At 43.2% G+C, this 105,260-nt stretch overlaps 1 protein-coding gene across 2 annotated transcripts; it reads left to right on the top strand.

Moving 5' to 3' along the window:
- Positions 1-229: 229 nt before the first annotated feature.
- On the top strand, positions 230-95,960 carry LOC144597878 (protein Niban 1-like). 2 transcript variants are annotated; one of them, XM_078407609.1, is made up of 14 exons: positions 230-362; positions 32,494-32,624; positions 39,466-39,597; positions 46,285-46,399; positions 47,729-47,896; positions 68,703-68,818; positions 70,932-71,036; positions 73,030-73,192; positions 75,366-75,553; positions 77,611-77,772; positions 79,367-79,477; positions 81,296-81,403; positions 84,550-84,661; positions 90,074-95,960. In XM_078407609.1, exons 1-14 carry the CDS (start codon positions 311-313, stop codon positions 91,489-91,491), a joined length of 3,081 nt encoding a protein of 1,026 aa, XP_078263735.1. In that variant the 5' UTR covers positions 230-310; the 3' UTR covers positions 91,492-95,960. The 2 variants fall into 2 exon arrangements, with proteins under 2 accessions (XP_078263735.1, XP_078263736.1); XM_078407610.1 differs by having other exon boundaries at positions 84,559-84,661.
- Positions 95,961-105,260: the final 9,300 nt, after the last annotated feature.

Consider the following 105,260-nt stretch of genomic DNA (forward strand, 5'->3'; position numbering starts at 1 on the left):
GTAGAAATTCTGAGTTCAACACAACTATTATCCTTTAACTAGGTTGTGCAATCTTACACATAATACCGCTTAGCTGTCGTTAGTTATTCGCGACGGTCATTATTGTGTAAGAGCCAACCTCTACTCGATCTGGTTGGGGGAACGGGGCGGGGTGAAGGCGGTGACTTCTTTCAGGAAGTTAATTATAATACAGAATGATCCGAGCAATTCTGCTGCATGTTCACTCGTTGACAGTCCAGGACTGGCGTGGCTCCGCCGAAGGTTCAGATTCAGACCCCGCTTATGAGGCCGGTCTCCTTCTCCTGATAGAATGGGCGGAACTGTTTCCAGCTTGGATGAGAACAAATGCAAATATGTCAGAGGTGAGGAGCGTGTAATTACGCTGTCTTGCTCGAGTGCAGCGGGGAATCAACTCGCAAGTTTCAGTCCCGCTAAACTGTTAGTTGTTAATCTTTGATAAGTGGAAATCGAGTGAGCGGCGTTATGTTGTGTGTATGTGAAAGGGACGACGGCATCGAATGAAGTGCCCGCGGTGGCAATGTTTGCAATGTTTGCCTGCCTGGCGTGTTGGAGAACAGACTCAAAATGCTGGAGTAACTCAGCGGGACAGGCAGCATCTGTGTTTAGAAGGAACGGGTGGCGTTTCGGGTCGAGACGCTCCGTGTAGTCTGCGTGTCCCCCAATACACATTTTGTGATCACTTTATTTTTGAGACCCAGGAAGTAGATATCAACAATTTTACTCTAGAACTGTGAAAGATTGAAAGGATTGAGCGTGGGGAGGGAGAAGGGGCTCCAGCGGAAAATTTGATTCACTTCTGGTGTCTGCGAAACTTTAGAGAAGCTTTAAAACTGGAGAGAAACTTTAAAACCCAAATATTTTTCCGATCCAAGGACTAGTCCTTTCGCATCTGAAAGGAGGGGGCTTTGCTTTATATACAAAGGGGTTATTTATTAACGTATCCCGGCGTTTTTATAATTATTAACGTCCTGGATGTTCCGTTTTCGAATGGTTGGCTGTCAGATAGCGGCTCCAACCTCTGCCGTGCGGAGAGCAGACGGGTTGTTGTGCCACGTTTGCTCGGCGTGTGTGTTGCTGAGGACATGTGGGGAATAGAAAGGAACAGCAGTGTTTCAGCTCTCTGGACGACTGGATAAAGGACCAACCACGGGGCTGTCCCTCGAGGTACAACTCTAACCGCTGGGCTGAATTAGTCAATGGCCTAATTGACTCACAGTTTTGCGTCAGTTAAGGTGCGTGTCCTCTACATATGGATGGATCTTAATGCTTCTATTGCAAGAGCAATGGGTGCAAACTCAAAGCTCCTCGATGTGCGTAGGAAAGGAACTGCAGATGCTGGTTTACATCGAAGATAGGCACAAAATGCTGGAGTAACTCAGCGGGACAGGCAGCATCTCCGGAGAGAAGGGATGGGTGATGTTTCGGGTCGAGACCCTTTATCAGATTTTTCTCTCCCGAACCAGAGTTATTTTAACAGATTATTTTCCAAAGATGTTCTTTGGTATCTCAAGTAATTCTCCAAACATCAAGTGCCAGCAGAATGGAGACACAAGAGGCTCCTCCAGCAGTTATTTTTTGTCATAAGTCTCCGTCCTAATGAAATTGTCACTACACCCATTTCCAGCGAACAGTTTCTAACTAAGTTTGTCTGAAGAAGGGTCTCGACCCGAAACGTCAGCCATCCATTCCTTCTCTCCAGAGATGCCGCCTGTCCCGCTGAGTTACTCCAGCATTTTGTGTCTTGTCTTCGGTTTAAACCAGCATCTGCAGCTCCTTACACACTCCAAAAGTTTTTGTTAGGTTTGCGTTGCTTGCTGAAACGGGCAGCGCGTGTCTTAGTGGAGCGCCGATGTCCTCCAAGGTTGGTTTGTGTTCTTGGCAAGTGTGAGGGCGAGCACAAGTGTGGAGACGTGGCGGCGGCGGCTGTGCCAACGCCTTCAGCCTGACCCTGTGAATCTGTGGAATTCTCTGCCTCAGAAGGCAGTGGAGGCCAATTCTCTGAATGCATTCAAGAGAGAGCTAGATAGAGCTCTTAAGGATAGCGGAGTCAGGGGGTATAGGGAGAAGGCAGGAACGGGGTACTGATTGAGAATGATCAACCATGATCACATTGAATGGTGGTGCTGGCTCGAAGGGCCGAATGGCCTCCTCCTGCACCTTTTGTCTATTGACCCCCCCCCCCCCCCCCCCCCCCGCACCAAATCCACTGCACTTCACAAACATCTGGCGCGCAAAAGGAAGAGACAAACACTGCTCGGGACATTTGGGGGAAATGCCTGTGGGGTTTGGGTGTGCAGAGCCCACACACACACACACATGGACGCTGTGAAACCTGGGAATCCCCATGGAATCGCAGTCAGTCATCATCACACAGCAAAGGCACCATCATCGGCGACGAAAGCGAAGTCATTCAACTTTAAACCAAAACCTGGTCTTCCCTCTGGCCGCTTCCCCGGCTCCCCGGCCACAGCTGCGGGCTGCCAATCTCCCCCCCTGGGCTCGCCTTTGGGGGAGTGCTGCTCGCCAATGTAATATCGCTGTCAACCATCTGACACGTCAACTAAACAGGGAAAAACCCGCACCGCAGTAAAAACAAACCCCCAACAGATGGAATAAATAATACAGTCGGAGCAGTACAAATATGGTAGACACTAAATAAATGCTGGAGGAACTCAGTGGCATCTGTGGAGGGAAGGGATGGGTGATGTTTCGGGTCAGATCTGAAGAAGGGTCTCGACCCGAAACTTCACCCAGTTCTAAGTTTGTCTGAAGAAGGGTCTCGACCCGAAACTTCAACCATTCATTCCTTCTCTCCAGAGATGCCGCCTGTCCCGCTGAGTTACTCCAGCATTTTGTGTCTATCTTCGGTGTAAACCAGCATCTGCAGTTCCTTTCTAATCAGCCTTCAGTAGGAGGTTGATTGTCGGCGCTGACTAGAAGGGCCTGTTTCCCTGCTGGATTCTCTCACTGAAGGTCACCAATCCTATACGCGGAGATCTCAGTAAAATCTATGTACACGATTCCACTACAACCGGGGTTCGCTGTAAACTTGGGCTTCTCCATGCTGAGTGAGTTAATGTCCTTTCCTTGATCGGCCCCAAAATAAGAGGCAAAGAGGCGAAGAGTAAGTAGTTCATGTTGATAGGCTGAACATTGTAGAATTGAGCGGTGCGAGGCTTCCCTGTCATTCACTGTGAGTTAGCTGAACTCAGGAGGGGCTGTGAGCCAATTGTCCCAGTTCGTCTCTTTACCTTTCCAACACACTGGAAGTTAGTGAGCTGAGGAACCCCGTCATACTGTAAAACACAAAGTGCTGGAGGAACTCGGCGGGCGAGGCACATTTGGGCAGTCGGCGTATAGTCTGAAGAACTGCCCATTCCCTCTCCAGATGCTGTCTAATCCGGTTAAGATTCCAGCACCTGCAGTTCTTTGTGTCTCCTTCATATAGTAAGGCGGATATTGGTTGGGACACGAAATCCTCTCAATTTCTTTATTGCCTCCAGCAATTGTAATATTATCGTGGTAAAACATCAAAGACATCGAACATTTTTATTCCGTTGTAGCGGGAAAAGACATCCTCTCGCTTTTTGGGTACCGTGTTACCCGGGGGTGCGGTCATGTGGCAAGGAGTCACCTTTGAGAAGCAGGGCGTGAAGCAGACCGCTGTCCACTGTCCACCGAGTATCCCCTCTGCCACCTCACACCACCCTCACACACCCAAACTAATGGTCTCCCTACCTGACGTGCAACCGAGCAGAAGGACGCACTGAACGACCAGAGTCCCTTATCACCGCCCGCTTTGATCTGTCGTTTTCACACCTTACCCTTCCATATCTCTAGACTCCCTCGCCCCTGACTCTCAGTCTGAAGAAGGGTCTCGACCCGAAACGTCACCCATTCCTTTTCTCCAGAGATGCTGCCTGTCCCACTGAGTCGCTCCAGCTTTTTGTGTCTATCTTCTAAGAAACGTTTGTTGGTTTCAGCGCAATAATTGTTGCAGGCAGTGCGGACATTCAGAGGACAAGAAGACCGGGCAAACTCCACATAGACAGGACCCACGGCCACTGGAGCTGTGAGACGAGACAGCAGCTCTACTCCCTGTTCCATTACTCCACCCCTATCGTTTGTCTTCAATATCATTCTCCAAACACAGAACTGTCAGCAGAATTTTTCTCCTGTAGTCTGGAAATGGGTAGGATATGTGACCTCTCAGTGAATAAGAAAATCAGCCCAAGGACTTTACTTACTTATTATGACACGGGAAAGGACATTTGGCCCATCACCTCTGGTGCAATCCCACAAATTCCTTTGCCTTTCTTATTTCCTCAATTTCCCAGCATTTCATGTGGCCCTTGGTTCTTTTGCCACATGCTCTCACTAGTAGGTAATTTACAATAACCAATTAGACTGCCCAACACATATTTAGGATGTGGGGGGAAATTGGAGCACCTGGAGGAAATGCACATGGTTGTGAGAAGGAACAAACACCACACTATAGTCAAGATTAAACCCAGAACCCTGGAGCTGTACACAGCAGCACTAACGTGTGCGTGGCCCTTTCCTGCACATTAGAAAGAGCTGAAGAAGGAACGATGAATTTTGCTTCTCTGCTCTAAAATTCTACGCTGAAACTCTGTAGAATGATCAAGAATAATAAATAGTGACAAAATGAGGAGACACCATATCATAATCATAATAGACCGTCCATGGTCAACAGGACAGATTGGATAACAAAATTTGGGCTCCTCTCATCTGCCCAGTGTAGTTTCACATCAGTCAGTGATTTATCAACTTAAAAAATTAGATTCAAAAATATAAAATGATATCTATATACTAAAACTCTCGTTTGTTTGTTTGTTTGTTTGTTCCTGAACTACAGCCAAATCGGTACATGATAGTGCGACAATTTTAGGCCCACCTTACTCACTGTCATCCCTTTGGTGCTAATGGAAGAAGTTTCATAGAAATCGTTGTTATATATTTTAAGTTATTCACATTAAAACATTTTAATTCTATCTCCTAGTGAGGGAGGGGGAGGATAAGGGGGGGTTGCAGGGGGTGGAGTGGGGAAGTGGGGAAGGAGGGAAGGGGAGGGGGACGGAGGGGGAGTGGAGGGGAGGATGGGAGAGGAAGGGGGGAGAGGGGGGAGAGGGGAGGGGGGGAGGAGAGGGTGCTGCACCAATGCAGGAGAGGTTTGGGCCCAATGGGTCCACTTGGTCTATACTCACTAAAACTCAATTCAAATATTTTTTGCTATTTATGCTATATACACAGACAAAATATTAGGAAGCAAAATTGTGCAATGCACTGTGCTTTCATGGTTTCAAAAGTACGTTTTTCATAACCCATTGCAATGACATAAGCATCTAAATTTAAAAAAAACATGATACAATCATTGTAGCAGATGTGATTAGTTGCAATATAAGTAGTTTCCATTCCTCAAAAAATACAGCCAAAGATTGTAAGAGTAGCATTAATTAGAGTGAAACATACTAATCTCCAAAACAGATATGGTTGCCAGGGTAGACCAACAGAGCTGTTACTTTCAGTGCGTGTCAGTGTGTTCTCTTCTGTTACATTTTCATTTGCCCCACATGAGAAAATAAATTTGTAACCGAAGATAACAGGCACAGCTTTCTGGCAATGATTTTCCATAGCTCATGCTGGTGTATTGGTTATATGAACTCTGTTTAGATTAATGGTTTTCTAAATGTAAAAGCAAATCCAACATTTTAACTGATGATAGGGAGTAAATTGTTGCACCAAGCTTCTGAGTAATACCCGCAGAGTTAAAAACTATTTCAATAACACTGAGTTCAATATGGAGCCAAACTTTTCGATAAGTTTGATTCTGACACCTTGGCAGCTTGTTCTGCTTTCCAAAGTTTAGTTCAGTTTATTGTCATGTGTACTGAGGTACTTTGAGGTGAGTGAGGCTTAGCCAATGAACAATCCAGTTCACTGTAAAGGTTTATTAAGCTGGTAAACTTTGAGACGTTAGCAGAAGTGCATCACATTGCCAAGTGCTTCCTTACTCATCTAGATTTCTGGAGAAATTCCTGTACTAATGACTTCTTCTTGCTGATGTTCGCCAAATTTGCTGCCTGCATCAGAGAATTTTGCTGGTCATAGGCAGAGTTCATCGGGAACATTGGAGGTAAACAGAGGGCCATCTGCAAGCTGGTGGCGGATCACGGACAATGGGTTGTGCAACATGACCTTTGCTGTGAAACTATCAGATATTAAACAACTCACAATCCACCCTTATTTTAATGGCTCACATCTCACTGCACTTCAGCCACCAGTTCTTGAGATAAGTGTCAGGTAACAATATTGTGTCGGTCAAGTATTGGTGATGTGACCTCCTCCTCCACTGCGGGTTAGCACTGAATCCAGGGCCGGAGTTCTGCCATGCTGAGCTGAGTGACCGGATACACTTTGTACCTGGTTCCTGAGCTGTATGTTAGCATTGACTATGATTTCTAATGTAACCCCATTTAATCGAGTTAATTGCAGATCAGAACAGTGTGGTTTGGGCTTCACTGTAGCGCAAGGGTAGAGTTGCTGCCACACAGCACCAGAGACCAGAGTTTGATGCTGACTACGGGTGCTGTCTGTATAGAGTTTGTACTTTCTCCCTGTGACTGTATGGGTTATCTCTGGGTGTTCCGCCCCCCCCCCCCATTCCAAATATGTGCAAGTTGTGGGTTAATTGACTTCCGTAAATTGGCCCGAGTGTGTCAGATGTGAAAGTGGGATAGCATTGAACTAGTGTGATCATCGGTTACCATGGTTGTATCATGTTATTTTCTTAGATGCTTATGTCATTGTAATGGATTGTAAAAAATGTTTTTTTGAAACCATTAAAGCACAATGCATTGCACAATTTTGTTCCTAATATTTTGTCCATGTCTATAGCATAAATAGCGAAATATTTGAATTGCATTTTAGTGAGTGCACATATATAATTTTTTAGTTGATAAATCACTGCCAGGTTTGGACTTGGTGGGCTGAACGGCCTGTTTGCACGTTGCATCTCTAAACTAAAACGTCTAAATATAAGTGATTTCATCATTTTAAAATGTAACCATCTTTTGAAATATATATATTTAAATAAATGGTACTTTATTACTTAAATAACGATTTAATTCTGATTCAGACATTTTAAAACAGCTGAAAAGACCTTTGTTGTGAGGTGTAACATAGCCAGAAACACGATACACTAACCAAAAAGATCCACAGTTTCATAGCCAGCCTTCTCTGCCTTTGACTTCTATGTCATACTCTCTTAACAATATAAGTACAATGAACAATAAAAGCAATTTCAGGGCCATTTAAAAAAAAAAATCCCTTTAGATGACCTTTCTATACTTTTATTTATTTTTCTCCAACTTGACAACATATCTCATAAGAGTCAGGAAGTCATGGCACAGCTTTATCGGACTTTGGTTAGACCGTATTTGGAGTACCCCTCTCTGGGCCGAGTTTAACCATTACATGATCTTCCTCCTTTTGCCTTACTCACTTTGGTCCCGGGCTATCCCCTCATTGTTCCCTCATCTGTTTCTCTCTACTGGGATGGACTCCTGGATGTTCTTTATATTCTCTGACATATTGGTCACTCTCCTTACGTGGGCACGACTTGTATCCACATTCCATTCCCATTCTTTCTCTGTAAAGTCTCCATCTGCTTCATCTGTGTAATCAATTCCCTTTGTCTCCTTTGATGTCCTGTTTCCGCACCTTACCCTTCCATATCTCCATGCCTCCCTCTCCCCTGCCTCTCAGTCTGAAGAAGTATCTCAACCCAAAATGTCACCTATTCCTTCTGTCCCATCGAGTTACTCCAGCACTTTGTGTCTCTTCCCTGTTCTGTGGTCTGAATCATTTTGTGGGCACACCTTCATCACAACTGTCTCCTGGATGAGACCAACTGCTGCTACAGGTTTTGAACCTATTTTTTGTTTTGGTGGTGCCCTGCAGAGAGGGTAGCATACCTCGTACATGCTCAGCCATCATAATCATGTATGACCCCAGAGGTGCATCTGCTGTCGGTATAAATATTTACTGTCTCTCCTATTCCTAACTCGAGAGCCTTCCTCAAGGCGATTCATTCTGCCATGTCATAGAACTTGGTCAGCATTCCCCATTTCTGATGAAGGGTCACCCATTCCTTCTATCCCATGATGCCTCCTGTCCCGCTGAGTTACTCCAGCATTTTGTGTCCATCTTCGATTTAAACCAACATCTGCAGTTCCTTCCTACAATTCCCCTTTGCAACTGTTTCCTCGACTTCTTAACTAACAGACCACAATCAGTGGTGATAATAGGTGACAAATCATCCTCTGTGATAATTCTCAACAACGGTGCCCCACAAGGATGCACGCTCGACCCCCTACTATACTCTTTATACACTCATGACTGTGCAGCCAAATATCAATCCAACTCAGTTTACAAGTTTGCAGACGACACTGCAGCAGTGGGCCGGATGTCAAGTAATGTCGAGATGCAGCACAGAATGGAGATTGAAAACCTTGTAACCTGGTACCATGACAACAACCTTTCCCTCAACGTCAGCAAGGCAGAGGAGATTGTGACTGACTTCAGGAAGCGAAGCAGCACACATAAACATTGGTGGCACTGAGGGAGAGATGGTCGAAAGCTTCAGGTTCCTTGGAATAAATATCACCCGCAATTTGTGCTGGACCAGCCACATCAAAAATTATGGGCAAGAAAGCCCCACAATGCCTCTACTTCCTTACACGGCTGAGGAAATTCGGCATGTCTCCAGTAACGTCACTAACTTCTACAGATGCGCCGCAGAAAGTATTTTATTAGAATGCATCACAGCTTGGGGTTTGGGGATAGCTCCATCCAAGGCAGCAAGACATTGTGGAGAGTTTTGGATGTAGCCCAGACCATCACGCAAACCAACCTCCTTTCCATTGACTCCTTTCACACTTTATGTTGTCTTGGCTTGGCCACCAGCATAATCAAGGACCAGTCTCACCCCGGTCACTACCACATCTCACAAAGGCAGGATTCATCACCACATCAAATTATAGCATTTCAGTTAAACTAAAAAAGTAAACACAGATAATGTAATTACATAAAAGCAATAGAATATCTGAAGAAACAAGGAACTGCAGATGCAATATCTGCATAATAAATCTGATTTTGTTCTAAACAATTGCAAAGTAATAAACATCCTAAGTTATTGAATTTGCCCACTAAATAAGTTTTACGTTTAGTCTCTGATATGTTGTATTCTGATAGGAAAATTGAAGAAGGAAACTGAAGGTTCTCTGAATAGCTTCCAGATTTATTTTCATTTAAAAAAAAAGTTCCAGGGCATCGTTTTTCTATGAAGCTGAAACAGATTCACTGCAGCCGTCCTGCAGATAAAATGTTTAAGGCAAGATGAATAATGCTCTTCGCACTGCATGGTGGTTTCATTTGCATCCAACTGCTAAACGAAAGCTAGAAATGAAGCAAAGAGATTGGATCAGAGAAAATCTGTTTGTGCCCCTTGTTATGTGTGAAAGCTTCGTGCACATCATCTTTCAGCAAGTTTTCTCGCGATTGTACACAGCAGGTGATGTGGTCCTGACCATTAGATAGTTCCTGCTGCCTTTCATCCCAGCACTGATGCCAATTTCCCATTTTGTACAGTGATGGCATCTTCATCATTGTCGACGCAAGAAAACAAATGTGTTTTTTACACACTGTGAAACATGGAGTATGGCACATTGAAAATAGTAAAACCTGCATGATTTAAAATGTCCCACTTGGGAACATTTTCTACATTGAAAATCATCATCCTTTGTAATTTTGATTTCTTGTTGCTAACAACCAGAACTTCTGTGAGCCAAGAACTCACAAATGCCATGGTCTGTGATCCTGATACTGCCTCTGAACACAGATACTCAGGGCCATCTGGCCCTTGGGAAACCCATGCAGCATTATCAGATACTCAGGGCAACCTAGCCCACGGGAACCCCATGCAGCATTATGCCTGTGTTCGACTCTCCCACCACTGTTTTATTCACAAGTCACAATTCCCCTCCACTTTACCTTCTCTTTGGACACGGCCCATTTAGACTTTACTGTTAGACTTTAAACTTGAGAGATACAGCAAGGTAATACCCCCTTCCGCCCACCATGTCCGACTAACCTACACACACCAACGACAATTCTACGGAATCACAAAATGCTGGAGTAACTCAGCAGGTCAGGCAGCAACTAGGAGAGAGGGAATGGGTGACGTTTCGGGTCGAGACCCTTCTTCAGACTGATGTCAGGGAGGCGGGACAAAGAAAGGATATAGGTGGAGACAGGAAGACAGTGGGAGAACTGGGAAGGGGGAGTGGGGGGAGGGGGGGGAAGAGAGGGACAGAGGAACTATCTAAAGTTGGAGAAGTCAATGTTCATACCGCTGGGCTGCAAACTGCCCAAGCGAAATATGAGGTGCTGTTCCTCCAATTTCTGGTGGGCCTCAGTATGGCACTGAAGGAGGCCCATGACAGAAAGGTCCGACTGGGAGTGGGAGGGGGAGTTGAATTGCTCAGCCACCAGGATATCGGGTTGGTTAAGGCGGACTGAGCGAAGGTGTTGAGCGAAACGATCGCCGAGCCTGCATTTGGTCTCGCCGATGTAGAGAAGTTGACATCTAGAGCAGCGGATACAATAGATGAGGTTGGAGGAGGTGCAGGTGAACCTCTGTCTCACCAGGAAAGACTGTTTGGGTCCTTGGATGGAGTTGAGGGGGGAGGTAAAGGGACAGGTGTTGCATCTCCTGCGGTTGCAGGGGAAAGTGCCCGGGGAGGGGGTGGTTTGGGTAGGAAGGGACGGGTGGACCAGGGAGTTATGGAGGGAATGGTCTCTGCGGAATGCAGAGAGGGGAGGGGATGGGAAGATGTGGTCAGTAGTGGGGTCCCATTGGAGGTGATGGAAATGTTGGAGGATGATTTGTTGGATATGCTGGCTGATGGGGTGGAAGGTGAGGACAAGGGGGATTCTGTCCTTGTTACGAATGGGGGGAGGGGGAGCAAGAGCAGAGCTTCGGGATATAGAGGAGGACCTAGTGAGAGCCTCGTCTATAATGGAAGAGGGGAAGCCCCGTGTCCTGAAGAATGAGGACATCTCTGATGCCCTAGTGTGAAACACCTCACCCCGGGCGCAGATGCGGCGTAGACGGAGGAATTGGGAGTAGGGGATAGACCTTTTGCAGGAGTCAGGGTGGGAAGAGGTGTAGTCCAGATAGCTGTGGGGGTCAGTGGGTTTGTAGTAGATGTCAGTCACTAGTCTGTCTCCTGTGATGGAGATGGTGAGATCCAGAAACGGTAGGGAGATGTCAGAGATAACGACAATTCTACAACTTACCAAAGCCAATTAACCTGTATGTCTTTGGAGTGTGGGAGGAAACCGGAGCACCCGTAAAAAAACCACGCGGTATCAGGGAAAACGTACAAACTTCTTACAGACAGCACCCGTAGTCTAGATTGAACCCGGGTCTCCGGCGCTGTAAGGAAGTGACTCTACCACTGTACCACTGTGCCACTCCTACTTTGGCCACCCTCTGATGACTGAGAATATCACAGATTGTTATCTTTAGTAGGATTGATCAATGTCCCATGGATCGGTCAAGTTAGGTCAAGTTTACTGTCATAAACACGGTGGAGTGCAATGAAAATCATGCTGTTAGCAGTATCACAGGCACATAGACTTGGACAACATACACAAACAATTTAGACCTAAATTATGCATAAATTCTGCAAGACAGTAAAAAGAAAAAAAGACTGTGGAAAAAACAAGACGTTTGTGCAAAACATAATTGGGGAAAAAAAATCATGGTAGTGCGAGTGTTCAATTGCCGAGGTTCTATATGTTTAATCATGTTATTGTCACTTCACCCAGTGAGCCCAACACAAAGCAGTTAAGCCATAAGCCACTTAGCTGTGCAACATCGAAATTGGAAAGAAGTAATGTAATGTTTTCCAAAGTCATATGAATTAGACTATTGCATTATTTGTAGATGCGGTTTTTAAATTTGGTGTTCATAACTGGGACAATGTTGTCTTCTGATGAGAAATGTCTTTTTCCCAATTAGGATGTGGTTCCCAACCAACATGGAAGTGATTATTTATCCCAAGTATCCAGTGTAAATCACTAAGGTGCAGCTGAATTGATGGCTCTGGTCTGATAGCTTTCTATCAGAGAATTAATTGACACCTGAACAAACATCTTATGTAAACTGGTATTTCCGTTCACATGTTAATTGCTAAGTAATATATCTGCAACATCTTAAAAGTGCACAAACAAAGTGCTGGAAGAACTCAGCAGGTCAAGCAGCATCTGCGGAGGGCAATGGAAAGAAAATGTTTCTGTCCATTTCCCTCCACAGATGCTGCTTGCCCTGCTGAGTCTTTCCAGCACTTTGGGTTTTTTTGCACAAGATTTCTGCATTTGCAGAAGTCTCGTGTTTCCATCTGAAAAACCCACTTGTCTATCAGTGTATCAGTCAGCATATCACAATCATTGCAAATAACAGCAACACCGTTGTGCTGGAAAGCTGAAATATTTGTTTCTGGTAGGTTAACAAAATAATCCTGTGAACACAGTCTGTGGCTAGTATTCTATTTTGTGAACAGAATCATGTTCTGTGCTTAAAAGCTTGTGGAGTAAAAGTCGCATTTTTCAAAACCTATTTGATTTACTCCATCTTCCTTTACTTTAGTTGGATACCATATGGCAGAGGAAAGAACTAATAGCTTGCTTACCATAAGGGAAATGAGCTTCCCCAGTAACATTAGGGAGTGATGACTCTATTAGTTAGTTACACTCCATCATTCCACACAGCTGGTATTGGAAATGGTTAAAATTATATACAATCTCATTTTTTTTAAAATCAAGTGAACTGTTAATGTTCTCCATGATTTTTAGCCATCTGTATAAATTCCATGGAATATCTACCTTGGGCTAAATCGACAGCTAGATAAAGGAGAGAATATGCTTCTTGAAAATATCTGTAAACATTGAAACTTCAAGCCTGTTGGACACTTCCATTGTACGTTCTTGCGTTCATATTCTTAGCAGCCACCAAAAGCATATCACGCCACATTTGGACAGATATGTGGAGAGGAAGGGAAATGGAACTAACAGGGAACGCCAAAATGGCACGGTGGCGCAGTGGTAGAGTTGCTGCCTTCACCACCAGAGACCCAGGTTCGATCCTGACCACGGGTGCTGCCTGTATGGTTGGTATGGAGACAAATCGCTGGAGAGCTATTCCACAGGTGGAGCCTTTGCTCTTCAGCTGCCACTTTCCCTGAAGGAAACCTAGTTCTTTCTTACTATATTTAAAAGTCTTGACATTTCAACTTTTGGGCGGCAAGGTGGAGCAGTGGTAGAGTTGCTGCCTTACAGCGCTTGCAGCGCCAGAGACCCGGGTTTTATCGACCGATCACGGGTGCTGTCTGTACGGAGTGTGTACGTTCTCCCAGTGACCTGCGTGGGTTTTCTCCGAGAACTTCGGTTTCCTCCCACACTCCAAAGACGTTCAGATTTGTGGGTTAATTGGCTTGATATAATCGTGCATTGTCCCTAGTGCGTGTAGGATAATGTTAGTTTGCGGGGATCGCTGGTTGGTGCGGACTCTGTGGGCGAGGTCATGTTTCCGCGCTCTCTCTAAGCTAAACTAACGCGAACATGGTCAGCATGGATAATGTGGGCCAAAGGGCCTGTTTCAGTGCTGTATAGTTCAATGAACGTTTAACATTTATAGTGAAAGATCACAGACGCAGACCCAAACTTGCAAGTTTTGGAAAGGAAGTCTTTGCAGTTCATCTTTCTCTGTATTTCTCAAATATATTCAGTCATTGCCAGAATATATAATTGAATGAGGTCTCCAGTGATTATGTGAATGCATGCAGCAGAGCTGGAAACCTCTCTGCTCCGCAGCATGTTTCCATCCTAGCTTATGTGCCTCTCTTAATAACTAGTCAAGCGATCTTGAAGTATGCCTAGTAATCACAAATCATATTACCCAGTCACTGGGAATACAATAAAACCAAACTGGTATAAACCCAAGAGTATTGTCATAAAGCAATACAGTGTTTTTTATCAGAACGTTCCTCAGTTTTGGCCACTGAATAGAGTCTCCTCAGGTTTAAACATGAAAAGAAAGAGAACAAGACTCCTCTATTGAAATCTCAGCTGGGAAACAAACCTGGGCCAATTTACCTCTAAATCAAAAGTGCCAGTATTAAGCAAAAACACAAAGTGCTGGAGGAACTCAGCAAATTAGGCAGCAGCTCTGGAGGACATGGAAAGTTAGTGTTTTAGATCAGGAGCCTTCTTCAGACTGCCATTTTATTGGGCTTGCATTTAAACAAATTAGCCTACAAGTTATGTTAAGATACACATTGGGGCATGTCAGTAGTGCAGCTAGTAAACCTCACAATGCCAGAGACACAGGTTCAATCCTGAGCTCAGGGTCTGTCAGTGTGGAGTTTGCACGTTCTCCCTGTGACTTGTGGATTTCCTCCAGGTGCTCCTGTTTCGTCCCACAACCTAAAGATGTGCTGGTTTTTAAGCGAGTTGGCCATTGAAATTGTCCCCAGTGCACAGGTGAGCGGCAGAATTTGGGGTGAGTGGATGATCCCATATCTGACCCACGTTCCCGATCAATCTTCATTTCTATTGATTTCACAACCCTCTGGGAAAGAAAATTCTAAAAACTGTTAGTGCAAAAATGTAAGCAGCTTAGTGGTTCGCTGCTGAGCGGGGTTGAGGTTAGAGTTGCTCACGGTGGTTTGGGAAGCTGGTGGTTGAGAAGAAGGAACTGTGGTTGAACCTGGACGTAATGGTTCTCAGGCTTCTAAACCTTCTTCCTGGTGGGAACAGTGAGAAGAGAGCATGGCCGAGGTGGTGTGAGTCTTTCATGATTATGATTGGATTGATTGAAGATTTGAATACGTTTATCGGCCAAGTATGTACACATACAAGGAATGTGCCTTGGTGCTCCGCTCTCAAGTAACAACACAAACATACAGCAAAGAATTAAGAATAAAGCATAAAACATTAAGAATAAAACGTTACAGTTTAAATGTGTGAGTGAAATAAACCAGAGCAAAAAGAGACTACAGACTTTTGGTTATTGAGTAGAGCTACTACTCGCGGAAAAAAAGCTGTTTTTATGTCTGGCTGTGGCTGCTTTGACAGTCCGGAGTCGCCTTCCACAGGGAAGTGCTTGAAAGAGTTTGTGGCCAGGGTAAGAGGGGCCAGAGATGATCTTACCCGCTCGCTTCCTGGCCCTTGCAGTGCACAGTTCGTCAATGGGGGGAAGGTTACAGCCATCAACCTTCTCAGCTGATCGAATGATTCATTGCAGCCTCTGGGTGTCGTGCTTGGTGGCTGAGCCAAACCAGACCATGATGGAGAAGGTGAGGACAGACTCTATGATGGCAGTATAGAATTGGACCATCATTGCCTGTGGCAGCTTGTGTTTCCTCAGCTGCTGCAGGAGGTACATCCTTGGTTGGGCCTTTTTGACTGTGGAGTTGATGGTGGCCCCCCATTTAAGGTCCTTGGAGATGATGGTTCCAAGGAACTTAAATGACTCCACAGATGTGACTGTGGTGTTGTGGATGGTGAGTGGGGAGAGGGGAAGGGGACTCTGCAAAAGTCTACATTCTTGGCTGCATTCTTGAGGCAGCGAATATCATGTTGGTGGTGGAGAGCATGTTCCTTAGAGCTTTCAATAGAATTGTTATATTCCGCACAATTTTCAAATGAAGTTATGCGCTCCAAAAGTTGTCCATTTTGTGAAACCAATACAAATTTATTTTTACGTATTCCATCTTTTGACTACTGATCATAATGGAAAACAACTCAAGCTTCAGAAGAAACCAAAGACTGGGTAAAATATTCTCACCTGTGTCGTTGAAGGGTATCGATGCACTGAATGAGTGATTGGATAAGTGAGAGGGAATAATGCACTTTCCTGATAGAGAAGATAAAGTGAATAGTGGGAGGTTGTGCAGAGCATAAACACCAGACAATCAGTTGGGTCCAATGTCCTGCTTTTGTGCAAAGCTAACCCACCTTGTACGCCCCATGGTGTAAGCCAAAACCTGAAGCTAAGCCCCACGAACACTCACCACCCATGTGGGCTCCCGCTCATCATTTGTAGGCCTCTTTCCAACTTTCCAACTATTCCCCTGCAACCGCAAGAGATGCAACACTTGTTCCTTTACCTCCCCCATCGACTCCATCCAAGGACCCAAACAGCCTTTCCTGGTGAGGAAGAGGTTCACCTGCACCTCCTCCAACCTCATCTACTGTATCCGCTGTTCCAGATGTCAACTTCTCCACATCAGCGAAACCAAACGCAGGCTCAGCGATCGTTTCGCTCAACACCTTCGCTCAGTCTCCCGGTGGCTCAGCATTTCAACTCCCACTCCCAGTCTGACCTTTCTGTCCTGGGCCTCCTCCATTATCAGAGTTAGGCCCACCGCAAATTGGAGGAACAGCACCTCATATTTCACTTGGGTAGTTTACACCCCAGCGGTATGAACATTGACTTCTCTAACTTCAGATAGTCCCTGCTTTCTCTCTCTATCCCCTCCCCCTTCCCAGTTCTCCCACTAGTATTCCTGTTTCCGACTACATTCTATCTTTGTCCCGCCCCCTCCCCTGATATCAGTCTGAAGAAGGGTTTTGACCCGAAAAGTCACCCATTCTTTCTCTCCAGAGATGCTGCCTGACCTGCTGAGTTACTCCAGCATTTTGTGTTTATCATCTGAAGTCTTGGAATCCCCTTTTTGACCACAAAATTGGATCCGAGCATCATGGGCATCTCTACATTCGAGCAGTTCTGATCAGGACAATATTCCTGTTGTTCTCCATGATTTCTGAATTTAATTGTGAAATTGGCCAAGGCTTTTGTCCCAGAAAACAATAATTAAGTGCACTATTGCTCAAACCTTTCGAGCTAATTCATGCTGCGGTCAACAAAACCACGTCGAGGGACCATTGGGGAACTGGAGACTTGCACCATCTTCAATTCCCATGAATGGAGTAAAATAAATTTCCAATAATCTCAAAAAACATTGCTTTGCTTAGTACAACAACTGACGATGTGCAAAATAGCAAAAACTGGATGATGTTTTATAGAAATATCTTTCTATAAAAGCTGCTGTTTATTTCCAGTATTTTTTGTTTTTATTTTTCCTGGTCCATTTTTCCATCTTCACCAACCATATCCCATTAGAGGGAGGGAAGTCCTCTTTGACTTTGTCCCTTCCCACCACCTGAAGACCCAATGCGTATTTCCAAATTAAACTGGTGATTCACTTGCATTTCCTCCAATCCATTCTACTGCAGTCAGTGCTGACAATGCGGTCTCCTCTATATTGAAGTAACTAGAGTCAGCTGAGGTGACTTCTTTCCAGAACACCTGCTTTCTGTCCACAGAAGTGACAAAGTCTTTAGTTGTCTCCGACTTCAATCCTCTATTCTGACCTATATGTCTGTGGCCTCCTGTACTGTTCCACTGAGAGTCAATGTCAGGTTGAGGTGCTCATCTTTTGAATGGATGCATTGCAGTCCTCGGGAGTGGCTCTGAACATTCTTCTTTCGTGTCCATCATCCATGTTGCAGTCCTCGGGAGTGACTCCACATCACTGTCAACGTCCGTCCTGAAAAGGACGCAAGCTTCCGGCGACAATCAGTGGGAGCCATCACTTATACAGTAGACGATGGTGGTAGCAGAATTAGCTCAGGACACTTCCAGTTTCCAGCCCCGCGACATGGACGCTTCTGCGACGGGGCCACTCTGAACATTGAAGTTCAAAGGTTCAGGTTCAAAGGTCAGGTTCTTGTCACATGTACCAATTAAGGTACAAATGAAACAACTGGGGCAAAACAATCGAAAGAAAATGAATTGAAATTGGATAAAATAGTCACAAATCTCTTGCCATATTACACGGACATCCCCTTTGAATTCACCACAGAATTGAGCCTCTGCATTCAGTTGGAGGTAATTATTTGGGCTGAGTTCTTCCTCCGATTTCTAAAGAAAATGCCACTTTCAGAGGAAACCCTTTCAGCCAGGCTGGGCACCAGGTCCTGATGGACCTCTACAATTTGTAGCAATCCCCCTGGGCTAGGTTTGATCCTAATTTGAAGGAAGGATATTCCTAATTTGAGGAAGGATATTCTTGCTATTGAAGGAGTGCAGCGTAGGTTCATGAGGTTAATTCCCGGGATGGCGGGACTGTCATATGATGAAAGAATGGAGCGACTGGGCTTGTATACACTGGAATTTAGAAGGATGAGAGGAGATCTTATAGAAACTTCCCAAATTATTAAAGAATTGGACATGCTAGATGCAGGAAACATGTTCCCGATGTTGGGGAATAAGGGGTAGGCCATTTAGAACGGAGATGAGGAAAAACTTTTTCACACAGAGAGTTATGAATTTGTGGAATTCTTTGCCTCAGAAGGCAGTGGAGGCCAATTCACTGGATGCATTCAAGAGAGAGTTAGATAGAGCTCTTAGGGCTAGTGGAATCAAGGGGTATGGGGAGAAGGCAGGAACGGAGTACTGATTGTGGATGATCAGCCATGATCACATTGAATGGCGGCGCTGGCTCGAAGGGCTGAATGGCTTCCTCCTGCACCTATTGTCTGTGTATCTATGTAGGATCTGTTTTGTTTTCGAAGAAGGAAAAATTTGTCGCACGCACTCATAGGCCAGAGAACTTTATAAAACAATTCTTCACCCTTCTTCAGTCAGAGGGTGGTGAATCTGTAGAATTCTTTGCCACAGAAGGCTGTGGAGGCAAGTTGGCAGATATTTTTAAGGCAGAGATAGATAGATTATTGATTAGTAAGGGTGTCAGATGTTATGGGGAAAAGGCAGGAGAATGGGGTTCGATGGGAGCGATAAATCAGCCATGATTGAATGGCAGAGTATGCGATGGGCCGAATGGCCTAATATTGCTCCTATCGCTTATGATCTTATGAATAACAAAAACTGGTAAATGATCAGTGAAATCCAGGAAAAGCGGAGGATGTGGAGCACTCTGGAGTTGTGACCCAGTGGTTGCAGTGCGGCTGGTGAAAGGCCGTTGGGCTTCAGTAGCTGGGACTGCAGCTGCCTTGGAGGGTGATCATGCAGGCCGGCCGGCTGCAGATTGCACCAACTACAGAAGAGGCTGGTGGGCTGATTGGCATCGCGATGTGGCTGCAGTGGGATCATGAATGCTGCCTGCCTGGCAAATGGCAGCCGTCTCCTGCTCCTTGAAAGCCCTTCTCCACCACTGCCCTCTCCCTGTCGGCGGACAGGTAACTGGACTACGATGGTGTTGTGGTTGCCTGCAAACTACTATACGCACAGTGATCTTCATGGGGCAGCTGCTGATTGTAGGGCAGTGGACATTGAGACATTGGCACACTAAATTCTGTTGAGTTACTCCAGCACCTTATGTCTTTTTCCGATATATCCACATTTCACAAATTGCATCCCTCCGAGCATTGCAACTTTGCAACCTTCAGTGTTTCTCTCGCACTTCATCTTCAACTGCTTCCATTTTATCTCTCTGCTTTGTCTGCTGATCCCTCAAACAGAAGGATGTGGTTGTTTTAATTGCCTTCATGGTATTCTCTCAAAACTGCCCCCGAAATAAAAGATGTTCCTGGTGAGGAATGCCAACCGTTAAAATGTGTCAGTCCGTAGTTGAAGCTGCAGTTCATACTGCATGTTTGGCTGTCTGACCGCAACTCATAATGTGTGTCATGTGATGAAATGCAATGCAACTGAAATATGACACATTGGTTTGCAACTGGAGGTGATGTAACAGCCTTCGTGTTCAAAGACTGAGGAAATCAGGGACCTGAAGAAGGATACATCCAGCTTTATCATTAAACATCCTCAGCCATGATCGCATTGAATGGCGGTGCTGGCTCGAAGGGCTGAATGGCCTACTCCTGCACCTATTGTCTATTGTCTATTGTCTATTGACTCAGAGCTCCACTACAGTCGCTGCCTTACCAGAAAAAAAAGGGTATCAGATTCCTTCAAACAATGTTGTTTTCTAAATGTGTTCAGTGTAAATGCCACTAGTTGTAGATGTTATACAGATTACATTTGTGTTAAGGAGAGGGTACAAACATCATCTGTTTATATTTTGCAGTAATGCAGCCAATTATAAAACTAAACATTCAGAACAACACATTTTACCCTTTTGCAAGGGTTTCCTGGAATGAACTGAACCTCGAGTGTGGCTTGTAATGAGAAGTGAAGTATAGATGTTTTTTCAAGTGTGCTCTTTAGGTCTTTCACAAAGACAAAGTTAAAATAGATGCGCCGTGTTTGATGATGTACCTGTTTATTGACTTTTCAACACGCCACTCACACACTCCAGGCTCTTGTGTGTGTGAAATGTAAATCATGTACTTAACACTTGAACGAACATAATAATGTTCAGGGTTACGGAGGCAGTTTGTTTCGGTGTTGTTTACACCGTTTATTGCTATGGATCTGTAGCGAGGGAATTTGCATAAACGATGGCTATCGAGGCATGTGTTTTGCAAAATAATGCCCAGGAAATGGATATGTTCACTCAAAGTATAAAAACCGGCAATTAGAGCTATTGTCAGCATGCAACAGTGAAGTAGACAGAGGGGTAATTGATAAATGGGCCAGGCAAAAAATCCTGTGTGCCCTCCTACCAAGCCGATGAATCATGGGGTATTTACGTAGGGACGAGCTCTAATTCCATCAGCTCCCTTCCATTACTCGTGGCACCAAGAAAACATAGGGCCACCTGGCGTGGGGGGGCCGCTGAGAATAAAGAGGGACCCAGTGTGGGGGGGGGGGGCACCGAGAACAAAGGGGGACCCGGTGTGGGGGAACGACCGAGAGAACAAAGGGGGACCCAGTGTGGGGGAACCACCGAGAGAACAAAGGGGGACCCAGTGTGGGGGGGACCACCCAGAACAAAGGAGGACCTGGTGTGGGGGGGGGGGGGCACCGAGAACAAAGGGGGACCCGGTGTGGGGGGACCACCGAGAGAACAAAGGGGGACCCAGTGTGGGGGAACCACCAACAAAGGACCTGGTGTGGGGGGACACACCGAGAACAAAGGGGGACCCAGTGTGTGCGGGAACCACCGAGAGAACAAAGGGGGACCCAATGTGGGGGGACCACCGAGAACAAAGGGGGACCCGGTGTGTGGGGGAACCACCGAGAGAACAAAGGGGGACCTGGTGTGGGGGGCCGCTGATAACAACATGGGATCTGGTGTGTGTGGGGGGGGGGGGGGACACCGAGAACAAAGAGGGACCCAGTGTGGGGGAACCACCGAGAGAACAAAGGGGAACCATTGGGGACTAAATGGAATACTTTGAAACTTTGTCGCCCTATACATGGCGACTCTTTGCATACGTGTGTATGCAAAACAAAGACTGCAAAATAAAATATCATTCACTCATTCATTCATTCATTCATTCATTCGGTGTCCCCTCCCTCAGTCAGTGTCTCTGAGGCAAAGTAGAATATGAAATGCAAAGCCAGCAACATTTCAACCTGAAAGATCAACTCTGTTTCTCTTCACGCGGATGATGCCTGATCCGTTGAATGTTTCCAGCATTTTCTCTTCTTGTTTCAGATTTGCGGCATCTATAGTCCTTTTGATTTTGCTGTTTATGTCTTATGGACAACGCAAAAGATTTCACAGACTGACACATTCTATTAGTGGAATGCTCTTTTGACTTTGAAAAGTGTGGTCCTGCACACAACAAAAGATAAATGACTAAGCGGCTTATGTTTTAGTCCAGGACACAGGGAAAGCATACGGCCACTGGGTGATTTACATTTACCTGGGAGTAAACGATCTAACATCTGAACTGAGGACAGTACTTCTTACAGGTCAGCTTTCCCGCGTTGGTCTGCTGAAATGTTTCACCAATATTCTCCTTGACATTGACATTCCGTCATCAGAATCTTATAGACGAGCATGGGAGGACGAATTGAATCAATTTATAATGCAAGATATATGGGATGAAAGTTTACAACATCAATGTTCATTGAATACTAGACATTCCTTAATACAATTTAAAATAATACATAGATTACATTATTCGAAGACGAAATTAAATAGGATTTTTCCTAGTATCTCTCCTATGTGTGATAAATGTCAATTTCAAGAAGCTAATTTAACTCATATTTTCGTAACTTGTATAAAAATGCAAAACTTCTGGTTGGAGATTTTTAAAATAGTTTCTAAAGTTATTAATAAAAAATTAGATATGGACCCAAAATTAATTATATTAGGATTATCAGAACATACTACAAATTTTACAGTAAGTCAGGTACATTTTCTTGATTACAGTCTAATAACTGCGAAAAAACTAATACTTAAATTTTGGAAAAAACCAATAACCCCCACAATTAAAATGTGGACTATGGAAATGACAGAGACTCTGCATTTGGAAAAAATAAGGTTTGCCTTAATCGACAAACCTGAGTTATTTTTAAAAATATGGACTCCATTTATTGAATTTTTAGAAAAGTAAATGGGTTTGGCACAGGACTAAAATTTTAAAAAAAATTAAAAAAAAATTTAAATAAAAAGTTGAAACTTGAGTTGGGGGTTGGATGTACAGCTGTGGTTTTTGTCTCCCGGATCTACTCCCGTTAATTTTTATTGTTAGATCCTTTTTAAAAAAATTTTTTTTTAACCCTCTTACTCTCTCTTCCCAAGTTTATAGTTTTATATTTTTATTTTTACTTTCTCTCTTCAAAAATTTAAAAATTGAAGCTATGTAAGAACTTTGTAACAAATGTGGTTTTTTTAAAATTTCGATTTGTACATATGCTTTTCAAAAAAAAAAAAAAAAAAAAAAAAGATTATGCACCCAAGAGGAGCATGAATCTGCAATCTGTTGACTGCTAAACTCGTGAAGCAATGCTGACAAAGCATGGGTGCTGACAAAGCATGGGTGCTGACCTGTAGAGGCTGTTGTGCATGTGAAGCATCTTGTCATGTAAAGTGGGCCATGCATGGAAGTATTTACCAGAGGTCTGCTGTAGAACCATGCCCAGATGATTGATAAAACAGAAAGTGAAAGAAAGTCCAGAGGAGGGAGTTAAGCCAGGTACAGTCAGAGCATTTAAAAGGCACTTGTACAGATACATGGATAGGAAAGGTTTAGAGGGACATGGGGCAAACGAGGGCAAATTAGACCAGCTTCGATGGGGCAGCTTGGTTGGCATGAACGAGTTGGGCCGAAGGGCTTGTTTCTATGCTATATGACTCTAAATATAAAGACAGTACAGTCAGGATTGAATATTGTTTAAGATAGCTTACACTTCAAATTTATCAGTTCTCACAGTTAGCAATCACAACCTCAGTGCAGATGCAAAGGTGAGCATGTGTGAACTTCTACGCACATTGCTTGTTCTTGGTTGTTGCTAGAGATAAAAGCACCATCATGTTGTTTGCAGGCCTTTGTTAATCTTGAACCAAAAAAAGCAAAGACTTCATTTCACTCATTGCCAGAAGGCAGTTACCATGATCTCCAGGGTTTGCAAGCAAAAGGCACATAGTGCCTCTATTTCACCACGTATTCTCCAGCACCAAAAGAAACCTGATCAACAACTTACTATCTAGCGATCAGCTATATATACTTCAACTGCAAAAAGAGATAAATGGTGCTTAAGTGGAAAGCAAGGAAAATACTGAAAACAAGACTTATTTGTAAATTTCCCCGGTGGAACGAATAAAGGAATATATTATTATTATTATTATGGGCCTTGCCTACAGTGTGTACACATGTACCACACAATGAGAAGCATTCTTCACAAGAAATCTGATATAGGTGTGTTGAAACAATAGGCTAGAAATGGATCCACCAGCTCCTGCTTTCCATATACAAATCACACACAAATGCAATTTAGCCCAGACTGGATTCAGCAGTGATCATTTCCAGGTGGCATTTCTCTGTGTATTTTACCACAGTGTGTCTAGTGTTCTTCTGGTGTTAGTTTGCATCTAATGATTTCACCGTCAATTGAAGGATGTCTATCGTGAAACATGACTTGCACACAACATCGTGCAGCCATCATTCTCAGTGCTGAGCATTAGGAACCTCATCCCTGGTTGTCCCATCACTGATTCCGATTCCAACCTTATCACATGATGCACATCAGAGGTGCACGCTGTGATCTCAGCCTCACTGATCACCGCATCCTTGGCGGGACCACTTGCAGTTTGGCACTTCGCAAGCAATCACCATGTCCAATCCGTACACTTCACACACATTTTCATTCTTACGCACACTAACTGTTATTTCACCTTAGCAACGGTAGTTTACACATCTGCTAAAACCGACTGGTTTGCATCTGTTGTCACGTCATCTTGAGGTCCACTGGGACCTTCCACCAGACTCCTCACGTACACTACATGAGTCCTGTCTGCAGTGAAGAGTGGAGGAACTCAGCTTCTTCCTTATTGCTGGGGCCTGTCTTTCTGCTGGAGCTCATTAGCCAGCCAGCCGTCTCCACCCTTGCGCTCAAAGCTGCATGTGAATTCATCCTAAGAACAACCTACACATCATTTCTACTGGGACATACACGAATCATTCAAAAATGAAAATTACAAAAGAATTCCCCAGATATATGTAGTTCAAGTAAAAAATTTAGCCCAGTTTCTTACATGATGGAAAAATTCCTGAACTGCAAGTCCAGTTGCTACAGATTAAATTGAGACAGAAGAGGCTTCAGATGCTGGAATCTGGAGTAAAATATAAACTGAAGGAAGAACTCGGCAGGTAAAGCAGCATCTGTGGAGGCAAAAGAATGATCGCAGTATCAGGCGAGACCCTCCCTTCAGAACTGAGAGTGTAGAGGGAATACAGCCAGTGCACAGAAGTGAGAGGGAAGGGTGAGGCTGAAGCAGGCAGGTGTTGTGGAAGCAGATAAGGGAGGGATGTGGGTAGATGGGATTGGGAGGAAAGGGGAAGCAAGGGAGTGGAAACCCACAGAGACATGTGGAAGGACAGATGGAAGTAGATGGGGGAAGGTAACATGTCTTGGTAACAAGGGGGAGGGATGGAAAAAAGTGAACAAAGGGGAAGAAGACAGTGGTGGGCAGGGAGGAGTGGTTTCCCCAAAAGCAGAACACAAATCACCCGGGGGGTGGAGGATAATCACTTGTAAACATAAACAGCTTGGACAATGTGTGTGCTTCCACCTCTCCCTACTCTTCTTTTGGAAAATCACTGGGAAGTGGTTAAAGGAGGAGATCTAGTTGTGTAAGTGCACAAGTGCTCCTGGCATCCAGAATGTCATGATGAAAAATATCTCAAAACAATCTCAACCATGTAAAACTGAGAATATTGTGAAATTGGAACATTCAATGTCCGTACCAATTGGCTGTAGGCTACTACGCCAAATACGAGGTGTTGGTTACGTTGTTTGCATTTGGCCTCGCTGTGGCACAAGAGAAGTTCGAGGACTGACAGATCGGTATGGGAATGAGGGTTGAAAATGCATGTAACTGGAAGCCCAGAATGGTGTTGCAGGCAGAGTGCAGATGTTCGGCAAAGCAGTTCCCTAGTCTAGGGTTGGTCTTGTCCATATAAGGGGAGACCATGTCATGAGCACTACATGCAATAACAGGTTGGAGAAAGCCAGCGTGAATCTCCGCTACAACAAGAAGGGCTGATTAGGTCCCGAGATGGAGGTGAGGCGTGAGGTGAAGGAACACAGGTCCTAGCACATACAAATGCAGGGAAAGTGCCAGGGATCTGCACAAAGGTTGGGTAGGAAGGAATGAATGATCCATTAAGTTCAAGGTTTCAAGGTCAGTTTATTGTCACATGTACCAATTAAGGTACAGTGAAATTTGAGTTACCATACAGCCATACTAAGTGAAAAGCTACAAGACACACAGCCACATAAAAGTTACCATAAACATCCACCACAGTGGATTCCACATTCCTCACTGTGATGGAAGGCAATAAAGTCCAATCTTCTTCCTCTTGTTCTCCCGCTGTCGGGGCAGTCAAACCATCCGCAGTCGGGGTGATCAAAGCCCCCACAGCCGACGATCGAAGCCCCCCGGCGGGGTGATCGAAACTCCCGCGTCGGGGCGGTTGAAACTCTCTCCGCGGCATGGAGCTCCCGTGTCAGCCTCTTCCTTCCAGAGACCGCGGGCTTCACGATGTTAAAGTCCACAGGCCCCGCGGTTGGAGCTTCAATCCCCGGCAAAGGGATCGCAAGCTCCGCGATGCTAAAGTTGTGGAGAGAGTGGACCTTGCAGAAAGCAGAAAGGTAGTGGGGGAGAGAGGAAGATGGAGCTGATGGAAGGATCCCATTGATACTAGAAGATTAAAATGATTTATGTTTTCATTGAGATTGTTTATCTTTTACTGTAATGAAGACCTCAGGGACCTCAGTGATTAAGCTAATTGTCTTACAAGAAACAGAGTTTGTGTCATGCGCTGATATTAGTCTGCTTTATAATTATGGTTTATTTTGCATTAGTTTAAACTTCATCAATTCTTGTGGGCACTTGTGGTTCTCAGACTCGATGTTGTTCAGGAGAAGGAATTGCATTTCCATATTCTGTAAAGATAGACAATAGACAGGAGTAGGCCATTCAGCCCTTCGAGCCAGCACCGCCATTCAATGTGATCATGGCTGATCATTCTCAATCAGTACCCCGTTCCTGCCTTCTCCCCATACCCTCTGACACCGCTATCATTAAGAGCTCTATCTTGATATGGTGATCTTGATGGAAATTGCACCATCGAGGCCCAAAAATGCCTGTACGTCCAAGGACACATTCTGCGTTTGTCGTCCAGATCAGAGGCATAATCAATAGTAAAGATAAACTGAAGAAAGACACAAAAAGCTGGAGTAACTCAGCGGGACAGGCAGCATCTCTGGAGAGAAGGAATGGGTGATGTTTTGGGGTCGAGACCCTTCTTCAGACATAATGTCTGTAAAGATAACCATAAACAGTTTAGAAAACGTGAGTGCCTCCACCTCCCCCTACTTTCCTATTAAAAATTCACCGTGAAGTGGGTAAGAGAGATCTAGTTGTGTAAGTACACAAGTGCTCCAGAATGTCACGAACAATCAGCTTGGTAATGATGAAAAAGATCTCAAAAGTATCGCAACCATGTAAAACGGAGAATATGGAGTGTTCTTCACAACATGTGAATAATGACAACGAGTAGAAATAAGGAACTGCAGATGCTGGTTTACACAAAAAGGCACAAAGTGCTGTAGTAACTTAGCGGATCAGGCAGCATCTCTGGAGAACATGGTTAGGTAAGGTTTTGGGTCGGGACCCTTCTTCAGACTGATGATGATTCTTGACCAAAACAGCAACAGCCTGCACTTTTTTCCACTCCACCAAAGACAGACAAACCTTCTGCTGTCAAAGCCATCTGCTCTGGAACTCTCTCCATAAACTTATCTACACGTTGCACATTTCTATTTCTTCCTTCCAACTTGTTAACCGAGCATACCATTATCCCTTTTACAAATTTAGTTTTAGTTTTAATAATTTATTATTGTCACGTGTACCAAGGTACAGTAAAAAGCTTTTTTTTTGCCTGCTCTCCAGTCAAAGAAAACACTACACATGATTACAATCGAGCTGTCCACAGAGCACAGATAAAGGATAAAGCGTACAACATTTAGTGCAAGACACATTCCGATAAAAGATAGTTAAAAGGACGCCAAGGAGGTAGATGGGAGGTCAGGACCACACTCTAGCTGATGAGTGGACTGTTCAGCTGCCTGATAAATAGCTGGGAAGAAACTCTCCCTGAATCTGGAGTCGTGCGTTTTCAGACTTCTTTACCTCTTGCCCGATGGGAGAGGAGGTGAGACTGGTCCTTGATTACGCTGGTGGCCTTGCCGAGGCAGCGCAAAGTGTAGATGGTGTCAATGGAAGGATGGTCGGTTTGCTTGATAGTCTGGACCAGGACATATTGCTGGTGATATTTACTCCAAGGAACTTGAAACTTTCGACCATCTCTACTTTGGTGCCATTTCATGAAGTCAATCACAATCTCCTTTGACTTGGACGCTGTAGGCCCGGAAAAGTCACAGTGAAATTCTTTGCTTGCATGCTCAAGGTATGCAATTGTTGCCACATAAAGGGCGCTGACAAAGTTACAAAGTATCCCGTGCCAGGCCCACCCTTGACAAGCAATCGAATTGAAAATGGAGTAAATCACGAGTCCCCTCTCTAACATTACACCCCGACCCTCTCCCCCACTTGAATTAATAGTAAAGACTGAATGAACTCTGGAACTCTGGTTAGAGCAATGAAAGAGTGAAGGGAAGGCAGGCAGACAGAGATTCTCAGCAATGAGTTCAGCAGAAGCAGGGATTTCCTGGGCTTGTTGTGCACAGGCAGTATTAAGTGAAATGATCACAAAACCTCAGCTAACTGTACAGCTGTATGTTTTATTTTGCATTACCTAAACCCCTCCGCATTGCCATTACATTAACAAAAAAGCATTACACATGAGAATGGATGTAGAGTTGAAGTGGATGTGTGATTGAAAATGGATTTGCCAGACTTATTTCTGCAGATGTATGGAGAATTCGCAGTCCATACCATCTGCCTGCAGGGCTCCAAACACAAAACGCTGAACTAAGGAACGCTTCATTGCCGTGGAGCCATGGTCTTTGGGGAACCACATGAAGACAGCCTAAATTAATCCTGCATTGAAATTTCTTCTCCTAATATGGGCCTCAGTTCCAAAACCATCTCTCTCGAGGCCTTGATTATTAATTTGTTTGAAAAGCAGACTTTGAATTGGAAAAGCTAACAGCTTGAATAAAGTAACTCCTAAATTAAATTGCCTGGAAATGCCTTTGCACAGCTCCAAAGAAGCATTTGGTATGTAAGAAAATAACTGCATATGCTGGAACAAATCAAAGGTATTTATTCACAAAATGCTGGAGTAACTCAGCAGATCAGGCAGCATCTCAGGAGAGAAGGAATGGGCGATGTTTCGGGTCGAGACCCTTCTTCAGTCATTTTGTGAATAAAAAGCATTTGGTATGTGGTGGACTATGGGCTTAAGGCAGAGTAGAGTAATTCTATGCTTATTTCTGGACATCTCCTGACATTTTGGCATGATTTTTAATTGTCTCATCATCTTCACTCCAGACTAAAATTCCTTCGAATTAGGTCACTAACAGCACTACATACAAAGTTCACCTCAGGAGGAATTTCCCACCTCAATGGTCTGAAAACAACAGTTTTTATTTACTTGCTGAGATTATCCATTCAGGTTAAAGGGCTAATAGCCAGCCTGTTTTCTTTGTCCATCAATGAAATCTACCCCCTTCAGCGACCCTTGGATATAATCTCACAGGTGCCTTAAAATCAAAACAACTGCAGATGCCGGGAATCTGAAGTAAATGGAGAAAATCCTGGAATCACTCAGGATCATTGCAGGCTGGTGCTGATCTCTGCCACCTCTCACCGCTTGCTGGATCAAGGAGATCACCCAATGGTTTCAGCTGCAGGAGCAGACAAAAGACCGTGCACTTCTGCCTGTGTTTCAGACTTCCGCCAAGTGCAGGCATTCGGAGACTGCTCTCATGCCCATGCAGTGACCTCCATGGCTGTAGCCGTGGTGGGACTCTGTGGGGCCGCGCGCAAAGAGCGTGCGCTCTGACAGCCTCTTCAACATCTACATCCCAGACCTGCCGGGAGTTTTCTCCCTCTTTCTTCCCATCATTGCAGCGACACTCTCTCCTGCTGCTGGAGGAACCGGATGCAGGGATCCCTTCTTCAAAGCAAATACAAGCAACTGCATGAAATTGCAACAGAGTTCACCGTACTGAAAGTGAGCGAGCAAGGCAGGAAACTGGGGAACCCAACAACAATGAAGACAGGCACAAAATGCTGCAGTAACTCAGCGGGACAGGCAGCATCTCTAGAGAGAAGGAATGGGTGACGTTTTGGGTTGAGACCCTTCTTCAGATGTGTGAAGCTCAAAATTGAAGATCTTGAATTTAGTTACTTTAATAAATATTATTATTATTACTACTACTAATAATCTATATACAAAAACTCTAATTTGTTTGTTTGTTCCTGAACTACAGCCAAAACTGTACATGATAGCGTGACAATTTTAGGCCCACCTTCCTTACCGTCGTCCCTTTGGTGCTAATGGAAGAAGTTTAATTGAAATCGGTGTTATATTTTTAAAGTTATTTACATTTTAAAGTTTAAATCTATCTCCTAGGGAGGGAGGGAGGGGGGAGGAGGCAGGGCGGGAAGGGGAGGGGAGGTGGGAGGGAGGAGGGGGTGAGGGAGGAGGGCGGGAGAGAGGGGGGAGGGGAGGGAGGGAGAGGGTGCTGCACCAATACAGGAGAGGTTTGGGCCCAATGGGTCCACTTGGTCTAGTAAATCATTATTATTCTTCAGCAATCCTTTGGGGTTGAGGATGACTTGCATCCACTCCAGTTCTATGGAGTGCCTTCATTTGATGTGTTGACTAAATAGCATTGGGATGATCCACAACATTGTGTTAACACCATGAAAAGATAGTAAACAATGTCAGTTTGAATGACGGATCCCAATCCAAAACATTGCCTATCCATGTTCATCCATGAGATGCTGCCTGACCCATTGAGGTACTTCAGCACTTTATGTTTCCTGCGTCATAAAACATATGTTAGGATTGATTCACCGTACTTAGAGGAACTGCTGGATTTGGAGAAAGAAACAAAAATTAGACACCGGTAGTGGCCAAATGATTGGAACAGTTCTGAGAGAGTATTTAGAGAGCTGCAGATTAACTATTGACAATGTCAATTTGTTATGTCTGACCAATGAGAGATCTTTTTGAAGAGGTAACAAGGAGCACAGTGAAGGTACAGGTAGTCAAGTCAAGTCAAGTCAATTTTATTTGTATAGCACATTTAAAAACAACCCACATTGACCTAAGTGCTGTACATCAGTTCAGGTACTAAGAACAAACATATAATGGCACACAAACATAACAGCACATACATAAACAGTTCACAGCGCCCCCTCAGAGGGCCTCAAACGTTAGGGAGTAGAAATAGGTTTTGAGCCTGGACTTAAAGGAGTCGATGGAGGGGGCAGTTCTGATGGGGAGAGGGATGCTGTTCCACAGTCTAGGAGCTGCAACCGCAAAAGCGCGGTCACCCCTGAGCTTAAGCCTAGACCGCGGGATAGTGAGTAGCCCCAAGTCGGCCGACCTGAGGGATCTGGAGATAGAGTGGTGGGTTAGAAGATTTTTGATATGGGGGGGGCAAGCCCCAATTTTGCTATAAATTATGTTTCATTACCACTTGCTTTGCAAGGGCCAAACTGGTTATAACATGAATTCAGATGGGAACTGGGGAAGCACTGAAAAGCTATTTCGTAAATTGACAATCAGAGAAAAAAAGCTGTCTTAGATTTAAACAGTATAAAGGGAAAAACTGTTTCCATTGTAATTTCCCCATGATATAGAGGGGGGTGGGAAAAGTTTCCATGTAACATCCCTTAAGAATGCAGCTTCTAATTTAACTACAGGTGGCCATTGAAATTGAGAAGCAATCACTTCAATTGAAACTTGTGTGGGGATACCCGATTAAACAGTACAGTAATAAAAAAATAAGCTGAAAGCTCCTGAAAAGATATTTACTTTTGAAAATCTTGTGGGAAAAATAACTTTGTTATTGTGAGCCTGAAATTCTACCGCTAATACCCTTTTCCCCCATTCATTATTGTCTTTATTATGCAATTTTCTACAATATGAGTTTTCATAGGAATGCAACTATTAAGTTGTAGCAGAAATGCATGTCTTTTGTTTATTGCTGTAAGGGCACTGCTTCTTATTCTTACTCATGGCGCACAATCTTAAGAGAGGTGATTCTGACCAAGGGAATCTGTTTTATGTGTAAAAAAAACTGCAGATGCTGGTATAAATCGAAGATAGACACAAAATGCTGGAGTAACTCAGCGGGTCAGGCAGCAACTCGGGAGAGAAGGAATGGGTGGCATTTCGGGTTGAGACCCTTCTTCAGACTGATGTCAGGAGAGGGGGCGGGACAAAGAAAGGATGTAGTAGGAGACAGGAAAACTAGTGGGGGAACTGGGAAGGGGGAGGGGAAAGAGAGTGACAGAGGAACTATCTGAAGTTAGAGAAGTCAATGTTCATGCAGCTGGGGTGTAACCTGTTTTATTGTCAGTATTGACTACCAATCTCACTACGTCTGTACGTGACCTGTTTTCAGCATTGCGTGAGGACAGTGGGATCCAACATAGTTTGTGGATTCCCTTTGCAGATTAATGAGGGAGAATTTAAAAGTTTTTGTTGTACCTAGCATGATGTAATCAGTGATTCATGTGTGACTCTGGCTTTACATCCATGTTGCACCTTGCTATGATTTTCCTGTTCTATTTTCAGGCAAGGCTGAAGCAGAGCTTAAAAATTTCAGCCCTCATTATCGGCGGCAATACCCTGTGACCTTCTTCAATCACATTCGACGTGAGATAGAGCAAGACAGAGAGACTCAGCCGCAACTGCTGAGCCGTAAGGTACAGTATCTGATTTGTCCTTTGGCTCTGGTCGAGTTAGCCCACCATCCCAACTGGCTGCTGCAATTCTGAGCTGCATTCCCTGTGTTACATCTTCCCAGCTGTTATCAGGCAATCCGACCACACCCAGAGAGCAGTGCTCAACTACTATCTACCTCTTTGGTGACCCTCGGACTGTCCTTGATTGGACTTTGCTGGCTTTACCTTGCACCAAGCATTATTCCCTTATCATGTATCTATGCACTGTAATTGGCTTGATTATAATCATGTATTGCTTTCCGCTGACTGGATAGCACGCAACAAAAGCTTTTCACTGTACCTTGGTACACGTGATAATAAACTAAATTGAACTTGTGGGCACAGTTCATCCCTGCAGCAGCAGAACCTGCCATAAACATCCTACAGTGTGTGCTGAAGGTGAGAAATGAAAAGAGAAAATGCTGAAGACAGACACAAAAAGCTGGAGTAACTCAGCGGGACAGCCAGCATTTCTGGAGGGAAGGGATGGGTGGCGTTTCGGGTGAAGACCCTTCTTCTGAAGAAGTTACAGACATTCCAATAGGAGGCAACCTCGTTCTGAATGACCCCCTTCCCCACAACTGTGACTGCAAAGCCAGTAATTATCCCAGAAATTCTACCATTTCCACGAGATTTCAACTTGACGTGCTAATACCTGGGCAATGGCAAGTTATTAATACCTGGGCAATGGCAAGTTATTAATACCTGGGCAATGGCAAGTTATTTGAATGATTTGTCACGTCAGGAAGTGGTTGAGTTCAAATTCTTTGTAAATCCCCACATTTTATCACGCATCAGCTCTGGCAAGTGATCAACTGAGCCAAGAATAGAGGCTGATTTTCTGCAGTCTTTGGTAAGAATATCAGTTTTAATTACCGTTCCATCAAGGAGGGCTTACATTCCTGCCTCTTGGTCCTGTTTTTAAATTTTGCCCAATGTCAATCCAATGATAGTTACACGGGGATAGACACAAAAAGCAGGAGTAACTCAGCGGGACAGGCAGCATCTCTGGAGAGAAGGAATGGGTGACGTTTCGGGTCGAGACCCTTCTTCAGACTGAAGATACACGCAGGCCAGGAAGGTCAGCAGGGACTGACAGCACAGTGCCGTTATAGAGTCGTGGAGTTGTACAGCAGAGGAACAGGCCAGAACGTCAATGCCTAGCCACACTAATCCTACTTGTCTGCATTAATTCCATATCCCTCTAGGCCCTGTCCAGGTGCCTATTAAATGTTGTTACCATTCCTCCCCCCACCTCCTCCTCTGGCAGCTCATTCCAGTAAATCAACTACTCTATGTCAAAGATTTAATCCTCAGATCCTTAATGATGGCAGCTAGTGAAGGCAGTCCGATGAACATCTGGATCCCAAAACGTATCTATCCATTTTTCTCCGCAGGTGCTGCCTGACCCATTGTTCCCCCATCACTGATTTGAGTTAATGTTCCATGATTTGCTGTCTCTTGCTGCTCCATCTCGCTGATAGTGTTGGTTTGGATCTGAGCTCTTATTCTACTTCCAGTTACCTCATTACCACATTGTGCAAACTCTACCTAATACTCCACTTGCTGATACCTTTTTATTCATGGGTGACTTCCACACCTTCCAAATAGTTTAACCTTATGCTTTCCTCATTGGCCTGCGATGTATAAAGACCAACCACCCCAGAACCTCTGTACAATCCTCCACACACCCATTCTGACCACACCCATCATCAGATTGTGCTGGCAACTAATCAACATCAGGCTCCTTGCACATATTATTAAATCCTTTTGCAAATCCTGTGTGGGATGTCTTATTTTCTTATCTGAACTTCCTGCTTCTCAAATTTGCATTGTTACCCGCCTGTCGCATTCTGTCCCACAGCTGAAGATTGCTCCAGTAGTCAGTGTGCTGTGGGTGGCTGTATGATATTCTTACATCAGTTGCTCTTTTCATGACGATTGTTCTTGTTTTGCACCAATGCTGGCTTGGCTACGTTTACCATCCATACCCACCCCTTGCATTGAGATGATGGTAAATGATGGTGTTCTTGATTGTGTTGGATTACCTTATTCCACACATGATCGGGGGGATTCTACTGTTCCTTTTGCCGTGAGAAGGATAAAAGAATGAAGTACATTTTCAACAAATTTCACAACTTCAGGCCATCGCAAAGCACAAAGTAATTCTGAAGTGGGCCCAATGTTGTGTTGCAGTCAATGTTGCAACCAAATTATGCACAGCAACGCCTGCAAACTGTAGTGTGAAAATGGCAGAAAACCAGTTTTAATTATGCAGATTGAAGAAGACAGAAGATAATTGCTCCCCTTAATTGCCAGAAAATTTGGTTTGCACCCAAAGGTAAAAATGGGGCAACTGATCCATACAAACCAACCCCTGACACAGCAATACTCCTTCATTTGTGCTCTGGAGTTTTTATTGCGTTTGTGACTGACATTGACAGTTTTCTGGTTGTGGATTCTGTGAACAATATCACCAACAATTTATCCTGGACCAATCACATTATGACCAAGAAAGCTCACCGAAGCCTCTACTTCCTCAGAAGAGTACGGAAGTTTGCAATGTCTCCACGACTCCCAACAACTTTTAAAGATTCACCATAGAAAGCATCCTCTCGGAATGTGTCACAGCTTGGTTTGGCAATAGCTCTGGCCAAGACCGCTAGAAATTGCCGAGATTTGTAGATGTGGCCCAGTCCATCAAACGCACCAGCCTCCCCACCATCGACTCCATCTACACCAGGCTGCCTCAGGAAAGCAGCCAACATCGTCAAGGATATTTTTTATTTGGGTCATTTTCTCTTTTCCCCCGCTCCTATCGGGCAGAAGATGCAAAAGCTTGAAAGATTCCGGAACAGCCCCTTACCTGTTGGTATCAGACGACCGAATGGTGCTCCCCTCAGCTAGGGTGTAGTCCCAATTTTCCAACCTTCCTCATTGTGGACCTTGGACTTTTACTCTGTAAATATAATGCTATTATGCCGTAACACTGTATTCTGCACACTAGTATTTTTCTCTTTGCGCTACCTGTTGCACATGTTTATGACATGATTGCACTCGTGTGTGGTATAATTTGACTGGATATCATGGAAACAAGGCTTTTCAATGTATATTGATGCATCTGACAACAACAAAACAATACCAATAACAAACAAACCCCAATACCTGGTTTATTCAAAATTCCTTTTGCGGTTGAGTCTAAAAGGCAACATGAAGGAAGTAGAAATAGGAAGCTGAGAACTGGGAACTTCACCCTCCCGCAACCCCCCATCTATATCTCAGTAATGGCCCTTGCATATTGGAGAGGGAAGACCAGCTTCTTTGCTTGGGATGTCCTGAACATTCTGGAGAGCTACGCATCCACTCAGTGATGCAATCTCCATCCCAGTCGCATAGAAAAGATTCGATTTAAAATGTAACGCAAATAAAATGTAACTGGCCATTATTTTCCAGGAAGAGAACTTTGAACACATATAATTGTTGCATTTTTGTACAAAGTATTCCTGTTTGTGAAGTGATGGAGTACCCAGAAGTAGCATTGCAACTTCTGATTCAGAATATTTCGCTGCAATGTTCTTTTAGGCACTTTAAATTTGTACGATAGATAATATTTGGTTACTTTTATTTCCTTTCCTCCTCAGCATATCTGTCCAAGGGTAACAAGAGAGAAGACATTGAAGTCATTTTTATTACAATGTACACATTTCCACCCATCTCATTTCCAGTAAGCACTGTTCTGGAGGTTTGAGCATATAATTCAGGCTGACACTCCAATGTGGTCACTGTCAGAATAGTGTCACAGTGATGATGTTATCTTTGAGGCCCAGCTTTACCCATCCAATTGAATGCAAAATCAATAATCACAGATCACCACTGGAAGAATAGCTGGGAGGTTTGTCCAACGCCCTGCTAAACAATTTTACCCCTCGACTAGAACACTCACAGAGCAGTTGGTCTAAATATTTTGTGTCTAAAATGGGACTGACATATGATGAAAGAACAGGGCGTGACTGACGTATGAGGAAAGAATGGGTCGAATGGGCTTGTATTCACTGGAATTTAGAAGGATGAGAGGGGATCTTATAGAAACATACAAAAAGGATTGGACAGGCTAGATGCAGGAAAAAAATTCCCGATGTTGGGAGAGTCCAGAACCAGGGGCCACAGTTTAAGGGGTAAGGCCATTTAGGACTGAGATGAGGAAAAACTTTTTCACCCAGAGAGTTGTAAATCTGTGGAATTCTCTGCCACAGAAAGCAGTGGAGGCCAATTCACTGGATGTTTTCAAGAGAGAGTTAGATTTAGCTCTTCAGGCTAAAGGAATCAAGGGATATGGGGAAAAAGCAGCAACGGGGTACTGATTTTAGAAGATCAGCCATGATCATATTGAATGGCGGTGCTGGCTCGAAGGACCGAATGGCCTTCTCTTGCACCTATTTTTTTTTTGCTATGTTTCTATTACTTGTGTTTTCTTTGCTAAAGACATCTTAGCTGTTGAGTTTAAGGTCATACGTAATAGGAGCAGAATTAGGCCATTCGACCCATCAAGTCTACTCCGCTATTCAATCATGGCTGATTTATTTCTTCCTCCTAACCCCATTCTCCTGCCTTTTCCCCATAACCCCACCCGCAACTTTGCCTAAATTTGCCTAAATTACAAAAAATGTACTTGAAACAGATTGGGAGAATTGCTATTAAAATCAGCTTAGTTTATTTTAGTTTAGAGATACAGCGGGGAAACAGGCCCTTTCGGCCCACCGGGTCCGCGCCGACCAGCGATCCCCGCACATTAACACCATCCTATATCCACTAGGGACAATTTTTACATTTACCAAGCCAATTAACCTACAAACCTACACGTCTTTGGAGTGTGGGAGGAAACCGAGGACCTCGGTGAAAACCCACGCAGGTCACGGGGAGAAAGTACAAAGTCCGTACAGACAGCACTCGTAGTCGGGTTCGAACCCGGGTCTCCAGCGCTGCATCCGCGGTAGGGCAGCAACTCTACCGTTGTGCCACCGTGCCGCCCTGGGTGAGACGATTCAGTCCGAAGAAGGGTCTTGACCCAAAATGTCACCCATTTCCTCTTTCCAGAGATGCTGCCTTTCCCGCTGAGTTACTCCACCATTTTGTGTCGATCTTCGGTTTAAGGTCATAAGGAATAGGAGTAGAATTAGGTTATTTGACCCATCAAGTCCACCGCCATTCAATCATGGCTGATTTATCTCTCTCTCCTAGCCCCATTCTCCTGCCTTCTCCCCCATAAAGAACGTGCTTTAATTCTGAGGCTATGACCTCTAGTCCTAGACTCTCCCAGTAGTGGAAACATCCTCCCCACATCCACTCTATCCAAGCGTGTTTCAATGACGTCTCCCCTCATTCTTCTAAACTCCAGCGAGTACAGGCCCAGTGCCGACAAACACTCATCGTAGGTTAACCTACTCATTGAGTTTGCTCTCTTTACTACCGATTTGACTTGCAGATTAACCTTTTGGGAATCCTTCTCCAGCACTCCCAAGCCCCTCTGCATCTCCGATTTTTGTATTCTCACCCCTAGTTTTAAACTAACATCTGCAATTCCTTCCTACACATTTATTATTCTTAACCTGTCTGTTAAATCTAAACTCCATCCATAGCAGATTAGTCATCAGCTGGATTTCTTAATAAAGTTGCTTATCTGAGAAAAGACAAATATTGCTTTTGCCCCATTAAATGTAGGTCAATGTAGATGAGTGGAAATTCATGCAATTTCATATTTTGTGCTTGACAAAGATTTCATTATCTGTTGAAGGAATGCTTCTGCTTGCCTGTGAGTGTTTTGCTGAAAGCTTCCTCTGTCAACTACTTCTAATGAAATAGTTGGGATGTATTTGTGGTTTCACTGAACTACCAAACTGAAACTCTTCAAGACCGCACTTCATTAATTCAACACGCAGTTGTGATAAAGAATCGTTGCTGTCCCTTGATGCACTAATTTGCAGGTTTGGGCTTTAATTGAAGAAGATGAATGTATGATTAACTTGGAGTTATTCCTGCAGGGTACTGAGCTTGCCTTCAGAACGGAACAATAACTGATATTAAGAGAATATAAGAACAAGGAACTGCAGATGCTGGTTTATACCAAGGAAAGATGCAAATGCATAGGAAGGAAGGTTTACACCAAAGTTAGACACAAAAAGCTGCAGTAAATCAGCTGTTCAGGCAGCATCACTGCAGAACATGGATAGGTGATGTTTTGGGTTGGGACCATTCTCCAGACTAATTGCAGGGGGGGTGGAGAGGTGGGAACGAAAACTGGAAAAGAGGGGCAGGACAGAGCCCGTAATCGCTGAACATGGGCAAGGGTTTTTTTTGATTGGGAGATTATTGGACAAAGGCCAGAGCTGAAAAAGACAACTGATATTCGAAGAAAAGTTTTGTGTCATGGATTTGTTCATTTAGTTTTGACTTTATTTTTGATTTGCAACTTTTTTCTTAAGGATATTTTACTTTCAGCTCTCTTTTTGTTGTCAAACAATACTTACAAGATTTGAAATTGCTCTGAATGAATGCTGCTTCCCACCACCCCTCCCTCCCCCTCCCCATTGAAGTATTCCAGGGTATCTCCCTCTTGGCCTGTCTCGTTCCAGGGAAGCATAGACTGACATTTGAGCAAGGCCACATCCCAAGTCCTCAGCACAATGCATTTGTGTACTAGCCGGTGTTTAACACCGTCCTATCTTTGCAGTTTATGTTAAGATACCAAACCTTTTACTCAAATAAGTTGAAATGAAGTGATTCGTTTATCCGTACTGTGCATTAAAATTGAGATTCTCTCTTGCAGGAGTCAGCAGAAGCTGGGAAAGTGGTTTATGAACAAGAAGTGACACAATACGTGGAAGAGTTCAAGAAATGGAAAGACCGATACATTGTTATAAAAAATGACAACAGCATTGAATGCTATGAAAACAAGGACGTAAGTGTTTTTTGTGTCATGCAGTTGAACAGCACGAAATGGGTATTAATGCTGACATGTCTGTAAAGCGTCTTTGAGTATATGAAAAGCGCTATATAAATAAAATGTATTATTATTATTATTATGTTTACCATGATACGATACGATACGAGAGAACTTTATTTATCCCAGGAGGGAAATTGGTCTGCCAACAGTCATATAAACCACAAAAACACAAAATACATGAAACATGAAATTAAAGTGATGAATGGAAAGGATTGGGGGATGTGCAAAGATTGGGGAGGGGGGGGTCAGTCTCAGTCTCAGTCTACCCCATGACAGAAGGGGGAGGAGTTGTACAGTTTGATAGCCACAGGGAAGAATGATCTCCTGTGGCGTTCTGTGCTGCGTCTTGGAGGAACCAGCTGAAGGTGCTCCTCAGGTTGACCAGTGTGTCATGGAGGGGGTGAGCCGTATAGAATAACTTTATTTGTCACTCAAAACAAGTTTGAATGAAATTTAGTTACCATGCAGTCACAACACTAAAAAAGCACAAAACACACAACCACGTAATTCAACACAAACATCCATCACAGTGATTCTCCTCCAGGCACCTGCACACTGTGATGGAAGGTAAAAGAAAGTCTTATCTCCTTCCAAGATGCTCCGCAGTTTGAGGAGCATCTTCCCCTCCAAGACCACCTCTCAAGAATCCAACTCCGCCCCCAGGACGGAGCCAGCCTTCCTGATGAGTTTGTTCATTCTATTGGCTTCCGCAACCTTCGCCCTGCTACCCCAGCACACGGCAGCGAAGAAGATGGCACTGGCTACCACCGACCATACATGATACATATTACCTCTGCATCCTTCTATACCTTTCCTGTTCAAGCTCCTGTCTGAATATGTCTTGGACATAGTGACTGCATCAACTCCATCAACTCCTCTGACCACTTTTTGTGTCTGAAAAAAACTCTCCCCTCAAATTCCCTTTAAAACTCTATACTCTCACTTTAATACTCCCCTGTATTTGAGACCCTTATCATGGGGAAAAGATTCTCACTCTAACCTTATTTATGCCTTTTATTATTTTATATACCTATCAGATCACCCCTGCGCCTCCTTCGCTCCAGGGAAAACCAATCTCTTCAATCTCCCCTCACAACTTAAGATCCTCCAGTCCAGGCAATATCCTGATGAAGATAGACACAGAATGCTGGAGTAACTCAGCATCACAGGCAGCATCTCTGGAGAGAAGGAATGGGTGACATTTTGGTTCGAGACCCTTCTTCAAGCTGAATCAGACTGGATCAGTCTGAAGAAGGGTCTTGACCTGAAACGTCACCCATTCCTTCTCTCCAGAGATGCTGCTTGTCCTGCTGAGTTACTCCAGCATTTTGTGTCTATCTTCGGTTTAAACCAGCATCTGCAGTTCTTTCCTACACACAATATCCTGATGAATCTCCTCAGAGATCTACTCATCAGAGATCTACTCATCAGAGATCTACTCTGTCAAGTGCAACCACAATAACATCAGGACACGTTACAACACAACGTCACAACCTCTATATTCTTTGCCCTGATTTATAAAAGCAAGATGTCGCATGCTACCTTCACTACCTATATGAGTGGCCACTTTCGGGGTACCATGGACTTTGAACCCCCCAGCTCCCTCTGTTCACCAATGTTCCTTGCTGCCCTACTATTTACCGCATATATCCGACCCCTAATTAATTTCACAGAATGCATCAAACATTTGTTGGGATGAAATGCTTCACATTAATGCTCCACCCAACTTTCGATCCATTCTACAGAAACATAGAGAAATAGGTGCAGGGGTAGGCCATTCGGCCCTTCGAGCCAGCACCACCATTCAATGTGATCATGGCTGATCATCTAATATCAATACCCCGTTCCTGCTTTTTCCCCATATCCCTTGATTCATTCAGCCCTAAGAGCTAAATCTAACTATTTCTATTCTTTGCCCTGATTTATGAAACCAAGTTGGGTGGAGCATTAATGTGCAGCATTTAATTCCAACAAGTGTGTGATGCATTCTGTGAAATTAACTATATATTGCTGTAGCCTTTGAGAACTTTCCTCGCCATTCAACATCTTTCATATCATCTGTGAACTTACTAATCATAACCCCAACGTTGATATCCAGGACATTATTGTTGATCACTTACAACAAGCGTCCTAGCAGTAATCCCTGCAGCACACCGGTGGTCACAGCCCTCGGATCATTAATGCAATCGTCCACCAGTCCTCTCTTACTCCATTGACCAAGCTACATTTGGATCCAATTAGCCAGCTTGCCATGGGTCCCATCTGCGTTGACCTCCTGGACAAGCCTACCATGGAGGTCCTTGTCAAAGGCCTCGTTGATTTGAACCCCCAAGAAGCCTTTGTGCATCTCTGCCCTTTTTGTTGGTAAATACAGATAAGAAGAATTCATTTAGGAGCTTCATTTATTCATTTGGGCGGTCACGGTGGTGCAGCGGTAAAGTTGCTGCATTACAGTGAATGCAGCGCCGGAGACCCGGGTTGATCCTGGCTACGGGTGCTGTCTGTACGGAGTTTGTACGTTCTCCCCGTGACCTGCGTGGGTTTTCTCCGAGATCTTCAGTTTCCTCCCACACTCCAAACGCGTACAGGTTTGTAGGTGAATTGGCTTGGTAAATGTAAAAATTGTCCCCAGTGGGTGTAGGATGGTGTTAATGTGTGGGGATCGCTGGTCGACGCGGACCCGATGGGCCAAAGGTCCTATTTTGCATTGTATCTCTAAACTAAACTAAAAAACTAAACCTCCCCCTCATCACCTGGTTCCACACTTATATTCCCTTTGGATTCTTTTATGGACCCAGTCTTGACCTATTCTCTTGTTACAGTAACGCTTGTAAAGTATCTTGGGACTCTTCGTAATCTTACTTGCCAAGGATTTTTCATAGCCACTTTTTGTCCTAATTTCCTTCCAAAGTTCTCGCGCACACATTCTAATTTCCTCAAGAGGCTCCATTGATTCCAGTTGCTTGTACCTGCTGAATGTTTGCTTCTTTTTTTCTGGATTGAGATCCAATATCCATTGCCATCCAAGATTCCTTTATAATTTTAGTTATAATTTCTAGTTAGTTATAATTTTCCCTGCAAGCATCTGCCCCCAATCTACTTTCTCACTTTGTTACTGTGATAGATCTTTCCCTGATTCAAGACCTTAACATGAGGGCCAACCTTTACCCTTTCCATAACTACCTCAAAACGTAGACGATATTGGTGTCCTGCAACCGACACTCCCACCACCTGTCCACTTTATTAATTCCACTCGGGTAGACACTAAATGCTGGAGTAATTCAGCACGTCAGGCAGCATCTCTGGAGAGAAGGAATGAGTGACGTTTCTTCAGTTTGAAGAAGGGTCTCAACCCGAAATGTCACCCATTCCTTCTCTCCCGAGATGCTGCCTGTGCCGCTGAGTTACTCCAGCATTTTGTGTCTACCTTCATTTTAAACCAGCATCTGCAGTTTTGTTCCTACCTAATTATTAATTCCTCGGCTGATTTGATAAATCGCTACGGCGAAGCAAAATAATTAAAGCTGACCATTAATGCTGTCCGTGAATGGAAATATCATAATTAATAAATGCAGGGCTGCAAGTCTTCTTCGTAGGTAGTTAACCTGAGTGCAGATTCTTAGCACCAATTTGGCATAACCTCTGGGCTCTGTTTGATCTCCACAGCGAGATTGTCACCATGATAAGTAAAATTCTATATTTGGAACGAGAGTTAAAAGATCTAATAGTTTGTGGTACCTAGCTACCACTGTATGATGATGACATTGGGTTTTTTATTTTTGAAAATATACTTTATCCACCATATATATACAATAGAGTAGGAAAATAACTGCAGATGCTGGTACAAATCGAAGGTATCACAAAATGCTGGAGTAACTCAGCGGGTCAGGCAGCATCTCCGGAGAGAAGGAATGGGTAACGTTTCGGGTCGAGATCCTTTTCACAAAATGCTGGAGTAACTCAGCGGGTCTCAACCTGAAATGTCACCCATTCCTTCTCTCCTGAGATGCTGCCTGACCTGCTGAGTTACTCCAGCATTTTGTGACTAAATACCTTCACTATATATAATAAATGTTCGCAGTGCTTTCTCTACATTCATTATAGCATCAATTTACTACACTTTCTTGCTGTCCATCTACCCCACTCATGTTTCCTCCCTAAAATGGATGAGAGGTCATCAGATAAATTAAACTGATTGTACGTTATATGTATTGATCCTGCTTGTGCCATTTTGTCAGTGGAACAGTAACAGGGGAAATGGTTTTGGCTACACAGCTGACTATGGTTTAAAGGGAAAGATTGACACAAAATGCTGGAGTAACTCAGTGGGACAAGCAGCATCTCTGGATAGAAGGAATGGGTGACGTTTTGGGTCGAGACCCTTCTTCAGACTGAAGTCTGAAGTCCGAAGAAGGGTCTCGACCCGAATTGTCACCCATTCCTTCTATCCAGAAATGCCACCTGTCCCACAGAGTTACGCCAGCATTTTGTGTCCATCTTCCGTGTAATCCAGCATCTGCAATTCCTTCCTGCATATACTATTCAAGGGTGCTTCTTCCTACATTTATCTAAATGTATATTATATATATGGTGGTGGAAGGACCATAATGATGGTGATCAAATTAAGCACTTTAACATGTGATGAATTTCATTTCAGCTGATTGATAGCTTTTTAATATACCCAAACCATTTTGTATTTAAAATTATGTTGGCGATCATTTTATAATTTCATATTAGCCCGTTCAAATTATGTAAAACTTGACCAGAAATTCAAGGCAAGTCTTAAGGAAAGGCAGCCATGGTATTGACTAGTACAGACTGTATTATTATTTTGAAACAAACACTTCCAATAATTTAGTGTAGAAACGACAACTTTCAGGGAAGAATGCGTGAAGCATGCACATTGCAGGTCAGCCCTACTTTCTCTGGGAATTAACCGGCTGAGCCAATATCTCGTGAGGAACCAACAGAATCTATCTGAACTGCCCTTAAGAAAAGCTAGATGATAGACACAAAAAGCCGGAGTAGCTCTGTGGGTCAGGCAGCATCTCTGGAGAAAAGGAATAGGTGGCGTTTCGGATCGAGACCTTTCTTCAGGCTGAAAAGCTAAATATTTTTGGAAACATAGAAACATAGAAAATAGGTGCAGGAGTAGGCCATTCGGCCCTTCAAGCCTGCACCGCCATTCAATATGATCATGGCTGATCATCCAGCTCAGTAACCTGTACCTGCCTTCTCTCCATACCCCCTGATCCCTTTAGCCACAAGGGCCACATCTAACTCCCTCTTAAATATAGCCAATGAACTGGCCTCAACTACCTTCTGTGGCAGAGAATTCCACAGACTCACCACTCTCTGTGTGAAGAAATGTTTTCTCATCTCGGTCCTAAAAGACTTCCCCCTTATCCTTAAGCTGTGACTCCTGGTTCTGGACTTCCCCAACATCGGGAACAATCTTCCCGCATCTAGCCTCTCCAACCCATTAAGAATTTTATATGTTTCAATAAGATCCCCCCTCAGTCTTCTAAATTCCAGCGAGTACAAGCCTAATTCCAGCGAGCATAAGATTTTATGGAACCCGAGGATCAGGAATGAGGTGAGCAGGAGAATACATTGGTTAAGTCTTGAACACAAAAATATTACAGCGCACTTCCAGGTCATTCGCAGCTTCCTGCTATGCCCACCCGACCACCCTCAAGAACAGATTCTCCAGAAGGGCAGGGCTCCAGCAGAATGCTCATTCAACACAGGGCAAGGCAAGGCAAGGCAGGTTTATTTATACAGCACATTTCAGCAACAAAGCAACTCAAAATGCTTTACACAAAACATCAAAGAGCAACCAAAAACAGTCATTAAAAAGAATAGAAGATAAAAACAAGCTAAAATAGAATAAGACAGGTATAAAATACAAGAATCAAAGTTACAGTGCATTGTAAGAAATGAATAATTATTTGATTTAATAAAAGGCAGCGTCAAACAGAATAGTCTTCAGCCTCGATTTAAAAGAACTGAGAGTTGCAGCGGACCAGCAGTTTTCTGGGAGTTTGTTCCATATATGTGGTGCATAAAAACTAAACGCTGCTTCTCCTTGTTTAGTGCTGACTCTGGGGACAGAAAGCAGATCTGTCCCAGACGACCTGAGAGGTCCCTCCCCCCACTCCCCTCCCGGTTACAATGGAAACCCTACGAGGACGGGCCCAACGGGCACACTTGTGCTAGTAAAAACTAAACGCTGCTTCTCCTTGTTTAGTTCTGACTCTGGGGACAGAAAGCAGATCTGTCCCAGACGACCTGAGAGGTCTGGATGGTTCATAATGTAACAGAAGATCAGAAATGTATTTTGGCCCTAAACCATTCAGTGCTTTATAAGCCAACAGTAGTATTTTGAAATCAATTCTTTGACAGACTGGAAGCCAGTGTAAAGACCTCAGAACACAAGCAGCTCACTGCAAGCTCCCTGAGGTCAACAACCCTTTGAGAGGTGGCTCACCGTTAGGCCACTGCCAGGTTGGCATTCAACCGGAACTTCTCTGCAACGGAGAATATAATTCAAAGATCTAATCGCAAAAGTAATAATGTTTGATTTGTAGTAAGTTTGCTGTGGTCACTGATTGTCCCTTGCATGTTGCTTGTCTATGTCAGGTCTATCAGAAAGGAGGTGGCCCAAAATGCAAAGTGTTTCCGACTGGCTGCAGGGCGTTGACATCTATGACTGACTACACCTTGCTGGTGGATAAATATTTCCCTGACCTAAGTGGTGAGTTGTTGACATTTTAATTTCCAAAGCTACCTTAGCACACGTCTATACTTCCTTCATGTCATTCCAGAAATATGATCTCTCCTGTCACAGTCTGCTCAGTGCAAGGCCGGAGAGGCCAGGCCGAGGCAGTCTATTGAAAGCCTAATGCTGACTAAACCTCCAGAAGCCTTAACTCGCCCACCTATCATGGTGGGACAGAGTGGAGTTAATATTAATCAACCTACAACCCAGAATAAGTGGGCAAGGCATATTATTTTTCTTATTCATGAGGAGGGCTGAGCTTCAGACATTAGGGAGGACCATACAATTTTTCATCGTGCAACTTTGCCCGTTTTACATACAGATGGCAAGATAAAAATCTACCCCACGTCTGCTAAAGTCTTATCAGTCTGCTCATGAAATGGTTGAAGGAATCCCCTCGTACACCAATGATGTTGGCAATTTCCAACTGAGTTCACAAAGGTCAAGTCAAGTCAGGTCAAGTCAAGTTTATTTGTCACATACATATATATACAAGATGTGCAGTGAAATGAAAGTGACAACGCCTGCGGATTGTGCTAAAAAGGGATCCTATTTTCATCTCCTGGTTTGCACTTTGATGTAATTAAATATTGTGTATGGCCAATGCTAGATGTTCAATGAAGCGCAGTGAGGACGAGATTGGCCGGAAATGCCCAACGTAGAACAACCTGATCTAATGTTCCTCATGCAGTAATTCTCCAAAAGGCGTATAGTATGGAGAGTGATACTATCGCATATACAACTGACACAGATACTCCACAAGCTGTTGAAGGGTCAACTGTGATGGGGAAAGGCTGGCTGATTTTCGGAGGCAGCGTGATGCTGTACTGAGTAATGTATTTTTAAAAACACTGCTGTGTCACGGTGGCGCAGTGGTAGAATTGTTGCCTTACAGTCTAGAGACCCGGGTTCGATCCTGACTACGGGTGCTGTCTGAATGGAGTTTGTACATCCTCCCCGTGACCATGTCGGTTTTCTCTGGGAGCTCCGGTTTGCTCCCACACTCCAATGACGTACAGGTTTGTAGGCTAATTGGCTTGGTATAATTGTAAATTGTCCCTAGTGTGTGTAGAATAGTGTTAGTGTACGGGGATCGCTGGTTGGCACGGACTCGGTGGGCTAAAGGGCCTGATTCCTCTAAACTAAACTATGATGGAAAAGGTGACAGGCATTTGACTTTCTAGGGCATGGATCTTCTAAGGTGGACCTCAAATATATGCTTGGAGATATGAACCGTGGGCGGAGGCATTTCATAAATGGGCCCATCTGTATTCTCCTTTTCCTAACGCAGTGTTTACATTTCAGGACCCAATGGGAAAGATGGTAATCAGAGCCTTCTTGTCAACCCCACCCAGTATCCAGTGTATCTGTGGCACCCGTTTCGAAAACACAGCTACTTCTGTTGTGAGAATGAGGAGAAACAGCAGGGGTTTGGTGCTGCCCTTCATGGCTGCATTCGTCACCTGAACTACGGTAGGATGATGAACCAAACAAAAATTGCACATGGAATAATGTGTTCCTTCTCTCTTCCACCCACCTTGATTCCACTGCTACTGAGAGTAAATGGTCTTAGTGCACTCTAAAAATAGGTATTTTGACAGGTTCTTGCAGTTTTAAAAACAGACCGAAAATACAGCAACGTGACACATTGGCCAGTTTGTGCTGGGCGAAAGGTATCTGGCGACCTGTTTTTGAGGGTCTGCATTCTACAACAGCTCACGACTGAATCTGCAGCACAGGACTACATTATCTCTAAGTGAGTTAACTTAATGATCTACAGCTCAACCAGCAGAGACAGTAAAGACCGGGACATGTAAGATATGGGGCAATTATGGATAATTATTGATAATTGCAGCATGTGAGGAATGTCGGAAAACAAATCAAAACACTAATAACTGCTAATGAGTGCACTCTGAATGCCGGTGGTGCCAAGGAAGTACAAGGTTCCCATGCAGACCTTCAAGGAGGATACTATATTTACGCAACGGCATATCTAATGATGGGAGGCAACGTAAATCAGTTTAAAGTGGATCAGGAAACCCTGATGATGGGATTAACACCAAGTCAGTCATTCTCAATCTTTGGCAGGCAAGGTGTGTCACCAGCTTCTCCCCGAGATCTTCCCTCCCAGTACAAATAGCTGTGACAAAATTGCTTGTAACAACTGCATATTTTCGACAGGATTTGTGTCATTATGCTGTGTGTTTACAGAGCAGAGGAGAGGAATGCTTGCCTAAGTATTCAGAGTGACAATAATAGAGTGGAAACCAATATCCGCTGTGTGGAATCTTATTGCTCGCTGCTTAAACTGGGAACTCCTTGTTTAAAATGTTATTTCAGCCTCACTGTGGAGATAACCTTGACCAAGTTACAATGTAAAGTGTTTTTTAGGGACTAAAATAGCTTTGTTTCACTTTACGCTCACCAACCCCAAACTGATTTCAAATGTGTTTTTGTCAGAAAAGGAAACATTGTCAAATGCACGAGTTTGTTATTAGGTAACGAGCTGCAGTCTTTATTAGCTGCTGAGTGCAGCAAGAACATGATCTGCACAGCAAGCTTAGTCTATGGTGTTCGTTGAACACAAATGGCAGTAAGAGAGAGAGAGAGAGAGAGGGAGAGAGGGAGAGAAAGAGAGCGAGAGAGAGAGAGGGAGAGAGAGAGAGAGAGACGTCATTGTATCCCAACCTTGTGTGGTTGAACCGGTTATATTCACACCTGCCTGGACTTTTCCTGAATTCACCAGACATGTAGAAATGGGCACACACCTTGGAAAACAAGCAACGATTTCACGAGAGACTTTACAACAACCCTCAAACTGTACACTGCGTCTCACATTGTATTAACCACTTCCTATTGTCAGGAGACTCAGTTCTAAGAGTTTCTCAGACAAAACAGAAATATACTCATCGCAGATAACTTCTCTTGAAGCTCTAGGTTTTTGTGAGGCTGATTTTTTTACCAGAGTGGTAAATGTTACTCCCATCAAAATGCCCTAAAGATAAGCACAGCAAATATAAACCGGTCAGTTTGAACGCAGTGATGGGAAAGCTTTTAGAAACATTGATCTAGGTTTATAAAATTATGAGGGGTCGTAGATAGGGTAAATAGTCAGAGTATTTTTCCAAAGGCAGAGGACTTTAGAACGTGTGTCAGGGGTTATGGGGTGAGGGAAGGTGAATGGGGTTAGGAGGGAGAGATAGATCAGCCATGATTGAATGGCGGAGTAGACTTGATGGGCCGAATGGCCTAATTCTGCTCCTATCACTTACGATCTTCTGATTTTATGAACTAGAGGGCACAGGTTTAAGGTGAGAGGGAAGAAATTTAAAGGAAATCTGAGGAGTAGGTTTTTCATACAGAAGGTGGTGAATAATAGACAATAGACAATAGACAATAGGTGCAGGAGGAGGCCATTCGGCCCTTCGAGCCAGCACCGCCATTCAATGTGATCATGGCTGATCATTCTCAATCAGTACCCCGTTCCTGCCTTCTCCCCATACCCCCTGACTCCGCTATCCGTAAGAGCTCTATCCAGCTCTTTCTTGAATACATTCAGAGAATTGGCCTCCACTGCCTTCTGAGGCAGAGAATTCCACAGATTCACAACTCTCTGACTGAAAAAGTTTTTCCTCATCTCAGTTCTAATAACTGGAACAAGTTGGCAGAGGAGGTGTAGAGACAGACACAATGCATTGTTTAACAGGCATGTGGACAGGCGCTTAAATAGGAAAAGCATAGAGGGAGATGGGCCGAATGAAAGTAAATGGGATTAGCACAGATAGGCATCGGAGACAGCATTAAGGAGGTGAGCCAAAAGGGCTTGTTACTGTGCTGTATGTTTCCATAATTCTATGATTCTTTGAGGTGAAACCAATAGAGGACATTCGGATAGAATTTACCAGAATGGTTCCTGGGATGAAGGGATATACAGGTAATTCTGCTACAATGTGTGTTTCCATAACATTAATAGGATATAATGCATATCTCTGAAACAAAACCTGGGCCTCGCTCAAACACAAGGATTTTGTGCAAAATGTAATGCTCGTCTGGAAATTCTTGCTTCCTGGGGATCACCCATTCTGGCTTTCAGTATAGAGCATAGAAGTTGGGAGGTCGTGTTGCAGTTGTATAAGACGTTGGTGAGGTCACATTTAGAGTATTGTGTTCAGTTCAGGGCACTGCTTTTTAGGAAAGATGTTGTTAAGCTGGAGAGGGTACAGGGAAGATTTACGAGGATTTTGCCGGGACTAAAGGGTCTGAACTACAGGCAGAAGTTGAGTTGGGGACTTTATTCGGAGCGCAGGAGGATGAGGAGTGATCTTATAGAGGTGCATAAGGTCATGAGAGGAATAGATCAGATAGATGCACAGAGTCTCTTGCCCAGAGTAGGTAAATCAAGGACCAGAGGACATAGGTTTAAGGTGATGGGGAAAAGATTTAATAGGAATCTGAGGGGTCATTTTTTTACACAAAGTGTGGTGGATGTATGGAACAAGCTGCCAGAGGAGGTAGTTGAGGCTGGGACTATCCCACCATTTAAGAAGCAGTTAGACAGGTACATGGATAGGACAGGTTAGGAGGGATATAGACCAATTGCTGGCAGGTGGGACTAGTGTAGCTGGGACATGTTGGCCGGTGTGGGCAAATTGGGCCACATGGCCTGTTTGCAAATCATGTCACTGTATGACTCTGCGACTTGATGACAGAAACTACACAGAGAATAACGGTATTGCCATAAATGGCTTTTGTGTGATAATAAATAAGTCACCCATTGTTGAGCAAAGTAACACTGAGTCAAGCCACTATTTATAATCCATTGCCCTCAGTTAATACAAAATATACCAGGGTGTTAGACCAAGCATGTATCCTGTGTGACATCATTTCCTCACATAAAGTCAGTTTGTGGTAAACAGCCTAACAAAGTACCAAAGAAGGATGTACAAGAGTGAATTTCACCCTATGCTAATCTGACCCTGAAACATTGCTTAATTTTTTTACACCCACACTGGCTGAACAGAATCCAATATCACACCCGCTACTAGACGTGATATGGGAAGCAAGTAAAGCTCATCTGTGTAGGCAGCTGGGGGGGAGAGGGGGAACTTTGGGGAAATACAACTTTTTATTCAAAAATACTTCCTCTATTTGCTGGTGAAAGGAACATATTTGAGAAGAAATATTGCTAAAATATTAATTTCCCGACAGTTTCCGACCCTCATTTAAACACTTATTTTAACAATGCCAGCCAGACACCCTTCGATAATTTAATCTCAAAACAAGTACTTTTGAAGTCTAGTTACTGTTGTAATATAGGAATCACAGCAATATATATATATATCTTGTTTTCCTTTCCCTTGTCTAGTCTGAAGAAGGGTCCTGACCCGAAACATCACCCATTCCTTCTCTCCTGAGATGTTAAGGAAATAAAAAATACTGCAGATTGCTGGTTTAAATCAAAGGTAGACACAATATACTGGAGTAACTCAGCGGGTCAGGCAGCATCTCGGGAGAGTTTTCTGTTGAAGGTGGCGGAAATGTTGGAGGATAGTTTGTTGTAAGCGACGTCAGATGGGTGGAAGGTGAGGCCAAGGGGGACTCTGTCCTTGTTACGAATGGGGGGGAGGGGGAGCAAGAGCGGAGCTGCGGGATATTGAGGAGACCCTAGTGAGAGCCTCATCTATAATGGAAGAGGGGAACCCCTGTTTCTTAAAGAACGAGGACATCTTTGATGCCCTAGTGTGAAACACCTCATCCTGGGCGCAGATGCGGCGTAGACGGAGGAATTGGGAGTAGCGGATAGAGTTTTTACAGGAAACAGGAAACATCTCCCGAGATGCTGCCTGACCCACTGAGTTACTCCAGCATTTTGTGCCTACCTTCTCTCCAGAGGTGCTGCTTGGAACAAGGGAGCCACAGAGACTTTCCAGGCCTTAGCTGGGTGCTCCTGACAGGAGTTTACCATGAAGGTTTCTGTTGAGAGTAATACCACCTGAGTACTGTTTACATATACCTGGACTTTGGGGAAGACTGCAAATCTCCTTAGCTGCATTACAAACTCCTGTGGCTCCAGGGAAATAATACATGGTCTTCTCTCCTTGAGTCAGGAGTGAACAGCGAGCTGTGAGATATGGCAGAGGTCAGAAGCTGAAGATTATGCAAGACACATTTCTATCCTGACCAGCATAAATTGTAGTCTTTGGAGCTCTATATATCAAATCCGGGCAACCTCCCGCACTGAGGAGTTTTGCCCAGCCAGATCTGGTAGGACATCTGAGTTTTCTTTGCCAGAATATTGATCAATGCCATAGTCACACTATGAGAATGCAAACAGATTCATATCTTGGCGGGTCAGTCAGCATCTCTGGAGAAAAGGAATAGGCGACGTTTCGGGTCGAGACCAGAAGGGTTCAGGCTGCACCCTTTCTCCAGAAGGGTCTCGACCCGAAACGTCACCTATTCCTTTTCTCCAGAGATGCTGTCTGACCAGCTTTTTGTGCCTATCTTCGGTTTAAACCAGCATCGGCAGTTCCTTCCTGCAGATTGATATCTTGTTTGGTTATCCATACATACCCAGCATGATACTAAGGGGCAGGGGTGGTTATAGTGCGATGCGTCACTGTTTTGATTAGTCCTTAAAGCTCAACATTCAGTTTCCCCCTGACAGAAACTGGAACAAGTTTTGGAGGAAATGCCACCGCCAGCTGCTAAACCTCAGTAAACTCGAGATGTAATTTCAACTCAAGCATTTCAGTTCCTTCAAGCACATCTGCAAATCTCTCCAGCAGCTGCCATGTGTTGAGTGTAGAATGTGCGTCTGCAGTAGCATGTACTCGCCTCCAGTTTTCGCAACTGTTACCAGTTACCAGCTGATGAGTTGCAGATCTAAATCAAACAAACCAAGGATTGACTCAACTGGTCTGGCTGCATCTGCAGAGACCAAACCAGTCAAGGATTCTTTAGAGAAACAACGAGTGAAAGAAAGGTCGCAGACCTGAATCGTGGATTGAGGTGCATCTCTTTCCACAGATGCGGACTGAGCTGCTGAGTGCTTCCAGTATTTTCCATTTTTATTTAAGGTTTCCACCATCTGCAGTTTTATTAACTTTCATTTACCAGGGATTGATACGCGGTTTTCCAAGACAACAAATTATTTTCATTAAATTATTTTCATTTTTGAATTTTCATTTTGCACTTAGCCAGTGGCTGTACATTTGTGCAGCTGTGCAATACTAGCACTTGTTTCAGCTATTCACGTGATTTATCCACTTTAAGTTCACTATGAATGCACAATGCACTTGAACACGCCATGTAGAGTACTGTGTGCAGTCCTGGTGTCTTTAATTAAGGAAATATATCACCTCACCTCACATGCTCTCTGTCCCCTCAATAACTTCTGGTTACCAGGCCCCCACTCCCTCATCTTTACCATGGATGTCCAGTCACTCTACACCTCCATCTCCCATAAGGATGGTCTTGAAGCCCTCCGTTTATTCCTCGACCGTAGAACCAGACACTCTCCTCCACCTGGTTCTTACCCTCAACAACTTCTCCTTTGACTCCTCCCACTTCCTTCAAACCCAAGGCATAGCTATGGGCACTCGCATGGGCCCTAGCTATGCCTGCCTCTTTGTTAGGTACGTCAAACAATCCCTGTTCCAGACGTACACTGGCCCCATCCCCGAACACTACCTCCGCTACATTGACGACTGCATTGGTGCTACCTCTTGTACCCATGCAGAACTCACTGATTTCATACATTTCACTACCAATTTCCATCCTGCTCTTAAATATACTTGGACTATCTCCGACATCTCCCTACCATTTCTAGATCTCACCATCTCCATCACAGGAGACAGACTAGTGACCAACATCTACTACAAACCTACTGACTCGCACAGTTATCTTGACTAAACTTCTTCCCACCCGGTTTCCGGTAAAAACTCTCTCCCCTACTCCCAATTCCTCCATCAAAGCCGCATCTGCGCCCAGGATGAAGTGTTTCACACTAGGGCATCAAAGATGTCCCCATTCTTTAGGAAACGGGGCTTCCCCTCTTCCATTGTAGATGAGGCTCTCACTAGGGTCTCCTCCATATCCCGCAGCTCCGCTCTTGCTCCCCCTCCCCCCATTCGTAACAAGGACAGAATCCCCCTTGTCCTCACCTTCCACCCCATCAGCCAGCGTATACAAAAAATTATACTCCAACATTTCCGTCACCTCCAACGGGATCCCACTACTGGCCACATCTTCCCATCTCCTCCCCTTTCTGCTTTCCGCAGAGACCGTTCCCTCAGTAACTCCCTGGTCCACTCGTTCCTTCCTACCCAAACCACCCCCTCCCCAGGTACTTTCCCCTGTAAACGCAGGAGATGCAACATCTGTCCCTTTACCTCCCCCCTCGACTCCATATAAGGACCCAAACAGTCTTTCCAGGTGAGGCAGAGGTTCACCTGCACCTCCTCCAACCTCATCTATTGTATCCGCTGTTCCAGATGTCAACTTCTCTACATCAGCGAGACCAAACGCAAGCTCGACGATCGTTTCACTCAACACCTTCGCTCAGTCCGCCTTAACCAACCTTATCTCCCGGTGGCTCAGCACTTCAACTCCCCCTCCCACTCCCAGTCTGACCTTTCTGTCATGGGCCTCCTCCATTGTCATAGTGAGGCCCACCATAAATTGGAGGAACAACGGTATGAACATTGAATTCTCTAACTTTAGAAAGTTCCTCTGTCCCTCTCTTTCCCCTCCCCCTTCCCAGTTCTCCCACTGTCTTCCTGCCTCCTACTACATCCTTTCTTTGTCCTGCCCCCTCCCCTGACATCAGTCTGAAGAAGGGTCTCGACCTGAAACACCACCCATTCCTTCTCTCCAGAGATGCTGCCTGACCCGCTGAGTTACTCCAGCATTTTGTGATACCTTCGATTTGCACCAGCATTTGCAGTTATTTTCCTACACAAGGAAATAGATCTTATCATTTCAGGTGGTTTGGTGAAGGTTCACCTGGATGATTCTGGGCATACAGTCCTTTGACTTAAGACAAAGGGTTTGGGTCTGTACATATTGGAGTTTAGAAGAATGGAGAATCATCTTATTAATATGTGTAGGAAACTTGAGAGAGTAAAATCTGTGAGATGTCTCTCCTTATTGGAGAGCCTGAGGCCAGAGGGAAAAAGATCCATGTAACAGTGAAATGAGGAAGGATCCCTTCTCTCAAAGGTAGATTAGTTTAGCTTAGGTTATTGTCATGTGTACTGAGGTACAGTCCTATCCAGTCAGCGGAAAGACTATACATGATTACAATTAAGCCGTCCACAATGTACAGATACAGGATAAAGGGAATAACGTTTAGTGCAAGATAAAGTCCAGTAACGTCTGATTAAAGGGAGTCCGAGGGTCTCCAATGACGTCGATGGTAGATCAGGACTGCTCCCTAGTTGGTGATAGAATGGTTGTCAGCTCCCAGATAACAGCTGGGAAGAATTTGTGGTTGTAAGTCTCAGGAATTCTCAGACCTAAAACTTGTGGAATTTTAGTGCATTCGAAGCTCAGATAGAAAGATCTTTGGTCGACACAAAATGCTGGAGTAATTCAACGGGTCAAGCAGCATCTCGGGAGAGAAGGAATGGGTGACGTTTCGGGTCGAGACCCTTCTTCAGACTGAGTTGAGTTACTCCAGCATTTTGTGTCTACCTTCGATTTAAATCAGCATCTGCAGTTTTTTTTCCTATGGATAGATCTTTAATCAGTAAGGGAATCAAGAGTTCAGGTGAGAAAATGGACATGGGAAGATCGGATCAGTTACGATCTTAGCGAATGGTGGGGTAGGCTCATGGGCTGATCATACTATTTACTCCTGACCCTCTTTGTTTTATGGATGCAGCCTTCTGAGTAGCTCCTGTCTATGAACCTTTAATCCACCCACAATCTCATCGGCATCTTCCTTTGCTGAGTTTCAAACAGCATCCTCTTCCTCAGTGAAGATGGAAGTAACATAGTCTGCACCACATATCTGCAGTTTTCATCAGTAGAATTTGTACATGGTCTGTGTTCATGTGCTTTCAGCATATGGAGCACAACCCCTGGTGTTGTCCCGTCTCCCTCTAGAGATTCCTGCAGCTGCTGATTGACCATCCTTGACCCGGACAGCACACTCTCCTGTTATGATCATTGTCACCTAGGAATCCTGGCATGTCTTCTCCCCTAACTGTAGAATCCCCTGTAGCTGTTACTTTCATAGACATAGAAACATCGAAAATAGGTGCAGGAGCAGGCCATTCGGCCCTTTGAGCCAGCACCACCATTCAATATGATCATGGCTGATCATCCAAAATCAGTACCCCGTTCCTGCTTTCTCCCCATAATCCCTTGATTCTGTTAGCCCTAAGAGCTAAATCTAACTCTCTCTTGAAAACCTCCACTGAATTGACCTCCACTGCCTTCTGTGGCAGAGAATTCAACAGATTCACAATTCTCTGGGTGAAAAAGATTTTCCTCATATCGGTCCTAAATGGCCTACACCTTATTCTTAAACTGTGACCCCCTGGTTTTGGACTCCCCCAACATGGGAACAGTTTTCCTGCATCTGGCCTGTCCAATCCCTTAAGAATTATATATGTTTCTATAAGATCCCCTCCCATCATTCTAAATTCCAGTGAATACAAGCCCAATTGACCCATTCTTTCCTCATATGTCAGTCCCGCCATCCCAGGAATTAACCTGATGAACCTATGCTGCACTCCCTCAATAGCAAGAATGTCCTTCCCCAAATTAGGAGACCAAAATTGCACACAATACTCCAGGTGTGGTACAACTGCAGCAGGACCTCCTTGCACCTAAACTCAAATCCTCTCGCAATGAAGACCAACATGCCATTAGCTTCCTTCACTTGCTTACTTTCAGTGACTGATGTACAAGGACACCCAGGTCTCGTTGCACCTCCCCTTTTCCTAATCTGACACAATTCAAATAATAATCTGCCTTCTTGTTCTTGCCACCAAAGTGGATAACCTCACATTTATCCACATTATACTGCATCTGCCATGCACCCGCCCACTCACACAACCTGTCCAGGTCACTCTGCAGCCTCATTGCATCCTCCTCGCAGCTCACACTGCCACCCAGCTTATGTCATCCGCAAACTTGGAGATGTTACATTTAATTCCCTCGTCTAAATCGTTAATATATATTGTAAATAACTGAGGTCCCAGCACTGAGCCTTGCGGCACCCCACTAGTCACTGCCTACCATTCTGAAAAGGACCCATTAATTCCTACTCTTTGCTTCCTGTCTGCCAACTAGTTCTCTATCCATGACAATACCCTATCCCCAATACCATGTGCTCTAATTTTGCACACTAATCTCCTGTGTGGGACCTTGTCAAAGGCTTTTTGAAAGTCCAGATACACCACATCCTCTGGCTCTCCCGTATCCATTCTACTTGTTACATCCTCAAACAATTCCAAAAGATTAGTCAAGCATGATTTCCCCTTCATAAATCCATGCTGACTTTGACCGATCCTGTCACTGCTTTCCAAATGCGCTGCTATTACATCTTTAATAATCAACTCAAGCATCTTTCCCACTACCGATGTCAGGCTAACTGGTCTATAATTCCTTGTTTTCTCCCACCTTTCTTAAAAAGTGGGGTTACATTAGCTACCCTCCAGTCCACAGGAACTGATCCAGAGTCGAGAGAATATTGGAAAATGATCACCTATGCATCCACGATTTCTAGAGCCACCTCCTTGAGTATTCTGGGATGCAGACCATCAGGCCCTGAGGATGTATCTGCCTTCAGTCCCAACAGTTTACCTAACAGCATTTCCTGACTAATGTGGATTCCCTTCAGTTCCTCCCACCCATTAGATCTTCAGTCCCCAAATATTTCTGGGAGATTGTTTGTGTCTTCCTTAGTGAAGACAGAACCAAAGTACTCGTTTAACTGGTCAGCCATTTCCTTGTTTCTCATTATAAATTCACCTCCCAGTGACGGCACTTCCTGCACCTCCAGTTATCCAGGACACAGAGAACACCCTGGTCTACTCACATGGCACAGGATACACACTCCATGGGATGAAAGCAGAAAATGGTGAAACCAGGTGGCACCAGTGGAGAGAAAAGCAGAGTTGACCTTTCAGACGGATAACATTTCTGTGTTAAATTGCAGAGCAGAGGTTGGGGGAAAGAGAAGGAAGGGAACGTCTGTGTAAAGGTGCACTTGGTAAAGGCGTAAGTGGAAAGAAGTGAGAAACGGAAAGAGAAGAGAAACGGAAACAGTGCTGGAACTGTGAGATAGAGAACACAGAAATTGCTGTCAATATAAAAGTAGATTAACAGAACGTAGACACAAAATGCTGGAGTAACTCAATGGGTCAGGCAGCATCTTGGGAGAGAAGGAATGGGTGCCGTTTCAGGTCGGGGCCCTTCAGAAGAACACTGGGGCAACCCAGCAGGCCAGACGCATTCCGTGGAGAGAGAAAATCATAGTTTTTGCAGCGGTCGTTATTTTTGGATTCTCTGCAATGGGATGAAAAGCGATCCTGATTGAATTTTTGGCGGAATTGTGCTTTCTGGAAGTCAGTTCCATTAACTTTGACTCTGGATGACGCTGAGCCCTTCGATAATTTGACCCCCTTTTGCAGGTTTCTCACAGCAACCCCTCCCTGAAACATTAATCCCACGAAGAATCCTGTTGCGAATCAATAAGTGTCTCAGATCCCTGAAGTAGCCATTTGAAGCCAGCAACTTCAGCTTACTCAAGAATGCATTGAAAATCTCCTCATTTACCATACAGGACCTGAAAATCTTGAATCCGTCCAGCATCTTACTGCAAGAAGTGTTGTGATAATAGGCGGGCCTGATTATTCAACAGGTATTTCTGCCTCAGTGACCAAACACCTCAGTCAGGCAAACGACAACAAACAGAGACAGCAGAAGCAGAAGCAGCTTCATAACTTCTGCTGCCTCAAACGCAAGAAGAAGAACACATACCATTGTACTTTCATTTCTATTTTCTCCATTTTATCAGCCATTGCTGATTTGATGCAAAAAAGAAAATTCCTTCTTCCATTGCTCAATCCGTCCTGAAATCACTTCCTCAAAGTCCGTCGGCTGGATTGGTTTTACCTTCTGCAATCTCCGACATGCAGGTCAATGGTGTGCTCGTCAATGGAAAAAACAAACCCATGATTTTGGTTCCCGGTTTTACATCTAACCCTTTAGGAGTTCCAGCTATCCAGCATCCGCTTGCAAGGGCTTTCGCTCCAGCCTATGAATCAACAGTATGATCCCACCACTAGTCACACTTCCCACTCCCACCCATCCCTCTCCGCTTTCTGTGGAGACCACTCGCTATGTAACTCCTTGGTTCACTCACTCATTCCTTCCCACCCCAACCACCGCCTCCCAGGTGCTTTACCCAGCACTTGATGTAACACCTGACTCCACACTTGCTCTCTCGCATCCATCCAAGGATCCCAGCAACCCTCCCAGGTGAGACAAGTTCAGGTGCACTTCTTCTAACCTCTTCTCATGGTGTGGCCTCCTTTACATCGGCCAGTGCAAGTGTAGACTAGGCGACTGTTATGCCCACCCCTTGCGCTCGGTCCACCAAGTCATACTGGATTTCCCAGTTGACCAGTTTAACTTCCCATCCCATTACCATACTGATTATTCGGAGCTGGGCCACTTCTGTTGCTAGAGTGAGGCCACCCTTAAACTGGAGCAACAGCACCTCATTTTCCACTTGGGTGGTTTACAACTCCCCCCTTCTCTTTTCTGCCCCCCCTACCCTGATTGCACACCCATTTCTCCCACTATCCTGCCCTCTTTTCTCCCTCTGCCCCTCCACCCCACTCTCCCACCCCCAGCCACCAATAGACCTCCCTCTGGCATTAAATTTAATTCCTTATCTGACATCCTTTTGTCTCCTTTTATATCTCTAGCCTCCGTCCGCCCACCTTTCAATCAATCCCTCCTCACCTGTATCCACCTATCACTTGCCAGGCTTGGTCCCACCCCATCTCTTCTCCATCTTTCTTCCTCCTACCACAGTCAGTCTGAAGAAGGGTCCTGACCTGAAACGCCACCTACCTGCTCTCTCCACAGATGATGCCTGACCCGCCGAGTTACTCCAGCGCTTTCTGTTTTCCTCCAGATTCCTGCATTTGCAGTTTCTTGTGTGTCACTTAATCCAGAACCTTTTCAAGGTTCCCCATGCACCTACATTCAGCTAAAGCAGTTCATGTACCAGATTACAAAAGCAAATCCTGACCACAAGGAAAACCAGATTTAAAATTAATGTGTTCAAATGTGCTCAAAGATTAATGTGCTGAAAGCACTTTCTCACAGCATGTCCTGTTATGCTGTGCCCCTGAACATACTCTCCCTTTCAGTAAAGTATCCTTTTCATACTATATGAGTTCTTGGTGAATTCTGTAATGTGAAGTCTTTGACCTTTACACACACACTTGCGGTCTTGGCACTTTTCTCTGACCTCCGACCTCAAAATACAGTGCTTGTAATTGTATTTCCAAGCCAATGGGACTACCAGTAATATTGATTTGTCGACCATTTCACTGAACAGTTGCGCGCAATCTGCCAAGGCATACTGCATTTCCCAGTTGCAAAACATTTTAACTCCCTTTCCCATTCCCGCACTGACCTTTCTGACCTGAGCCTCCTCCATTGCCAGAGTGAGGCCTCGCGTAAACAGGAGGAACAGCACCTCATATTCCACGTGGGTAGCTCACAACCCAACGGAATGGACGCTGAATTGCCCAATTTTAGGTAAGCCCCCTTTTCTCCCCACACCCCTCTTCACCTCCCCCCCCCCCCCACTCCCCTGTGCCCCACATATTTCTCCCTCCACACCCCCTCCTCCTGCTGCTTTTCTCCCCATGTCTTCACAATCTGCAACTCTTCAAACCTGCTTACACCGACTGAAGATAGACACAAAATGCTGGACAGGCAGCATCTCTGGAGAGAAGGGATGGGTGATGTTTCGGGTCCAGACCCTTCTTCAGACTGAGAGTCAGGGAAGAGGGAGCCTAGAGATATGGAAGGGTAAGGTGTGAAAACGACAGATCAAAAGCAGTACTCGCTACCATGGCCACGTGCGTTTTCTCTATGCTTGCCTGCGCCTCCATCTTCTACACATTTTGTTTGCACCTACTGATCTTATCTCTGGCCTTTGTCAAAACCATCTGTTGGATCAACGCACCCTCCCCCCTCGCCTGTGTTGACCTATGACCTGCCACTCTTTGACCTTCCTGACCCATTTCTAGCTTTCTTCGCCCCCCCCCCCCCATAATCAGTCTGAAGAAGGGTCTCTCCCCAAAATGTCGCCTATCCACTTTCTCCATCTCCTGCATGACCTGCTGGGTTACTCCAGCACTTTGTGTCCCTCTGTGTATTGACTGGCATCTGTAGTTCTCTGTTTCTTCATTAAAAGATAATGCCGTGAACTGTTGTAGATCAGATGGCTGATCTGCCGCTGCCATCTATCTGTTCAGAAATGTGGTCATTTTCATTAATCCACGAAGCTAAAATTAGTAATGTTATTTGCAAATTAAATATATGCTGAAATCATCTGAATTATATGGCACAAACTACTTCTGATGCAGTGCTGTTTGGTAGCTTTCTGCTCCCATTACCTTTCTCAATAACATCCTTTGTTTCTGGCGGTCTGATGTTCCATGCTGGATGAGCTGTAGTTTCATTTAGTTAAATATTGGGACTATATAAACCAAGCCTTTCAGCCCAGATTGGCAATCTCACCCTCTCTAAGAGCTTGTCTCAGACTGAATTGAACCATTTGCAACCTTAATGTTCCATTTGACCCTCAGCTGAGTTTCTGACCCCATATCCTCTCTATTACAAAGACTTACTTTCACTTCTCCATTATTGGTTGATGCCCCACCATTAGTCACGGCAATACTGCCTGCATTTTTTACACAGGCTGTCAGGGACTAGTTTGGGCAGACAGGAGAAAGTTGTCTCTATTCTCCCCTTGTTTGATATAAAATCCTAAATGCCCTCTTTATATTCACATTTTGGCACAAATAGTGCTGTTCCTGTCACTGAACATTTTAAGTCAGCCAGGAAAAATATGGGGAATGAAATCTGAGGCAATTTCCAAATCTAATTTGAATTTATTCATGTATAATTAGATTACTGTGAGCCTTGCAAATTATTGGAATCTACAATACAATACAATACAATATATCTTTATTGTCATTGTACAGGGGTACAACGAGATTGGGAATGCGCCTCCCATACGATGCAATAATTTAATTAGCTAGTCAGTATTAATTTAAACAACCCAATGAGACAAATTGTAACAGTTTTAAAACAGAATAAAGTGCAAGTAGATCTGTGCCGGATCACTGTGCGATGTGACCATTCGGCTCAGCAGGACCGGTTCATAGCAGCTATGGCCCTGGGGATGAAGCTGTTCCTGAGTCTGAAGGTGCGGGCGTAGAAGGCCTTGTATCGTCTGCCCGATGGTAGAAGTTCGAACAGACTGTTGCAGGGGTTGTCTACGATGGGCTCTACACAGTCCTGTGGTGGACCAGGGCTTGATTCCTTTTTTGTTTCTTTCGCTTAGTTTCTGATTTATTTTTTGTCTCATTTCCTTCATTTAACCTGAAATAGAATCACTGGGGAATTCTCCAGTTACGTTAGGCTAGTGCAAACACTTTCCGTCCACTGGAAGCAAAGATGCTCATTTTTTAGAAGTCCAATGTGTTTAGACATTGCCATCACAAGTGGAACATTGACTGAGTCGTCCTCAGCAAACCTTTTAGCAACATCTGACCCAAGCCACTGACTCTCAGCACAACATGTTTAGGAAAATAACTGCAGATGCTGGTTCAAATTGAAGGTAGACACAAAATGCTGGAGTGACTCAGCAGCATCTCAGGAGAGAAGGAATGGGTGACGTTTCGGGTCGAGACCCTTCTACAGACTGACCCTTCTCCAGCATGTCTACCCTCAGCACAACATTGTACCAGAAAGCAGCAGTGGGAAAGTCAGAATCCAGAATCCAGGGTGACCACAGTGGCGCAGCAGTAGAGTTGCTGCCTTACAGCACTTGCTGCGCTGGAGACCCGGGTTCAATCCTGACTACGGGTGCTGCCTGTTCGGAGTTTGTACGTTCTCCCCGTGACCTGCGTGGGTTTTCTCTGAGATCTTCAGTTTTCTCCCACGCTTCACATCCCACGTACAGGCATGTCAGCTAATTGGCTTGGTATTATATATATACAATATATTGTATATTGGCTTACAATATATATGTGTATATTGTCCAGAGCTTGTGTGGGGTAGTGTTCATGTGCAGGCTCAGTGGGCCGAAGGGCCAGTTTCCGCACTGTATCTCTAAAACTAAAAAAACTAAATCTAAGAAAAATAATAGCTTTGAAAGCCATATTGTCCACCGTCAGGCATGGGCATTTAGGTCTGGATTAGTTACACAGGCAAGTTCTGAAAATCTGCCGCCTTTCTATAAATGTGCATGTACTGGGGTAAAGCACAACACTACTTTATCATCATCCTGCAAGAGTATCTTCAAATCACCACAGAAAGGCCTGTTGTCAACTGCTTGCATCGCTCAGTTTCTCAGCCTGACGGTTCCCACCGAGAACAGTTAAAGGGACATTGAATTCAATGAAAGAAAGGCAGTATTCCCATCATTGCACCCTAAATGGCAGACGCAACCAAAACGTATTGTTGAAATATTGTAGCATGTTTAATGTCCATCAAGTATGAAGGTGCTTTTCTCAATGTGTTGTTCAGTTGTCAGCATCTTAAAATTACACATGTACATAAAAACATAGAAACATAGAAAATAGGTGCAGGAGTAGGCCATTCGGCCCTTCGATCCAGCAACGCCTTTCAATATGATCATGGCTGATCATCTAAAATTAGTACACCGTTCTGGCTTTTTCCCCATACCCCTTGATTCCCTTAGCCCTAAGAGCTAAATCTAACTCACTCTTGAAAACATCCAGTGAATTGGCCTCCACTGCCTTCTGTGGCAGAGAATTTCACAGATTTACAACTAAATGGGTGAAAAGGTTTTTCCTCATCTCAGTCCTAAATGGCCTATCCCTTATTCTTAAACTGTGACCCCTGGTTCTGGACTCCCCAACGTCGGAAACATTTTTCCTGGTCTTGTCCAATCCTCTAAGAATTTTATATGTCTCTATAAGATCCTTCTCATCCTAAATTCCAGCAAATACAAGCCCAGTCGACCCATTCTTTCATCATATGTCAGTCCCGCCATCCCTGGAATTAACTTGGTGAACCTACGCTGCACTCCCTCAATAACAATAATGTCCTTCCTCAAATTAGGAGACCAAAACTGCACACGATACTCCAGGTACGGTTTCGCCAGGGCCCTGTACAACTGCAGTAGAACCTCCTTGTTCCTAAACTCAAATCCTCTCGCAATGAAGACCAATATGCCATTAGCTTTCTCCACTGCCTGCTAAATCTACATGCTTACTTTCAGTGACTGATGTACAAGCACACCCAGGTCTCGTTGCACCTCCCCTTCTCCTAATCTGACACCATTCAGATAATAATCTGTCTTCCTGTTCTTGCCACTAAAGTGGATAACCTCACATTTACCCACATTATACTGCATCTGCCATGCATCTGCCCACTCACCCAATCTATCCAAGTCACCCTGCAGCCTCATTGCATCCTCCTCTCAGCTCACACTGCCACCCAGCTTTGTGTCATCCGCAAACCTGGAGATGTTACATTTAATTCCCTCATTAATCTCTTGTGTGGGACCTTGTCAAAGGCTTTTCGAAAGTCCAGATACACCACATCCACTGGGTCTCCCTTATCCATTCTACTTGTTACATCCTCAAAAAATTCCAGAAGATTAGTCAAGCATGATTTCCCCTTCTAAATCCACGCTGACTTTGACCGATCCTGTCACTGCTATCCAAATGCGCTACTATTTCATCTTTAATAATCGACTCCAGCAGCTTCCTCACTACCGATGTCAGGCTAACTGGTCTATAATTCCCCGTTTTCTCCCTCCCTCCTTTCTTAAAAAGTGGAGTTACATTGGCTACCCTCCAGACCACAGGAACTGATCCAGAGTCGAGAGAACATTGGAAAATGCATCCATGATTTCCAGGGCCACCTCCTTGAGTACTCTGGGATGCAGACCATCAGGCCCTGGGGATTTATCTGCCTTCAGTCCCAACAGTTTACATAACACCACTTTCTGACTAATGTGGATTCCCTTCAGTTCCTCCCTCCCACTAGATCCTCGGTCCCCTTTTATTTCGGGAGATTGTTTGTGTCTTCCTTAGTGAAGACAGAACCAAAGTACTTGTTTAACTGTTCTGCCATTTCCTTCCTTCTTCCTTTCTTGAACGGAAGAAATCACTGACAACATGCTCCTGTGCGAAAATAGGAGCATTTCCTTAGGGCTGCACAGCACATCAAAATCCCAGAGAGAAGAAAAATGAGTGGGAGAGAGAGTAAACAGAGAGAGAGAGGAGTGTGGGGGAGGAGGGTGGGATTGGGGGTGAGCGGGGCTTAAGCAAGCACTGACCAATGTACATGTGAAGGAGCTGGTGCCTGCTTCAGATGCAAGCACTCAGCAGCGTTTTGTTTTTCAAGCCCGCAACATAGAAACTAGGTGCAGGGAGAGGCCATTTGGGCGTTCGAGCCAGCACCGCCATTCATTGTGATCATGGCTGATCATTCACAATCAGTAACCCGTGACTGCCTTCTCCCCATATCCCTTGATTCCACTAGCCCCTAGGGCTCTATCTAACATGAAATGCTATTCTTGTTATAAGTACAAACCACACGTGCCACATGTTTGGGAGCTTGGAAACAGTTGAGTGGTCCCAGGCCTAAAACAGGCATTAGTATTCCACCACAACGCAAATGGGCACAGTGTCATTGAATCTTTTAATGTTTTGTCTTTTATACTAATGGAGCTGACATTTTGGGAGGGCAATGAAGAACCTGTTCTGGGTTGTAGACACAAGGAAATGAAGATGCTGGAATCTTGGGTAGAACACAAAGTGCTGGAGTAACTCAGCAGGTCAGGCAGCATCTGTGGAAGACATGGATCGGTTACATTTCACAGAGTGCTGGAGTAACTCAACAGGTCAGGCAGCATCTATGGAGGACATGGATAGGTGACATTCCTGGTCGGGGATTGGTGGTCTTCACAAATACACTTCTGCTAGAAATTATTGTGCATCTAGGTGTGCCAGAGTGGAATACCAGTGCCTGTTATCGATCTGGGACCACTCTTACAAGTTTTTGCCCCAGGTCTTGGGCACATTCCTTGTATGTATACATACTTGGCCAATAAACTTATTCTTTCATTCATTCATTCAAGTGATCTTAGCCCCTTACTATACTCCCTATTCACTCACAAGTGTCCAGTTAAATTCAACTTACAAACTCCACTTACAAATTTACAGATGAATCCACCATAGAGGGCTATATTTTAAACAAAGATGAAACAGAGTACAAGAAGGAGATAGAGGCCTCAGTAACATGGTGTCAGGACCACATCCTCTCCCGCAATATCAGCATGATGAAGGAGTTAGTTCTTGACTTTAGGAAATGATGTGTTGTACATGCCCCAGTTAGCAGCAATGGTACCAAAGTGGAGATGGTGTAGAGTTACAATTTCCTAGGCATAAACATCACAAACAATTTGTTCAGGGCCAAAGATACGACCAAGAAGGCACACCAACACCTCCACTTCCTCAGGAGCCTAAGGAAATTTGGTATGTCTCCAATGACTTTTACCAGGTTTGACAGATGCACCAACTTGGTTTGGCAACTGCTCTGTCCAAGGCTACAAGAAATTACAGAGAATTGTGGATGCAGTCCAGTCCACCACACAAATCAGTCTCTTCCCCGTTGACTCTGTCTACACTTGACGTTGCCTGAGGAAAGCCAGCCAAGATAAAGTACGACCATCTACACCCTGGTCACTCTCTCTTCTCCCTACTCCTGAAGATACAAAAGTTTGTGAGCACAGACCACCGGATTCAGAAACAGCTTCTTTCCTGTTGTTATCAGACTACTAGAGAGATTTTTCATACACTAAGATTTTACTCCTGATCTCCCAAACTATGTTGTTGCAGCTCTATCACTTTTTTTTTCATCTACACTTTCTCTGCAGCTCTAACACTATATTCTATACTATATTCTACACACTATATTCTGGTGTATTTCTTTTCCTTTTCTTTTTACTTGAGTATAACTTGATTGTATTCATGTATAGTATAATTAGACTGGATTGCATGCAAATGAAGAGTGTCACTGTATCTCAGAACGTGTGACATAATAAGCAAATACCAATGGCCTGTTTCCATGCTGTATGACTCTATGGTTCTATTTATCGTTCAGTCAAGCATCCTAATTTGCTCTCATTTAGAGGACAAGTAATGACAAACTGAAATGACATAAATGTGCATTTGCAGTCTTATCTACCATTGTAAGCTATGTTATAACATATGGTTCATATATAAATAGAGTGACGCTGATGATAAATGTATTGTACACCCAGAGCTTTTTAACCTCATTGGTAATTTAAAATGAAATGTGCATTTTGTGCCTTGTCTAAATTGTGATCAAAAACTATAGTCGAGGCACAGGGGTCAGGTGCCTGGCAATCCCACTCACAACATTTAAACTCAAGAGGAGCATTTAGTCTGAAATTGCCCTCTGTTCTGAGAGGCTATCATTTCTCTCAAAATAGACTCGTCACATAGTAGGAGGCCATTTGGCCCACTGAGTCCACGCCAGCATTCAGAGCATTTCCATCAATCACTTTCCTTCACTTCTTTAGCTGTAAGTGACCCTGCCTCAAACACCCACCAATTCCCCCCAATCCTCCTGCCTCCCACCTAAACCAGGGGTAATTTACTGTTGCCAGTTAACCGGCTGCCAAACAGGGATTTGGGAAAAAAACTGGAGCACTTGGAAGGATGCAGGGGGGGACGACACAGGGCATGTGTACAAACCTCACACAAATAGCAAAGGTCAGGATTGAACCTGTCACCGGGGATATGAGGCAGCAGCTCTACCAGCTGAGCCACTGTGCCACCCTCCTCTGGCACTTTCCAATGGTGAATTGCCGAGCTGGCAAGTACATAGGCCCCTACCAACTCATGCTGTCTAAAGATAGAATTATTTATCAAATGCTATTAATCATATCTTCCCCCAAATTTCATGACTTTTATTTGCATGACTTTCTTTTATTTTTTTAATCCAGAATTTGCAAAGCAAAATACGCTTGAAGTGCAAGTTTTTTCAGAAGCCATTCAATTCTTCAGACAGGAAAAAGGCCATTATGGGTCCTGGGAAATGAATCAGGGCAATGAAGTGCTGGTAAGTCAACACTGGACATTAAAGGTTGGCCACATCTCATTAACAATATTCCTTACAACTTCTGCCATGGTCTCAGACAATCTTCAGCCTGTTGAAACAATGAAATGCCCAGCAAATTTGCAAAACATTCTTCTTTCGTATCCATCTTCTATGTTTCAAATGTTATATCACTGTCATCATCCGTCCTGAAAAGGGCGCAATCTTCCGGCGACAATCAGTGGGAGCCAGCACTTGTACAATAGATGATGGTGGTAGCAGAATTAGCTCAGGACACTTCCAGTTTCCAGCCCCGCGATGTGGACGCTTCTGCTATGGGGCCTGCAAAACATTGAACAGATGCAAAGTACAGATTGTTCTGCTATAATGTGTGGCAAGGAATTGCAGAAGCTGGTTTAAACCGAAGATAGACACAAAAAGCTGGAATAACACAACAGGTCAGACAGCATCTCTTTCTTCAAAAGGAAAGAAAGTCATCTATTCGTTTTCTCCAGAGATGCTGTTTGGCCCGCTGAGTTACTCCAGCTTTTTGTGTCGATCTTTAGTTCTGCTATAATGCATGTTTCCATAACGCAAATTGGAGATAACACGAGTGATAAATTAGGGAAGACTATTTGCTTTATGAGGCTAAATTGGCCAGGACACGATTGCATTGGGAAACTAGAGAACCACTTAAAAATAAATTTAATAAATTGAAAAACAGAAAAAGAAATCTGCCTTGGATCTCCCCTAACATCGGTAACATTATTCCTGCATCTTGCCTGTCCAATCCCTTAAGAATTTTATATGTTTCTAACACTCACTGGTTGACTATTGATGCACCACGGTAATTTAAAATGTTAATTGATGATTGTTATTCAATGAACTGAATTAGACACTGTGTGAGGGAAATCGAGTTTTGGCTGGAGAGCTAAATGTGGTAACATCCTCTTCTGTGGCTGTAATAGAGAGGAGGTCATGGCAGGAGGATTCACTGAGTTAGACCATGCCTGAATGGTACTTCATAAACATAAACTAACATGTACCTGCACTAACATGCTGCTCCATTATTCCTGAGTGCGTTGCTGTATGTCAACTGGGACAAAGATGGGAACAATAAAAATCAACCACAACGTGAAATATAATTCAGATTATTGTTTAGTGAAATAATAGTGACGGTGATGTCGAATTAACGCTCATCAGGTAACAATAGATGCAGTTTACTGGACTAATAAGTCACTGTAATTAATGTAACGTGACCTCACACCACCTGGAGGTTCGCTATTATGAGACTTCTGAGGCCACTTCTCATTCTTAATATCTACTAAACTGAGGTGGACCCGTTGGGTTCAAATCTCTTCTGCGGGTCTCTCCTGGGGCAGCCCCCCCAACTGACGATCCTGCGGGCCCGGCAACCCTCTCCAACTGACGAAGGCCATTGCTGGGCAGGGAGCTTCTCCCAGGGCCGTGGGCCGGTGAGGGGGGACAGGGAAGGGGAGAGGGTGCCACTCACTTTGTCCCCATGCTGCCCGCGCTCCAGCCAGAGCGAGCCGTTGACTCAAAGCCTCTCCCGCATTTGTTTGGCACCCTCCCCTCCCCCACTCCCCTCCCACTCACTGACTCAATCCCCCCCACCCCTACTACCCCCCATTCCCCCCTCCACCACTCCCACTCCCCCCACCCCCAATCACCATCCCCCCTACTCCCCCCTCCCCGCTCCCCTCCCCCCTCCCCCCTACTGCCACTTCCCTTCTCCCCACCCCATTCTCACTCGCTCCCCCCTCCCCTTTCCCCCCCTCCCCTTTCCCCCCCTCCCCTCCACTCCTCCCCCTCACCCTCCTCTCCCCCCCACCCCCACTTGCCCCCCCCACTCCCCCTCCCCTCCCACCCCCACCCCCACCCCCAAAATCATCGTGCTACATGTGACGGGGGCACAAATATGGTTCACAGGCACCGACAAACATCCCTCAGCCAAACTAACATCCCTCACACTGACAAACAAACAGAGAGTTTTAGTAATATGTAGATGTGATGTTTCACCTTTCGTCATGCAGTTCCCTCAACTACGCTAGTCGTTCTTGATGTGGAATGAACAACATTGTCAACTGAACAATAAACTTGTAACTTCCTCTTGTAGATCCTGAGCAACCAGGTGATGGAAGAATTGTTGCCTTCGCTGCAGAGTGACCTTCTGCCAAAACTGAAGGGAAAAAAGAACGAAAAGAAAAAAACCTGGTTCAGTGTATGTATCTGACTTAAAAACTGCAATACTGGAATCTGCTGAAATGCAACGCCGTAAATGGACAATGTATACACATTACCAAGAATTAAAATAACAAACCTTTAACCATACTCCTACTGTCACAGTTGACCTTTCTACAGAAGGGGAGAGTTATTATTATTCTGGCAGCAGAATCTGCTGCAAAAGGTCCAAGACTTTCTGCTGCGTTGGTGAGCTGCATTCGCATTTAATTAGCGCTTAAGGTTTCAGGTCACCCCAATGCACCTTCCTAATGTCAATGAGGAGTAATCATGATTCTCGTGTACAAAATGAGCAAACAGCTTCTGCATAGCAAGCCTGTGTTTGTGGTGCTAATCGAGAATAAATATATATTGGCTAGGACATTGGGAATAACCTTTCTGCGCTTATTCAAAGGAATAAGTTCCCTTGGGTAGATGGGACTTGGCGTATTGTATCATATTCCTAACAGTCTTGAATTCCCTCAGTACCAACTGGAATATCTGCTGAGAATTCTGACTGGAACTTTATTTCATTGCCTTATGATACAAATGCTAATTGAGCAATATAGACTCTTCAGGATAGAGATTGGGAGCAGGCTGGAAGGAAATCCAAATTAGATGGCTGCCAATTTGAAAACCATGCACAGACTTACCGCACCCTTGCAACCACGCATGCATTGCTGACCATTTCGGCAGCGGTGCATGTGCTGGACTTCTCAAATTGTGGGCAAGTTTTGCTCAGTGCTCCATGAAAGGGTAAGACTTCATAACGTGGTTTACAGTCAACCCTCTTGAATAGATTGTCCGAGCCACGAACCCTCAGTCCTGAGGAATAGGAGAGCAAGGGAGTAGCAAGGCTACGGAGGCAAGGGTGAGTTTTAAATTGATGATACACAAGGCTGTATTTTGAACAAGATGAAGCTTCTGGAGAGTGAGATATTTAATATGATTTATTATTTTACTGTTTTTACTGATATATTCATTTTTGTGCTGTATTTGTATGAATTAATTTGTTACCAGATTAACTTTCTCCTCTATTTAAAAAAAAACATTTAAAGGACGTTCCTGGTCCAGACTGATGTTTCCCTGTGCTGAAAAGCATTTGTTGTGGGACTGTAGGTAGGTTGAAAAATGTCCAGATTGACAATGTTAGCCTTTACAATCAGATTGTCGGAAACTAAAAAGGAGGAAGTTCTGCCCTTGCTTTCAGTTTAAAATCTTAGCTAATATTCACTCTGTGGAATATTCTCAAATCTCTTTGGAAGTCCATTTAAACAACATCAGTGAAGAAGTATTTTAGATTAGTCGACAGTGAAATATTATGAAAGTATCTGAAGTGATATTGACAAATGCTGGAAACTCTCAGCAAGTCAGGCATCATCAGTGGAAAAGGAAAAGTTGTTAACTTATGGATGCAAGATGGATCTGATGGAGTGTCTTGGACTGAAGTATTAACTCTGTTTCTCTGACTCGCGGAATATTTCCCGCATTTCCTGCTTTTGTTTCAGATTTTGGGCATTTGCAGGTTTTCCTTTAATTTCAAGTAAGATATCTCAGTAATTTAAACATTTTGGATGAACAGTAATGGTGCTTGAGTTGTAGTTATGTGCAAACTGCCAGCATTCAAGAGAGAGCTAGATAGAGCTCTTAAGGATAGCGGAGTCAGGGGGTATGGGGAGAAGGCAGGAATGGGGTACTGATTGAGAATGATCAGCCATGATCACATTGAATGGTGGTGCTGGCTCGAAGGGCCGAATGGCTTACTCCTGCACCTATTGTCTAGTGTCTATTCAGGTTTACATGTGTGATCCATGGCAGACCAATGTTTGAGCCACCTACATGTTTCAATGTAAGCTGGGAAAACATTTCATTCAAAGATCACATTCAAAAGTGCACATTGTGAATCCACAGACAGACATTGCACATTTCCACATCACATCCCTAAATATATTTGATATTATGGTGAATAAGCTTTGGTGATTTTTTCTTTACAGATTGTGGAAGAGGCTTACACTTTAGTACAAACCCAACTTGCCGCAGGTTTGCAGTCCTTACATGACGAGTGCAAAAAATCCAGCAAGGAATTGGAAGGGATAATTCGTTCAGACATGGATCAGATCATTTCTTCAAAGGAATTCACTGCTGGAAAACTTAAAGGTAATTGTAAAAGTATGAGAGTGCACAATGTCTGCACACCATTCAGCCCATCAGTTTTATTATCATTGTCCATGACACAGTCTTCCCAGCACACCACATCTGATGTAGACACAAACTGAAGAAGGGTCTCGACTCGAAACGTCACCCATTCCTTCTCTCCAGAGATGCTGCCTGACCCGCTGAGTTACTCCAGCATTTTGTGTCTACCTTTGATTTAAACCAGCAACTGCAGCTTTCTTTCCTGCACACCATATCTGATGATGGAAGGTGACGACCAAATGTTGGAAACTCAGTGAACATTAATCAAACTTTGAAAGTCATTGTCTTATATGTGGCCCCATGGTTGATTAATTCCAGAGCTGATTGTAGATGGAACAACTTTTAACCAGAACCTTCGATAAACCTGAGCCTGCTGAACACCAGTTCCTTATTCACTTTAATGTACTTTGCTTATTAACGCTAAGTACAGAAGCCTTTCTGGATGGTTTCCTTCCTACCTCAATTAGTTTAACTGCCTCAGCAAGAAAGCAGGAATAATTTGCAAATATGGGAACAGCAATAAATCATGTGGCCCTTGAGCCTATTTGATATTGATCATTCAATCGTTCAATCCAGGACAGCAATTGTCTTCCCATGGCCATTGTTATTATTATTCTCTATTTGATTAATAGATGGTGGTATCACTTTGCCAGATAGTTTCATCCACCTTACCCCAGAGATGGCCGAATTTATCTCAGCCAACTCAGGCTTTGCATAATACTTTTCTGAAGACTCGAAATGAAACCTGTTAGATAAAGGTAGGATCAGTTTCTGTTTTAAGCTGGCTGTTGTGGAGAGGTGCAGCATGTAGGCCTCTAGTCCACCTGTCTCTGCTGAACATCTTCAGTAAACTAAGGAATGCAGGGCTGAGAATTGATCAAGTTCTCTTGCCCAAGGAGATGGCAAACGACAGCATCGGCTGTTTGACGCGAGTACTGCCATCATGCTGGAATTCCAGGAGTTTCACTCAGTGATGCTGAAGGAACAGCAATGTGTCCAAGTCAGAGCGGAGTGGCATTGGGAGAGGAGTGTGCATTTGCTACTCTTCCCAAGGGCTGATTGTCTTTATTCCCAGGTGGTAGTGGTCTTAAGCATTGAGGGATGGAGCTGAAAAACTCTTGGTGAGTTGAGGCATTGCTTCTGGCAGAAGTTTCTCGCTGAGCCATGTTTGTGATGAAAGAAGTGGATACATGTGGTGGGAGATTGGGTGCTGTGCCAAACAAAATGGCTTTGTCCTGGATGGCAATGGGTTGCATGTGTTAGTGTAGCTGCCCCCATCCAGGCTAGTGGAGAGCATTTCATTTCCCTCCTTACAGGTACAGTATTGAAATTACTGTCCAATCCACAACTCTTATTTTCATATATTCCCTTTGTCGGTCTTATGTCGATCTTATGTGCGTCTCCATTACTTTTTCCCCTGACAACTTAAGTATTCATTGCTCTGCTCACCTACTGACCTAGCTCCACAGGCAAGTCTTTGCATTTTCATTCTAGGATTGATCCCCAGGTACATATCAGAATGCTACGGAATATTCATTCAATTTAAAAGGGCTTCTTAGAATTAAGTGTTACTTCTAAATTTTGTTTGTGACTATCTAAGATAAACTATTTCATTATTGTACTCTGGGAAACAGTAACCGAATCTACTGTTTCTGAACGATAACAGTTTAGGGATATTTCGTTATTCACTTGCCTACTTAGCCAATTCAAAAGTAGTGAATAGTTGTCATTCTTCGTTTTTTTAAATAGCTGTTTTCCATGTATTTGTTGCCACAGAAAATGATGTTCCAGCCCATTGCTCCTTTGTTTAGTCAACCACAAGCCTGCAGTTACAGTTGTCAGACTTGGAGGAAGTGTAGAGCAACGACGAAATGTTATTATAAAGACATAGATGATCAGAGAATGTGGATTACATTCACCTATTCCTTTCCTCCAAAGATGCTGTCTGACCAGCTGAGTTACTCCAGCTTTTTGTGTCTCTCTTCGGTTTAAACCAGCATCTGCAGTTCCTTCCTACACAAGGAACAAATATGTGTTCTGGGAAAGGGTCTTTCATCGTAGAGAGAGAAGAAAATTACAATAGACAAAGTAATAAGGTGCAGAGTTATTGAATTTGAGGGAATCTTTGTTACAGCAACAGTGATTGAGAAGGCTGAGCAGAGCTGCCTTGAAAACATTCAACCCTACCTGGCTTCTATACTGGAGGAGCTGATGGGACTGATCAGTTCAGGATTCAGCGAAGTCCGCACCCTCTTTGAAAATGAGGTCCATGAATTGAGCACAAAATACCAGAATGCTGGTAACGCTGAGAAACTGAAAGAGGTAAATGGTTTAACATAAATTTGACCCAATTGCTTCATGTTTAGGTTTCCATACAAGGTTACTTGCTCGTCTGTGGTACCGGCTGCATTACCATCACTCCGCACTCTCGGTGCACTACCTCCCCCTGCCCCACACCCTCCTTATCACACCCCATTTGAATTTGTTCTACACTGTTACTGATTTTACTAGCTGGCAACTCAGCTGCATGTCAAAGAAAGATGCTGAAATGTGGCTGGCAGGTTTGTGTGCCAGGCAGCCTTGCAGAACAGACTCAATACCCACAACCCAAGCAGTTGAGAAAGGGGGAAGAGAGAAAGCTGGGAACAATAGTTTATGAGGATGGGGGTTTAAGAGTTAATGTGTACAGATTGCATGTTACGCGTGGTGAGCCTGCTTTACTTACTTAGAATTGCTAGCTAAAGTATAACAGGTTGTTCAGCAGAGGATGTTGTGACTAAAGGAGAAAGGCCCGATAGCAAGTAGTACTGCAGAGAACATCAATCAATACTCTGCCCTCATCAGCAGGGGAATTATTAATCAAATCATTTAGAAAATAGTGGAGATTGGGAGCAGCCGACATTATTTCATGAAAGGGAAAGCTGTTTTAACAAATCTGTTGAAGTTGCAACAAGCAGAATAGATAAGTTTATACAGTGTAATTGGATTTGAAGGCCGCCTATAAAGGGCTACTAATGGCTTTGGAGAAAATATACTGGCTTGGAGATAGACACAAAATGTTGGAGTAACTCAGCAGGACAGGCAGCATCTCTGGATAGAAGGAATGGGTGACGTTTTGGATTGAGACCCTTCTTCAGCCGAAACATCACCCATTCCTTCTATTCAGAGATGCTGCCTGTCCCGCTGAGTTACTCCAGCATTTTGTGTCTATCTTCAGTGTAAACCAGCATCTGCAATTCCTTTCTCCACGTACTGGGTTGGAGTGTGGATTGGTGAATGAACATAAACAGAAAGTAAGAATAAGCAGGTGACCTTTGTGTGGGGATACTGACTAATGAGGCGCTACAAGATTTGCTGCTGCCCCTGTTCTTTTCAGAGTTCAGAAGGACAGATGATTTCATTGAAACATGCAAAATTCTTACAGGACTTGACAAAGTAATTGCAGGGACCAGGGAGAGCCACACTCTGAAAATGACAGGTCAGCCATTTCAGACTGAAAGATGAAGCACTTTTATTTGGAATTCTCTACCCAAGGGGGTTTTGGCAGTTCAGTCACTACATATTTTCATAGCCAAAATGGATAGATCTTTGAATATTAATGATTAGGGATCGTTATTGAAGCCACTGGGAAAGAAAATCTTACATGATCATGATTAATAGTGGTGTTTTCCTCAAGACCCAGATGCCTGTCGCTTCTGCTTCTATTTTTCACCCTCCATTTTCTATCCGATATTAGGGATTTTCAAATCTTTGGAAATATTTTACAATGGGCAACGGTCATAAGCAAATATAAAACTGCCCACGCTCTTTTGAACTTAATAGTTATTCTGCATCAATCTGATAATTGAGGACTAAGGTAAAAGGAAATTTCAGCACCAGAGATTAGTCCCTGGAATCCTCTGTCCAATGTGGATACACTTGCAGGTGTGGCGCGTCGAAAAAGGCCTGAAATAAAGGCGAGGAGCCGGGTATTTCGGGAGGTTTGATTTTAATACGTTTGCTAGACCGGTCAAGTCTGCCAGAGTGAAATCGCGCCCAAAACCTTGTCCTTTATAACCGTAGCAAAGGGCCGCCCCCCTGTGCCGAGGGGTCGGTAGTGGTATGGCCCGACCCTTGGGAGCCGCCACACAGGCTTCATTATGGAGTATATTCAAGAGATCAATAGATTTTAGATATCAAACAATCAAGGGACATGGAGTTTGTATAATATAAAGTAGTAAATGGTCATCCATTAGCTTACTGCCATAGAGCAGATTTGAAGGGCTGAATGGCCTCCTCCAGCTTCTCTGTCGTGTGTGTTCTGTTTATCATCAAAAGTCTTCTGGTGCTTTCTGATCAGTTATTAGCCTTTCACATTCTTTCTGCCTTTTCCCCTTCAGTACCTAGCCCAGCTAATGAACCTTCCTTTTGATGCTGTGAAGATGCAATCATGCTATAATAAAGTCAGCCCTCTGCAAGACCAGCTGCAAGATTTGAAGAACCGTTTCAAGTTCACCAATACCCCATGGCTCGTTCAAACAACTCAAAACTTCATGCAAGAGGTTTGTAATACAGGAGGCTCAGGAGTTCTGGCGTGGTCTACCTCAGTATGAAAAATGTTCCCAATAATTCTTCTGATGGCTCAATATGTGCTGAAAGGAATGACAAACCCATGGGAACAAGAGGAGCTTAAAATTGATCCTGGTGCGTCATGTTAGCTCCAGTAATGCAGACTGTAATGGAGTCTGCATGCATGGAATGGGACACATCCGCCAATAATATCATCATAAGGTCATAAGTGATAGGAACAGAATTAGGCCATTCGACCCATCAAGTCTACACCCGCCATTCAAACATGGCTGATCTATCTCTCCCTCCTCACCCCATTCTCCTACCTTCTCCCCTGACACCCTTACTAATTAAGAATCATGAGATTGATCATGTATCAACAGAATCAGGATATCCTTGGGTAATCTTTTCTTTAATAACCAAAAGGTAATGAAGTTAGTTGTGGCATCCTTATTGCTGCCCACGTTATGAACAGCACCGGTGAAAATATATTTTTGACATTTTTGTATTCAAAGTGAGTGGCAGAGCAAGACAAAGCAAATTTGATTTGATTTGAAAGAAGAACCTACAGAATGAATAGAACAGATGAAAGGAGCAGAATCTACAAGGATTTTAAAATCATTTTGTGAATCTTGAATTTGAGTTGGATGGGCGTGGGGACTGAGGAAAGAATGGAACCAATGAGTGCTTCTGAAGAAGAGCATTTAGTTTGCAGATCTTTGCATTAGCTTGAGTTTCTGAACTCAAGTTCAACTTGAAGGGGATAGGACTGATACAGGTTTTAGCAGTGGAGGGAAAGAAAACCATAAGCAGATTTTTTTTAATGTATTTCAAAATAGACTTTATTCAAGTAATAAATATATACAATGCATGAACCGTGCAAAAAAATCATCCGCCATTCTCGGAGGCTATACAAACATTCAATACTGTTTACCCAAAAAACAATTATACCCCCACCCTTGCCACTCGTGTGGCCCACTGGTGTGAAATCCCCTCCCTTATTTTGAGGGGCGTCTCCACTACACCCTGCCCCCCATGTCCAGCAGCGGAAGGACCCTAGACTGTTGCCCTCCCACAGAGCCTTGGCGTTGGCTGCACCGAGCTTCAGTGCGTCCCTCAGCACGTACTCCTGCAGTCTGCAGCGGCAGATGTTTGAATGTGGCTTTGCTAATGTAAAGCAGAAAGTTTAGCTTAGCTTTGGAACCAGATGCAGCAACCAGATGTTCAGTCTGAAGAAGGGTCTCGACCCCAAACGTCACCTATTCCTTCCCTCCAGAGATGCTGCCTGACCCGCTGAGTTATTCCAGCATTTTGTGTCTACCTTCGTGGCAGCTGGTTACCCCTGTTCAGTCAGGGTGAGCTGCCATTGAGGTTATTCACAATTGTGCTGAAGGTGCATAAGTGTTGAGAGGAGAAAACAAATTGTATCAATTTCCTCATTCTGCAATTTGCACAATTTCATGTGTCCTGCGTGAACTTAAATATTTAATAGAAATTATTTATGACTATATTACATGTTTCTAATATATAATCTTGAGTTATTTAACTTTGCTTCCCACTTCAATCTTACTTGTATATTTTCCTCAGCTGATGGACAATGCAGTCTACACATTTGAAAAACTGTTGTCTGACTCATTGACGACCAAGACATCAAAAACCATAACCTCCATTGAAAAGGTTAAGCAACGAGTTTTAAAGGTAACAAAGTTATTTTTTTAAATGAACTATGTAATTGCAGTAATATTGGAGATGTTTTTAAATTTAGCTGCTGTGTTGGACTTTGAAAGGAGAAGCGTCCTCACAAGTATCATTGCGTGTAATTATATTAAATGATAAATTAATTAAGTCAAGTATTTGGCACCAAAATGTGTCTCTGATTGGCGAGATGATACAAATTGTGTTTTCTCGGCATGAATTTTCAAAGTGCAAGTTGAATAAAGACTTCTAACTCCAACCTGCAGATGGCACCAAATAGGAAGAACAGCAGTAACTTGGCCAGATGGAAACAAGAAATTATATGGAACTGTAGAGAGTCAAGGAAAATAGTGGCACCTGGAGTTCAATGTTGGAAAGTTGAGTTTTGAATCTTAGAAGGACAGAGGTAATAGTTTGTTTATGGGTGAGATTATGAGTTCAAGGATAGATTACCAAAATAAGTTTTCAGACTTGTCCAGAATCTTGTCACCATGCTTCAGCAAAGAAACAAACAGAAAATGCGGGAAGGTATTTCAGTTTTAAGTCTGCTGTCTCATTAGGTCAGATTGCATCTGCGGGTAAGCAGCCGAGATAGTGTTTCATGTGGATGACCTTTCTTTAGAACTGGAACAATTCAGAAAACTGGCATATTTTAAGTTGCAGAGACAAAGGAGGGATGGAGAGTATGAAGATTGGTGTTGAATGAAATAGGTTGGTGAAGGCATGCATATGTTGGCTCATACGTCTAGAGGAAGAATAAATGGAGTGAGTATGGTGGAGATAGAAAGAGAAAACAAAATGCCTGCACTTTGAACGTGAGATGCCAAAAGCAGCTGTTGCTGAAAATCAATGTTTTAATTTTGCTTTTTAATTACTCTGGGAAGTGAAGTTGCCCTTGGAAGAAATAAAGTGATAAACCACTAGAATTGTGAAAGGATTCAACATTTCAGGGCAGGTTGCATAAACATGAACTATACTATGTTTCTTATGGTTTTGAAAGATAGGAGATGGTCACATTGAAGTGTTTAAAAATGGAAACAATTCATGATTCAGTGAGTGAATCCATAACAAAAGGACTAATTAATTATCATAAAATTAAGGCCAGGTTAAAATTAGGAAGCACTATTCCAATGCACAAGACAGTGGAAACATGGAAATATATATTAAATGGAACAGGCTTAAGGAGCTGAATTGTCTACCTCTGTTCAAGTGGTATCTACATTAATTATTTGCATAGTAATCTCTGGTGGCTTTCGAGAATGTAAATGGGGACAGAGACTTATTGCACTAAACCTTCCGATATGCAAGGTTGTAGGACGATAAGTGCAAAACATAATTTGGCTCTCAGGCATCCAAGGTTGGAGTGAGTTATATAGAGGTTAATTTACAGAACTCAGGGCTTTTGAGGAATTTCTTGGACTTTTTTTGTGTTTTTTTTACAACTAGTGGCACTTGAACACTCCTTTATAAATGAGTAATCTTCTTGTTCCCCACACCATTTTAATATCCCAGTGAACTTCGGATGGGAATTCTAATAGGTGGGATATCTACCAAGGGGGAACCTATGAAAGCATGTCAGATGGCACACGATATATGTGTCTTCCCATCTGTATCTCCTCATCTGTAGCTCCTTACCCAGAACTGTAATGTGTGATAAGAATCTTGATGTTTATGATTATAAACAGAATGGGGTTATCTTTAACACAGAATGAAAGTTTAGAATTTAATATTCTAATGAATATGAATATATATTTTTTAAATTCTGTTTATGCACGACATGTTTTGAGGCTCTATGAGGATTTCAAACGTTCTCTTTCTCAGCAATATGACCATGACAGCAGCACACTAAGGAAGAGGTTATTCCAGGAGGCTCTGGTGCAGATTACATTGCCGACACTGCAGAAAACATTGGCACCCAGTTATAAGCGTGTAAGTGACGTGGTTGAAATTGTGGCAACGCAGTTGTATGATAAATACAACAATCAAGTATTATGATATGAAGGGGATAATTTTCCAGACTCTATTATCTTTGCATTGTTTCACTTGATAAGAAAATTTGATATGGATTTTGGCACACCCACATTGCATCCGTAACAAATTCTTGGAATAGAAAATCCTATCAAGCAAGCTTCTATACCGATATGAGAACAACATAGTGTTAGTTGGAGTCTGCCAAAACAAAAAGATTTTAGTCATGAAGTGCTACTTGTAAAATCTTTAATCACTGGGTCTCCTGCGATACCAACATTTAGTGCATTTATGGCGCAGAGCCATTACCTCGTGATTTAATCAGCTGGATTTAATCAGCTAAAGTAATTTTAGCCAAACATATTCAGCTGGATCTTATGCTGATTGGTAAACTACCATAAGTTGGTGGTTCCTAGATTAGGACCATGCCGTCTCAGTTTGTCCCTGGGTTCCATCACTGCATGGCCCACTAATTAAAGAGGTCCAGAGGAGCGGTGGAGCTTTAAGCTAGATGGCCAGCTCTGCATTGATAACTTGTGAGGTTTCACTCACAGGCCCATTCGCTGCCACTGAGAGCAAAGGTCAGTGATTGTCTTTGGCATTGACCAATGCTTTAAATCACAGGTACGATTACCCCAAAAAATAATATTGCAAATTCAAAAATGTAAAAAAAATTAAAACATTAAGAATTTTGCACATTTAAAAACAGAGCAGGCTGTGCAAGGGGATTTCCTCATGTAAATGTACAGGAACATTTAACTTCACTCTGCTGCCCCTTTGGAATCCATGAGGAAATGCAGGAGTCCAGCACCAGCATTTGGAGATACAAGAAACTTCAGTTGCTGGAATCTGGAGAAAAGATAAACTGCTGGAGGAACTCAGCGGGTCAAACAGCCACAGTGGAGGGAAGGGGTTGAATGGAATTTCAGATTGTGATTCTGCATCAGGACTGAGAATTTAGAGACACAAGTGACTGCAGATGCTGGACTCATGAACAAAAATACAAAATGCTGGACAAACTCAACATGTCAGGCAGCATCTGTGAAGGGAAAAGAACAAACAATATTTCAGGTTGGGACCTTTCAGAAGAGCCTGAAACACCATCTTTTATTTCTCCTCCACAGATATTTGCTGACCTGCTGTGTTCCTCCTGCACTTTTGCTGAATGCTTAGAGTGAAGATAGCAAGTGAATAGAAGTAAATAGTAAATAGAAGGGTGACTCAAGAAAATGTTTTCCACATTATCTTATTTTTGTACATGTTTACCACAGTCACATTTATGCTTCAAGTAAAAACCAGCTCCAATACACCTAGTTCAGTGTGCTGTGGAACCTGTTCATTTTATATTTCAGGGCAGGATATCAATTTGACAGACAAGGCTGCACAGAAACGTGAATAAAATCAGAATTTACTTTTAAAAAAATGTTTGTTTCCGTGCAGAGAGAAAGCGTTTGCAATAATTTGGAGGAGGGGAAAGCCTTGTAGTTTAGGGTAGAGGAACAGAGCTGGGGGAAAAAGCTGCTGCCTCAGGTGGGGACAGGTTCCCTAGTGCTCATTTTAAGCTTGCCAAACATCCCTTCATCTTTCGCTCAACCATAGCACAGGGTTTGATACTCAGAACTGAATTCACCAATTTCAAATCTTGAAATGAAAACACAAAATGCTGGTCCGGTTGTGTGTTGTAGACAGCATTTGTGGAAAGCAAAACATCTCTAACATTTTGGATTGATGACCTTTCATTGGAGCTAGTCAACCTGAAATATTAGTAGGAAGGAACTGCTGATGTTGGTTTACATCGAAGATAGATACAAAATGCTAGAGTAACTCAGCAGGTCAGGCAGCATCTCGGGGGGGGGGAAGGAATAGGTGACGTTTCGGGTTGAGACCCTCCTTCGGACACTCACCTCTTCTCCAGAGATGCTGCTTGACCCATTGAGTTACTCCAGCATTTTATGTCTAACCTGAAATATTAAGTCTGCTTCTCCCTCCTCAGGTGCTGCCCAACTGGCTGAGTACCTTCCACATTTTCAGATTTCCTGCATCGGCAATGTACTATTGTTAAATTGATTCACTGTTGCAGTCCTGAAATATCGCTGTTCACTATGATCCTTAATGATGACTGTTAGCAAAATAAGTGAAGGGATCTCCTTTCCTTTCACCCTCCAGCCTGTTGGAACGGAGATAATATGTGGATGTTTGGGGAAGCTGCAGCATAGAAGCCTGAGTACTGTGATTCTTTAGGGAAAGAAAATGAAATCAGAGCAAAGTCACCAGATAACAGGAAAACAACTGAGTGTTTAAATCATAAGGTCATAAGTTATAGGAGCAGAATTAGGCCATTCGGCCCATCGTCTACGGCATTCAATCATGGCTGATCTATCTCTCCCTCCTAACCCCATTCTCCTGCCTTCTCCCCATAACCCCTGACACCCGTACTAATTAAGAATCTATCTATCTCTGCCTTAAAAATGGGGAATTTGTGGGGTGTAGGAAATTTGAACTCACACCAGCCTTTCTTGCTGCATCTTCAGGAAACTTTGAAATTACACCTCAGTCTACAAATTTAAGTCAGTTTTTTAAAATTGCTTTATCAGTCAAGGAAACAATGTTATCACCATCAACTAAATATGCCAATTTTAGAATTAACATACCCAATTAATCAGGAATAATACAGCTTTAAAATTATATTGTGTGATAATAGATATCACTACATGAAATATGTCCCTCTATTATTTAAACTAAAAAGGTAATTTTATGAAGTTCATGGATTATGGATTGCTACCAATCTCAATCCCTGGTATATTTAATTTTAAAAATGTGTTTGATTTTCAAAAGTTGAGAAATGACTTAATTTTATCCTAAAATATTGCAATACCAAAATGAGGGAAAGAAACTGGAAGGAGACAATAATCAGATTATGTATCTACAAAGGTAAAGGAATTATGTTTTCAAGGTTCTTCCATTCAAACATCACATACAAGAATCTTGGTGATTTTCTGACTAGTGGTCAATATTGTGCTAATGTGATAAATTGAAGGTCCGGATGGTCGGGGTTAAAGTTATCCTTTTAGCAAGGAACTGAGCATAAACTTTTTCTCCTTGAACAGGAACTTCAGAAATTTGAGCAATACATCTTTGCAGACTACACAAAACTCGTTCAAGTGGAGAACATCTACGAAGAAATTTTACTTCACACCATTATCAGGGAAGTGGTCAAAGGTAAAGAATGTGTTGACCCTAGAAAATGAGCCCAAGCTTCAGAATAGCCGATAAAGATTAAAACAGTTAATAGCTATAATCAATCTTGAAAACAATCGCAATAAAACCCCCTGCCCTTTTGTAATTTAATCTGTAGATATACTCAACATTTTTTCACTTTCATTAAAGAGAGAAAAAACATTGTGGCAAGTGTTCTGCTCACCTGCTGAAAACAGGTTCAGGTAGGTAGGTAGGCGACGGTTTGATGCTACAAATTGGCTGCGAGCTAACTAGAAGATAGCTCAAGCATCATGACAAATTTCTCACTGAAGGTTCTCACTAGTTTCCTCCTTACCTTATCAACTAATTTTCATGTCTATCTCAATTCTGCTTGCTGTCTCTTCTTTGTGTTTAATGAATTTCTTTCCTCTCTTGAATCACTTGCTCCATAAGACTTCTCCAACCATTGGAGAGGTTCACTCAGTCATCTCTTGACTTCACCATTGCACAGTGCCTCACTATTCACATTAGTTTTAGCATAGATAATCCCACCATCTTTTCCCATGTCAGCTCCATTTTCTTCGATGCTTGGCCCAGGAAAACCTTTCCCTCAAATCAACAACTTCTGAAACACTTTCAAATTCCTATTGTAGCCTATGGTGCTCCACCATTGTGATATTGCTGCCTCAAATATAGTTCTTTAACCTTGATTCCATTGAAACTATTACCCAATCTCACTATAGTCCCTAGTCCTGGTATAGCCTTCATCTCAGCTATGTTAGGTGCAAGGAACATGTCCTTCAAGCCCAGTGGTGAACCATTAGCTCAACCATCATTTGCCGCAGTGGGGGGAAGGGATAGTTCTGTTACTACCATGCAATCTTGCAACATGGACTAATGAACCACCATATCAGTGAAGGATTACAAATTTTGTAAATTTAGACTGAAAGGACATATTGGCAATCGTAATCATGAAACTATCAGCCCTTGACTATTTTGTTATTGGCTTTTAATGAATTAAATCTGTTGTCCTCATTCAGCCTGCCCCATGAGCCCAAAGACCAACACCAATGTGGTTGACTAGTAATCTATCTCTGATATAGTCTAGGGAAGTATTTAAGAATAAAATTAAATTGTCAAACTGGCATCATCGACACAGGCACCAGATACAGTCAAAATAAAGGTCAACTCTGCAGAGTCCTCCACACTGACATTTGGGGATGTGCCAACATTTTGAAAACTGCCCTAAAGGTTAATAAAGCGACATATTCAGATACACAGAGCCATACAATAACCATATAACCATATAACAATCACAGCACGGAAACAGGCCCGTTCGGCCCTACCAGTCCACGCCGACCACTTTCTCTGACGTAGTCTCATCTACCTGCTCTCAGACCATAACCCTCCAATCCCCTCCCATCCATATACCTATCCAATTTACTCTTAAATAATAAAATCGAGCCTGCCTCCACCACTTCCACCGGAAGCTCATTCCACACAGCCACCACCCTCTGAGTAAAGAAGTTACCCCTCATGTTACCCCTAAACTTTTGTCCCTTAATTCTGAAGTTATGTCCCCTTGTTGGAATCTTCCCCACTCTCAAAGGGAAAAGCCTACCCACGTCAACTCTGTCCGTCCCTCTTAAAACTTTAAAAACCTCTATCAAGTCCCCCCTCAACCTTCTACGCTCCAAAGAATAAAGACCCAACCTGTTCAACCTCTCTCTGTAGCTTAAGTGCTGAAACCCAGGCAACATTCTAGTAAATCTCCTCTGTACCCTCTCCATTTTGTTGACATCCTTCCTATAATTTGGCGACCAGAACTGCACACCATACTCCAGATTCGGCCTCACCAATGCCCTGTACAATTTTAACATTACATCCCAACTTCTATATTCGATGCTCTGATTTATAAAGGCAAGCATACCAAACGCCTTCTTCACCACCCTATCCACATGAGATTCCACCTTCAGGGAACAATGCACAGTTATTCCCAGATCCCTCTGTTCCACTGCATTCCTCAATTCCCTACCATTTACCCTGTACGTCCTATTTTGATTTGTCCTACCAAAATGCAGCACCTCACACTTATCAGCATTAAACTCCATCTGCCATCTTTCAGCCCACCCTTCCAAAAGGCCCAAGTCTCTCTGTAGACTTTGAAAATCTACTTCATTATTAACTACACCACCTATCTTAGTATCATCTGCATACTTACTAATCCAATTTGCCACACCATCATCCAGATCATTAATGGAAATGACAAACAACAGTGGACCCAACACAGATCCTTGGGGTACTCCACTAGACACTGGCCTCCAACCTAACATACAGTTGTCAACCATTACCCTCTGGTATCTCCCATTCAGCCATTGTTGAATCCATTTATTCACAAAATGCTGGAGTAACTCAGCAGGTCAGGCAGCATCTTGGGAGAGAAGGAATGGGTGACGTTTCGGGTCGAGACCCTTCTTCAGACTGATGTTGGGGGTGGGACAAAGGAAGGATATAGGTGGAGACAGGAAGATAGAGGGAGATCTGGGAAGGAGGAGGGGAAGGGAGGGACAGAGGAGCTATCTGAAGTTGGAGAAGTCGACGTTCATACCACCGGGCCGCAAACTGCCCAGGCGAAATATGAGGTGCTGCTCCTCCAATTTCCGGCGGGCCTCACTATGGCACTGGAGGAAGCCCATGACAGAGAGGTCAGACTGGGAATGGGAGGGGGAGTTAAAGTGCTGGGCCACCGGGAGATCCATCTTGCAACCTCACTATTAATACCCAACGATTTAACCTTCTTAATCAACCTTCCATGTGGGACCTTGTCAAATGCCTTACTAAAGTCCATATAGACAACATCCACAGCCTTGCCCTTATCAATTTCCCTGGTAACCTCTTCAAAAAATTCAATGTAGCTCAGTGGATCACTGATTTCTCTATCATGATTCCTGTGTGGATTTTGTTCCACCAGTGGTGACTGGACTCACTGGAGATGGCAGCACAGTGGTATCCAGATAGGAGGATGTGTCCTGGGAAGGTGGGTGGGTAACACCATGCTGATTACCAGTTACTCTCCTCCCTCAGTGAATGAGTCAGATCTCCTCCATGTTGGACATCATTTGGAAGAAGTATTAGCATCATCTCTTATCTCCTCACATGACACTAACTTGGAAATATTTTGCCAGTCCTTCACCGTTGCTGATACTCCTGACCCAACAGCACTGTGAGAGTATCCTCATGGACGAACTGCAGCAGTTCAGGAAGGTGGCTCATCTCCGTCTCTCAAGGATTATTAGAAAAGAGCAATAGCAGTGGCCTTCCCAGCAAACCCTGGATCTTAATCTTTAAATGTAAAGCACAGACAGAAAATGTTCACAGGGTGAGGAATCACTGAATAATCATTGAACCGATCTTGTGTAGCTGGTCCCCTATTCATCATGTGGGTATCTCCATCATGTTATCTGGGAGTATTTTAGATACAGTACATGACAGATTCAGCATCTCAAATTTGGGCATCTATGAGGCACCATGGGCTGTCAACAATGCTGCTGTATTCCAGCACAATCTATAGGTTAATGGTTAACATTTTTTTTGTTTTAAATCCTTCCATGGCTTTGTTCATTATTTCTGTAGCCTCTGGCTCTTCAAGCCTTTGAGATCTCTGCATCTTTCATTCTGAGACCATGTGTCTCTGAATTTAATTACTCAACACAGCCTGACTGTGGCTTCAACTCCAAAGCATTTGAATTTCTTCTTTGCGTCTGTATCTCTCGTCTCTCCTCAAGATATAATCTGCTTCTTTGATCAAGCTTTTCTGCAGCTAACCTGGTATCTCTTACAGGGAAGTTCAGTGTCAAATTTTGATCATGATGCTTTTGTGAAACACCTCGGAATGCTTTCCTGTACTAAAGGTATTAATTTTTTTGTGCCACATTGAAAGTAAAGATCCTGGCTGAAGATACAAGGGCACAAAATATCACTAACTCTCTTTCTCAAATCTGGATTGTTGCCTTCCAGACCTGCCCATCTTTATTACAACACTGCATTTTAACCTCTCCACTCAAGGTTTCCCTCTGCCTGCAGCACTGAAATAGACAGAACTGAAGTCACGAATACCATCCTCTGTGACTCTGATTGTGCTGTATTGCCCCATCTCAATACTACAATTTTATGAAGCTTTTTGCACATTTAACTGTATTTATCCATTCACCAACTCCATTTCCACCTCTCTCAACCACTGATGTATGCAGCTTAGTGAAAGCTCCTTCCCTTGATCCCAGTCTGACCTGATTGTAACAATGTCACCTACCCCCATCTCCATATCATTGGAGACCCATGAGGAACTAGCTTTAGGTTTTTCCATCCTTCATTGCACCTTGGTGATGCCATCTGAAGCCAGCTAAACACTATTGTTGTTTTTCAGTTAAACACTATTGTTGTTTTTCAGTTAAACACTATCGTTGTTTTTCAGTTAAACACTATCGTTGTTTTTCAGTTAAACACTATTGTTGTTTTGGCTCTTACCCTGCACCTCAATAAATTTGCCTCCGCTTGGACTTTGTCTTAAGACCATAGCAGACAGAGCACAACTTTGGCATTCATCGCCACAGCTTCTGAACCCTCACACCTTAGAGTGGCCACCAATTTCCATCTCTGAAACATCACCTGCCTCCCTGCTTACCTTAGGCTACCTGCGTGAAATTTATGCCTTCGACGATGCTAAATGCTGGTCTGCCTGGAATTCCAGCCCCCACAGTCTGTAAACTTCAGCTTGTCCAAAACGCTACTGTTTCTATCCTTTGGTACACCGTCTTGCTCAGTATCACCCCTAGAATTAGTCATCCTTAGTCACGCTGCGAAATAAGTCGCTAGTAATGGAGGTGACTGGAGCTGGAGATTAAAACCAGCAGATTCTGCTGTTCCCATGGTCGGAATGGCAAATGAGAACACATTGGCATTGGCCGCTGAGGTTAAGATTCTAGTGGCTCTTATGGGCTCCCAAATCTCCTGGGAAACCTTCAACATTGGTGCCTGAAGACTATCCACCCGCGATCCGTGCAGCCTCCAGTCGCCAAGCCTACAGTTTAAATTTCCCATCATTTTCCTAACCTGGCCTCACCTTTTCCTGTAATCACCTCTGCGTTCCTTTGATTCAGGTCTCCTGTGCATTCGCTGCTCTGCATTTCACCTGTTTGGGCAAACCTTTGGAAATTCCCTCGCTGCACTCCTCTTACGTTGCATCACCCTCTCCTGCATTAAGATTTTTTTAAACTCTTTGACTCGCTTGTTCTTAAACTCGCTAACATTACTATTAATGGCTTGATTGTAGTTGATTGCGCCTCTGAATTTCTTTTGCAGAAATCCGGTTGCTTTGGAAGGTTATCTGTGTTATTTTATTCTCATTTGTAAAACAACTTACTTTTCTCCTGCTAGTGGTGCAAGAAGCTGCCATGTTGAAAAAACATAATCTGTTTGAAGACAACTTGCCTTACACCAGTGATAGCGATGGTAATCTCACGGATAAAAATGAAGGAAAGACACCACCAGATTCTCAACCCAGGAGCCCAGCCAAAACATCACCAGCAGGCTCATGTGCTGAGGAACTGGAAGTTGATAAAAAAGCGATTTCACAAAATTCTGCTCCTACATCGGATATTCTGCTGAATGAGAAACAGGAAAGTGAACAGTCATCAGCTTCTCGTGAGAAATCTGGTGATGAAATCCTTCACACCAAGCAGAATGGAGAGGTGATGGCCCAACTTGATATAAATGCAGTACAGGAAACCAGTGCAGACACAGGGATTTATCAGGAAGCTGAAAATCCTATTGGATTAAATAATGCAAACAGTTATGAGAATGTAGCAGGAAATGAATCTCAGAACAGGCAAGAAAGTGAAAAGGAGAATGAAAATGTAACTTCAGCTTCCGATAGTTTAAAAGAAATACATGACTTGCTAACCGTAGAAATAGTGCCAGCTGAGGAGAATCCTGAAAACCAGGAAGCTTTGCCATGCAAAGCCAATGATGCAAGCCACGTTGAAGTGCACAATGAATCCAGTCCAAAAATGGATGAACATTTAAAGGACATAAGTGAAACAAATGGAGAAGACAACCCATCAATAGTTGAATCCATGGAAGGTCAACAGGAGAAAATTGAGGAACACGAAGAAGAAACCTTGCTGGTGCCAGCTGAGGATCTTGTGGAAGGCCAGAAAGAAGAGGAAAACGAACTCAAGAGCTTCACTTCAACAACTGATGAATTGGTGGAAGGTCAGAATAAAGACGATAAGGAATGGAAGGGCTTACCATCAACAGTTGATGAACTTGTAGAAGATCAGGGTAAGAAAGAGAATGAGATTGAAAGCTACCCATCAACAGTTGAAGAAGTTGTGGATGTTCAGCATAACGAAGATAATGAATGTAAAGGCCTACCATCAACAGTTGATCAACTTCAGGAAAGTCAAGATAAGGAAGATAATGAATGCCAGACCTTGCCAATGGTTAATAATCTTGAATGCAAGACCTTGACAATGGTTAATGATATTGCAGAAGGTCAGGGCAAGGAAGGCAAGGACTCGCATGAAGACCTATCAACAACACTTAATGAAGGATCACAAGGACAAGGTGAGATGATTGCAGAACCTGAAAAAGAAGACATACCACAAAAAATCAATGACTGTTTGGAAACTGAGCCTTCCACTGATGGTGTTGAGTCTAAAGCAGTTTCTGGGAGTGCCCCAATATTGAGCAAGGCAGAAGCTGAAGAAATTGGTTCTGTACACCCAGAAGATAATGAAGTGCTACATGATGCTTCTGAAAAGGAGGAAGTAGAAAAGACTGAATCGGGATGAAACTAAAAGAGATGACAAGAATTCTCAGATGTGGATGATCATTGATTTGGTAGCAGAGGGAAAGGAATTAACAATGTAACATGATTGTGATTGTTGTATTGCTGCAGAAAAGCAATCCATCGAATCAGCAGAAACTGAAATAATGGAACTTTAAGCCCAAACTCCATAAAATCAATTATAATGTGAGATGTCTAAGATGCCAAAAGCCCATCTTCCATTTGATTTGGATTCTTTACCAAGACTCAGTGCTTTCCTGATTACACCAGGCATTCCAGATGATACCGAACATTATTGTTCATTGCCCGTTTATGCAAGCTTCAACTGGCTACGCAGAGACACAGATTGAACTACTTTGACAGAAGAAGTAAATTCCCTTATCATAGTGACTCAAACAAGAGTACACGAATATGAAAAAGGTAGAAAGAGTTGAGTTGAATGAAACAGGTTACTGGAAGAGATAGCTATTGTGCAAATTCAAGAAACTTGGAACATTTAATGATTAACTTCTTTGGTAATCGTGTTATGTGATGATAATGAGAATATCTACAGAATATATTATTTTTAAGTGTTCAAATACTGGGCTATCTTCATGAAGGATTGACAGGGTGGCTGAATCCATGTAATATACACTGAACAGTTCCTGAAATGTTCTGCCTTATACACGCTGTCAACATGGAATGCCATGCAATGATTTATATTACTCTGTTTATGGTATAGAATGTACAGATTCAGAGATCATAGAATTATACAGCAGAGAAGCAGGCCCTTGGATCCACCATGCCCATGCTGAACTTTTTGTCCATCTACATCAATCCTATTTGCCTGCATCCTTCTATACCATGGCTATTTAAGTGCCTGCTCTTTGCACTTAGTTAAGTGCCTGAATTCATTATGGTTTTAGCCATGTATAAAACTGTAACCATTTAATAGAGTGCGCAGTTACAGTAGTACCAAAAACTGATTTGGAGTTCAGAGCTCTGTATAAATAATGACACACATTTAACCGCAGATGCTGAAATCTTGCATAGAACGCAAAGTGCTGGAGTAACTCAGTGAGTCAGGCAGAATCTCTGGAGGACATGGACAGGCGACATTCAGAAGGAGTGTAGGAAAGAACTGCAGATGCTGGTTTAAATCGAAGATAGACACAAAATGCTGGAGTAACCTAGCGGGACAGGCAGCATCTCTGGAGAGAAGGAATGGATGACGTTTCAGGGTCTGAAGAAGGGTCTCGACCCAAAACATCACCCATTCCTTCTCTCCAGAGAGGCTGCCTGTCCCGCTGAGTTACTCCAGCATTTTGTGTCTATCCTGTCAGAAGGAGGGTCCGGACCCAAAACGTCACCTGTCAATGTTCTCTAGAGATGCTGCCTGACTCGCTGAGTAACTTCAGCACTTTGTTTTCTCTCTATAATCAATGAATCAATCAATCAATCAATCAATCAATACTTTATTATAGACTTAGGGTCCAGATAAAAGACAAGATGTTACATAGAATAGATTACATACAAAAGCACAATAAATTACACACAAAAGCACGTTAATTACACACAAAAGCACAATAAATTACACACAAAAGCACAATAAATTACTTACAAAAGCACAATACATGGTTTAAAACCAAGAACTTTTTAAAAAATCAGTCCTACAATGAGACGACTATACCAATGTCTCCACAGCTGGGATTAGTAATGTGTAGTGCTAAACCTTATGTTTGATAAGGCCAAGATGATTTCATTTTCAGAGTAATTAATCCGGCAAATAAATTTATACATAAGATTTCTTAAGATTTCTTATGTATTGTTTCTTATCCTTAGACAACTTGCCACTCATAGTACTGCTCTGTGTGACTAGTTTATAGGAGTTTGGCAATCTTACACTAGTCCCGGTGTGGAGTGTGCTGTAAACATAACTAGTACTTCAGGCAAGCTACTGTTGTCACTTTGGCACAAACTAAAACAGGACTGATAACATCATGTGGAATGTTTTTGCTGTATCCTAACCTTTAATATTAAACACAGTGAAATTTGCAGCTTATGGTTATAAATTGTCAACTGAAAGCTTATCAGCTATCTAAAAGAAAACTGTAAAGCTGAACGTAAGATCATTTCACAAAAGGGAACAAATGAAACATTTCCATTTACCTTCCAATAGGAGAAATGGGACAATAAAATGAGTGCGTGCATGTCCCATACCACATTCAAACTTTTTTGGCTAAGAAGATTTAAAGATTGCAGCTTTCAATTTTGGCGTAGGGAAGGAATGAAAGAAGGGCTTCTTTGAAGTGAGGGGTCACTCCAGGCTGTTGCATGTGAGTCCCGACCACTTCCTAAAACTAGAGATGAGTGAAAGTATGTGTCTCGTGGCATTTAATAAAGTGGGGAGCACATTTTAAATGGAAAAAAATAAACAAAATAGCCGAGGGCCTGATGCAGTAAAACTATATAGAGCACTAAATGATAAGGAGAAAAAGCTATAACAAGACTATCACTTTATCCATTGATAAATTAGCTCTTACACCAGCTCACTCCATTTAAAAATGACATATGAGGTACTTAATTGCACCCATCTGTTTCATGTGAGAAAACCTGAAATGAAATGCTATCTTTAGTTCATAACAAGAAAAGAACACCCGTTACTGTATCTTCTATTAGAACAATCGATGGTTATTCTCAGGGAAACAAGAGAACTCTTCAGACAGTGGCAGTACAATCATTGAAATTTCACCAGTGGTCAATTATACAGTAAACCATTATGAAGCAAAATAAAATGTGCTCTTCTCATCTTTCCAATTTTGCTACTTTCAGCTAAAAAAAGAGAAATGCGAGTTATGTCTATTTTGATTGAGGGGGCCTGATAGTTTCCACAGAGTTAAAGTGGCATTTCAACAATAAATGGATCTGAGTGCAAAATGTACACTTGTGTAAGGTTCAATTAATTGTTAAATACATCTCACATTAAAACAATTTAAAAATTGTTGCTAAATTTAATTACGTCAAAACAATTTCACTTTTGCCTACACTTATAGATTGTAGACCATGACAGTACTGTGTGGTGTTAGTGTCTTCCATAATCTACTTATACCCCTTTACCGGGGGTCATCACCTTGCAAACAAGTCAATAACACATCAGAAGTGTGTTTCCTGTGAATTTTCACCACATAAAAATTGAGTTGTGCCACAAGAAAAATCTTAGTATTGATTTAAAAGCAGGAATTGGGCATCGAGTTATTTGCAACTTCTCTGTCATTCAATGAGGATCTTGGCTGAGCTTTAACCTCAGTCCATGACAAACCTCGTAGGTGTTTAATACTCTGAATTATTCAGTGACTGAGCTTCCGCAGCCCTACTGGATAGATAATTTCAAAGACACGCTTCCATCTGTGTGACAAAAAATCTCCTCATTTCAGTCCTGAATGGTTAAACGCTGGGTTCGAGACACCGCAACCAGGAGAAACATCGTACATGTGACAAACTTGTCAAGCTTCAGAAATATTTTGTATGTTTCAATGAGAATTCCTCTTATTCTTCTAAACTCCAGAGTATAGATCCAGTTTATTTAATTTAATCCCTGCATTCCACAAATCAATCCAGTGAACCTTTGTGACTTTCCCTCCAATGCAAGTATATCCTTCTTTAGGATGTGAGATCAGAGTCGTATACATTGGTCTAGATGAGGTCTCACCCAGGGTTCTGTATAAATTAAATAAGCCATCTTTACTCATGCACATAAAATCTCTGACGATAAAGGTCTATGTATCCTTTGCCTTTCTATTTCTTTGATGTATCTGCATTTAGCTTTCAATGATTTATATACACGGTAAGCTGGTCTATCTGGATGCTGACATCCTTCAATCCCTTATCCTTTTTCAAATGTAGTATTTTACTATTTTGTTTACTTTCATTTTATGTTCTTAATTTAAAACACTGATCCCAAGCCTCTCCTGCAATAGATGGATAAAACTGATGGAATCACATATAATATTTTAATCACAGTTTTCCACGTTCTGAAATTTGTTTAAGATTTCTGCTGTAATTGACACTTTCAACACTTGAGATTGGAAATGGAAGTAGTTATCTTTTGAAGAAATTAAATTCTCAATAATTTTACTGTGCATAAACTTTAAATGTACACCCTTGTTGCTATTACACGGCAAAAGCAAGGAGGCTCTGGAAACAATGTATCTGTCTTTAAATATCTTCTGTAATTATGTATTTCTGATTTAATTTGAATATATATGTTGACTCTGACGAAAGTTACAAAACTGAATATTTTAACTATCAGTGCTTTGTCTGGAATAGATAAGCTCTTTGAAGACTGTCAAGAACCCATCTCTTCATTGCTGGAGATAATCTTTCTAAATAAATAAGTGATCATTAAAAATCAATTTTCAAACTCTGTGGTTATTAAGAAATAAAGCTTCATCTATTTGCTGCAGGAAAATTGCCTAATAAATAAAAGTTTCATCATGAAAGGTCCACAAGGTGTCTTATTCTAGAATTATTGAACATTTCATACTATATCTTGCTGGTTAATTCCAGAAGAAATTCTATAGCACATTTGCAGGACTCACCTATTTTCAGTTCCATGGAGTCAGGATGAAACATTGGAAGGTTGGAGATTATCCCCTGCATAGATAGCATAAACATTAGGCAACACGGTGAGCAATTGATCTATTAGAATGCAACAACAATTTCCATGACTCATGTTGCATTATTATACCTTTAACCAAAAACTTGCATTAATATTATACCTTTAACCAAAAAAATATTTGCCTGCTTTATAGGAGTATTATCAAACAAAATATATTTGGGAGGCACATGAATCAAAATACATCACTCCTGTCTTTTTGTAGGCGATCCCACATCTACCAAATTACTATGATGGCATTTGAGGTACTTGTGTTCACTATTACCAGAAACATATAATCATAACCATACTTTATTAGCCAAGTATGTTTTGCAATAAACGAGGAGTTTCATTTGCCATAGAGTCATACCAATAACAAGCAACAGAACATACAAAATACATTTTAACATGAACACGATAAAGTGACCACACTGACTCCTCTGCATTCCTCACTGTGATGGAAGGCGAAAAAAAGTTCAATCTCTTCCCTTCTTTGTCCTCCAGCGTTTGGGGGCCTCTGACCTTCCGTTGACGGGACAATCTTAACTCCCGTAGCCGGCGGTTGGGCCTTCCTCATTGGGGCGATCAGTCTCCTGCATCAGGGGGGAATCTCAGCTCCCCCACACCGGGCAATCTACCCCGGATGGGGGTTTGTCGAGCCTCATGCAGCTTTGGAGTATCCTGACATCGGTCTCTACCTGAGACTGCGAGCTCATCAATGTTAAAGATACTGATAACCAGATGATCAATTCTGAAGCATGGCTAGGTTTAATTCATTATTTCATATTTATACAGATGTAGCATGTAATATGTCATGCTATTAATGTGTCACAACATACAAATTGAATGGGCCTGAAAGTAAACAGAATATAAAGTAATATACTGGTGCTCCTCACTTACAATGGGGTTACGTTCCAATAAACCCATCATAAACCGAAAATATCGTGCGTCGAAATACCTTTAATACACCTGATCAAATGGCTGGAGGCGAGCTGCGGGTCGCTGCCGTTGCCCAGCGTTTGCACCATTGTAAAGACGAAATATCGTAAATCGAAGGATCATTATTCGGGGAGCATCTGTAATTGGAACTCTGGTGAATGTTGCATGAGGGTTACTTGCAGTCTCAATCTACTACCCAAATAATTATAATTGCAGCATGTTTTGACATTTATCATCAACCTCAGACGTTAAAAAATTATGAAAACAGACACAAAAAGCTGGAGTAACTAAGCGGGTCACCAGCATCTCTGGAGAGAAGGAATAGGTGATGTTTCGGGTCGAGACCCTTCAGAAAAAGTTATGATTTACAGTAGTTTCCTTAAAACTGAGCTGTTTCAAAGCTCCAGTCTTCAACTCTTCTAATAAGAGTCTATATTCTCAGTTGCAAATTGATACTCTTGAAGTTGACATGTTGGAACTTGCACTTTGACTCAAGAATAGAAAAAAAATCCAACAATTAGAAAAGGTTCTTTTAAATCTAAATAGCACAGTAGGAGTGGTGCTGCCTCAGCACCAGAGACTCGAGTTCCATCCTGACCTTGGATATGATCTGTGTGAGTTCTCCCTGTGTCTCTATGGGTTTCCTCTGGGAGTTCTAGTTTCCCCTAACATTACAAAGACATGTAGATTGGTAGATTAATTGTCACTGTAAATTGTCCTCGTCATGTAGCGGATAAATCGTATCTGGGATGAGACGATGAGAATCAGGGAGAATAAAGACAGGTGATTCATGTAGATGTACAGGTGTCAGAGGTACGGGGAGAAGGCAGGAGAATGGGGTTAGGAGGGAGAGATAGATCAGCCATGATTGAATGGTGGAGTAGACTTGATGGGCCGAATGGCCTAATTCTACTCCTATCACTTATGACCTTATGACTTATGACCTATTAGTGCAATAGGGTGGTTGACAATTAACATGGACCCAGTAGGCCAAAATAAATATTTGCAAGTTATATGTCTTCAAGACACTCTGTGATGTTTTCTTCATTTATAGAAACATAGAAAATGATTAAGGGGTTGGACACGCTAGATACAGGAAACATGTTCCCGATGCTGGGGGAGTCCAGAACCAGGGGCCAGAGTTTAAAAAATAAGGGGTAGGCCATTTAGAACTGAGATGAGAAAAAACATTTTCACACAGAGAGTTGTGAATTTGTGGAATTCTCGGCCCTGTAAAGGAGACCGTAACCAGAGGATGTATACAGGAACCACTTCTCTTATCTTCAATTAAATGTTTAGAGATACAGCGCGGAAACAGGCCCCTCTCGGCCCACCAAGTCCGCACCCACCAGCGATCCCTGCACAATAACACTATCCTACACACACCAGAGACAATTTACAATTATACCACGCCTAATAACTGACAAGTCTGTATGTCTTTGGAGTGTGGGAGGAAACCGGAGATCCCAGAGAAAACACACATGGGTCACGGGGAGAAGGTACAAATTCCATACACACAATCACCCATAGTCAGGATCAAACCTGGGTCTCTGGCACTGTAAGGCAGCAACTCTACCGCTGCGCACCTGTTGTCCTCTAGTGAGGACAGATACACATGTTGACTTTGCTTTATCATATGCTCACTGAGGTAGTGCCCATTGTAACAAAGAACAACAGATGGTGGTTGATAATTTTATTACCAGTTGTAAACCCATGCAGCTGCTTTGAGATGCTTTTGCAAATTATTTGCTATTCCCTTGTGCAACTCTAAAAATATTTGACAAGTGGTTCTGTGAGGAAATACAGAGCTTTATGTGATATATATAGCTAGATTTACTCAGGATATTGTGGTATCTGCCAGTAGTATTGTCACAAGGACAATGGTTTCCATTTACAAATTCTAGCCCCAGATGTTTCACATTGATTTCACATTAATGTAGTCTGAGCACAAAACACTGTGTTATTGCATCCAGGTTTTCTGAATATATCAATGCATTTTTTTTATTGGGGACAGACTTGGAACACAATCCTCCCCATTTCCTAAGAAGTAGACTTGCTAACTGTTTTAATGAAAGCATTATTTCTCACGTAATCACATTTGGTGCTTTTGTTATACTTATTGGAACATATGAAGGACATAATATAATTGTTGGCTCACAAAAGCTTATGGAACATAGAACACATACATCACAGGAACAGGTCCTCCGCCAACAATGTTTGTGCCAAACATGATGCCAAATTAAACTAATCTCATCTGCCACCATATGATCCATATTCTCCATTTCCAGCATATCCAGGAGGCTATCCAAATACCTCTTAAATTGCACTTTCGTAACTCCCTCCACCAACACACCTGGCAGCATGTTTTTAGTTTTAGTTTTAGAGATACAGCACGGAAACAGGCCCTTCAGCCCACCGAGTCCACACCAACCAGCGATCCCTATCCCTGCATGTTAACATTATCCTACACACAATAGGGACAATTTACACATTCACCAAGCAAATAAGCGATTCGGTATCTCGATAAACGCAAGGAATCATGGGATTTGTCAAAGGTCATTCGGGATAAACAATGTTGCCAGTGAACTTAATGGCTAATGTACACTGAAACAATGGTTGATAAATGATTAAATGAAATGAAAGAAATTAAGAGTTGTATGAACTTCTGTACATTTATTGATTGAGTTCTGGATTTCAGTTCATATCAAATCTAGTTGAACATAAAGTTGAACTTCTGATCAAAATGATCTGCAAGCTCAACAACATCTCACTTACATAGCAATGGAGACAGTAAATTACATAATGCTGCGCAGACGGTGAAAATATCATAAATATGCGGAACTAAAGTGATGGGTAAAGTGTTTCTCAGGATGTTAAACCACTTTAAACGACCCGTTCAACATGAATATGGATATTGGCAACCTTCTTGGTTTTGTGTGCTTTTTCTCTGGTCATTTGCTGATAACCACCACTGGGGAGGGGGACTCTCTAAAAAGGCTTGGCGAAACATCAAGTCTTCTTGAATGGGAAATCCTCTATCCGCCATTATGCAATCCCCAGGATCAACTAGGTTCAAAAATCCACTCTTCCTAACAATGTGTGTTATCAGATGATCACCCACCCCAAGCTTTTGATAAGAATGTGATCATGTCGTTTGGGGCAATTCCAACCAATAGTTTCACAGTGTTGTGTTTCTTGTAGTCGGACCATGTCAAAGCCTGCAATTGTAGATGACGTGGTCGTTCTATAAATATCTCTGTGCAGTCGAGTATGTATCTCAGTGCTGGGCATTTATTTATTATTTGTTTCGGCTGCGTGGACATTATCAAATCATGATCTGTAAACATGTTACAATATACATTACAAGTTACAATGTAAAATAAAATGGTGCATGTATGTTGAACTAATTTATACAATCACAAGATTATAACTGAAAATTAGAATGTCAAATACTGATTAAAATTATGCAGTGTAATGGGAATCAGAAGAGATATGATTAGTCAGGAGACTCGTGACTAGGTTTTGTACTACACAACTTTACTTACACATGTACATGTAGAACTCATTCAGAAGTCAACAAACGTGCATACAGCCCATGGCCGTGGACTAGTATAGTAAGAGGTGAAAACCCCACAAATACCTTTCATATTATCTATTGATAGTTATAGAAATCATACATTTCATTTCATTCTCTCCTGCCCCCCCAAATAAAAACAATTAAAAAATGGTTGTTATTAATCGTCATGATCTCGCTCACTCACCGAAGCGGGCCAGCAAGTGACCAAGGAAAAGTCAATTAAACCATCAAAATCATCGTGGTTTTGTACAAATGAACCATAAATACACCTAGTTAATAATTTTGAAAGCAGTATTTTCTTACCTTGAAGAAGCAAAACTGGAAAATACACATGAAACGCAGGTCTGCATACACACAGTAGTTCAGCTGGCGAGAATGTTTATCCCGAATGACCCATGACCTGGGCATGCACAGTTGTAATACCAAACTCGTTTATTAACCTACAAACCTGTACGTCTTTGGAATGCGGGAGGAAACCGAAGATCTCAGAGCAAACCAACGCGGTCACAGGGAGAACATACAAACTCCATACAGACAGCACCCCTAGTCGGGATCAAACCCGAGTCTCTGGCGCTGCAAGCACTGTAAGGCAGCAACTCTACCGCTGAGCCACTAGTTCTAGGCAGGCTCCATACTCCGTATAAAAACCTTGCCCTGTTCAACTCCTTTACATTTTGCTCTTCTTCTCTTGAAGCTGTTCCCTCCAGTCTTTGATATTTCCACCCTGGGAAGAAGTTCTGACTGTCGACCTCTCATTATTTTATATACTTCTATCAAGTCTCCCCACAACCTCTGGTATTCCAGAGAAAACATTCCAAGTCTGTCCAACCTCTAATCCAGACATCATTCTAGTAAACCTCTTCTGCACCTTTCTGCGGCATCCACACCATTCCTGTCATGAGGCTACCAGAACTGCACACAGCACTCCAAATGCAGCCTAACTAAAGTCCTATCAAGTTGCATCATGACTTCCTAACTCTTATACCCAGTGCCACGATCTAGGAAGGCAAGCATGCCTTATGCCTTCGTTAACACTCTATCTACTTGTCATGCCACTTTCAGGGAGTTTTAGACTTGGACCACAGGGTCCCTCTGAACATCAATACTATTAAGAGTCGTTCTATAAATATAACCGAAATCTATATACTAAAACTCTCATTTGTTTGTCTGTTTGTTCCTGAACTATAGCCGAAATGGTACACGATAGCACAACAATTTTAGGCCCACCTTACTCACCGTCGTCCCTTTGGTGCTAATGGAAGAAGTTTCATTGAAATCGGTGTTATATTTTTTAAGTTATTCACATTTTAAAGTTGAAATATATCTCCTAGGGAGGGAGGGGTGTGAGGGAGGGAGGGGGGAGGATAAGGGGGGTTGATGGGGATGGAGTGGGGGGGGAGGGGGGTAAGGGGGGAAAGGGGGGGAGGAGAGGGTGCTGCACCAATGCAGGAGAGGTTTGGGCCCAACGGGTCCACCTGATCTAGTCTGTTATAAGGATGTCCTTTAAAACAAGAGTTTACTGTATATCATGAACAGAGGTCCCAACAACGATCCCTGCGGAACTTCACTGATCATAGACGGTCTGCCTGAATATTGTTCTTCCATCATAACCCTCTGATTTCTATAAGTAAGCCAATTCTAAATCCACATGATCAAGTCACTGTGAATCCCATGCATCTTAATCTTTTAGATCAGCTTGCATGGGGACTTTATCAAATGCCTTATTTAAATGCTGTAGACAATATCCACCACCCTACCCGTATCGATCACCTTCATCACTTCCTCAAAATATTCGATCAAGTTAGGAAGACAATGACATTACAAATGGGAGTAAATCTAATCCCGAGGAAATCTCTGAATGGTTTAATGATACTTTGTCACATTTATCAAGGTACAGTGACATTCTATTTTTGCATACAATCTTACTATACACAAGCACAATCATACTCAAGTACAAGAGCGTAAGAATAATAGATTACTCTTGGGCAGTGCACAAGATGTTACCAGCACCATCTTGTATCCTTCAAGTTCAGAGTTGTTAAAAATGTTAGAGTCTTTACTTGGGCACAAAGGCCCATTGTCCTTGTGGCGGCACTTGGTTGTAGTTGCACGGTCAGCCTGGTCAGGCATTGTTTCGATGCTCCTCTCTGCCACTCAGTGCCACTGCAGGCCACATCTGATCCATTCGCTCAGCCAATTGGAAGTTGTGGGAAGTCCTGATAATAAGTATATGAAATATTGAGAGGCGTTGATAGGGTAGACAATCAGAACCTTTTTCCCAGGGTGGAAATGTCAAAGATAGTTTCTCTACCACTGGCGTGAGGCTCATCAGTCTAAATTTCCCTGTATTCTCTCCACTTCCCTTCTTAAGAAAAGCTACTCTCCAGTCATCCGGCACCTCGCCCGTGGATGGAGAAGATGCAAAGATCTTTGTCAAGGCTCCTGCAATCTCCTCTCATAGAGTCATAGGGAATCATAGAGTGATACAGCATGGAAACAGGCCCTTTGGCGCAACTTTCCCACACCGGCCAACATGACCCAGCTATACTAGTCCCACCTGCCTGCGTTTGGCCCATATCCCTCCAAACCTGTCCTGCCCACGTATCTGTCTGTTTCTTAAACGTTGGGATAGTCCCTGCCCCAACTACCTCCTCTGGCAGCTCGTTCCACGAACCCACCACCCTTTGTGTGATAAAGTTACCCATCAGACTCCTATTAAATCTTTTCTCCTTCACCTTAAACCTATGCTTTCTAGTCCTCGATTCCCCTACTCTGGGCAAGAGACTCTGTGTGTCTACCCAATCTGTTCCTCTCATGATTTTATACACCTCTATAAAATCACCTCTCATCCTCCTGTGCTCCAAGGAATAGAGTCCCAGCCTCCCCCAACCTTTCCCTATAGCTCAGACACACAAGTCCTGGCAATATCCTTGTAAATCTTCTCTGTCCCCTTTCCAGCTTGACAACATCTTTCTTATAAGTACAAATTTCTCATAATAACTTGGGATATATCCTAGCAAGCCCTGGGAATTTATCTACCGTGAGCTCCTTCACAAGCCACAATTGTGGATGATCAGCCATGATCACCATGAATGGAGGTGCTGGCTCGAAGGGCCAAATGGCCTCCTCCTGCACCTATTTTCTATGTGTCTATGTGTCTATGCAACATCACCTCTTTCGTAATTTCAAACCGCCCTTACATATTAGTATTCCCCACACTGATCTCACTGTCCTCTGTGTCCGTCTTTGTAAAAATAGATGTAGAGTAATCATTTAGTACCTTGCCTATATCCCCTGAGACTAAGCACAAATTCTCTCCTTTATCCTTGAAGGGTCCTACCTTCTCCCTGGTTACCCTCTTGCTTTTAACACACATAAAAAGCCTTAGGATCTTCTGTAAATCAACTCACCAAAGCCATTTTGTGGTCCCTTTTGGCCCTTCTAATTGCACTCTTGAGTTCTTTCCTCCTTGTTTTATATTCCTCAAAGGCTCTGTCTGATTTTATCTTCTTAAATCTTGCGCATGCTTCCTTTTTCTTTTTTTGATGAATTAAGTACTCCATTAAGTAATTGTTAAAAGTATTTGATAAATCCTAAGCATTAGCAACATTTCAACATTTCCTCTCATAGAATATTGCTGAGTCTTTGCTACCCTGCTGTACTTAAGACTTTATAATATGCCAAATTTATTGATTTGTGGCTTGATTATTCCAAAACACTCCCAGCTGACTTTTCGTATTGTATCCACTGAAGTTAATCAAAACTCCGCTCCCCAGATCCTTACTTGCAAACAATCCTGTTCACACAAATCTGCAGGTCTTTATAACCTACATCCTTAACCTTGTTTTTAAATCATTGTTTGATTTTGTTCTCTTTCTCTCTCATATTATCTCCAGCAACTTGTTTTGACACTGTATCTGGGATTTAGAAAACATGAAAACCCAAGACCATTAGAAATAGGAGCAGGAGTTGGCCATTGTGCCCTTTGAACTTCAAAATTACAGCTCACGTCAGCCCCATTTCCCAGCACTATGCCCATTTTCCTTGATTCCCTTAATATCCAGAGATACGTTTTAAAAGAACATAAGGACTGAGTCTCCCCAACCATGAGTTAGAAAAATCCAAAAGTGCACCAGCCTCTAAGTGATGAAATATCCTCATCTTCAACAGCTTACCCTTGTCTCAAACTGGTCTTCGACATCAGTCAGGGGAAACATTCACCCTGCTTCTAGTCTGTCAAGGCCTTGAAAGAATTTTGTACATTTTGATGAGATAGAGGTTTAGAATCATAGAGTGTGGAACCAGGCCCTTCGGCCCGACTTGCCCACACTGACCAACATGTCCCATCTACACCAATCTCACCTGCCTGCGTTTGGCCCATATCCCTCGAAACCTGTCCTACCCATGTACCTGTCTAAATGTTTCTTAAATGTTGCAATAGCACGTGCCTCAACTACCTTCTCCGGCAAGCTTGTTCCATACACCCAACTCCCTTTATGGAAACAGTTGCTCCTCAGGTTCCTATTAAATCTTTCCTCCCCACCTTAAACCAACAGGTACACGGTAGACACCATCTCCCTGGCCCTACACTCATCTATGGAACATCTGGATAACAAGCGCATCC

The sequence above is a fragment of the Rhinoraja longicauda genome, chromosome 11 (genome assembly GCF_053455715.1).
Source record: "Rhinoraja longicauda isolate Sanriku21f chromosome 11, sRhiLon1.1, whole genome shotgun sequence".
NCBI lineage: Eukaryota > Metazoa > Chordata > Chondrichthyes > Rajiformes > Arhynchobatidae > Rhinoraja > Rhinoraja longicauda.

Excerpts from the sequence above, each read along its gene's own strand:
- LOC144597878 (XM_078407609.1), top strand. The coding sequence starts at position 311 with ATGGGCGGAACTGTTTCCAGCTTGGATGAGAACAAATGCAAATATGTC. Across the intron at positions 77,773-79,366 it reads CTCAAAACTTCATGCAAGAG|CTGATGGACAATGCAGTCTA; the intron begins GTTTGTAATACA and ends TATTTTCCTCAG. Across the intron at positions 84,662-90,073 it reads TATCAGGGAAGTGGTCAAAG|TGGTGCAAGAAGCTGCCATG; the intron begins GTAAAGAATGTG and ends TTCTCCTGCTAG.